The 144,179-nt window shown below is 33.7% G+C and overlaps 2 protein-coding genes across 3 annotated transcripts in view; one reads left to right on the forward strand and one right to left on the reverse strand.

The window, feature by feature from the left end:
* Positions 1 to 7,119: 7,119 nt before the first annotated feature.
* On the forward strand, positions 7,120 to 89,711 carry LOC129221469 (uncharacterized). 2 transcript variants are annotated; one of them, XM_054855950.1, is made up of 4 exons: positions 7,120 to 7,627; positions 77,400 to 77,531; positions 80,071 to 80,220; positions 89,560 to 89,711. In XM_054855950.1, the coding sequence occupies exons 2-4, from the start codon at positions 77,409 to 77,411 to the stop codon at positions 89,614 to 89,616; spliced, it is 330 nt and encodes a 109-aa protein (XP_054711925.1). In that variant the 5' UTR covers positions 7,120 to 7,627; positions 77,400 to 77,408; the 3' UTR covers positions 89,617 to 89,711. The 2 variants fall into 2 exon arrangements, with proteins under 2 accessions (XP_054711925.1, XP_054711924.1); XM_054855949.1 differs by lacking the exon at positions 7,120 to 7,627 and adding an exon at positions 31,763 to 31,872.
* A 19,488-nt stretch (positions 89,712 to 109,199) lies between these two features.
* The window catches only part of LOC129221257 (serine/threonine-protein phosphatase 2A 56 kDa regulatory subunit epsilon isoform-like), a 182,255-nt gene continuing 147,275 nt past the window's right edge, over positions 109,200 to 144,179 (reverse strand). Inside the window, exons 6-12 of the mRNA XM_054855713.1 lie at positions 142,823 to 142,882; positions 140,299 to 140,407; positions 132,552 to 132,605; positions 129,043 to 129,093; positions 124,569 to 124,688; positions 116,618 to 116,847; positions 109,200 to 110,634 (exon numbers count right to left, since the gene is read on the reverse strand). Of these exons, the coding sequence (XP_054711688.1) occupies positions 110,529 to 110,634; positions 116,618 to 116,847; positions 124,569 to 124,688; positions 129,043 to 129,093; positions 132,552 to 132,605; positions 140,299 to 140,407; positions 142,823 to 142,882 (730 nt within the window). The 3' untranslated portion in view covers positions 109,200 to 110,528. The remainder of the gene's footprint in view (positions 110,635 to 116,617; positions 116,848 to 124,568; positions 124,689 to 129,042; positions 129,094 to 132,551; positions 132,606 to 140,298; positions 140,408 to 142,822; positions 142,883 to 144,179) is intronic.

Below are 144,179 nucleotides of genomic sequence, written 5' to 3' on the forward strand. Positions count from 1 at the left end.
TTTTGATTTTGTGGGGCTTTGTGGTATTTAGGGGGTGCGCCCTTGCTCTTAGGGTGGAGGCTTGGGCAACCCTGGCTAACTATGACAGAAAGAAATGTGACTGTCGGAAGGTTAATAGTAAAGACCAGGCAGGGCTTTCTAGGAAAAAAAAAATGCTAAAAATTAATGTATGTTTGAAAAACGCTTCCTATCCCAAGTTCTTTTTCGTGTTTCAAGCTCTTTTAACTGGTGTTGCAAATAAATGCTTTTTAAATGTTTTACATCATAAGAAGCAAGCTTTCCAAATATATACTGCATTTACAGAATTTTTTAAGCTGTAAATATGAGGAACTAATATTAGATTAATTTAAATCCAAGGTTTAATTTGTATGGGAGCTAAAAAAATCTCGGTCCTCCTTCAGGGCCCGGGACAACAGGTGTCCTTTCTCCCCTGTAATTTAGTTAATTTAACCGATAATTTGTTTTGTTAAAATGTCTGGAAATATCATTTGTGATGAATGAAATACAATCGGATCTCGACTTACGCGAGGGATGCGTTCCAAGACCCCTCGCGCAAGTCAAAATTTCGCGTTGTGGAACAACGTATGTTGAGAAATTTTTTATAAGCATACCCAATTATTTAGCTATGCGTTAATACCCCTCAAATTGTTACAAACCATTTCTTAACTATATATTACCGTATCTTTTATAAAGAACTGACTTTTTACTGTTAGATAAAGCGTTACTTTTTAACATAAATTACTGTTATTAAGCACAAAATCAATGTTCAATGAGATACATGAACTAAAACAGTAGAGTACTTACATTAAGTACATTACTGCATTATTGTAATAGCACCGAAAAGTAGATATCGTAAACTTAATTATAATTTTTTAAAAATAATGAAGATGATGGTTTATGCAGTGTAGAAACACCCCTATTTCTGGCCTGTTTAAGTCACAATGAAACAGCAGCTTCCATTTTCATGATGCTCGTATTTTGCTCATACACTACTCTGCGAGCTTCAGCATTAAAACTAAGTTCTGAACATTTACAGATTTCCTTTTCTTAAATTTAAATTGTACATATGAAGATTAACTCATACCTAATTGTCGCGCTACCTTTGAAGCACATTATAATTGTTCAAGTATATCAAGAATCTTTACCTTTTCTTACATTTCTCTTTTTCTTTCCAGTTTCGCGAACTTTAGATGAAAGAGATCGTGTGGAAGTCATTCTATTTTATCAAATTTTCATATGTAGAATGAAAAAAAAAAAAAAAAAAAATCCGTTAAAAATCGGAGCGGTTATTACTAAAACAAAGCGTTGTTTAGACTAATACAGTGTGTGAACTTCCGATTTCAGTGATGCTAAAGAGATGAAAGTCCATTCACAAAACCAATATTTAGTGTCAACGAAGCCCATTCTCTCGCTCCGCCGCTCCTTTCCAAAAAAATTTTATGTTGCAGGTGAGCAATTTGCGTCAGCAATAAAAAAAAATTCATTACTCATGAAAAACTCGCGTTATAGCCATATCGCGTAAGCCGGATCGCGTTGTAGCGGGGTCCGACTGTACCTCTCTGCTTGGAGTGCGATTCTTGTCACTCCTCGAAGGGAGGCAGGAAAGACAGTTTTACGGATTGTCACGAGCACAGGCACGAGTTGCAAAACAACAATTACAAAAAACTGAAGGCTGTGAATTACTCTTCAAAAGGAATATTCGTCTCTCAGGTGGAGATGATTTAAGGTCAAGCTCATCATTCGAGGAGGGATCAGACGGGGGAGGGGGGGGGGGGCTCTTCATGTCGCTCTGTATTTTGGAAACATAATTGAATAATACATTTGAGTATGCATTATATTGCTTTCCCACTTTTATAAGCGCTGAAAACATATCCCCCTCGCTATCGAAAACTTTGAAATGGTGGGCCTGCTTAGCGTTAGTTGTTATGGGTGCCCTCGTTCGGAGATGTTTAGTCGATTCGGATTCAAATATGGTGTTGAAATATAAGCAAAAATATTTTCTGTGTTGTATTTTAATTGTTTTGAATGGACCCAAAACCAGTGCCGCAGAGAGGGGGATCGGGTCAACCCCGGGTCGTTAATGAGAGCCCCTTGTCAGTTTGTTCAGCGTGTCCTCTCCACCTCTCCCTCAGGTGTACGATATCTCAGACTTAATACAAAAAATTTAAAATTATAATGTGAAACCACAACACAATGGTGAAGAGATATGAATTTATCATCTGATTCCCTTTTTTAGCCTACTTTCCCAGTAAAAATCAGAGAAAGAAGAAAAAAGCATGAAAGAAGGCTTAATACATCTTAAAAATATCCCGAAAAACAAAAAAAAGTCAAAAATAAATAAAATAGTTAGATAAATATTGAAAAATTAAAAATTGGAAAGTAGGGTATTGAGATGGGGAAAAATGTCTGTCGGTCTGTCTGTCTGTCTGTCCCCCCCCTAATAACTTTTGAATGAATAGTCCGATTCGAACAAATTTTTTTTTTGTTAGAAAGATCTCGGCGAGGACATCTCATTCCCATAATTCATTTTTTGATTTGAACAATTTTTCGTTCAATTTTGAACAGTTCAAATCTCTTAACATTAGCGCCTAAGGGGAAACTGAAAGTCAATATACACTGTTAAAAAAACCCTGAAAGTTCAGGTAGTTTTCTGACTGATTTTAACAGAATATTTCCGTAATGCTTCAAAACGTATTTTTTCCTTCCAAAAACAGAAATATCACGAAAGGAAGTAACGAAAACAGAATTTTTCCATTTCTAGGGTTGCCGCTGTGCTGTACTTTGTTACTATCCTGATTAGCCTTCAAGTTATGATAAACATCGCTTTTTGATAGTGCTTATTAAATCGCACTGTTGCATTTTTTAATTAAAAGCTTATTTAAAATAACAACTCAGATGTCGAAGACAAAATAGATAGCTTGCTATTTCATGCCTGGAAAGTAATATACTCGTATGTCGAAATTGTTTTTACGCCTTTGGACTTTGTAAGTTTGGAAAAATGTTTGCGCCATTTTCAGACAGGCAGCTGTGTTTTGATCGCCCTGGTGATTTGATGTGAGTTTTACTGAGTCAGTATTAGAATACTATTGCGGTGTATTATTTTGCTTAATACTTCGAACAATTCTGTTCGTTAGTCATATTGTGTGTTCTAGCGGTGACAATAGTTTTAGAATCTCGTGTTATCCATTTAAAATAAAGGCTATTGGATTACTTGTGTACAGACGCAATGGAGACACTTAAACTTAGCACCGCTGGTCACATGTAAGTATTGTAGAATATCTTTGAACATGTTAATATACAAATGTATTTTTCTTGTTAATATGCATTTGATAGAATTCCGATGGTAGCTGATTTAGAATTTATAGAACTATTATAAAGTTACTGTTTTTGCTCTAACGCGGAAATCACCGGGGGGGGGGGGGGTATACATCATCTGAGTAAAAAATTCTTCACGTGTATGTCAATGATTCTGTTTTTAAACACAGTAAATTGGTATGCGGTACCCTCCATCAGGTATATTATTCCAAGATAAAGTCAACCGGTTTTTAATGGTATTTTATTTGACTCATTCTGCAAAAAAAAAAAAATTCTATTTTTCATGTATGCTTTTCCATGCCATGCCAGAATATGTACGAGGAGATGTGGAAGAAAATATCGAGCAGTATCAGCATCAAAAATTGGTGTTATATTCAAATCCACTAATTTCCTTGCTGGTACTTTTCGATTATTTTTATTCATCTGAAGGTGCAAATTTCAAGATAGATGCTTGAAAGGTAAGTTATCAAGCAAAAATTTCACTTAAAATATATTTAAGTAATAAATACAAATTAAAAAAATAATAGTTTTTGAATGGTTAACTATTTTTATAATATATATTATTTTAAACATAGGATAGAAAAACGAGAGTGAAATTTCAGTAAAATATGTAAAAATGAGAAACGAAAAAATAGCGCAACGAAAAATCAGGAACCAAAAGTTCTGTAAAGATACAGAAAATTTAAAAACGGAAAAATAGATGAACGAAAAATTTAAAAACGGAAAAATAGATGAACGAAAAATTTAAAAACGGAAAAATAGATCAACGGAAAGAAGAGAGATGGAATTTTCGTTAAATCACGGAAAATTTATAAATGGAAGAACAGAACTAAACGGAGAAATGAGAAATGGAACTTCTGTTAATTCACGGAAAATAATTTAACGGAAACGTAATATTTACGGCAACTTTGCTGCCGGTACTTTATCCGTTATTTTCAGGAAATTTTTTTAACAGTGTAGATTCCGAACTTAAAGGCGGATTTACTTCAAACAAACTTTGTTGGAAATAGCTCTTGACGACCTACTCCCGACTCCGACTCCGAGAATTTAGGGACACCTGACACCGACTCTGACTCCTGTTCCCGACAATTAATCGGACTCCGACTCCCCGACTTCGACTCTGACTTCGTAGCTTTGGCAAACATTTATACACGGAGGACAAATGACTGACTCCGATTCTTGGATATTCGACTCCGACTCTTTTATCTCAAAATGAGATTGACTCCGACTCCGCTGCTGTGGTTTTTAACTGTGAAATAATTATTGTTGATATGATTTGTTTTTATTTTCACGCTAAAGTTTTAATTTAGGTATTTAGTTTTCGGTGAATTAAACTCGAAAAATATGCGCAGATGATTTTTTTTTCTTTTTTTTGACAATGAAAATTATTTCTTTAAGTTGACATTTTATTGTTTTTTTTTTATTTTGGTAAGTGCATTAATTCGTTTAAAAAATTATTTTTGGCAACAGGGGAAAAAGAAACGATTTTTTTTATATGATGTACTTATTTTAATAAACTTATTATTATTATTTTTTCGTTTTGAAAGCTGTTAAAAAAATTTTTTAATGGAAAGAAGTGTATTAGCTGCTTTGTTCAAAAGGTGCTGCTATTTTATTTGTTCATTTTTTTGAAGAAAAGTAAGGAATATTTTATTCCTAGAAATCAGCTTAAAATATTTAAAAAAATATGTTTGAAAAAATTTGCGATTTTAGCTATTTTTGAGAATATTGATCGGGTACTAGAAAGTAGTATGGGTATACGGGAAAGTAGGCTCGTCTAGTTCTAGACGGAACTTCTTGTTTAAGATAGTGAAATCGCAATAACGATGAAAAGGCAGAATTTAGAAAAGTAAGCTTGAGATGTATCCGCAACTAGACGATTTTCCACTTTTTTGTCATTTTTTCACCTTTTCTCGATTATTACTATTTTTGTCTTCTTTCTTCTTCTTCTTCTTTTTTTTATATATATATAAGGTTCATAAATTTATCAATCCTGTCACCTAGCTAGGCTGATGTTATAAGAGGGCTTTCAACAAATAAATTTGTGACAAATCCTGCAAAAAAACACTTATGTGGCCCAAAAATGATAGGCTTCAAATTGATAAAAGAGCGGAGGGCACAGTGTCCTCCAGTGGCGTAGCTAGACCCGACTTTCGGGGGGGGGGGTTACTTCTTTTATATATATATATATATATATATATATATGTATAATCGCTTGGAATTTTTTCCTTTTCTTCCTTTTCTTTTCTTTCTCTTCTCTCTTGTTTTTCTCTTTTTTTTTTGAGACTAACTTTTCGGGGGGGGGGGGGGGGGTTGTCCCCAAACCCCCCCCCCCCTTAGCTACGCCCCTGGTGTCCTCCTAAAAATATCTGGGCTAAACACATGGAGTTATAGTATACTACAGAACACAGGAGAGCAAAAAGCTAGAGACGGAAGGGGGGTTGGGCGGTGTTATTATGCATGTGACTTATAAGTAGAGATTTTATTCAGAAAACCTAGGAGCGACATGGCGCCCCCCTCCCCCAACCATAGCACTGGACTTAGGTGAAAATATATTCAACCAAAAAATATGTATGTAATTGTTTTTTTTATTCAAAACATGAAAAAATTTTAATTGAACTTCCTGAACGACTGATGTTCCTCAAGGGGAAAAAAAAAAAGAAAAAAACCTTTTAGTATCTAGATTTCATTTAACATGTTTGAATGAGAACATTATTCAATGATTAGGCTTCTAAATGCAGGGTGCCCCCGAGGAAGGTGAGGGGGAGGGGGGCACGCAGCGCAGGCTGCGGCTTTCAAGTTTTTAAAAGGGTGATTTTTCAGGGTTTTGGTCTCATTTTGGGGGTGCTCCGTAGCATTTGAAGGGGTGCCACCTGCTTGTAGGGGGGGAGCACCCTTGAAAAATATATTTGCGTTCGGTTCTCCCTGTTTAGAAAATAGACGAATATCAGATCCAACCGTCTGGGCTGCGAAAGTCTGAAATGATGTGGGAGTCCCCCCTGCCACTGAATATCTCTACCAGCTCTTTTCAAGTTGAAAGCAGGTGCTGGCACTATTTCCGTCTTTTACGTTTGGCTTTTCTTTCTAAGGCAAGGCACGACCAGAAGATTCTGATGGAAGTTATTTCTGGCCACAACCAAAATAGTTTTTCTACCAAAAGGATCACTGGAATACGGAGAGACGCTGGGAACTTGCTGCTTCTAGCGGTTTTCTGTCTAACACCACACCAGAGGATGAATCACAAGATAAATCCAATAGTGTTTTTTTTTTTCGTGATGTTTTCTTGACTTGAGTAATTCATTACGACGAGCAGAATCGTAGGAGGGGTTTAGTAGTTTCTACGCTGTTAATCCGATTTGCGTTTTTGAGATCAATCTTTTGGAACAGAGTAACGTGGGGCGTGGGCAGTGACATGGCGAGATTTTTTTTCATGGAAAGGGGTTTTCTTTTTTTTTTTTTGCACCCACGCCGACAGACAGACAAATAGATATGGATAGATAGTGAGAAAAGATAAATAGAAAGATATAGGTAGATAAATAGAAAGATGTTAGTAGATAAATAGAAATAAATAAAGAGATAGATAGACAAATAGAGACAATAGATAAAAAGATATTCATAGATAGATAGATCTAAATAAATAGATAGATAGATAGATAGAAAAAGATAAATAGAAGGATATAAGCAGGGGCGTGCACGGGGGGGGGGGGGGGAGAGAAGGGACACCTGTTGGCCCGAGCCTGAGCCTGAAGGGGACCCAATATGTTTAAAACTAGGGGTGAAATATAGAGGGAAACAATATGGAGGGATAAGGGCGGAAAAGTCATTTGTGACGGGCCCAAAAATTTTTGTGCACGACCCTGGATATAAGTAGAATCAAAAAGTAGATAAATGGATAGATGAACCATATGCATTCATACACTCCTGTTTGTGAAAATTGCAACACCATTAAGGAAGCATCATAGTTGAATGAAATTTAATACACAGTTGAGTGGTAATGGTATAAATTAATGATTACATTTTCAAACTAAACAAACAATAAAAAGAGATAGAAATTAGTATTTTTTTTGTGGCCACCACGTGCCGCAATAAGAGCCGATACACGACTCGGCATGGAGTGAAACAAAGTTTGAATATCTGCCTGCGGAAGAGTATTCCATATTGTTTGTGTGCGCAACCAAAGTTCGTCTGTCGAAGCAACAGGACGAGGATCACGAGCGAGACGCCGCCCAATGAAATCCCACACATGTTCAATCGGTGACATATCCGGAGAATATGCAGGCCAAGGAAGAAACTGTACTTGCTGCGAATCAAGGTAAGATTTGACAGTCCTGTCGACATGTGGACGGGCATTATCCTGCTGGAATACAGCCCCTGACAATCCTTGCAGGAAAGGAATAGCTTAAGGCTGTAAAACTTCGTGGGGCTGATAAACTACAAATTGGTCCATTGTAGCCGCAGGCGGTGATGGTTTTGCGTGAGAGGAATCTTTACTAATATTATAAAGAGAGAGGGCGAATTTTTTTGTGTTTATATGTTCGAGGTAATCTCCGGAACCACTGCACTTATTTGAAAAACTCTTTCACTACATGAAAGGTGCTTTCTTACTGAGTAACATAGGCTATAGTTCGAAAAAATCCAATAAATAGTTCTTTTTTTATTCAAATTTAGGCCCAAATTTCACGTAAATTGGCTACTATTGGCTATTAAAGGGGTGAAAAATTTCTTGCACACATTAATATTATATATCGTTAAAAAGGGTAGAATTTTCCGCGTTCTAAACAATTTGTTTCAATGCTCTAACTTAATTACGGTGGGAGTAATTTGCGTTTTTAGCTCGAACTTTTTTAGGCTTAGCTGAAATTTAGGCACTACTTTCTTCATTAAATCTATCATTAAAAAGTGAAGGAATTGTCCCACAGTTTATTTTTTGACAGCATTGGAAAAAACGAGATTTTTTACTCCAGATCTCTCTCGAACATTAGTAGAAAAAATTAGCTTCTATCTTCAAAGGAAAAAAAGTTAAAAGCGTTTTTAAATCAATTTCGAATTATGTCATTTTGATTCAGGTTGTCAACCATTTTATTTTCGCGTTTCCATGGTTACGCTTTTTGAATCCATTCCTTATTTTGCATCTGATTTCTTAAACCATGGCCCCACTCAAGCGCTAGCGCATTGAGTGGGCAGGGCCGATCCTAGCAGGTGTGCAGCGTGTGCACCGCACAAGGGCGGCCAAAGCAAGGGGCAGCCGCAGGCCGCATAATATAGTTCTTTTAATCAAGCAAAATTCATCAAGAATTTCTCAGAAGATAACTTATAATAATTAAAATAAATATGCTGAATTTTAAATGTTCAATTATCAACGTATGTGCCGATTTCCCGACAGCATAAGATAGTTTAAGAAAAATAGATTGTTAGCGAAAATTGTGTTGATTCACTGTCCATTAATATTTACTCTTTACACACATGCTTCATTTGGTTGCAAAATTCGTGACAGAACCGGTAATCAGGCATGGATACAGGGGAGGGGAGATGAGGGAAATGGCCCCCTCCTGAAGCATGAAAGGGTGTCTACTAAAAGGAGCCCTCAGGGCCCAGGGCGGCCACTAATGTTTACCCCCAAGCTTTTATAGACCTAAACAATGAAGACATATTTTATATATTATATTTAAAAAAAGCTATACTGATTAGATAGTCTCGAGAGTATTTCAAACAACAAATTCTATTTTCAAAAATCGCGGATGCGTGGAGAGACAGTGGAAAATTGTTACTCCGCTGAGAGTCAAACGTATTAGAACTAAAATTTTGTAGTTTTCCCCCTTTACAGCATTTTTTTTTTCGAATTAAAATCACGAATGAACTGCTCGGTTTCAGATCAGGGCTCTTGCTGCTAGTAGTAAATTTAAACGTAGCTCCAAAACGAAGGTCTAAAAGGGTGCCATGACCTCCTTGACGACACTAAAGAAGGCTTAAAATCGCGTTTTTAGGACTTTAATTTCGGAAAATTTTGCTATTTGAACTACCGATCATAAGGACCCAATTAAATCTCTGATTCACTCCTTCCACCTTAACTTAATCAAACATCGCCTGAAAATGTTGGCTTTAAAATCCAAAATGTGTTTTCAGAGGACAGTCCTTCTTAATGTCATCAAAATTTGCTTAATGACATTTTTCGTATTTCTCTTTCGAAATTTTTGCGATGGAGGGCCCCAAAATCCATTCCCAAACATTACTACCAAAGATAGTCTCCATTAGCGCCCCTAATCCCACGCCCTCAGTTTGAAATTGACTTCAGTTTCAAAAAAAAAAACAGTTCGTGAGGGCACACTGAACCCCCTCCCGATCTTTGTCCCATCGTTATCAAACAATGCGTAAAATACGATTTTCTAAAAAACTCTGGAGGAGTCTGGCTTATGTAACTGCCTGGCTTACGTAACTTTTTACGGCGCTAGGGCATATACCCATCCATTGTCGAAGTGAGATGGATAAAAGTCTGTAGTTGTGTTTTTCAGATATAAATATCGAAAAATATCCGAAAGATCCGCCGAAGCTTCCCAGTTTTGTTAACGTCACCAAAGATAGCATAAAATTGCGCTTTTAGAAATATTCACTTGGGAGCCCCAAAACCCTTCCTTCCCAAAAATAGCCTAAAATGAATTTTAGTTCCGAAAAATATTTCGGGTCGGAATATTTTCCCATTTTCCTTATCGTTTTCAAATATAGCCAAAAATGGGTTTTTTAAACAACAGTGCCAAGAAATTACTGGAGGAAAGCCGCCAAATTCCCTACCATCACCAAAGACACCTAAATTTGCGTTTTAAACTTCAATTTTGAAAACTTTCGACAGGAAGTGATTGAATCTCCCTCCCTCTAGCAACGTCAACAAAGATAACCCAAAACTGCTTGTTTAAAACTTCAGTTTCGGAAAATTTTCGGGAAGAGCGCCGATCTTTCCTAAGCTGGTCACAAAAAATAGCTTCGAATTGATTTCAATTTTGAAAGAATTTTAGGAGAGAACTCCAACATTACTTTTCCCCTGAAGTCCCGTAAAAGTTCCTAAAATTGCGATATTTGACGTCAATTTCGAAAATTTCTCCATGCACCTGGAATATACCCAACTCTTTTCTCCTTGCAACCAAACACAACCAAAGATTACTAAAACTATTTTTCGCCCGCCAATTTCGATAATTTTCTGGGAGCAATCCCTCTCCTCTGATTCCCTCTTCTCCGTCCTTTCTCTGATGTCACCGAAGACAGACTATAAAATGCGTTTTTTCGACTAATAAATTTTGGTATCTATTACTTTCTTCAAAGATGTAAATTGTACCTAAGGAGTTTCTTACTATAAAACTTTTCTTCCTTTTTATAAGTTCATCATTCTTGGTTTTTTTTTTTTTTGTTTTTTTTTTTTTTTTAATTAGAACTTGATATAGAAATTTAAAGAAATATTTATATGGATGTCAAAGATTAGTCAAAATATGCAAATTACTCTTTAGGGGCGGCACATTAGATCTTTGCACATGGTCGGCCCACACCCTAGGATCGCCCCTGTGAGTGGGGCCATGCTTAAACTTATTCTATTTCACTGTTTCCATGGTGTTTTTTTTTTCTTTTATTTAAGTTATTCTTTAAGCTCTTAATATATAAAGATTTGAAAGCTACTGTTAATGTGATTTTATACCTTTTTGTTTGTTTGGCGAAACATTTATTATTGCCAAAGAAAAAACATTCGCTTCACTCGCAAAAGGGCTGGGTTCCGGTAGCGTGGTCGCTTGGTACGTTAGCCGCGGAGCAGGGGGGTTCAGTCTAGGATTATCGTTTTAAGGCAACCGTTAATGTAATTCATTGTTTTTGCGATTTGTTTTGAAAGAAAAGAAACTTTTGATTTGTTTTTATCCGAGTGAAATGTACGACATTTTCTTCTTTTTTCTGACGATGATTTTTGAATGTTCCATGGGATGTTTTTTTTTTTTTTCGTTAGACGGATGGATTATGATAGCGTGGTTGCTGGGTAAGTTTGGCGATCATCAATAGAGCTGCGGAATTATTTTTACTTTTGAAAGATATTATTTGATGTATTTTTTTGTTTATTTGGCGAAATATTTTAAATTGCAGTAAAAACCGCTTCACTCGCTAAATAGAGTTTTAAAGCAACTGTAAATCTAATTTAATGATTTGACGAAAAGTTTTTAATTCCAAAGAAACTTAAATAGTTTTTTTTTTTTTTTTTTGAAAAGGTGTGTACGCATTTTATACAAAGAAAAACGATCGTTTCACATCAGAGGGGGTGAGGGCGTCAATTTTTTTTATTCAACAGACTTCCATTAAATTTTTAGCACCGGTATCGCTGTGCGGGTACTGCTAGTAATGTATAAACAGTTAGATATTAATAGATAGACAAAAATAAATATAGATAGGGAGAATGATAGATAGATATATACAAGACTGATGAGACAATGAGAGTCAAAGTAGGCCCCTTGTCAGTTTAGCCGTCAGGCCCCTATCCCCCTACAAAACGTATGAAACTTAAACTATTTTGGGCCTCTAATTTCCCGAACGGGGTGGATTCAGAAAGCACATAACCCAACTTTGCCTCTAAGTCTTGAGGTCCTTTTGGCTCAGCGGTAAAGCATTGGGTTAAGCATTGGTTTCCTAGGAGCGAATCGCCGACCTTCGACGTCGCTTATCGCCGAAAGGAAAAGTTGATTCTTCTGCGCATGCGCGTCCGACGTCTTGAGTGGCCACTCCGGAATCACTTGACTTTAATTTCAGCGTCACGCCGAGTAGCGACGCGAAAGCTCGGTGATTTCGCTTCTAGGAAACCAGGGCTTTACTGTTACAAAGTTTTGCGGATTTAACCATGCCGCGGACCCATGGTTCACTCTGGCATCCGACATGAGTGATTCGAGTACGGCTGACAGATACCTATACAATATACATTGCATGACAGCTGGTGAAAACTTCCAAATTTCAAATGCAAACCCTCTCCTTATAACCATAATACCACTGTAGCGTGCATGGAATATGCGATAATTTTTGACTTCAGAATATTGTAGGGGTAGTTAGTAAGTAAGCATACTAAAAGTCCCCACCCCTAATGGGTGAGCTAAAAGTGGGAGGGAGGGGGGAAGAAAATTTTGGGTTTTCTGAGAAAATGCCGGAAACGGTTGAAAAAATGCGTTTAAAATAGAAATTCAAGCTTAATAAAGTTCCTATAGAACTGTTTCTACAAATGTTTGTCAAATTTCCAATAATTTTCCGGGTATATATGTTATGAAAAATCCATGATTTTTGGAAAAATTCACAATTTCACAATAAATTTAGTTAACTTTCGCTTTTTTCGGAACACATTTTTCCTGCCGTTTCCGAGATATAATCGAAAACCACAAAATTTGGTTCCCCCTTTCCACCTGTAACTCCCCTCACTCTCCCCCTAGGGTACGGGACTTTCAGTATCTTCACTTATTAATTACTTGTAACAAATTTTTTACTGGGGAAGTGCTGACTTTCTGCACTTCCTGCTGGCTTTCTGCACTATGCATCAGTTCACTTTCGTTAAACAGGGCCTTAAACAGAGCTAATTCATGCAGCATATACATAGTTCTGCAAATCTTCGTCCAATTCCTAGGTAAAATCCTTATAAATAATGTCACTTTTTTTTTCAACATTCTTACCCTCCCTCCCCCCTCCCTTTGTCACAAAGTACGTTTCATAAACTAATTTTAAAAACAGATTTGTTTTAAAAAATGCTTGATGTCACACTTCTTACTCTTTGCTTCCCCCTTGTCACAAAGTCACAATTTCACGACCTCCTCTCCCCCTACCCTTTAAACATCATTTGTGTTATAGTAATCCACAAATACTTCTTTATTGTCAATCAGGATTGTCGATTTCATTGAGAAAAGAGGAAGTACGCGATTCTTTCGAGTCAGTTTGAAATTTGTGAATGGCTAGTGTTCCATTTTTTTTACCATGAAAGTGCGTGTTTGAAATTCTGTAACTTTTAATTGATTGAATAAAATACAACAAAATAACAGATCAAATTGAAGGAAATTTAAAGCTGTACAATTTTGTCATTGACAATTTTCATGAATACTGATCCTGGGAGGCACAAAGAGCAAATGTTTGACAAAAAGAAAATTGACATAAATTTAGAAAATTATTGGAAATTTTACAAATATATGTAGAAACAGTTCTATACGAAGTTTATTTAGCTTGAATTTTTATTTTTAACGCATTTTTTCCACCGTTTCCGACACTTTCTCGAAAAACAAAAATTTTCTTCCCCCCCTCCCTCCACCTTTAGCTTACCCCCTAGGGGCGGGGACTTTTAGTATGTTTACTTACTAACTACCCCTAACAATATTCTGAAGTCAAAAATTATCGCATATTCTATGCACGCTCTACCCCTGTTTTGAGCACTCATTGACTGGACTATAATGTCATCTTCAAATGTCCGAAAGATCATTTCCAGAGAGAAAAGTGCGATTTTTCCCGAATGTGCAATACAAAGAGAGGTTTGCGTACTTTAACTAAACTTTCCGAAGAAAACGAAAACTTTGGATACTCGACTAGAGATCGTCCTTTCATCTGAGTTGCAATTTTTATTCATATGTACAAATGATGAAAACCCCAGTAGCAGAACAACGTGACGCTGCGACGCACGTCGCAGATTTTTGAGTAAGTCTGCAAACCATTTCCGAATTAGAAAGTTTTTTTTTTTTTCAGTTTTGCACGAATCTGTATTATTAAAAGTCGAAAAGTACAGTTCTGATTAAAGCAGAAAAACAAAAGTAAAAACAAACGAGCTGATGCGTGCATCACATGACTTCTTTTTACTCTAATTTAATGTAATTTCCCCATCATTGGCATTTTTAATGTGATTCAATAGTTTACTCTGAATATCACCAACAGTGGCCAAATTGTAACCAGATTTAGAAAAAAAAAATCACCAAATTTGTCGCCAAGTTGGCGACAAAACTTGGCGACCAAAATACTGGCGATAAATCGCCAAGTGTACGCCAGATTTTAGCACCACTTAAGTTTACATCGAAATTAACACTGATTTCCCCCCAAAAAGGGCAAAGGACCAAGGACCCCTTAAGAAACACCCGAATGCATCCAAAAGGGGAGATGCACAACTAGACCGCACTAGGAGTCTACGTACCAAATTTCAACTTTCTAGGATATACCGTTCTTGAGTTATGCGACATACATACGCACATCCGTACATACGTACATACAGACGTCACGAGAAAACTCGTTGTAATTAACTCAGGAATCGTCAAAATTTATATTTCGCGTATCTATACGTTCTTAGGCACTTACTTATCCACGTGTGGTCGAGTCGAAAAAAAAAAAACTCAACATTCATTCGGGGGTGAGTAAAATGGAAATTAAGGTCGATTATTGACTGAAAATTTTTTCGTGAATACAATACTTCCTTTTTTGTAAAAGGAAGTAAAAAGACGCCCACATCTTTTTTTGGGAGTCCTTGGTGCATGAGAAGTCAAACACTCTTGCTCCGACAACTATCTGTGCTTCAGTTTTCTATGTTATTTTGAAGTTTTTGGGTTTACGTTTTGGGGCAGTTAATTTTTAAATTCAGCATTATATTCTCAAGCACTCCATAGTGATGTTTTATATTAATTGTTCCGATTAATCTAATACTGATTTACATCGCAGACTATTTTTGTGTTTTTTAAATCTCCGTCGTAGACTATTGATAAAATTTCAGTTACCGGGATGGAGACTTTGAAAGATTTGTGCGGGTGTTATTTGAATCAAAATATTGCTTTTCGTAATGCTTAAATGTCTTTACAAATTAGCTGTATAAAATATAAATTAGATAATGTTTCATCATAATAATAATCAGATGGATTATTGATATAAAAAGGGAATTTTATTGATAAAAACAACATACAAACAATTATTTTGTCCAAAAATCTTTAAAATTTCTTGCTTTCAGCTTTCTTTTAAACCAATAAGAATTTCCTTCAGTTGGATGTTTGACTTCATTACTCGGTATTAAGCAAACAATACTTGTAAAACTTGAATTTATTATTTTAAAAAATCCAACTCGTAAAATTACTTGGTAAATGTTAGGACAATAAATAGTCCAGGATCTGAAGGGGGTTGAGCATACATGGAAAGGCTGACGCAATATTATTTCTGATTATTGTTACAGACACGATGGTGATTATGAAACCATATGTCATCGCCCCCCTGGGTGGTCGACAACCCTGGAGGAGGGGGGAAAGCAGTGGGGGGAGCCGTTTACTAAAATACTCATAACTCGCGAGCTATTTGAGATAAAACACTGAAAAAAGTGGCAATCGACGCAACAAAACAAGGGCTTCATAAAAGCTAAATATGATTATGGACCTATCTTTGTTGGTTTCTGAGTAAAATTCCATTTTTTGCAAACAAGCAAAATTTTTGAATAAAATGCGCAAAACAAACTTTTTTGACCAAAATAAATTCCAAATCAAAATTTTTTGATTTTTTTTTCAAATAAAGTCTTAAATATCATTATTCAGTTTGCTAAAACTATTTAAGTACTGTTAACGCGTTGAAAAACAAAATGACAGTAGCAAGCTCGAAAACTATTCGTAGTATAGTTCAGGATCTGAAGGGTGTTTTGAGCATGCATGGAAGACCTGACGCAAAATTATTTCTGATTATTGTTACAGGCACCATAGTGATTATGAAAACACATGTCGTCCCCCCCCCTCGGCGGTCGACATCCCCGGGGGAGGGGGAAAACAGTAGGGGGACGCCGTTTACTAAAACACTCATAACTCGCGAACTGTAGGAGGTAAAGCATTAAAAATGTGGCAAAAGATGCAACAGAACAAGGGCTTGAAAAACCTAAATACGTTTATAGTTCTATCTTTGTTGGTTTATAAGTAAAATTCTTTTCTTAGCAGCCATGCAAAAATTTTGAATAAAATACGAAAAGCTTTTTTTCCAAAAATAAGTTTTTTTTTAAAATTATTTAACCGTTTAGGGAATCAATAAAATCTGAAACTTCATCATTCAGTTTGTTTAAAAAACTACTTAATTATTACCAACGTGAGCGTTAAAAAGCGAAATAGAAAATGTAAGCACTGCCTAAGTTAGCGCATTGAACAAAACGGCAGTATGCTAAGGAGAAAAAAATAGCCTTATTATCCTTATGACGAACTATTCATTCTTCAGTTTACAAACTTATTCTAATTGCAAAGTATTCAACTATGGCTTTAATTTTGTTATATACTGCTTTAAATTTGAGAGGAACTAGGGAACCAGGCCCACAGTAGTATCATATCAAATATAATTTTAATTTATTTTTGTTAATTTATATTTTCAATTTGCACAAAAGAATATTGCGGGTATTGTTTTGCGGATATTATTTTTTATAATTTACCCAACAAAGAACAATGATACAAGAAATAATATGTTCTAAATAAATATAAAAAATTGGAAGAATCTTTGAGCTTTTATGAAAATTAATATAAATATAAAATTATACTACAGTTTTACTACAGTTACACTACAGTTTAAAAAAAAACTAATTAAATAAAATTAGTAAAATAATGCGTATTAAAATATAATTGCAGAATATCAATATGCATGCATAAAGCATTAATATATCAGAAATTCTGAAAGCTGGATCATACTCTCTTTTGTTGACTTGTAATTGTTCTGTTGAATCGTTCTCTTCCGAGTATTTTGTAGTTTATGGGTTTTTGCTTTAGTCTTAATAGCACAGTATTTACAGCAAGATGAATTATTAACAAAACATTTACAAGATTATTTACAGTTCTTGCCTGCGCAGAGTGGTATTAAACTCTCTGGTAACACTGGCTGCATCATAAGGTGTGGGACTTTATTGTTTTCATCTAATCCAAGTGAAACCCAAACTTGGTTACATCTAAAGGCACTGCTAAGGTTCAGGGGAATTGATTCAATAGTACTACTTCTACAATAGAGCAATACTTCTTAGCACATGTTGGAAAGAATTGCAGGATTATGGTAAAGAGCTGATATCATATTTATTTCTGATGGAAATGATAAGAAATTATTGTGTGTAATGGTTGCATTCGCAAGAAATACCTATTTTCTCGACAATTTTTTAATACTACAGCTTCTAACAGTTGAAGTTCTGAAGCACTCAGATATTGTTTTAATGATAACTCTAGTGTACAAAAAACAGTTTCCGACTTTTTTGGTAAAGTGAAAGCATACTTTTTTGTTCCTATTTTACTTGTTGAATCGCAGTCAGAAAATGCATCAAAAGCTTGTAAAATTTTAGATGTTTTTTTTCCGTAAGTGCTCTTGAAGATAGATGCCATCCTAAAGCTCTTTTCCTTTCCACAACACCATCACATGAAATGGCAACCTCTGTTCCTTTAACAAAGATTGTCAATAAGAATTCATTAGTTTCTGATCTATAAACTATTAGTTACTTTTTCCCCTATTTTGCACTGAATCATATGTAGGAAGATAGATTCTGTTGCGTGCTTCGTCCTGGTTGGACTCGGGCATTTCAGAGAAATTTATTATTTGACCCTCAGATTTTAAATAATATTCATTTTCGTTTTCAGAGTTACCAGGCACCAGAAGCTGATTGGATGCAGGAACGGATATGTTACATATTATATACTCTGAAATGTACTTTTAAAGGTTCTTTTTATTTTCAGGAATGGCTGACACGAAACCACTGGTTTGGTACATAATGATTTTTTCATAAGGGAAGGAGACTTTCCTGAACTTCTGGTTTTGAAGTTATGAAAACGACAGTGAGATGTACCGATCGTGTTTAAGGTCCACTCGTGTAATTTGACTATTGGAGAGAAAATTTCATTATTTTTCATTTGGAGACCTGTAAAAACTTTGCTGCATTTGAAAGTAGTGTTTGGGACATTATGGACCAGAGTCATTCCATTGATAACTTGAACTTTGTTCTTAAAATAGAGTGCTTCTTCTAGTGTTTTGCTGCAAGAAGTATCATTTTCAATTACATTCACGAAATCGGACCTCTCGCTTTGCTTCAGTGAACCATTCTGATGAACCTAACCTAGCACTGGGCTAATTGTATGGGAATGATTTTTAGCTGTACTAATATCACTTTTGAGCTAACGTTTCCCAGGTTAAATATTTTTTTTTTTGGTTTTCTTTTGCTGTTTTGCAGTCGCTATTGAAGATATTGCCATTGCAGGACTTCTCTGGATAAGAGACTATTCACATTTTCTTTAACGTTCCACTGAAATTTTGATGCTGCTTATGTGGCAATAGCCTCGCTCACTATGTTTCATAACTCAGATGTAAAATCTGCAAAAGGGTTATCCTGATAGTTTATCCTTTCCGTAATTACTTTGTACTTGCAAACTTGCATGTTTTAATTTTTTAAAAAGTGCCATTGTGACCCATACCAAGCAGCTATAATGCGTTAAAGATTAAATAATTAAGTAAATACTTAACTGGGACATTGTTTTGATAATATTACAAAATAAAACCGCCAAAACAGGAGAGCCACAAAATTTACTTTGGTTTATGTCGAGTCTTCAAGGTACATTCCGCAAACTTTTTTTTTTCTTTTTGTGAATTACCTCAAATGCTTTTTGAGCTTGCTTTTATTTCACTTTTCAACGCTTTGATAGTAATTAAGTAATTTTAAACAAACTGGCTAATGATGTTTCAGATTTTATTGGTTCCCTAAACAGTTAAATAATTTTGATAATTTGAAAAAAAAAATGCGTATTTTATTCAAAATTTTTGCTTGTTTGCGAAAAATAGAATTTTACTCAGAAATTAACAAAGATATGATCATAGTCATATTGAGCTTTTATGAAGCCCTTGTTTTGTTGCGACGATTGCCACTTTTTTCAGTGTTTTATTTCAAATAGTTCGCGAGTTATGAGTGTTTTAGCAAACGGCTCCCCCCACTGTTTTCCCCCCTCCCCCGGGGTTGTCGACTACCCAGGGGGGCGACGACATGTGGTTTCATAATCACTATAGTGCCTGTGACGTTAATCAGAAATCATTTTGCGTCAGGTCTTCCATGCATGCTCAAAACCCCCTTTCGATCCTGAACTATACTGCAAATAGTGTTCGAGCATGCTACTGTCATTTTGTTTTTCAACGCGTTAACAGTACTTAAATAGTTTTAACAAACTGAATAATGATATTTAAGACTTTATTTGAAAAAAAAATAAAAAATTTTTGATTTGGAATTTCTTTTGGTCAAAAAAAGTTTGTTTTGCGCCTTTTATTCAAAAATTTTGCTTGTTTGCAAAAAATGGAATTTCACTCAGAAACCAACAAAGATAGGTCCATAATTATATTTAGCTTTTATGAAGCCCTTGTTTTGTGGCGTCGATTGCCACTTTTTTCAGTGTTTTATCTCAAATAGTTCGCGAGTTATGAGTATTTTAGTAAACGACTCCCCCACTGCTTTCCCCCCTCCCTCGGGGTTGTCGACCACCCAGGGGGGCGACGACATGTGGTTTCATAATCACTATCGTGCCTGTAACAATAATCAGAAATAATATTGCGTCAGCCTTTCCATGTATGCTCAACCCCCTTCAGATCCCGGTCTAAAAGTAGAAAAAAGAGTTAGTTGCAAGAATAACTTTTCTCCTCCAGTCAATAATAAATCTAACATATTTTCCCAATACCGCATTGCGTGTTGACAAACCATACACGCGAAATTACATACACACAGTTACATTGTGGTTATTAACCTAACCACAATGCAACTGTCAAACACTGGCGCTTCGGAGAAATTCTTTTACTGACAATTATTAATGTGTCAACTAGTCTGAATGGCGATTCGCGAAAACCAACTCCAGGTTTTTAATTCAAAATTCATTTACGCTGTCAGAACAGAACAATAATGGTCTAATGATGATAAAAATATGCGATTAGAAATAGCCGAATTAATTTTTTTCTTTCTTTTTGTTTTAACTATACTATACTATGACAAAATGTTTAGATATTTCGTTTGTCTTCTGTTACTAGCTCAAGAGCTTCAACTGGTTGCAATCTGATAGGATAACGAGCTGATGTGTGCATCACATGATTTCTTTTTACGCCAATATACAGATTACTATGTACACGTGTTTCGGAGTTTCAAGCAACCCCTTTTTCAATATAAAATTGTGAGCTTTTGGATGCAAAGACGTCTGGTAAAAACTGGATTTCTTATGCACTTTTGCTTGAAACTCCGAAAAATGTGCATGAAGCAAGCTGTATATTTTTGTGCTGCAAAACGTTGGTTATTTCAAACGTATTTTTATTTTGATTTTGTCTGCTTTAAGAATGTCCTTTTTTAAAAATTAACACAACTTTTTTAACAGCACCTTTTATGTAATATTACAATTAAGCACGTTTTTTCTAAACATTTTATTCTTATTTTTTTATGATTACTTCATGTACTTCGGTCTAACTTCTGAAGTATTAAGATTTTTAGTGTTCTCTTTATATACCATTTCGCATGAGTGCAAAATCTGAAAAAATATACTGAAAGTATGCAAACTTATAATTTTAAGGTACGTAGAGTAATCAGCTACAGAGCAAAGAAATCATCCTCAGGTACCCGCCTCAAAAAAAGAGAAGAAGAATGTTTATAAAAACGAAAAAAGTAGTAAAACATAATGTTTCAAAACTTGCCTGCAATCCTTTACTGTAAAAACTTTAATTGGTCAAAAACAGTTCATTTTCTTTTATTTGTTTTCTATTTTTGTTTCTTGCTGTTTCTTAATTTTTTTTCCTCAGTTTATCCTTTTCAGAAATTTTTGATTTCATTCAAAATGTTTTGAAATTCCACGCGTAATTTTGTTTGTGATATTTACTACAAAATCTACGTTTCATTTTACGAAAAATGTTAATTCCTTCTTTGACTTTTCGACTGTAACTCCCCCTCCCCCCAACCCATTTTTTTTTTTTTTTTGTGCAACAATAGTTGTACGCATTATAGCCATGAAGAACCCTAACAGTCCAACCAACCAAACAGGGAAAACCTCTACCAGGGAAATCCAAGATCGCATCCCAACAATCATTTCGCCAACTGCATTGTCGATTTTGAAACAACTACTAAATTTCAAATAGTTGCAAGTGGAAAGTACTTGCAACTATTTGCAATTTAGTAGCTTTTGCACTGCTCTTTTTGCATAAGGTTAAAAAAATTTAGTATGAATAAAAAATCAGAAAAGATAGTTTGCAATTTACGCAAAACTATAATGTAAAAGCAAGGAATAATCACCTGACAGCAACCCTTCACTGAGAAATCTTAATTAGTCACAACATATTTTATTAGTTTTCTTTTTTTCTTTTTTTTTCTTTTTCTTTTTTTTTCTTTTTTTCTTTTTTTTTCTTTTTTCTTTTTTTTTTTTTGCAACAGCATTTGCTTTATTTTCCATATCTCGCACGATCCGTCTATCAGGTTTTATGTCCAAAGACCTTTGTAGCCTTTGTAGAACAAAAAGTAAAAACAATCTTGAAATATGAATTATTTAGAGGCACATTTTTGTGTTAAGTTTTTTATCCATAGGTTATTACGGGCAAATCAATTTCAATAGATAAAGTATAGTTGGGGCTAACCTAATCTGGCAGCGTCGCAATGTTGTGATTAGGACCTGAATACCTTCACAGTGCTGCCAGGTTAGGTTTGCTCCAACTACAGTTAGATAGTAAGAGCAAAAGGCCGACTTGGTTAGAATATTAATCATCCATAAATGAGTTGTATATAAGATATAATTTTTTTTTTTTTTTTAATCTAAAGACTTTTTGTAAGCTTGGTTCGCACTAAAAAGTATGAAATAAAATAAGTATGTGCATATGGTTTCTTGATAACAACATTCTAAAATTGAAATTAATCTGAATATGTTTAAATTTATGTTAGTTGTGAAGCAGACTATAAAATTTAATCTTAAAATTGAGACAAGAAAATATATGTGATATAATAAAAGCTATTTGTACAAAGCTGTATACTGTCTATGTCTATTTCATGCCTGAAATTTTTAATTTAAACTTCATTGACTGCTCATTAACCCAAGTACAATAAATAAGAACTAATCTGAATATAACGATAGATTAAATGCAATTTTTGAGCGTTGTAATGAAGAAATCATATGCTTATTTTATTTCATACCATATTCATTTCATTTCTAGTGCAAACATTTTTGATATATTTTATAGGTTTTTTTTTTTTTTTTGCTTTGAAATTTATTTGTGGTGAAATTTTTTGAAATTTAAAACACATTTACTTGTTAATTATCTTTATTAAAACAAAACAGTATTCACTTTCGTTTTGATATAAATGTATTGCGCAAGAAGAGAGATTTCCTCTAATATTTATCAGTCAATCTGCTCTAAATATAGCAAGTTGTGTATGCTCGAATTTCAAAATAATTTTTTACAAGTATATAGTGAGAATTTTTTTTAACGCTTTAAAAAAAAAAAAAATGTATAGTTAAAAAAGTTTCAAGTGTCCAAAACCCATTTAAGGGGCCGTCTACAAATGATGTCACGCTTTGAGAGGGGAAGGGACATCATGAAAATGTGTCAGTTTGTTACAAGGCGAAGGGAGGGTGTAACAAGAAGAGTGACATCATATTTTTTAAAAGAAAAATCTGCTTATGAAAAACAGCGTGACCAGTGACATGGGGAGGAGGGGGGGGGGAGGTGAAGTGTGACACTTTGTGAAAGGGGAGGGGTATAAATTTGTTAAAAAAGAGTGTGACATCATTTATGGTTAGCCACAAATCTATGTTTGCTTAAGTTCAGCCTTTAAATTAGTTTGTTAGCTTTATTGACAAATTTAACTTTGTAATTAATAATATTATAATATTTCATTGTTTTTGCAACAATTTAAAAGGAAACCAGCATATCTTGAGGACATAGAAAGTAACTTAAGAAATAGTCATTTAAAAAAAGCTTGTATTTATTTTTCAGGCCATTATTCTGCATACAATTATTGGCTCAAATTGCATATATTTAGAATTTTTATCTTGTTTTTATATAGCCTAAAACAGCCGTAGGCAACCCGTCGATAGTGATCGACCGGTCGATGTCGAGCCCGTTTTCAGTCGATCCTTACAACATTCTGGAGCATTTTCTCTCCTCTCTCTCTCTCTCTTTTCAGAGTTTTATAAAAAACATTATTTTCTACAGAAGAATTTGACAGAACTTTTGAAACAAAAGTTATTCAAAACATTTCCAGAACTTTTTATTGTCGCTGGAAGCTAGAAGTGACCAACTTTTTATATTTAAGAGAAATATTTATTTCTTACTTTTGCTATTGAAAAATATCCACAAAAGAAAAAACGAATTTACAGATAAAATTTGTTTCGAATGCTGTAAACATTTTTTCAGTAAGAAAACACTGTTTTGAACAACATTTTACCAATGTTACAGAGAAGGGAGGGATTTATTGGACAGCCCATAAAATAGTGTTGTTTATTATTTTTTTGTTCAACTTAATGTATTGCCTAATAAGGTTTAAAACAAGTGTATTACAATGTCAACATTTATATTAAACGCAGTGTTTTTTATCTTTCACATTTCAAAGTCATAAATGATTTCGGCAGAAAATAGGGAAAAACTTTCTTAGTATCTAATCGAATTTCGTTATCTTTAGAACAAATTTGTCCATTTTCAGCCGAATGATAAGCATTTCAGAGTTCTGTAAAATGCCCAAATTTAAACTCAAAGGGTAATTATCACCGAAATAAGCACAAGGCTTCTTTATAAGGACTTCTCCATGCGGTATACTTCCCGAAATGGAATGATACATTCCAACATCACTTTGTGGTTTTATCTTGCCGAGTGGAATCTAATCTTTCTGTGTTCCGACTAATCACGTGTTTCAAGAGGCGGACAAGTAGATTTACAGACGATTCTGACGACTTTTACATTAATGCCAGTTCTGCTTATGAATAAACATTTTGTTTTTGATGAAGAGCGAAGACCAATATCTTGGTTCGAGTATGAAAGTGTCTAATTGTATTCGAAAAAAAAAAACATTATTATGTTTGTTTTTAAATTTGTATTATACGGTCTGACATTAAATCATGCATAGAAATTTTAAACGCCTCGGTACTTTCATAGGCACGTCACGGAGCATTTTTAATATTGACGATTATTTTTCATCTTACTTACTGTCACCATGTTTGGTCAAAGTTACATAGTAATTATTTGGCGGTACCGTACATTATTTTGTCTCTATAAAAGACTTTTAAACGAAACAAGACTTAAAGTTCCATGAAATGGAAAACTAAACGCGCTAAATAATTATACCAAGTCATCAAAGTAAAATTATAGAAAAAAAAAAAAGTTTTTAAATGATATGAGAATTTCCAATAACAGGGTTCGTACGCTCCTTCAAAACTCCTCCAATTCTCCTTCATTTAGGGAAAATTTTTGAAGGGCCCTTCAAACTCCATCATTTTGGTTTTAAATAATTCAAAACTCCTTCTTTTTTTAGTTCATGACTATATAATCTTCCTCTATGACAGTAACTTAAAATCCTTCGATCGACAACTTAACTTCGTCACAAGGGCGATGGTATAAGCGCTATTTTAATGTAGTAATTTCGTATATTTATTATTTTTTTTATATAGATGTGATTTACAAATTGATCATAGAAGTCATAGAAGTTGAAGGTGAAAATATTATTAGATGACTAACACATTTCATAACTGAAGTATAACATGCTTAAATAGTGCTGTTTTTTCAAGTTTTATGATTATTGCTTTTCCCTCCACCACACTCTCAGCAGCAAATGTCAGTTTATCTAGTTATTATTTAAATATTTAAACATATATAAGTAGCTATAATATATTAAATGATTGTTAAAAAAAAACAATTGTTTAGTAAATCACAGTTATGATATTGTACAAAGGGTCATTCACAAGGGATGTCATCCCTTGAGGGGGAGACGGGTTCATGAAATTGTGACAAGCTCTAGAGATTGTTTCCCCTGATATATCTGGGACTGTTTCACCTTTATTAGGGCTTTTTCGCTTCTGTGATTGATAAACTACTTCCAACTCTGTTATGTGGCTATTCCAGACTGATGATCCCTAACAAAGGTGAAACTTCTGTCTGTGGATGCCATAACGAGCAGCTTGGTATTTGCTTGTCAGTTGTTATTAGTTAAGGGCTTGAAAAAAATTGCTGCTATCGTATTACATACTATTTGAAAAACTATTTTAATGTTTCATGAAAAATAAATTTTGATCGTTTTTTTTCAACTTAATTCGAAGAAGTCCTCTCTTATTTTTGCCCGAATTGCTAGGATTGCGCAGATACGAAGCATATTCGGCAACGAGTTTGAGTACTTCCAAACCTGTTTGCGCATTTTTATTCTAGGGATGCTCGGAACACTCCATGCGAGTAGTGGAGTTTTAAGAAACGGAATGCAAATTTTAGGCAGTGTTCTTCCAAATCCTTTAAGTAAACAAATACAGTAAAGCTTTTTTTTTCACTGTATTTTCGTTATTTTCTCTTATGATACTTCATTCTCTTGAATTCAAAGGACAATTTTAGCTGTGTACAGTAGGGTGGGCCGAAAAAAGAAAAATTTCGAGTAACAACTTCTAATAGCAAAAAAAAAAAAAAAATGTTGTGTATTGCCATCCCAAATATAGAAAAATAATAATAAAAATAATATTTATGTCTTTAGATCTCGCAATGGCAGCAAAGTTTGAAAAAAAAAGGTAAAAAATGGTCAATTTCCAAACATTTTTAAAAAAATTAAATGTTAAATTTTTTTTGTTCTGATACGGTTTAAATACTTTTTTTTTAAGAGTCTTTCCACGTATCTTTGAAAACATTTACATTCCTTTACAATTTTTAGTTTGCACATAAGCCGCAAATTTAACGTGATATTAACCAAAAATGAACATTTTTAGCTTATTTTCCATACTGCAGTATTATGAACATGTATCAGTGTAATGGAAGCAACTCTCTTAACAGTGGAGGTATATGGTGAAACATTTTGGACCTCACGTATAACCACTAATCGCAATAAATCAGTCTTTAAATTTCAAGAAATTACGATCTCCAGTGGGATCTCCGCTCTGTATCACGGTTAAAAAGTCATAAGGGCAGGCGATTAAGTACTTTAAATGCATCTGAAACTTACCTATTTCCCATATACAGTGGCTCCCATAAGTGTTCGTATACCTTGAAATTTTGAAGTAAAACCAAAATAACGCAAAACTGAATTCGAATATGAAGTCCAATTTTTTTGAACATCATTCCTATGTTATTCTGAATGAAACCCAGTAGTTTTTTTTTTTTTTCAAAATATTGCCACATTTTATTTTTGAAATTTGTCAAAAAACGAAGAGACAGAGAAAAGATACGCCACAAAAATCATCGTACACTGAAATATTTTCGAATAAATTCATAATTAACATTATCATATGTGGGTTTTTTTATTATTTTTTCATTGTAATGATACTATAAAGTCATTTGCCTTTCATTTTTTGTGTATTTATTCCCTAATATTCTGCTTATTATTTTAAAATGGCAGGTATGCGTAGAAAACAACAAACACGATTCGAAATTTGATTTTTTTTCCCTCACAGTAGCCTTAAATTGGTTTGAAATGTCTCTAAATTGGTTAATTTATACCGTTCTATAGTGAAGTGCTTGATAAAATGCTTTAAAGACAAGAATCGGATCGAAAACAAGGTAAGAAAAGGTCAACTGGCAAAGTTAACAAAGCGTGATCGGAGAATTACAGCTAAAAAAAACATGAAAAATACACATTTCAGAACTGAAAAAGTTTCTGCAGAATTGAATGAAACATTTTACGTTTAATTTTTACCTAAAATTATTCGCCAAGGTTTCTGATTAGCTGGATTACATGGGACCTCTTCTCGCAGAAATTTTCTTGTTCGTGCGAAAAACAGTAAGCTTGCGCTTTCCGTCGTAAAATCAATGATAAATAAGCTCAAAACGTTTTGGAACAACGTCTTACTTATAGATGAAAATACATTCAACATTTTGGGTTGAATTGTTGTATAATTGTAAATGGAAGAAAAAAAATGAGGAATTAAATCTTAAGAACTTAGTTGGATCAGTTAATCAGGACGGTGAAGGTGTTCTTGTGTGAGGGTGCATCTCGGCATCAGGACTTGGAAATTTGGAAATTTTCGGTGAAATAATGAATTATGCTGTTCATTTAAATATTTTAAAAAACAATTTTAAATTATTAGCCCAAAATTTGGTAATCGGAAACAACTTTGTTTTTTATCAAGATAACGATAAGAAGCACACGTTCGCGTTTTTTGCCTCAAAATTTGTCCTTAAGCTTAGAAATATGTCCCCAGTCGCCAGATTTAAACTTAATGGAACATATTTGGGGATATCTGGTGGCTAGATTTCGAAAATACACCATTGAAACGAAAAGCGAACTAGAAACAGTAAGACTAGTAGTGCGACTGGACACTTACTCAGAAATTGCACAAAAAAAGAAAGAAAAAATAATGAAATCTATTCCCAGACGCTTAAAAGCAGTTGTTGTTACTGCATGGTATTCTACTAAATAATAACTTAGTAAAACGTTAAATTATTTACTAATTTTTTGACATTTTTTCAAAGTGTACGAAGACTTTTGTGAGATAAAATTTGCGGCACTTTTTGGTTTTTGATTTTTAAAAAATTAAGTTTTAATATTTTATTACAAATTTTCATGTAGTTTTGTTAAAAATAGATCATAGATCTTATAATAAAATACCTATTCCGAAATATTAATTCTAACCAATGGATCGAGGCCTATTTCATTGAAAGTCGTAGGTGTACGAACACTTTTGGGAGCCACTGTTGCATGCTTAAGGTTGGGTTCACACAAAAATGTATTTCTTCTTGCTGCTGGAAGGGAGACTAAAAAACACTATTTAGGAGCAAGTTTTGAGTTAAATTTACGAATTAGAAAATTTTGAATCATTTAACTTTTTAGGTTTTAGATTACATTTCAAAACGCGTTGAAATACATTTCCTTCGATTTGAAGCTGCGGATAAGGGGAACAAAATGTGCAACAAGCTTTTGTAGAATATATAAACAAAAGAATTATCTATTATACAATTGCAAGTACAAAGAAGACTTTTTTTTTTTTTTTTTTAATTTCATGGCCAGCAAATGTTAAAAAAAAAAAAAGAAAAGAAAAGAAACTGACGCGGATAGTGTGACCAAAATGTGCACGCCTACTTCTTTCTCTATAACGCAGTTCAATTGACGGTTTTTATGTAGTTCGTTTCATAAGTTTGCGTCCACTTATTTCCATTTTTAATGCTTTATGTAACTTAAAATAATAACTGTAACTATCTAGGGCAACTAATATTCAGTGGAACCATTCCTATCCCTCATGACGACTGTGCCTGTGTAGATTAAAATTTGTACTTATTTTTGAAATAAAATACAAATCTAGACAAATTTTAAATCGTTGCAAGACATCAATATTACTAACAGTCATTTTTACCGACGAAAATAAAAATTTGACATAAATATAAGAGAATAAAATGTAGCTGATGTACGTCTTTTTAGGCAAGTTACACCTATTCAATTTTACTCCATGACATGCCCCTAAATCGCCATAGAAAGGGCAAGCAGACACATTTTGTAAAGTTATTTACACTAAGCGAACGTTTTCTACGGAATGTGCTTGCAAACCTGAACAGTTACAAAATTTTATAAAATTAGTCTACCTAACACCTAACACGTGCTACCTTGATAGTAAAATTACCGCCAGAAGATCCGTGAAACGGAATGTTAACGTCTATTAATAACAATGACTGAATTCCTTATTTTCTGTACGGTGGACTGACTATCTGTTTAGCTTTTGGGCCATTGAGGATGATTTTCAATTAATCTGAAAATATTGTAACAGTGTCCAATAAGCATATCACGCATATATTTGTGCATGATAAAAGCCATTGAATTTTACTCACGACTCTTTCTAGGAAGACATTCCATGATTTTTTTCTGGAATGAAATGCATGTGAAAAGTAGTCCACCTCTGACAAGTTGAGCTCACTGTCCGACTGATTAAACGATTTCATTTGTTGAAATAGGGGTGAGAAAGACCGCCTTAGGAACTTGCGGATTTAGTTTGCAGTGTTATTACCCATTTGGCGAACAATGTAATTCAGTTAAGAAGTAGCTAGCGGTACAGGACTTTCTCGCCAATAAAAGGGTTGCAATGGTAGCCCAACTCTGCGCCTAATAATGGGGGTGTTTTCTTCAGTCAAAAGTACTACTTTTAGTCACAGAAATTAATAGAATAAGCAAAAAAAAAAAAAAAAACATGGACCCAGTAAATACTTTCATTTTCCCAACAGTTGTTTTTTAATTATTTTTTTAAAATGTCCAATTTTTCAAACAAGGCGTGGTCTTTATGACGTCACAAATGATGCTCTTTGGCGCATCTTTCTACCGCGTTTCCACGTTGTGATTATCAAGAAGCGAATTAAACTTGCTCTCTACGCATGCTATCAACCATATCGTTGCCAATGCACGTGGGTAAAGATGCGAATTAAATATTGTGCTCTTCTGAATGGCAACAGTGAATGGCATTTCATCATTTGTGATGTCATCGGTAGAAGCTTTAAACAATGAAAGCGCACCGATTAAAGTAATTTTTTAAAAATATTAAACTTTTGGTCAAATTATTTAAAAAATGGTCAGAACCTATATTTTTAAGCATGCTCTTTCAGAAAAAAAAAAAACTTTTAAAGTTTTGGAAACGACCCTATTCCTTTTCTTATTGATTGTTCTCCCTTGCAAGAAATGCATTTGCTCAAAGCTATAAATGAACTTCTCAGAGGTGGACAGTAGTATAGCATGCTTTGATGTCTTGGGGTAAACAAAAACTTATAAGGCAGCACAAAGCTTTTCGTATTCGAAGCATCACGTAAAAGGTTGTCCCACAAGATGTGCAAAAGACAATCATTTGTTTTTGCATCAAGACATTGGATAAACCGCCCGTCTTGGTTCAACCGCAGACAGCACGCCAGTGAACACGACAGAACCCGGACAACATGCCTCATGCTTTTTCGTTTTTACTTGATGCAATTTTTTCTGCAAATCCTCAATTTTCTGTGCTATTTACAGTCTTTTGAAGATTTGAACCTAGAGAGTGGTTTGAATGCAATTTTGTACTCTCACTTACATAGAATTCATCCATTTAATTATCTAAAAGATACGTTTCTTTGAGAAGCACCCGGGCAACGCCGAGTAATAAACTAGTCCTATTATAAAAAATAAGACCTTGATGGCCTGATCGGTAAGGCGTTGGACTCGTAACTTTGGGATGACAGGTTCGATGCCACTCTATCGAAGAACCTCCGTGTCCGTTAATAGTGACTGGATCACGTAAAATACGTTCGTGGTCACAACGTCCTTCAAGTTCCCATTTCAAATCAATACCTCTGGGGGGTGCTGGATCGGAAGTTGCTCGGCTCCTGGTGTGAATCAAAACATAAGAGTTGTCTCCAGAGCTCCATCTAAGCGGTTAAATCAAGCGGTAATGATAAGTCCGGGGGAACCCTGGAGTGTAATGTAAAGTAATAATCATAATAAAATGTCATGATCCCAGTGGCATCACAAAACTGGCTAAAAGATGGCTTTAAGATGTAGAACATGCTGACTTGTAATTCGAATGCTAGGTTTCTGCTGTTAACAATGCATTACTAAAGAAATGAGTAATTTATTGCATAACTAATGACTCACCTAGTGGTTTTTAGGGAAAATTATGAAAAAGAATTCTTTGAAAAAATATTATGACATCACGCCTACCCTATTTTCAAGGAATGGAAACAAAGAACTTTTTCATATGAAACTTTTCCACGGAAATTCCTGAGCCTTAAATGACGCGAACACACTCTTTTCCACTAAACACTATAATTTTACTAAGAGCCTCATTTAATCTCGTTTACAAAATGTGATGGTAGCGTAATGATATCGCCAGCTGTCTTTTCGCAAGCTTGAAATGATGGCCGAAACTGCAAAGCGCCGAAGCAGAACTTCAAAATAACAATCATCAAATGAATGCACACTATAAGCTTGAGAACTACAACACTATCCATAAAAAAACTAATGTAATGCCGGAAAGAACTTTTACCCAAGAGATTTTAAGCAAAATTCATCCTTGCCGTTTTGAAATGAAATTCTTTTGGAGAAATTCGATGTTAACCCAGTCTAATTCATTTTGCCATTTTGTTTTAGCACACTTTCATTTATTCTACAATGATAATTGCCATAATCAAGTTCCAAGGGCGTGTCGTAGCCCCCTTACAGACTAGGCGAACGATCACCCATTCTGCCCTGCTGATGGTTTCGTGAATCAAGTGTTTGTTCCCATGGTTACAAGTTTTGCCCTCTTTTCATTACTTTTTTTTTGTTCATGATGTCACACATAAAAACTATGCGAAACGTTTTTTGAATTCCAGTTTAGTAGTTAAAGTCGTTTAGTTTGCTAGAAAGCAGACGATTTTTTGCCTCGCAGGCTATGACAATTCGCTCGAAAATGTTTTCATCTAAACGTAGTAGAAGACGTCATTTCTAAAGTAAGTTCTAAAGCATACTATATTTTCTCTCTTTCAAATTTATGCAAATTGATGAATATTAATTCGCAACATTTAGAACTCGAATACACTACCTTGCGGTGATTAACAATACTAAAGAAAAAGGTAAAACATTCCATTTCACGTGTTTTCTTTGGGGTAAATTACAAGCTTCAAACAGTTTATGGTGTAATGTAATTTCAGAAGAATAGAAAAGAAAGCTTTTCACAAACACGATGAAAATTACTGTCATTCACAAAGCGTCAAAGCAAGTTATAAGTTACGGCATTTGCTTGTTTTACCTTTTTCATCCGCCATTACAAAGTGGCTGCAACGCCCCCTATTGTTTATTGGAGTTGCGAATTACAACACGAATTAGTTACATGTTATAAATTTATATTGAAAAGTTTTTAAAATGTGTGTGGTGGAATCATCCGAGGAAAATAATTGTTTTATTTACATTATTACTGAAAATCATCCGTCATGATAGTTAAAACGGTGCAGAGTTACTAAAAGAATTGGATTTTTTTTCCGATGTAATTAATCTGAAAAATTGATGATTAACTCCTTATTGCACTTTAATGTTCACTTAAATAATTTCATGATAAAGTTTAAAATCTTCTGTACTAATTAAAATTTAAAGACAATGCGATTTAAAACATTTTAAATTAAAAAAAACTAGTCGACCCGTGCGGAACTCCGCACTGAGCTTCGAATCGTTTCATAAGGCATTTCGCTCTTTAAAAATTTCAAAGGAAGAACATTATGAAGAAGAACCGAAAAAAAGTAAGCGCAGAAGAAAAGGCATGTAATTTAAAGACATCAGTAACAAAACCTCGTTAAATACAACGTTGTGATAATTTGATCATCGCTCACCCTTTGGTCGTACATATTTTCAATGCAAACATAAATATCTTTAAAAGTGGCTGAGTAATGACTCGTGAAAAAGCAATAATTGTGCATGTGAAAAAAACAGGTTGTGGAAAATACAGTCCTGCCCATGTGAGCATCTGACAGGAAAAAAAGAAACATAAAGAGATATTTATTGGCACGGATTCGAATTGGCGCAATTCTGATTAACAGTTCGACACCCCAACAAACCTAGCAATTGCGCCTTCCTTTTCGAAAGCTATTCATTGAAGGAATGCGTAGTAAGAAACAGCAAAAAAGCTTTTTGCCAAAAAAAAAAAAAAAAATAATAATAATAATAATAAGATCATGCTTCTATATTTTGTCATTAACCAGCATGATACGATTTAAAATTATTCGTAAAGCGTGGAATTTGATTAAAGAATGACGAATATCTCACGTAGCGATAGAAATAAACATTCTAGAGAAGTAATAAATTACATTGAAAATAAGTGTTTTTATCTTTGAATATTGAACTATTTCACATAGAAGGTTGCTTTAACCGTTACGGCTTAAATGAATGCACATGTTTCTCTTTTAATCGAACACTTAAAATTCAAAACCGAAACCAGTTGAACTGAGTCCGTTTTTAAAGTGTAATTTTTCGAACGTAGACAAAATGTATTTTTTGGGCGAAACTCGGAGTTTTAATTTGGCGTAGAATTTTTTTCATTTGTATAAAAGGTCGAACACTGCTATTAGAAAAATCTACATTTCAGCGTACAAAGAAAATGTTTTTCTGCACAAAAAGGATTCCCTTGAGGTAAATCTAATACTTTTTTATGCTTACATTATGTTTAGTGGTCTGGACGGAGTCAAAGTTTTAAAAAAGGAAGAACACCCTTCGATTAACAGTCAACTTATCCGAATGATAACTGTAGCCTGCATAAAGGAATCGAAACACCGAGTAGCATTCCCACTGCATTTATTTTATTACGTGTGTATGTTATGAGTACATGTAATGCGTAATACTAATATAAATTTGATATTATGTCGGACAGCCCAAGCTTGCCCGAAGTTCAGAGCCGAACGCTCTACCGAAAAAAACTTATCAATTTAACCGAACAACTAAGTCCAGTGCTTTTAAGCTTTATTAAAATATAAACACACACACACACACACAGGCCTTTTTTTTTGCCGAAAGCGACGTAAAAAATTGGAAAACTGCATTAGAACTTTGCTTTAAAAAAATGCATAAGAACTACAGGCTGCATCAAGGTTTGAAACAGCAAGGGGCGTTTTCGAAAACTTGATTTTTCGACCGTAAGTCTATTTTTCGTCGTTAGCCAGCCTGATAAATTTTAAAATGAGAGGGGAATAATATATAAGGTAAGATATTGAAGAGAAATGTTTTTGTTTTTGAAAATTTTTACAATTTGTTACCGCAGGCTGCTTGAACCGTTATGACTTAGATGGCAGCACGTGTTCATCATTTAACAGCACGATTAAAATACAAAATAAATTGAACTATGCTCTTTTTTAAGAGTAGCTTTTCAAATGTAGTAAAAATGTGATAAGCTTTTTTTTTTTGAAAAAAAAAAGAAAAAATATGTATTTTACCCATCAAATTGGGGGTAGTAATTTTTTCATTCGACAAAGAATCAAAAACTCATTAGAAGAATGTATATTTCAATATACGATTTATTTTTTTTTTCTGATCAAAAAACAATTCTATTGTAGTCTGAAATCTTAAACCTGTGACTTATATTTTCACTTACATTATGCTTTAATTTTCTTACCAGAGCTAAAGCTTAAAAAAAATAAAATAAAAAAATGAACGTACAATTCAGAAGTACTTTAGCACAAATGCACATCAATTTTTCATAACAGCAATTGCGTTTCCTACTTATTTATTCTCTCATATTTGTTTTTCACTTATTAAGTATTCATGTAATGCACGATATTTCTCTAATTGTTTGATGCAGGTTGTCCGGACGTGGGCCCGAACACGCATTCTCTTGGTTACGAAGAGAACGCTCTGCCGATCAAGCTATTCAGCTCTGTCGGTCATAGTGCAAGTTAAAGTTATAAGTTTAACCGAAAGTCTCATTCTGATTCTTTAAAACAGGTTTTTCGGCTCAAAAAAATAATTTTTAGACCGTTGGTCTATTTTTCGTCAGTAGCCAGCACCATAAGCTTTAAAATAAGGTGTAAATCAAAGAAATCGATCAAGAATTGAGGAAAATCTGGCGTAGAAACCAAAAACAGGCTACAGAAATAATATATAAGGATAATAATGAGTAAAATTCTACTTATTTAGCTTAATGTTCACAAGCATTATTTAATCATTTATTTATATTATTTCTAATTCTTCTCTTGTGTTCTTGACTTCAGTTCTAGAGAAATTTTCGGTATTACAACTGTGTGTGTGTGTCAAGTTCTAATTGCTTCCAAACTTACTTTTTTTTATAACGGGGTCGTTTCCAAAATTTTAAAAGAATTTTTTTCTGAAAGAGCATGCTTAAAAACATAGGATCTGACCATTTTTAAATAATTTATTTAAGTTTAATATTTTTAAAAAAATAATTATATCGGTGCACTTTCATTGTTTACGCTTCTGCCGATGACATCACAAATGATGAAATGCCATTCAGTGTTGCCATTCACAGAGCAAAATATTTAATTCGCATCTTTACCCACGTGCATTGGCAACGATATGGTTGATAGCATGCGTAGAGAGCAAGTTTAATTCGCTTCTTGATAATCACAACGTGGAAACGCGGTAGAAAGATGCGCCAAAGAGCATCATTTGTGACGTCATCAAGACCACGCCTTGTTTGAAAAATCGGACATTTAAAAAAATTAATTAAAAATAACTGTTGGGAAAATGAAAGTATTTTCTGGGTCCATGTTTTTTTTTTTTTTTTTTTGCTTATTCTATCCATTTCAATGACTAAAAGTAGGGTCTGGTGGGGGAAAGTGGTCAATGGGGTAAAGTGGTCATACGTCAAATAAATGGCTATAGCTTGGAAATAAATGTTCGAATGAATGTAAAAATTTTACTTTAGAGTAAGGCAGTTAGAAACTACATTTTGAATACGAAATTTTACAACTGGCAAAATTTAATTCGGTAAAAAAATTTTTTTTGCGTGAATATGAAAATTTTTAAAATCTAAACACCTATTTTAACATTCTTGGGAAATTTTGTTTGTTAGAATTTGGAACAGATTGACTATACAGGAAGCTTCCTACATGTCTCAAGAACTCTTACTCATTAGCAGTTAGCTGAATCTATTTTAGATTTTTTTTAAGAACAATTTAAGTAAGATGGGGTAAAGTGGTCATAATATTAGGCTTAACGAATATTGTTCTTCTAATGTCACTTAATCTTTAGGTATAAGGAAGATACATATTAATTTTACTTAATATGTATTTTTTTACAGTAAACGGGGTTAAATATACGAGTATATGCGTATATATACGCATATATACTCGTGTAGACGTGTACATAGACGTATTCACATAAATGCGCCAATAAATACGTATTTGGGTATCTGTAAGTATTTTTAATCCATACAGCTATACATTCTACTATACACGTATATGCTCGCTTATACTCGTATATATAAGAACACTTATATACTCAGGTAGACACGCATATACGCATACGTACTCGAGTAGACACATACATACAAGCATGTGATATAAAGATATACAGTGTGAGTTTATATTCTTGAGCAAATTATTAAAAGGTGTTAGAGGAGGGAATAAAAAGCAAGAATCAATAAGGAAATATGGTCACAAACACAATGCTGACGCGCTACATGCACGCAAAGTGAGAAATTGATGGATGCAAAAAAAGTCACAAATATATATATATATATATATATATATATATATATATATATATATATATATATATATATATATATATATATATATATATATATATATATATATATATATATATAACACAAATACAATTTTACACAACATTTTATTACTTAAGAAAGTTTTAAAGCGATTGATGAAATTTGCGGCCTTCGGCTGTAATACAAGCGTCGCATTCACAGATCCCTCTCTGTTGCAATAACGAGACTTTTGAAAAACTTTCATCAGCCGCTGCGCCTTTGTTGCGATACGTGTATTAAAGCTACTACGGACCGTAACTTTCAACAACTGCTCTAAATATTTCTTAGAAACTAAAATGTTAGGTGAAATCATCTTTTTGCAACAAATTTGTGCCCTGCTTTGCATCCATCAGTTTCTGGCTTCGTGTGCATGTAGCGCGTCAGTGATTATAACGTCCTAATGATTCTTTGCTTCTTATCCTCCCCTCTCACACCCCTTTGATTTTGCCCAAGAGCTTAGATTCACTCTGTAGGCCAACATGTATATAAGCGTATATTCTCGTGTATACATACATGTACTGGTGTATACACGTAAATGTACGTCTATACGTCTATACAGGTATATAATCGTGTTTACACGTATACGTGCGTATGTACTCGTGCTTCCATATTATATATACGTGAGTAGACACGTACAAAGACGCACTGGATGTATCCACGAATTAACTCGTGTATACTCGTATATGTACGTATGTACACTTATATATGCGTATATACGTCTACTATACACATATATACTCAAGTATGCACGTATTTTCTCGAGATACAAGTGCATACGTGCATATGATGTTCGGTTATACGCGTATATACTCGTATATACACATGACACGTACATATACGTAACACGTATATACATGTGACACGTATGTACTCATGTAGACACGTATACACTCCTGTAGGTAATCACGTATACATGCTTATATACTCGTATATACACGTATATACTTGAGTAGGCACGTGCATGCATGTATCCGATGTATACGTGTATCTACTCATATAGGAATGTGTTTACTTGTGTATAACACGACAAGTATATATTCGTGTATACACGCATGTACTCGTGAATATACTTGTAACTATAAAAACAACTGAAATATACAAGTATTAGGGTTCTTTATAATGGTTTTGCATCTATTTTTAACTATGACCACTTTACCCCATGCTATGACCACTTTCCCCCACCCCATGGGGTAAAGTGGTCATAAAAACATAGGAAAAAGAAAGTTCTATAAAACTACTAAAATCAATACTTTTCTTCCTAAAATTCAATGTACCATGTTCTTTAATAATGCAATGTAAAATAACAACAAAAAAAGTTGAAGTGTTTAAAGAATTTGTTGCATTTATTATCCACCTAAGTTGGAAACCTACAATTTTATGACCACTTTACCCCACCAGACCCTATAACTTTTGACTGAAGGAAACCACCCATTCATCTTTTTTGCTGGTAATAGGGCATCGAAAAGACTTCTGAGAATGTTTGCATTTTTTTTTTCACTGTTTGAACTTTTTGTTGTTGTGAATGGATACTATTGTCGACGGTTGGGGAGGGGGGGGGGGCTCATGATCCCCATTACCCTCCCTTGTACCCGTTACTGAGAGGAGGCATAAAAGTTAGAAAACATTTAACATGTGATTAGGCGTTTAAAGCTTTACTGCGGACCAGGGGCGGACTGGGTTCCCCAAGAGGGTGCCAACCTCGACTCTGAAAGGGTGCACAGGTTTGAGGGTAAAAATAAACAAAAATGGAAGGTGTGTAGTTTCGAGGGGGCAAGGGAAGAAAAACATAGGTGCACTGATTTGAGAATGCGAAAAAAAAATGACACACACTGATTCGATGGGGCACCGTTGGGTCAGTCCGCCCCCGGATGCGCTTCTTTTAAAAATAGAAATTTGGAGCTACCTCCTTTTTGCAGCAAGCTCTTCATCTAGTTCTGTTATACCGTTACCGCCGAAAGATACTCGTTTCAAGGTTACCATTAAAACTATAAGTTTAATTTCATATCGCATTCGTACGGGCAGCTTTGTATTCTTCGCGTATTTCATTTTACGAACGCAAGAGTGATTCTGTACACGATGTGTAAATAAAGGTAACAAAATGATATTCGATGTTGACCGCGAAGCTTCTTCGCGCGAATTGGATTTTAGCAGACGACCAAGTATTGTTCAAGATGGGACTCCAACCAAGCGCGGATCCAGGGGGGGGGGGGAAGCCAGGAAACGTTATGTAGTTATGTAGTTGTTTATAGGAGGCCCCGACTTCAAAAGGTTATTAAAAATTAAGAGATCGTATATAATTAGTTAGATATTTAAAATAATTCATCGTATAGTAATTTAAATCAGTGTTTATTTTATAATTCGGTGTTTAGTTTAGTTGATTTTTGTACTGGAACTGTAAAATAAATTTCATTTCTTTGTTTGGGTAGGAAATAGAATGTAAATGTAATCAGTTATTTTTTGCTTTTTCGTTCCTGGGTATGTTTTGAAGGCGGTTTTTTTTATTTAAAAGTAATTTATATATTATATGAATTATGTTTTCAGTCATTATTTCAGTACCATTGGGACACGTTTCTTTTTAAGTGGGGGGCATATGTTTCATTGAATCTCCCTTCATACCCCTGGAAGTATTTTTTTTCCCAGGTATAATCGAACTAATAGCAGTGAAAGGCTTAATACGTGTAACAAATTGAACAGCTGAGAGTAATTCAAAGGCGACCATGTCTTGGCTGTAGATAGCTTTCTTTTCTCTTTTTTTTTTTTTTTTGAGTTGAACCTTTCAGTAATCCAATTAAAATGAAACTAATTGAACATGATTCGACACATAAAACAGAAAAGCTGCAACAGGCGGCGGGCGCAGTGACTTCTTAAATTTGCATTCCTGGTGGGACCGCATGTTTCCTCTAATAAACTAAAAAAAAAAAAAAAAAAATATCACGTGTCCTTTTTTTTAAATCTGCATTATCTTGAACTTGAGAAGGCGAATGACTGCCTCTTCCTGTACCAAACCATGCATACTAAATAGCATGAGAGCGTTGAAATCTATGCTTCTTTGCACGAAGTAAATTAGCTTTAGTAAGAAACTCGTCTAATGCACCAATAAAGATGACAAGCGAGGAATAATATCACTCATAAAGTTAAAGAACAATGAGGACTGAGCATTTTAGTGAAGTTTCAAATAAATCTTAAAAGAAATTTTATAATTAGAGAATTTGACAAAAAGTTATTTTTATCTCCACCGGGGGAGAACAGGAAGTTCATTTAGAACGAATTGAGCTTGTTTTGAGTAATGTGCAGGTACTTTTCATACCCTCATGTTCGATTTCACAAGATGATAGTGATAAAAATTCTTATTTATTCATTTCCTTTCATTGCTGATTTAGAGACAATGTTAAATAAATTTTCCAAGGAAATGACAAGCAATAAGGAGACAAGTAGTCACTTTCACTTTGGTGAGGTAAGAGAGGTTGCAAGTATCAGACGTTGAGTTTATAAAGTAAGAAAATAATTCTGAGAACCCTCATACATTTTTACTTTATTTGTAAATCTTCAAAAATTTTAACAAAAAGTTATCAAAAATTAGGAATTGGGGTTACGGAGGGTAAAATACCTGTACATCTAGAGAGAAAAAATGCAAATAATTTTTGGCAGATATTTTGGCTTACAGAGGATCTTCGCTGGTTGAAGATCTGGTTTCAAAAAATAATAGTTGAAGATCTGGGGCTGGCAGAACGCCTTGGTGTTGAAGATCTGGTTAGCAGAGAATCCTGATTGAAGGTCTGGCTTGCTGAGAGTCCCTGGTTGAAGATCTGGCTTGTGAAGAATGCTGGTTGAAGATCTGACTAGCAAAGAATCCTAGATCTGGCTCGCAGAAAGCCTTGATTGAAGATCTGGTTCGCAGAGAGTCAAAGTTGAAGATTAGTCTTGCAGATAGTTTTCCATTTGTAGCATACAACATAAAATGTGTGTCTACCTTTTCTGTGTTTACAGCTTATGATCTCAAATGACGATGAATGTAAAGTGTAAAAGCACTTTAGGTCTCCTCCTCCTACTATAGCGCTGTTCAGCCGTTCACTTCTGCTTGCATCACTTCCAGACATTATGTGACGAATATTGCTTATTTAAACGTTTTTTGTTGAGATATTTTAGGAGAAAAGTTCCGTTGAAAATGGAAGAATTAGCTTGCATAATCACGTTTACATCTATATCCTCCCCTAAAGCATCCTAAATGACTACTAGCATTCTAACTCTGACTCTGGAGTCGACACTTAGATAGACGAACAGGCGATGTTGTTGTGATGATGCATTGTTTGATCCCCACGAGTGGCTTGCTAGGATATTTCCAGGTTATCTTCTTTAAAATAACGCAAATGAGGGGTACAGCCATTCAGGGTATCTTAAGAGCCAGTCCTGATAATTTTGCGCCACTTCACATTTTTTATAATATAATAGGGTAGACCGTTACGCAGTGCACTTTTTCCAAAACGAGTTATAACCGGAGAGCCAACTTAAGGCCTCTATAGTGGAGGAGCCGACGCATCCGCCATTTTGGAGCAAACTTGATCCAATGCTTCGCAACGATAGCATTGCTAATGATGTTTACATTTCTTTACCATATGCTAAATTGAGTCAAATGGGTGGTTGTTCGGCTGTTAATTGTGCAAACAGCTCCACAAAAAAGGATTTCAGCTCTTCAGATTTCCAACAGTTGCAGAAAGAAAAAAGAAATGGATAATTAATAACTGACGAAAAGTAACTGGTAGCCTGGAAATGGAGCTCGCTTGTGCAAGGTTAACTCATCCCCCCCCCCCGTGATTTTACTATCATTACGATATAAATGCTCTATAATCTTTGTTAATGTGTTGCAGTGTTCTACGGAATGTCTTTTATTCTGTATTTCCCTGTTGTGCGATTAACACGCTTGCTCCCGCTTTCTCCAACATGGGCGGATGCGTCGGCCTGTCCAGTTGTAGGTGTTCTAAGCCAACTGTCATACCAGATTGATGCTGCTCCCTAGCAAATACTTTCACAAGTTTTTGAGCATCAGTCGAGCTTCGGTTTAGCATTCGGATAGGAAAATTTGTTTTCTACCAAATTGAGTAAATTTTGTGTTGAACATTTTGAAGCTTGTTGCGAATAAATAATACTTATTCAAAAACAAAAAAATGTATGAAAATTAGCAGAATTTTATCTTTTTTAGAGAATTGTATTTGTATGGACAGAAAAGTTATTAAATTTTGTTGCACGTTAAACATGAATCCAAACTTGCCGATGAGGCACGTTTACGCAATTTCATTGGGGTACATTTACGCACATTCTCTCTGTGTCATACTACTCTGCCTTACTTCTAAACGTGCACCGGAAGCTTTTTTAGCTCTTTAATGTCTCAAACCTTTAGTATTTTTAGGCTATTTAGTTTTGAAAATCACCATTCAGTTTTAATTAAGCAAAATATTCGTATCTTGTCGCTTGCAATCACATATAGTGTCGTCTTCATGCCTGCTCAGCTTTAACTTTATACAGGGTCTTCCGTTTTACCCTGCAAGACCTTTATTTTCGCAACCGTTAGTCCTAGATGTATACTTCCAGTTGCAAAAATGTTCCAAATCAGATGCAGAGTTAAGATATTAAAAGTTTGAAGCAAAAATAAAAATCAGTCAAAAAATACTAACTTTAACTTTTTATACGGGCCCTAGGTCCCCTAACTAATATTTAGGGAAATAATCTCCATTGAAAACTATTACTAGCACAAAATACTTCACATTTGTGCGAACAAAACTCAATTAGACATTCCAGTTTCAAATTTTAAGGGACTATACAGAAGATGAGATTGGAACTTATTTCTCTTTTAGAAAAATGACATGGTCCTCAAAGTAATACAAACAAAGTATTTATGTTTTGCATTGCTATTCAAAAATAAATGCAAATGTTATGCCGTGATACGCAAAAACACACTACAAAACCTCGAATAATTTAAAAAATCATACTCTATGCACACATGCAAGGACGTATCCAGAATTTTTTTTCGGGAGGGGCCCGGATTAGCACATTGCCCTAACACGCACACACATATAGTATATATAGACACAACAAACGCATAAAAAATGTTAACATAGAAGACTTTTTGTCTCGATTTTTAATGATTCCACGGTTTGGACGTTGTTATTTTAATTTCTTATTATTTTTCTTATTCACCTTGTAGTGGTAAGGATAACAGGAGAATGTCCCTTTAAGTCGGATGTAGAACATCCATAATTTCAGGGGGTCCGGGGGTTTTTCCCCCCGAGAAATTTTCGAAAAAAAAATCTGTATTTTGAGGCCTTATATTAGGTAATTGAGACTACAAAAATATGAAAAAAAAACTAGGCAAAAAAAGTCTTTTAAAAGTTATACATTCTTTTGCAAATCAAGATCAAACAAAATAAAAATTGTTTGCTCGACAAATCATGGAACTTAATGGACAGAGAGGAAAACGAGAGAGGAGAAAAGAGAAGCACTTCGTCATCTGCTCATATCGGCTTTTAGTGAAGTTTGTTTTTGATCACTCCCCCTATCCCCATTTTTTTTTCATTTAATGCCCTACAGTATGAAAATTGTACAAAATAGTTTAAAAGAAATGGTGTAGACATTCAGAAAATAAGAACGGAAGAGTAATATTATGGTCATTTGGACAATTTATACTTTATTTTCTTGATAAGATACAAAATTGAAGAACTTTTCAAGGAATTTCAAAAACTTAAATAATTTTCAAAGACTCTCGAACAGGTGAAATTATTTGAAGCTCTTCATTTACACTTTTCAAAAGTTGATTGCACAGTCTTACAAATTGATTATAACTTTGTAAGACACACCAGTTTTAAGTTAAAAATAAATGCAACGAAATATTTCTCGAAACAAACTTTTTTTTTTTTCAATCACAAGTAGTGCAGAAAATGAAAGAGAGTAGAGTAAGTGTTTTTTTTCTCTCATACTAAAGGTATTAACAGTATGCAGTAGAAGTAAGAAAAAAAAACAAGCAATAACAAAAGAACTTCCATGATACTGAATTCGGCATTAAATAAATGCAAGACAAGAAACATATCAGTCACAAAAATGATCTTGAAAATTATGCTACAAAAACGCGAAAATCGTGATTTTTGCATTTTTTACTCAAGATGTATCAAGGAGCTGAATTTGGCACATCTTGGTAACAAGATACTCGCCTAATCGGAAACTAGGGGCCCAGCCTTTGGGGAGTCCTCGGCTCGAAATCAGTACAGTGTACGTTTTATAAGAGTTTTAGGGGGAGAAGGGCAGGGTCGTGCATAGAGGGGAGAAGGAACACCTGTTGGCCCGGGCCGAGCTTAAATGGGGCCCAATATTTTTAAACCTAGGGTTGAAAATATGGGTAAACAATATGGAGGGGGCCCAAAAAAAGCATTTGTGACAGCTCCAAAATTTCTGTGCACGCCCCTGGAGGAGGAAGTGCACAGAAGTCAGTTCGGTAGACTTGAAAAGTCTACCGAACTGACAAAGGGCCTGCTTTAACCCTAGACTGCCCTGAATTAAATTGGGAAAGAGAGCAGGAAGTCCTAATTTTCAGGTCTAAATTTCAAGTGTGCCTTGCAGCTAATGAGAACTAGAACTGCTTTTTCTGTATTTCTGCAAAATATTATAAATTTTGAATAGTAGCAAAATTAAGAATTAAAAATAACTTTGTTATTTTCCTTTTCTGACGTTAGGAATTTAAAAAAAAAAAAACACCTTCTGTTTTACGGTACAAAACATTTCGGGTTTCGGGGGGGGGGGGGGGCCCGTCAGGCCCCCCTCTGGATACGACCCTGCACACATGTAATTTTAACCACTTGTTAACCACTATATTTCCCCCTAAAAAGTGTTATTGACAGCGAGTGAAAAGTAGTGTAAGTCACAAAACGCTGCGTTTCATATCTCGGTGAATATTGGTTGTACTAATTTCAAACTTATTGTATTGGAATTATTTTTCAATGGAGATTATTTCCCTAAATATAAGTTAGGGAACCTGGGGCCCGTATAAAAAGTAAAATTTTGTATTTTTTGACGCATTTTTATTTTTACTGCAAACTTTCGGTATCTTAACCCTGAATTTGATTTTGAACATTTTTTCAATTGAAAGTATACATCTAGGACTAACGGTTGCGAAAATAAAGGTCTTGCAGGTTAAAACAGAGCTCCCGAACACCTGTATACTACTGTCCACCTGCGACGACCAGCTGGTTCTCTTTTTTACGCCATTAACGTTTCTATGGCGTAGTATTAACCTTTCGCTATTAACCTTTCTATGGCGCCGTAGGCGGCTCGCCATTAACCGCCTACAGCGGTTGTTTGGCCTTCTTGTCATTCACTTTATTACGCCAAGACTGCCGCCTGCGGCGGCTTCTATCTACTTATGCGACCTATCTCAAAACTTTCTAATCCATCTCTATTTATTTTAACCTAACCTCCCATTCCCTAACAAGAATAAGGATTAAAAAAAAATCTCTCCTATGTTCCCCGTAGTGTGCAAAAAGTAGTATTTGCAAAAGAAAAAAAAACACTATTTTTATTGAATTAAATGCCCTGGCAGCGCCGGGTACCCGGCTAGTAGTGAATAAGTTTCATGCGTGTTCCAGAGAAGCCTTGGTTCAAAACTTTCATTACGATTATTATTAATATTGCTGTTTTAAGACAACGAATTTTTGTAACAATAGGTTTTATATTTAAACATTGAATGGGGAAATTGTATAAAATTTATAGTTTTCCATAATAACGTTTTTAGACTAAGTTTTTTAGAAATAAATTATAGCCTATATTTCTTTTGAGAATGTAGCTATCTATGGTAAAAAAATGGTTAAAATCGGTCCAGTAGTTTTGAAGATTACTCCAGACATACTTACATACAGAAGTAGCCATTTATGTATATAGATTCAGCCTGTAGTACATTTTCATTATTTTAAAGATGGTAAGACATTACGTTCAAAACACTAACAAAACCACTTTAGATGTCAAAATAATGAAAAGGCTTATCGATAATCTAAGTATTTATCCCAGTGGGCCTTACACATAAAAAAAAGAAACAACATAATGGGCAGAACAAAACAAAAAGGAGAAATTACTTTACAATTTATAAGTTTTTATTTAAGCAGAAATAGAAGACATCAAAGAAAAAAGTATGAAACCAAAACCTGCGACAGGGAAAAAGTTAGTACACAGTGAAAAGGAAATTAGTGAGCGATTTTGTTTACGAAGTAGAAAATTGTTCTTGCATCTGTTGTTGGAAACCACACAACCAGTCGAAAAAAGAACAAGACAGGATTCAATGTTTTAGATGTCAAAACGCAGTCCTATGAAAAGTATGCGAAAAGAAATACTTTATTTTTGTTAGTAAAATCTAACAGTGATAAAGATGATGACTAAATAGTTTCTGTTTTTAATTAGCAGTGAGCATTATGGTTTTAGTTTAGCCTATAAAAGGTTCTTTAATTAATGATTTGTGATTTTCTTATTTTAAAAGTATTTTAAAAGAAATAAAACATTTAAATTTAGTTAAATATCTATTTCACTTACTCCTTGTTATCAGTTTGAATATGCGTAAACGTGCTCCTTAAACTCAAAAAATATATTTTTTTTATGGTTGAAAGCACAAGCTGAGCAACAACTGAATATAAAAATTTCGACTTCATTAACTGCTTCATAAAACCACAATGTCTAAAATTTCCTAGGTTAAAACATAAAAATTAAAAAAATCATTGAAAAAAAATCCGCTTAAACGTGCCCCGGTCTACCCCCTATATTTTAAAATCATAAAAAGAAGAAATTTTATGACCTCGCACTCGCAAGCAAGAATGCATCACTGGGACTTTTATTTTTTTTTTTTCCTCAGTCAAATGAACTAAAAAACATGAAGTGGCCAAAAGTTATCCGGACTGCCTCAAAGATGCTCTGAATAACTGTAGCTGTAATTGGCTTGTGTAAACAACTGCCTAGATCGAGGTCTAAGCGGGAAAGTTATCAGAATATTCTCTGATAGCCAAGCTGTGTTGAAAGCTCTCAACACAATCTCAATCGTAACTGTTTTACTACCAAAACAGTTTGGGAGTGCCATAATGCACTGGTAAGACTAGCTTGCAGTAATAGGGTCTCCCTTTACTGGGTTCCTGGTCACCGTGACATTTTAGGTAACGAATTAGCAGATCAGTTAGCTAAACAGGGCTCCAATGTACCGTTTGTGGGACCCGAGCCTGTCCTCTGCCTGCCCTACAATGCAGTAAGGACCACTGCAAAGAACCTTCTTATGGATGAATCTTATAGCCTGTGGCTTCAGTCCGAGTCTCAAAGACAGGCCAAGATTCTGAACCAGCAGCCTCCCTGGCTCAGGTCCAAGGAACTGCTTAACTTGAGCAGGAATGAGATCAAAAGTCTGTTGGGTTACTAACTGGACACTGCTCTCTTAATAGGCACCTTAATCTGATAGGTGTTATCGACAACCCTTCGTGTAGAGGATGTCATATGGCTGATGAAAGCTCAATTCATGTGCTATGTGAATGTGACTTCTACTCTGCACAAAGATTTGAGCAGTTGGGATACCACTATGTAGATCCCTGGGAACTGCCTAGAATTTCGGTTAGGCAACTGCTGAGATTTAATTCTGTTACTGGGCTCCTTTAGTAGTCTAAGCGGGGATAGTACAATAGACCTGTGGTCTCGGTGCTCGCGCTGTTTTCAAGCGCCCCCCCCCCCCCTTTTCACTTCGTACTTCATACTTCATAGCTGTAGCTACTCTTATAAGTTCTCTAAGAAGGCAGCAATGTCCTCAGTTGCTCTGCAACATAAATGTCAACTTGCATTGCAAAGTTGGATGGAGAGCCTTGCTGTTAAACCTACCTCAAAAATGAAGCATTTCAGTTTTTCAGTTCAATGGATTCATAGCTCAAAACCTGAAACTTCAATTCTTAGAATTATTCACCAACAGACATAAAAAGTTCTTTTCTATTTCCTTTGTTAGAAAACTAATCTAATAATGCTCATTGCCAAGAAAAACTGACGTTCCATTCATTACCATGGGCTCCGTTTCTCCTCCTTCTTACACGGGGTTTGGAAATCAGGAGAAAAATCACGCCCCCTACCGATGGTAATAATGTCCGGAAACTTTAATCACATTTCGGGAAACGTGTTAGTGACAGGATTGCGTGATAAGAAAATCCTGGAAAACGCCTTCTTTGCTGTCATTGGCACCAATCCAATGACCTTTCTTCGGAATCGGGAGTTAGTTCAGTAGAATACAGATCAAGAACACACGCACCGTAAGAACTGTCAATGAAAGATCTAATTGTTTAACCTTGACAACAACGCGTTGTTAGTAATAGAACTTTTTCAAATTACATTTTATCTCTTGAAAAAGTTAAGTATTTTTTCTTCGAATAAGAAGTAAATCAATACCAAAATTGAAAAATTAAGGAGCTTTTCATACGGATCTTGAAGTAGAGTTCCTAGATAAGTTCATGATGGAAATCTTGTTGCTAAGCAGATATTAGATTCCGAGTCAAATACCTGTCAGTTGACGAAAACAAATGCTATTCAATGAGCTTCTGCCAAATGTATCATAATTTTATCTGATGAGTTTTCGTTAAATATGAAATTCAAATGTATCTGATATTATTCAGAAACGGTTAGCAGTAGAAGGTTGAAATTTCGTATCTATGACCTGTATAACGTCCCGTTGTGTACATTTATTTTTTGGTTATTATAGAATGTTCCTAAAAGGATTTTCACTCGTTTTAGTTACACCGCGAGTACCCGTCCCTCTCGTCATTACACAAAACTATTTAGACAAAAACAGCATCCAGCATACAACATCTAATCAAGCCCCTGGCATTCCACGTACTTTAATAGATCTTTTCACAAAATTTTGTAATAGTATAGAAGGGCATAGGACGAGAAATATTCATTACTTTGAGCCCCACAGTGGGCAGGAACACCCTTTCTCAAATATGTTTCGATCAATAATAATTAATGATGCAGTTTTTATCATAACTATTTTTATAGATATAATCATCACAGTCTGCTTCTTGATTCAAATAGAAAACATCAATATCGAAAGAATATCGAACGCCAAACGCCAATTGTAGAAAACATAAAAGGACCCTAATACATCGATTATACAAGTATGGATGTTCAATAAAAACATTAATGTTTCAAAAACGTCGACATCGGTGTCAAAACCCAAATGAAAGGATTAATAATAATAAAATTAATCATTAAAACTCCCGAAAGATTCTATTGTGCATGAAATGCCGCTTATTTTTATGGCTATTAGATGAACAATTAAACCTGAGATATTTTCAAAAGTTCCCACATAGAATTTGATGTCCTATGAACTTATAATTAGGACAACATTTCCTTAAAGACGTTAACTAGACAAAACTTCATAAGTTCATGAGCATAACGTATAAATACATTTTACTCGACACTGCTATTACTAATGACATTAAATTTCATTTGGTATCTGATCATAAAATATTTCCCCTTTTTAGGATTTTCTTTTCACACCCAATTAAGAGCTATTGTTTTTCTCCTACTAGCCAAAGGTATTGCAAAGTTTCAGAAATCTAACATTTTTTTTTCAAGATAAACCACAAAAAATAATATTTTTCAGTTTATCTAATTCCTTTTCTTTTCTTTCTTTTTTTTGAGTAAATGTAGTGGCGAAGTTAAAGAAAATAATAAAGTCAGGTACCATGAAATACCAAAAGAAGAGTCCTAAAACTTCTTGGATTCCATGTTTTGCTCACAGCCAGCAGTCGCCCGAAAACATATTAAATACTTTTCGGTCCAATTGACTCACTCTTCATTCTTTTCTACCCAGAACTTAAAAAATTGCTTTTTTATTTCATTTCATTCCTTCAAACCGACATGGATTTCAATTTTTGATAACTTAAACATTTTTTAAGCATCTTTTTATAAAATTAAATAATTTTTTTTTCAATATCTTGATCTCATAAGATAAATAAATACCATTGTGCTGAAAAGTAAAGTAAAAAATAACAACGTCAAAAAGCACAAACTGCAGCAATTTGTGCTTTTTGACGTTATTTCTTACTTTACTTCTTAACCTCATCTTGTCTTTTAACTATTTAAACAAACTTGCTGCAAAAAAAAAAAAAAAGTGAACTGAAACCTTATTATTATTGTTTTTACCATCATCATTATCATTATTGTTCTAACCAGTATCATCATTATCACATTATCATCATTTTTATTATTGTTTTGTTTCATTTATTTACAAGCTTCCTCGTATTGTTCATGAAAAAAATTTCAAAGAAAAAAAAATCTCAAAAGTTGCACTACATTTAGCCAGTTGTGTAACAGGAGATCCTAATGCAAATGATTCCAATACAGTGAAGCACCGCTTATACGTTTTTGAAGGGACTGTAAGAAAAAGCGTACAAATGAAAAAACGTATAATAGGTATAGGCTAATGTGTATTAGACTTTGCAAGGACCAATTTTAAAAACGTATAATTGATAAAAACGCATTTAAAAGAGAAACTTATAAACGGTGCTTCACTGTATTAATTCGGCACTAAGTTCAAAATTGCAGTTTTTGACTTGGAAAAATAAACTTATAGCTGTGGCAAATGGTCTTTTGGAGGCCTTTCAATTTTTTGAAAAGAAGCTTTCCCTCTGAGAGAAATTATGAGAGAAAAAAACGCTTAATTTCTTAATTTATTTCGACTGCCGCTTCAGCGGAAAAATGTATTTGAGGAAGGTTTTGGGAAGATGCCCGTGCAGAGTATAAGAGCACATTAAAATTCATCTTGATAAACTGCCAGAGTTTACAATTGACTCGTAATTGTGGAGACAAAAGAGTTTTCTTCGTCGAAAAGATCCGTCGTATTTTTAGCACAACACAATTAACTTAGATTCATTGCATTCTTTGCGCATTGTAATTAGATTGTGAAAAACAAATATAAATTCGTTACCGCCGCTGTTGCTATTCCTGTAGATCTTTAAATGAATTTGTTTTAGAGGATATCTTATTTGTTTTGCGATATTAATTATTTTACAGTACAGTGAAACCTGTGTAAGTTGACCACTTGCGGTGCAGTACTTTGGTGGTCAACTTAGACAAGTGGTCAACTTATAAAGGGGGTAATGATTTTTTTTTTTTTTTAATTCTTGCACCATGTATTCATTTCTTGACTAATTGACACCTATTCTTTCTGTTCAACTCACTTTCATTGTTTAGCATTACTTTGAAACAATCTCTAAAAATATTTGAATAATATCTTAAATTATTATTTTCCCAAAATGACATATAATGTGTCATGCAAATTTAAAATTTCAGTAAATTGATCAAAAAAGAAAAAGTCTTATTGTTTATGAAAAGTTACTCATTTTATATTAATAGTTCCTAAAAATTTATAGCTAATCAAAAATTACAAATTTTTCGCTTAACAACAAAAGAAAAACAAGTTTGGAGAATAAAGGGGTTCTTTTTAGTTTTCCCAGATGGTTAAACTCAAAAGAAGATTTAGTTATGCTGCTGTTTCATTTAGTTGGTAAAATGCTGGTTTGGCATCAAAAATATTCTTGGAAAGCTATAAAAAAATAATTTGATAAATAAAATTTAAAAAAATAAACCAAGTGGTCAACCTACAAAGGGTTTTTTACAATACTCCAAACCAAACTTGGTGTTCATTAGTGGTCAAGATAGACAGGTGGTCAAGATAGAGAGGTGGTCAAGTTACAGAGGTTTTCCTTCATTATATAAGATAGGACTAATTCCGTTCCTGACAAAAGCGGTCAATATAGACAGGTGGTCAACTTACAAAGGTGGTCAACTTTACAGGTTTTACTGTACTATTCCTCCTTCTGTATTTCATACAGAGCATGATTCAAAAATTTCAAGACTGATCTCATAATTAGAAATCTATTGGACATTTAAGTACAGCTCATTAAAATTCTTCAAAATATGATCCTTCAGCATCAACACAGCACTGCCTGCGCGTCTTCTAGTATCGCGCAGCCCTTCTGGAAGTCCTTAGGCGACATGCTGTCAAAGACTCTCGTCGATGCTTGCTGGATGGCGTCGATGGAGTCGAATAGCTTCCCTTTTAGGCCTGTCTTGTTTTGGGGGAAGAGTAAAAGTCACTTGGAGTAAAGTCGAGGCTGTAGGGTGGCTGCGGCATTGTTATCACGTTGAAATTGATCAAAACTTCGTCGGTGGTATGCGACGTATGAACGGGGGCATTGTCGCGGTGGAGAAGCCAATCACCCTTGATCGCCGTGTGGACGTGGCGGAGTCGATCCCTCAAACGGTGGAACTCTCCAGCGTGCTGCTCTATTTTCGTATCTCCAACTTTTAGACCAAGGTCAATGACACGCACTCACGCAGCAAGCGATGCGTACTTTCCAGTGTTCTAAAGTCAACTTCCGCAGCTTCCTTTCCTTCACCGACCCCCCCCCCCCCCACTACTTCCTCAGCCCGTCCGCGCCAGTCAGCGTGCGCTCCCCTTCTCGGAAAAAGAACCAGTCTTGAATCATACCTTTTATAATTAAAAGCTGTTATTGTTTAATTAACAATAGACTTTGTGTTTTAGTTTCGGAACTAAAGAAGGAAATAACTCAAGCTTGCAATTATATCACGACGTTATGGGGAGCATCCCTTCAACTGGGAGGGATGGGGGATTTTTCGAGTGTAGGAACGTGAAGTGCAGAAATTTAGGGAAAACTTCGAGCCATAGAAGTTGAGCTCGCTACCTCAGGCATACCAAGTCAATCGCTCAGACCACTTGGCCACTGAGGTCCTAGAACCCAGGATTGACAAAACGTGATTGAATTTCAAAATACTATGTTCTTGAAGCTGTATATATCCTGATCTTTTCTCACATGTTTAGAAAATCTTTTAATTAATGTACATTTGAATTGTTGTGTTATTGTTAGTGTAGATAGCCTTTTTAAACAAGTCAGGGAAGAAAATATGCAAAAAAAAAAAAAATGCTATGAGAGGGGGGGGGGGGAGGAGGAAGCAAAACATTTAAAACTTCCTATGTTTTGGAAGTTTTCAAAATCTTCTTACCAAAATAATAATAATAATAATAATAATAATAATAAAGTCTGGTTCATTCCCGTGTTTTCCCCACCATTTCCATCTCTACATTCCAGAACGCAAGCCGCAATTGATCTACCAAAACACATAAAAACCTTCCTCTTCCGAATATTTTGAAAATTGACATAACATCAATTAAGTACAGAAAGAAACATTCCCTCCGAATATACCCCGTCTTAATGCCCATCATAATAAATCGAACCTCATTTCAGCCGAAGCGGGAAAGCCCTTTTCATTTCCGCTCGTAAAAGAATATTTGCATTTCCGATTCAAAACTGGATTCGAGAACCCACAAATCCCCAAGCGTCATCCTCACCTCGTATGTGCTCGGAATTTAATGACGCAGGATTTTATGGCATCCTACAAAATTTGGGATTTATTATTGTATTTTCTTCTTTCGCTCTGTTTTTAATCTCTTAAATTACATCCGTCGTCATGTACTTCCATTTAACAGAGAGCTTCCGTAACATTTGCAAGAAATACTTGTGGACAGTAAAATGAAGTTTGGGCGTTGCTTGTGTGACTTGTTGAATGTTTGTAAGAAGGGCCATGCCATGGCGACCATCTCGGAAGTTCCCTGGAGCCCTAACCTAAAAGCATATTTTCCCATTTGAACGGACATTAAGCTTTTAAATTCGGCACATATATAAATCTCAACAGGGCCCGTTTCAGTCGGGAGTGGCCCTGTTCGGTTGCATAGGATTGCTAAATGGGAGCGCAATTTATAATTTTCATTTTACTTTAAATGCAGGATAATTACAAGGAATCATCTGAAATAGGTGTACTAAAATTAAGTTATTCTTATGATTGTTGGCATTTGTCTCCTGAAGAATCTACTTAAAAGTCGATTGAAAACAGGAGAAACCAGGGCTCAATTCAACAAGGGCAGCAATTGTGTCGTTCATTGTAAAAATGAGTGTCTCTCCTTGTAAATGAATTTATTATGACTTATTATGCAGAGTGTCCCTTTTTAATCTGTGCGGTCTCTATTTTCACTTCCTTAATCTTAGATAGTCTTCCAGTTGCAAAAATGGTTAAAATAAGGTGCAGAGTTAAGATATGAAAAGCTTTAAGTAAAAAAGGGGGGAGGGGGGAAATACGAAATCTGACTTTTTATGTGATCCCTAAATTCCCTACATTGCGTTTAGTGAAATCAAAAGCATGGGGAAAAATCAAATGTAAAAAGTTTCACGTTAGTACGACAATATTCACCAAGTTATCTTGTAACACTGAAATTCTGTTTCTATTTTTCTCAAATGACCCTAATGTGATCCCCCTAACCAGGAAACCATACGATAGTGTAATAATGAAAAAAATCTAAATAAGTAGCAATATAAAGAGTACATCAAAACATGGACGAATAAATTATTTGCCCTCGTGTCCCCATTAACGAAATATAAAGTCTTAAAATCTGCCGAAATTTTAAGAAAAGTCGCCAAATTTAGCGAGTTTCGGTGAGTAATAGTAGATATCTTTCACACGCTTTGCAGACGGATGTCCTGTGACATGCAGTCAGTGAAGTTGAGTGGTACTTCCATTTCACGCCAAGCCTCTAAATTTGGCGACTTTTTAAAAATTTCGTCCGACTTTAAGACCTTATATCTCGATAACGAGGGGACAAGGGCAAACAATTCATGCATCCAAAAAAATTGCCTCAATATGTTCTTTCGATTGCTACCTATTTCATTTTTTTTCAAAATTACATTATTTATGTAGCATTTGAAAATAGTTCCTCTTGGTTAACATTTGAAAATACAGTATAACCTCGTTTATGCGAACTAATTGGGATCAAAAGCAATACGGATAATATGCGGGTACTAAGCAAAACACATTCTTAAAGAAGCAGAATTATCTTTTACCACAGCAAAAAAACAATGATTTGTAACTAAATTGCCTAGAATCGTTTCTCACTAACACGTAATCAGTTGTAGCTCAGCTGCAGTGGTGTCGGAACACGTTCTTAGTCCCATATTTGTTAGAATGCTGTAATTTAATTCACGACCTAGTTGCTTATTGAATCAAAATAAAAAGCGAATATTTGGCGTGTTTATAGCTCCTTTCTTGTGATTATAATTTAAAAAATAAATAAATAAAATAAGTATATATATTTTTTAAACTCTAGAAATTTGATCTGGATACGCGGGGACCAGATAAAAAAGGTTCTACTGTAAGCAAATGAACAAATCCGATGTGAATATTATTTGAGTGGTTTGTTTTTGATACATTTCTACAGGCTAAAAGTAGAAATTAAAAAACTGTTTGAGATAAAAACTGCATTTCCGTCATTTTGGAGAGGAAGTATGTAGTGCTACTTCCGAGTTTTTCCTTTCACTTGAAATCTGATAAATCTCTACAGCTCTGGTAAATCTTTAGGATTGATCCAAAACACACAGAAAGGTTGTGTGTGCGAGTACCTGAGTATCTTTTCTTCAATTCTGTTTCATTGCTCAGTAAAAGTGTCTCCTTGAGAAATTCTAATTTTGTCTGATTTGCTATTTTGCGTTTAGTTGGAATATATAAATATTGTCACAAAACTGATCTTTGCATTTTATATTAAAACTGGAAAATCACCCGTCATGATATGACGGGTGAAAATTGCTTCCACATTTGAACGAAGATATTGCCTGTTTGGTGATATTTTGATAATTGAAATTGTAACTCTAACTCAACCCCCCCCCCCCTGATTACAAAACTTCCTGGGAAAAAATTGGGAAAATTTTTTTTAGGCAAAATTGGAAAATTCCCTGACTTTTCCCTGACATTTTTAACTTGTCATTTTCCCTGACAATTCCAGGTTTCCCCGGCTTACCCGGAGCGCACGAACCCTGCATTGAAATTTGAGCCACGGCATTACGTTTTGGTACAGTTCAACATGCAGGGAAAGGCTTTATTGCGACAAGGCTGAACTGGATCATTTGCGACATTTAACTGTTTTGCTGATAAGACTGCGTCATTTCAGGGGAATGAAGAAACGAAAAAGTGGTCAACAATGAACACTACCTACTGGAGTTTAGGGTTCATCCAATGAAGTTAGGGTTAATATTTGAACTATCAAAATATCACCAAACAGGCAATGGCTTCGTTCAAATGTAGAAGCAATTTTCATCCGTCATACGTTGACGGGCGATTTTCTAGTGTGTAATGGAAATTAAATCGGGGCTGAAAATTTATTTCGTTGAAACGAATGTTTCACGTTGTAACGGGATTTCATTGCATCTCGATAACGGGGCACGAGGGCAGATAATTTCTTATCCAAAAAAATAAATCTCAATATGATCTCTCGATATCTACTTATTTGAACTTTTTTCATTGCTTCACTACTCGTACGGTTGCCTGGTAAGAAATTGCACTGATGTGAATCTCCAAGATTCATCAAATTTAATCTACTGCAGTTCAACGCTGCTGTTTTCGCTTCTTTACAAAGGTCCATTGATGAAATCGTCACTCAGATACCCATTTGTCGATCTTTTTATCAATCGTATATTGAAATGCGGTTTTCAATGTCAAAGAGCTGAACAATCACTTTGATTACCACATCGCTTTTAACGATAGTTGCTCTAAGATAAACCGATAATTGTATTTTACTGGTCTGAAAACGCCCCTTTAAGATTTTTGTCAGAAATTGGGTGCTAGTATAGAATGTTAATTTGCTATTCTTTCTTTAAATCGAGGATTCAATAGTTCTTTTTGAAGTGTTTAACTTCACTAAAAATGGCATTCTAAATTTCTTTAGATTTCTGATAATACATGAAACATTTGAAAGTGTAATAAAATTGTGGACTAAATTCTGTAGTCAGAAGAAGAATGTTATCAGTCACTTTTTTCAACCTTTTCACTGCTGTAGTTTTAAGTTCAGTGAACCAGGCAAAATCATAAAATTTTCAAACACCATCAAATTTCTCAGCAGAAGTAGCCTTATTACTTGTTATTTATTCAGAAAGTAGTCGTATTAATTGTAGTTTTGGATTATTTGTAGCTATACTTTAAACATACTTCATAACGTAGAGAAATCAATTGGAAAAATATAAGAAATGTTTTTTAATTCTAAAGACTATTTCTATACTCTTGGATCGCACTAAAAAGTATGAAATAAACTACGTCTAAGATCTCTTGATTGCAACACCCAAAAATTGAAGTTGATCTTAATATATGGGTGATTCTCCAAAACCCAGATATTTTCCAGTCACAAATTTTTTTAAAATAAAACTGCTGAAAAAAATCTGAAAAAAAAAAAAAAAAAAATTGTACTTATTTTTCGTTAAAGGAACTTACTAAGGGGAAAATAGAGGGAACTCACTTTAACTATGCTACACCCTCAAAACAGGGGGTCAATCAGAAAGAGACTGACAAGTAGCACCCGGAGAGTTACAAAATGAATTTCTTCATGGGTTATTTAAAATGTAACTATAGTAATAAAGAAATAACTGAAGCCTAAATCAAAAAGTATAGTTATTAAATGACAAAAAATAAAAAAACGTAAAATCTCTTTTAACGGACACCTTCAATTTCTTCGAGTACAAGTTCCATATAGGTTTTTCAATATTATTCACTCTGAATAGCTTACACTCCGAATAACGGACATATATCCCATATATATCCCATATAGGTTTTTCCATATTATTCACTCTGAATAGCTTACACTCCGAATAACGGACATTCATTTCAACAGAAAAAAAAATCGATTGCTACACTAAAATGTTAGTCGTTCACTGTATGATAAAATTTACAAAAAGAAAAGGTACCTTCTCGTTACCTGCGAATCGTTTTATGGTTCAGGCAATACAAACATGAAACAAAAAGGGAATCAGCAATATTAATAACATAATTTACTTTTAATTTAAAGCAATTGCGAAATTTATGGAAACTTCATTTACCGATTCGAGCAACATTTAGATAAACAAATGTCTAACCAATAAATCTCTTTTGAAACGCTTCGTCCGAACAATAACAAAAGAAAATAAATAAATAAATATTATTATTCCACTGATACATTTTTTATTTATTGTTTGCCAAATTTAACTTTCTTTTTTTCAGTCAATCTTATTTTAAAACTAATGTAATGGAAATAAATCCTTCTATTCTACGGGAGGCATTACCAATGCTTGAGAAATAATACTAGAAGAGTGATTGATTTAGGACAGGAGTTTTACTTTGCTTTTAGGACAGGAGTATGACACTTTTTTTTAGGACAGGAGTATGACAAGTTCCATATAATTTGTCTGTTATGTATTTCCAGGATTATATTTATAAGGTAGATAATGTTATTTTTCTATTCTAACCTCTTAATTCAAACACACACTACGAGTAGAGTTAAAATTTTTCATTTATTTAATACAAAAATATTGTCCAGGAGAATGACAGTGAAAATGTTTCCTAAAAAAATACCCTATTCTTGAACCTTAAAATTTTAGTGAGAACAGCAGACAAATCATATTAAAAAAATACTCAAGGAATCCAACAAAATGGTGATAATAAACAGTTTTATTGAACAGCAGATTAAAAATTCCTTTTTTTTATCTATAATAATTGAACTCATTCCTAAGACAGGAGAATGACATGAAAAACTGAGGACAAAGTTTAAAACGATGTACCTTGATGATTTAAAAAATTAAATTTATTTAAAAAATGCTATTTTACACCTTTAAGTATGCTTAGTTATGTACTACAAATTGAATTTGTGTAATCTTGATATAAATTTTTTAAATAATTTAAGTCCATTTGAAAAACGGATGGGGACACACCAAAAGTGTGACTTTCTGGCTATTCAAAAATGTTTGTAGAAAAAACTAAATGAGTTATTGTTTTAATAAGAGTAGAATAACATCAAATAAGTTATTTCTAACTATTAAAAAAATGAAAACACTTTCTGAGTTAAAGAATTTTTATGTTAGACTACGGGGACATAATATTGTTAGGATTTTGGAGAATCACCCATATGTATGTTTATGTTAATTCTAAACTAGCCAATAAAATAAAAACTAAAAATTTGAGAGAAGAAATAGGCGGTATACCGCTCTGTACGAATAGCTTTTATTTTGTGCCGCCTATATTTCTTCTCTGAAACTTTTAATTTTAATTTTCTTGGTTGCTTTGAAATTAGCATAAACATACATATATTAAGATCAACTTCAATTTTTGGTGTTGCAATCAAGAAATCATATACGTAGTTTATACCTTACTTTTTAGTGCGATCCATGAGTATAGAAAAAGTCTTTTGAATTAAAAAGCATTTTTTATATTTCATTTTAAAGTTTTTTTGTTTTAAAATTTATTTGAGGTGAAAATTTCTCAAAGTTGAAACACATTTTTTTCTCCTTATTTTTTTTTTTTTGGGGGGGGGGGGGGAACGGTATGGACAGGATGGAATGTATTGCGCATAAAAAAAAAATAATTTTTTTTTTAAAAAATTTATCTTTTTTCAGTATTGCTGGTTTGTATATGCTCGAATTTAAAAGCAATTTTGAACAAGCATAGTGAAAAAATGAAAGCTTTTAGTATATATTTTAAAACTTTTTTTACCTTATGACTTTTGTGCACTGGTTTCTTTAAATCGTTTGTAATCCAACACATGGACAAAACTCAATACAGTAGATTGTCGGAAACTCGGCACTTGATAACATGCTCCAGTCCCGAAAACTCGACCACGGCAGGACTATAATCATAATATAAAAAAAAACCGCGAAAACTTGTTGCGCGTGTATCCCCGATAACCCGTCATTTTCAATAGCTCGACCACCTTTTTAGTACATATTAGACAGAGAGTTTTTGAGACTCCACTGCAAATATAAAAAAAATCAATAAAAGCTTTCAAATTCTGAATTGTTTGTTACTTACGCATTTAATTATTTCAAATTTGCATCTTGGAGATATAACTGGGATTAGCTTTTTTTAAGAAACATCCCCATTGAAAACAATCATTTAAAAATTTATTGCTCTTTGGAGCATTTATTTTACTTAATCGCCATTTTAATCTAAGAAATTTCGGACATTCTAACGGGGAAAGATGAGTAAATAAATAAATTAAAAAAATGCTATTACAGGTGTTTGTCTCTGAAGTAAAAGGTTTTCCTGGGAGAAGGGAATAATTTCCTTTTTTGCGTGTTATTATTATTATTATTATTATTATTATTATTATTATTATTATTATTATTATTATTATTAATTTTTTTTATCAAGCTGAAACAAATTTTCAAGAAACGTTCTGATGAAATGGAGAATATTTCCATTACACTCAAGAATAGAAAGATTATTTAGAGTTTATTTTTTGTCGAATTAAATTACAGACAGTGTTGCATATCTTATGCTTGTTTTAAAGATACAATTTGTCATTTTCATCCATCTTTGAAGGAATTGCTATGGGGACAAACCTCATCTCATAATGTAAACCTTCTTTCAGGAAGGCTGTGTATTTAATTCAGGGCTGCGGAGTCTGAGAAAAAATGATCGATTTTCGACTGTTTTTTTTTCTCGAGTTTTAGAGCCTTCGACTCTAACTCCGAGTTTTTTACCCCAAAATCAGTCCGACTCCAACTCCGACTCTTTTAGCTCAAAATCAGTCCGACTCAGACTCTCAAAATTTTAAACCTTCGACTCCGACTCCGTCTCGTTTACGCCAAAATCAGTTCGACTCCACTACTCCACAACCCTGATTTAATTTAGTGTTTGCCTGGTTGTCCTTTGGGTTCTCTTATGCGTAAGTACATTGATTTCTCAAAGCGGAAGTTGGGTGGGGGATTAGCTCCCGTTAAATGACGGGTCCCAGTTGTCCTTTTTAGAAATTTGTCCTTGTTTTGAATTTATGTTTTAATGTTTGAGTCAAAAGTATCTTGCAGTGCATTGTTTCCGTCAGTTATTCAATGTTTACAGCTTCGTATGAGTGTTTATTTGTCAATCAAAAGTACCATTTTCTGTCCCTTTAATCTTCTTGAAACCATCGTCTGGGGCAGTATAGTCTATTAAAGCCATTAAAACCAATAGAACCAACCAACTAAAACTATTAGAAACATTACAAAAACTTCTGCTTCGTAACTGTAAGTTAGAAGAAACGCTTTTGCATTCATTAGACTAACTACTACTATGAATAATTGAAATCTAAACGTTTATGCGATTGTTGTCCTTTGCAGCAATTAAGCAAGGCACGCGTGCGCAAAAATTTTTATGATGAAGCTAATGTCCTTTAGAAGCTTTGTCAAATAGTAAATGTCAGACGATCCGGTACTCCGCTGCCACGCGAAAACAGAAAAAAACACAAACACAAAAATACAAACATTAAAAAAAAAAAAAAAAAGTAGTAGGGAATGGGGAAAGTCGCGCATGCGTGAAGAGTCATGCACAAAGAGATCAATCCAAAACCAAGCATTTTATTCCATAAAAGCACAGGAAATTTTCTAGTCAATAATAATCCGACATTTTTGGACACAATTATGCAGCACGGAATTATGCGTTGTTCTGCATTCCTGGTTGCAAAGAACATTTTCGCGACATCATCCGTGTATTTCATTTAGTTTTTCGTGGCATTGCCAACGAATTACGCAACTATTAACTCCTTTTTAATGTTTTTTAAATGAATAGTGCTTACAATAATTTTTAAAATAAATTTTAAACTTTCTACTTAGCACGTATTTTTTTAAAAATCTTCTTATATTTTTCCTTGGTGTTCTATTGATGTTTTAATAACTTTTGTCTTTGCAATATTGACGCTCTTTTTGAAATGAACATTTTTTCTCTCTCTCTACACCTCTAACTAGTATGTTGTGGCCATCACGAAACTTTCTTCTATATTTTTCTTTTTTTTTCTGATCCCTCCCCATGCTTGACGAGGAAGCAATATTCCCAACAAAAACAAAATTACACATGCAAAAACTTGACTACCATCCCAATGTCTAAATTATTGCAAAAGCAAAAAAAAGAGCGAAAATTGAAAGTTATTTTAAAAGCCTTGCTTGAATTAATTACAAATATTTTATTTGTTAACAAACATAAGATGGCAACAGTTAAAAATTTTAAATCATTTAGATAATATTTCCGATCATTTCCATTCAATTAAAATCACGAGAAATACGCAGACGACAATCTATTACGATCTATCTTTCTTATTGTTGCATTAATAAAGCTATTTTTATTCAAAAAAAAAAAAAAAAAAATCAACACCTCTTGGAGCGATTGGCGTCAAAATTGAACCAAAGCCTGTTTACATATGGATTCACATATATTCCAAATTTCAACCAGAACGTAGCATTACTTCTTGAGATAGGGCACTCACAATGGAAAAAAAGAACGGGCGATTGCGCTACCCCCTTTTTAGCTGTTGACACCAAAATAAAATCAGCTCTTATACCCACTAAGGGCTACTTGCCGACAAATTTTTCTTTCATTCTGTTCATTATTTCTTGAGATACAGCAGTCACAATTGACGACAAAAAACGTTCTATAGCTCAACCCCCGTTTGAGTTATTGACACCAAAATTGAATCAGCACCTGTTCCTGTTAATGGCAACATATGGACCAAATTATGTCTGATTCCGCCAGTTACTTCCTGAGGAATAGCAAGCACGCGTAACTCAAAAAACGTCCCATTGCTCCACCCCTCTTGGAGGAATTCGCGCCAAAAACCAATGGGCACAAGTTCACATAGGGGCACATATGTGTACCAAATTTCGCTCGATTTCATGCGGTAGTTTTTGCTGTAGAGCGGCCACAAAAAACTGGTCACACACAGACGTGACACACACACATACATACACATACACATACATACACACACATACACACACACAGACAGACAGACATTTTCCAAAAATAGTCGAAATGGACTCAGCACACTTCAAAACGTTCGAATCCGTCAAAATTCGAAATTCGAAAATTTGCACGAATCCAATACTTTCTTCTATATATTAGATATAGAAGAAAGTAAAAATATGTCAAATGTTGAAAATGGCACATCTTGGTTTAAAGAAAATTGATGTCTTTGTTGACATGTGAGAACTGAAATTGCATCGACAAAAACTAAATGGAACGTGCAAGAGGGACAAAAAATACAACAAAATAATTCCTTAAAGTGGGCAGAAAATTATTTGAAATACCGTGAATCGACGCAGTAAAGACTGTTTTACAGAGATCCACGTGTACAATGTCCACAACTTAAAAGTTGGTTGTTCGGGAATCTCGTAAAATATTACCAGTGTCGCCACTAGGTTCAACATGTTATTTTATTATTATTATTATTATTATTATTATTATTATTATTATTATTATTATTATTATTATTATTATTATTATTATTATTATCATTAGTTGTTTTTTTTACTTCCTTTTCCAAAAAAAGGAAGTATTGTACTCGCAAAAACATTTTCACTCAAAATTCGGCCTTAATTTCCATTTTCTTCATCCCCGAATGAATTTTGAGTTTTTTTTCAACCCGACCACACGCGGATAAGTGCCAAAGAACGTATAAATGCCCGAAATATCCATTTTGACATTCCCCGAGTTAATTACAACGACTTTTCTCGTGACGCCCGTATGCACATATGTATGTATGTGCGTATGTATGTCGCATAACTCAAGAACGGTATGTCCTAAAAAGTTGAACTTTGGTACGTAGACTTCTAGTGAGGTCTAGTTGTGCACCTCCCCTTTTGGTTGCATTCTGGTGCTTCTAAAAGAGTCTTTTGCCCCTTTTTGGGGGGTAATCATTGTTAATTTCGATGTATACTCAAGTGGTGTTATAATTTGGCGGACACTTGGCGATATATTGCCAGTCTATTGGTCGCCAAGTTGGTGACAAAATTGGCGTTTTTTTTTTTTTTTTAAACCTGGTTTCAATTCGGCTACTAGTGGTGGTGATATTTAGAGAGTAAATTATTGAATCACATTAAAATTGCCAATAATGAGAAAATGACATTAAAATTGGAGTAAAAGGAAGTCATGTGATGCACACATCAGCTCGGTTTTTTTTTTTTTTTTTTGAAGTGAAACTTTTCACGCAAGGGCTATGAAATTCTAATCGGCAAATTTTTGTGTGAAGGAAGTGACGCAGTTGTTTTGTGTAACGATACGTCGCACATGCGCTCTTCTGGCTACCTTTCTTTTTCGTTGTCTGCAGCTACGTGTACTGCGTTGAGTACAGCTGTGCTGTTGGTTGGCAGAGCATTCGTTGAAACACGTGTGAATAATAAACGCATTTCGAGTATTCATTAGTGTTCTCGTTGTTTATAATCTAGTTTTTCATAAAATATACAATTTTGTGGTGAATATGCTAGAGACGTCTTATCCAGCACTAGATCCGGGGTCCGATGGGTTCCAAGCTAATTCCCTGCCGATTTAGCCTCTATGACTATCAGTCAGGCGGCGCTGTGCGGCAATATTAGTGTGTGTATGAAAGCAATAAGAGCACATTTTCACATTATTAACAGTTACTAGATACAAGTTATTAACATTTTATCATTTATTTACCAAAAAAGAAACCCCGTAAAGAGTTATTTTGGAACGTTCAACCAAAAAGGGAGGCACATAGATAGACTCTACGTTCGAAATTTCAACCTTCTATTAAGGTTCGTTTTTGAGTTCTGCGAGACACGCACAAACGCACACACAGACGTCATGAGAAAAATAGTAATATGAGGTTTGGTTAGAATGGATATTTCGATTGTTCTAGCATTCGCAGGTGCGCATGCGCATGCGTTGTCATGCCTAAAACAACAAACCATCGTGCATTCAAATGTGCATAAATGGAAATTTAGAACGAAATTCGAGTGAACTTTTTTTTTCATGGTCACTATACTTTCTTTATGCACATTGAGTGCATTTTTGATTAATGTTTACGTTTTGTTTCTGACTTAGAGGGAATCTTTATCAACATTTCGTTCCTTTAACATATTAATGTAATTCATAATTTATCCGCCTCGTAGGATAAAGAAAATCATACTTGAAATTTAGTAAGGAAAAGATGATTGAGATTGGTATGCAGGGGCGGGATCCAGAATTTTTTGAAAGGGGGGGGGGTCAAGTTTCAATGGTCAGCGTGTTATATCGTATAAAAAATCAGTTAAACAGGGGTGCAAATCTTCCCAAGGGTGATGGCATACCCCCTCATAGGTTACGGCTCCCCCACCCCCCAAAAGTTAGATCAAAACCCTTTCAAATTACCCTCTGCACCTAAATTTTTCAAAGGCGTAACCTGTGCCGTGAATCATATTCCCCCAAATTTTCACTAAAAATCATATTTCTTTGGCAGACAGGCTGATCACGTTACTGTATTAAATAGCTGGATACATTTACATAAATATTTTATAGCACACAAAACGTTGTGGTTTGAAGTGGAAGAGTGCTTTGGAAAAAAAAATTAAGCTCATTAGAGGTGATTGTTCTTTTGAAAATGAACAAAACACTCATAATAGCTGTAGCCCAGTAAACGAACTCAGTCATATCCTTTGGATTATGACGTACTGGGAAGAAAAACCTTACAGAACGAAGCAAAAAAGGGAAATTATTAATTCCAGATACTATTTTTTCGGACCTAAAAGTTTGAAGTTTGAATAATAATTAAGAAAAAAGTCTTGTCACATGGGCGTCAGCTGACCCTTTGACCCTCCCCTGAATCCGCCCCTGTTAGTATGATACTTTTATTCATGCACTATAAATAATTGTTCATGCTCGTGAATTGTTCAATATTATCTGTGCAAAGAACCAACTACTTTGCTCTTTAGTGAACAATCCATTCATAGATGAAGTTATTAAATATCTGATCGCCTTTTCACCGTTCATAGGTCCAACTTGTTCTCTTTGCATAAAAAGCCAGGCCCGTCGAGAGACCATGTCTGCCTAATCGAAAACTAGGGGCCCAGTCCTTGTGGAGGCCCAGCTCGGAATCGGAGTAGTACAAGTTTTATTAGTTTCATGGAGTATCGGTGCCCAGCAACCAGACTCACTAGGAGCCCACCTTGGCTCTCCGCTGCCCTAAATAAAGCTGTAAGATTTCTATTCAGCACTTTTATTGTACTTGGCATGTTTGTCACAGAGTAATCAGAGGCCTGGTTTTGCTTATATCTCTGTAAATAGACCACTTAAAGACTTCGGGATTTCATTAAATAATTTGCTTCATCTTAAGGTACAACTTAGCGCTGAAAAATTAAAATTCTAAAATAAAATTATTATTTCGGGTAAGATGAAAAACAGCGAATTTCAAGTAATTTCTCCATTAAATGTTTAAATCACTTTTCTTCGTTTGTGGTGTCATTGTCTTGGAATTTGCGAAAACTACAGGAATACTTAAATTGTCCTTTCTGACCCAGAAAAGTTGTTTTGTCCTTTTGAGTGCATTATGAAAAGTGATTAGTATTTTTTTAAAAAAATTCTGTTATTTGCAATATACATCGAAATTAATTTCTTGTACTTCTCATTTTTGTACTCATCTGACTGAGCATTTTTTAATTAAAAAAGAAATCTTATTAGATCAAACGTTAAACTTGTTTCTAAAGCAACAAGTACCAAATGATTGTTTCGTTGCAAATGTGCATATTTGTTGCACCTTCATTTGCTCACTCAGAAATAAAGCTCCTATCTTCAGGGTCCGATTCTGGTTTTTGAGGTCACTGGGCATAAACTTTTCCCGTGCCTTCCCCCTCACTTAAAAGTTTGAGGAGACTTTTACATTTACTGCTTGTACCTCGCTGTATAATAATTACTCCAATATTAACGAAATATAAATTTGGTGCCTCCGAGATTTTGGTGACCTGGGCCTGTGCCCATGCCGTAATCTGGCCCTGCATGTTGTTATAGGTTGATTAGATGCTCGTCTGGCTATTGCATTGTAAAGAATCCTTCTGAATGATGATCATACGAGACCAGAGTTTATTTTAGGTGAAGGTCTGTAGAAAAACTATACTAGGGCTAATCTTGATTAGTTCTTATTTTCGGGGAAATCTTGCAGTTTTAAAACTATGAAATCCCTTTAGAACCGAAATAAAAACCAAATCTTGCTGTCAGCCCCGTTAGATGATATTCGAAACCGTTTAAAAAACGAAGAAAACCCAAACTGTGCTTAAAATTCAAACAAAATTCTTGTTTTCATAATCATCTAAAAATAAGACGAGCAACTGCAGCATCGAATTCGGGGGAACCAAACATGTCTCCCGACGGTCGATTATGTGCTCTGACGAGAGGGGTGAAGAACCTCTGACGTCATAGATCTCTGACGTTGCGTAACACGGGAAGACGACGGAGGACTAGCCATCATGACTTCCTCTCGGCACGGAGGAGGGGAACGCTTTTGACTACGCTCCACTAATAGGATTGCACCCCACTGGTGCTGGGTACGACCTCGAGAAAGCACTTTGAGCGCGGTCATTAATGGGAGAAATTTAATTTATTTCCCATAAATAAATTCAGACGTGTGCCATGCAAACATGGCTAGACGCACATCTAAAAGAGTTGACTTCTGTAGAGCACTTCAATCAATAGCCGCCACCCTTTTTATACGGATCTCCCTTGGGCATTTTCCAACAAAAATCGATTTGAAGTTTTGAAATTTCTATCTATTAAATAATTTATATTTGACTCGATACAATTCAGTACCGAGTATTTAAAATTTCTCTGTTGAGAGGTCGGGGGAGACATGGATCATAATTAATGAGCTTCTGTTTGAAAAAAAAACCAAACCACGCCTATATGTATATTAACATCACTTTCCTAAATCCAGGAGAGGGTGGAGCAAGTGCCTTCTCCTTAAACATTTAGTGACGGCCTTGATAAAACCAGGACTGTGGAGTCGGAGTCGGACTGATTTTGGGGCAAAGGAGTCGGAATCGGGGGTCGAAAGCTTTAAAATACCGGGAGTTGGAGTTGGAGTCGGTCATTTGAACTTTGAGAACTCTGCCAGGACTGGAGTAAGAATCGGAGTTGGGCTGATTTCGGTGTAAAGGAGTTGAAGGTGGAGTCGAGCGTTCTAAAACTTCAGGAGTCGGAGTCGATCATTTTCCCTCCGACTCCGCGGCCCTTGATGAAACTCAAACAATGAAATGGCAAAAGTTTATTTTCCTGAGTTTCGAAAGTTCCATAAGTTGAAGACTTTTACTATTTTGACTCGATGAAATTCAAATAATGAAAGGCAAAACTCAACTTTTTGGTATTTATGTCTGTTAAAGAAATTTATATTGACTCAGTAAAATTCTCACAATAGCTATAAAAGCTTCAGTTTTATCCACGACGGCATAAAGAAGTTAATGCATAAATTGTTTTAAAATATTTTGTAAAACATTCGTTCTGGAAATCCAGGGCGTGGCATATTTCGATGACGCCATATTGGAGATCACTTGCAAATTAAAAAATTGAGAAGAAAGATTTTTTTTAAGAATATATTTTTTTCAATAAATTTAAACCACTGCATTTAGTCCCGTTTTTGAAAAAACTTTCAGAAATCGCATCTTTTTTGTGCTTGTCTTCAAATAATCATTTTTTTTAAAAAATGATTAAAAATCCGTGCATGCTTTCCAATTTAACAAAAAGAATGGTAGCAAATGCATATTTGTTGTAAATGTCTTTTGCTATTTAATGGAGCAATGTAGGCCGGGGATTCAATTTTAAAATGTCTTAGAAATAAGCCTAAGTCAACTATTATTACTAGTCTATTCCGCATCTGTGGTTACAAATGAGGAAGAAAAAGCTTGAAAAATAATCCCGACGAAAATATAGAGAGATGCGTAAAGCAGACCCGCCCCCCCCCCAAAAAAAAATCTTTTTTTTTAAATATAAAGTGCTTTAGTTGCAAAATATCACCATAGGGGCTGTCCATAAATGATGTCACTTAAAAAAAAAGACCTGTGACCCTCTTTCCCCAACAACTCTAATTTGAATTCTGAAACTTGGAATTCAAATTATGTTTTTCGCAATCACGAGTTGCGAAAAGACACTACTCATTAGAGTTATTGTTTCTAGAAACGGTTCCCCCCCCCCCCACAAGTATGTCCCTCCTCCTGGGGGTTACGTTTGTATAGTTGAGTGTGTGTGTGTGTGTCTAGGCTTACGTGTGTGCACGTAGGCGTGTTTGTGTGTGTAAAAGAGCGTGCGCGTGTGTGAGTGTGTATGTGTATGAATGAGTATGCGTGTGTAGGACATGGACGCCACCACCCAGCAGAAGTGGATTCCAGAGGGGACAGTGCTCAGGACCAGAGGAGCCGCGCCGGTGGACGGTGGTGCCGCAGAGGCCCCTGGTCTAAGCTGAAAAAGGAACCACAACATCAAGGACTGTCAAATAAGAACAATAAGCAATCGTGATTGCTGGGGGAAAAAAAATTGAACTTTGACATCTTGAATTCAAATTATGTTTTTCGCAATCACGAGTGTGTGTGTATGGTGGTGTGCGTGTTTGTGTGTGTGGGGGGGGGTATGTTTGTTTGTGCGTGGGGGTATGTGTATGTGTGTAGGCATGTGTATTTGTGTGTGTGTGGGTAGTTGTGTGTTTGTGTGTGGGGGGTATGTTTATGTGTGGGTAGTTGTGTGTATGTGTTTGTTAGTGTGCGTGTATTGTGTGTGTTTGCGTATGTGTGTAGGTATGTTTGCGTGTATGTGTGTGCGTATGTATGCGTGTGTGTGTAGGCAAGTGACGCAACCTGGAGACGGTTTTCGCTAGAGGGGCAGCATCGTGAGGCGGCCGCCGACGGTGGTGCTGCGGAGGGAGGCGGGGGAAAAATAAAATCAAAAGACGCCAAAAACAGTCAAATGAGAACAATAAGCAATCGTGATTGCTCAAAAAAAAAAAAACATTTTTTACCCCTCCCTCCTTGTTACAAAGTGCCACAGCTTCACGGACATAGAGCCCCTCCTCCCCCCAACTCGTGGCATCATTTGTGGAGAGCCCTTTAAATTGATGAATATTGACTGTTTTGGAGAAAGGAAATGAACCCTTATATGGGATTTAAAACCAAAGGCATACTTAAGGGGGAAACTGAAAGGGTTTGGGTGCCTCCCAAAATAAATTTGAAACTACTCATTGAGGATTTAGGGTTTTAATATTTTCAAATTTAAATGTAGCACTTTTTTATATTTGACTTGTCAACCCCCCCCCCCCCAATTCAGGAATGAATTCCTATATATACCTACGCTCCTGTTTTAAACAAGCGGGAAAACCTTTCAAAACAAAATCGTAGTTGTGAGCCACTAACAAAAAATTAGATCAAGTAAAATCAAACGAAGATTGAGTAGAAGAATGATTCATTCCTAAAAAATTTGATATTTAGGAAACAAAAATTAAATTGCTGGAACAGATACGTATGAAAAGCGATACCCGTATGAAAGAATCTCAAACCGATCTCAAAATGGTTAAACGAACCGTGAAATTAGTCTACTTTATTCTTCTTTTTTGATAAATGTGTTCGGTCAAACTCTTTACCTTTATACTTTAACCTAATTTAAGCGAACTTTTAACTTTTTTTCTTTCACACACATTTGTAACTTGTTTAAGTAATATAAATCTTTAAAACTGCAGGATAAAAATTGGTGACAATTTAATTCTGTTTGTGTACAAAATGTTACGAAAAGGCAGTACAATCACTCAGGGTAAACTTTGATCAGCAATCTCTGGAATTTTAGCTGCTCCACTGAAGAGTCAGTAATTTTTTTTTTTAATGAAATAAGAATGAACTAGACAGAAGTTTGTACAACTTACATCTAGAACTAAACAAACCTACTTTCCCTTTTCATATCAACATTGATTTTCTAGTATCAGATCAATATTCTTTCAACTGACATACTGACAAGGGCTTAAATTTTCTTGTTGGTGCTACAGTTCTTTTTATTTATTTATTTATTTATTTATTTTTGAACTGTGCAAAACTCAGCGAAAGAATTTTTAAATTAAGAAATGAAATATGAGAATAAGGTGTTCTGACCGATATCTCTTTCGAACAACGAAACAAGAAGTTTATCCGAATAGGAATTTTTTCTCGAAAGTTATTTTGGTTACAGACCGAACGACTGACACTTTAGGTAACTTTGAAACTATGTTTGAGGGGAAAAAAAAGTAGTGCAACTTCGAATCAGAAAAATAAAATTCTGAAATGTGCAAAAACGTCTCACTTGTATTTCACAATGTCACAAGATTTTTATAATTACTGTAATTATATTGCAGAGAATATTGCGAAGTAGGTCAACTGATATCAATAACTTCAAATGAATAATCAAGAACAGTTTCCAAACACAACTTAAGAATCATTGGATTACGCCGTTAGCTGAGTTCAGTGTTGCCAACTAAGTTTGTAAAATAAAATCCATGTAACTGATAGTATAGCTCTGCAGCAGGGGGACATGGGGACCCAAAACCTTGTGAATGTAGATTTTTTTAAGAAAAAAATATATATTATGAGAAAATAACGAAATTTAACACACGTGTTTTACTTCAAAAGAAATTTATGTTTTAACTATAGAAGAGAGATTACATTCCTCTACTCGAAATAGAACTATTTTATAATCTAAAACTTTGCTCCGTCGTTTATATCATCTCATGATGTCAACTTAGACACATCGACGACCTATTAAGGCTGCTGTCCTTTGAGTATACCTAATGCTCAGAAGGTCAAAGAGAGCTAAAATTTGCGTTTTTATAAATTTTGAGACTTTTTTTGAGAAGAGCCCCTATTCCCATGCTCCTCCACAAATGCCAAGAAAGATAACTAAAAATTGCATTTTAGGACTTTGATTAAAAAAAAAAAAAATCCTGCAGAGAGTAGCTTACTTAGCTACTCTCTATCCCTTAACTTGCATAAAAAAGGATGAAAATATCCTTTTTGAGGCTTTAATTAAAAAATTTCAGTTTCGTAACATTTTCGAGGGAGATTCTGGTCTAACATCTCCTTGAGTTTTTAAAACTCCACTTCCAAAAAATTTCTGGGGATGTGTTGCTGAACCTTTCCTTCCTAAGATAGTCTGTTTTTAGGACATCATTTCGGAATATTCCCCAACTAGGGCTGTCTGACTTCATTTTTAGTGACATTAAAATCCCCACAATGACACCAAAGCTAGCCAAAAATCGCTTTTTCAGGCTTTTATGTCGAAAAATCTTTGGAAAGGGTCTCTGAACTTTCAGAATTCCTTTAAGACAGCTTAAACTTTTGCTTCGAAATTTTCGTTGGAGAGCCACCAAAAATTTCTTTCCCAAAGATAGCCTAAAATTAAGTCCAGTTTCGAATTGAAAAAAATAAAAAAGACAACTGGAAAAGAAAAATAGAGAGAGAGAGAGAAGTAACCCGGGGGGTCACTTCTCTCTTTCCCTCCGTCGTTAGTTAACTTAGCTTAAGGTAGCGTTTTAAATTTTATTAATTCCCCCTATTTCTGCTGTTATTTTAAAACTAGCAAGTCACCCGTCAAGGTATGAAGGGTGAAAATTGCTTCTACTTTTCTACATTTGAACGAAGCCATTGCCTGTTTTGTGATCTATATACATAAATGGCTACTTCTGTATGTATGTCCGGGGTCAGCTTCAAAACAACTGGACGCATTTTAACCATTTTTTCACCATAAATAGCTACATTATCAGGAAGCAACTTAGGCTATAATTTATTCCAAAAAAACTTCGTTAAAAAAAGTCATGATGGAAAATAATAAATTTCATGTAATTTCCACATTAAATGATTGAATATACTGTTTGACCACTGATTGTATGTAATTCGGCAATCTGCCAAGTAAAGACGATACCATTTGAATGAATCTAGCAGGGGAGAAGGGAAAATAACGATTGGATTTTTATGCAAGCGTTTTATAATGTCATTAGCGCCTTATAGGCCAGTGCCAATAATGTTTCAGACCAAAAAAAATTTAGAACAGGATAAAACCAGTTCGAAAGGTAAGAAAATCTAATAACATTAATAGGAAAAATAAATTACGGTTGAGCTGAGTTCGGGAAAGGGGGTGTAGGGGGGTTTAAGGGGGGGAAAACGGTTTATCACGATTTCCGGAAAAACTAAGAGTCCTATCGAAAAAAACTAAATTACAAAGTTGTTAGTAATGAAAAGATCTACAACTTTTGTATTTGCACCTTTTTTCTATTACCTCAAAATATATGCGAAAAATTTAAAAAACCGACCTTTTAGTTTTTTATTTTTATCTCCCACAAAAAAAATTTTTTTTCACTAAATTTTATGAAAAGTTACCTTATTATGTCCCAAATACACTGTAATTTTTTGGATTTAGAATATTTATTTTTTCTCCTTATTTTGGTTCAGTAGTAAAAAAGCATCAGAATTTTCAATCAAAAATTCTCACGTCAAAATATCTGATTTTTTTTAAAAAATCGGAGCAAGTATTTTTCGTTGGAATCTCTACTTTTTGATGGTATAAAAAACAATATACAATAATATGGAAACTTTTCGCAAAAAATTAAGAAAATAAAAAAAACTCGAATTTGAAAAAAAAAAAAAAAATCAGCACTATGTAAAATTTTAAGCTATTTATTAAATTAACAGCAAACACAATAATTAACAGCAAACACAATTGGAAAACTGATTATTTTTCATAATATTCAAGGTGACACAGTTCGAAATTGCCTAAATTACTCATTGATCCCATCCTACAGTGTACCTTGCTATTCGTAACTCCAAAAAACTATAGGGGGCACTGCAGTTACCGTCTAATGGTGGATGAGAAGGGTATAAAACAAATGCATGCTGTAGCTTGATTTTTAATTATTTTAGTATATTTTTATTTTCAGTTTGTGTCAATGTAACATGGAAAATTTCATTTTTCGAGTAATAAGGAGCTTAAAATTTTTACATAGTTATGACTTTTTTTTTTTTTTCAAATTCGAGTTTTTTGATTTTCTTCATTTTTTGCGAAAATTTTCTATGGTATTGTATATTGTTTTTTATATCATCAAAAGGTAGAGGTTCCACCGAAAAAAACTTGCTCGAATTTTTAAAAAAATCAGATATTTTGACGTGAGATTTTTTGATTGAAAATTCTGATGCTTTTTTACTACTGAATCAAAATAAGGAGAAAAAATAAATATTTTAAATCCAAAACATTACAGTGTATTTGGGACATAATATGGTAACTTTTCATTAATTTTAGTGAAAAAAAATTTTTTTTTTGTGGGAAATAAAAATAAAAAAACAAAAAGTCGGTTTTTTGAATTTTTCGCATATATTTTGAGTTTATAGAAAAAAAAAATGCAAATACAAAAGTTGTAGATCTTTTTATTACCAACAACTTTGTAATTTACTCTTTTTTAATACGACTCTTAGTTTTTCCGGAAATCGTGATAAACCGTTCCCCCCCTTAAACCCCCCTACACCCCCCTTCCCGAACTCAGCTCGTCCGTAATTTATTCTTCATATTAATGTTATTAGATTTTCTTACCTTTCTAACTGGTTTTATCCTGTTCTAAATTTTTTCGACTTTTTACCATTTTCAAAGCTATTGGCACTGGTCTATTATTCATTTATTGCATTCTCAAAAATAAAATAAGAGGAAGCTAATTTATACGAGCATCAGATTAAAAGTTAAGAATTGAAAAATTAACAGAAATTACACTTTTGCGTCTTCACACATCTTCATTTTTTGTCAATTCAACTTGATCCGCAATATTAGGGTATTTTCGTTTTGACAATGTGATCGAGAGAAAAAGAAAAAAACCTCAATCTACTTAACCTGAATGATTTTTACTGAAGTTAAAATACTAAAAATGATAATTAACAGACAAAAGGGATAACTTGAAACTGATTTTACAGTGTTACTGGTAATAAAATTTGAAATGAACTTGACGGAATTTAAGAACTCCAGAATGGAACAACAACATATCTACACACCTCTCAGCCCCAGATTCCATATGAGTTTCATAGCAACCTTTAGTGAACATAATATTCTCCCCTAACCTTCATTTTTCATGAGACAGTCTAAAGTGGAAAAAAAAATCTACGAATGTCTCGAGAAAAATTTCGATATATAGAGATTTTTTCGATATACAGAAACAATTTTTCTATATGAACATGGAAACGTGCTGGAATTTCGATACATAGAAAATTTCGATATGTGGAAGTTCGATATATGGAAGTTCGACTGTAATAGAGACGTAAAAGTGCACATCTGAAACAAACCAACTAACAGCCCTATAAACTAATAGACACGTCCATTTCCGCCTATAAACCGGATATTAGCCTTTCCATGTAATCGATAGTCAGACAGTAAAACCCATTGTTGCAAAAATTCGTTGCCTAACAACAGCAATATTAAAAGTAATCATAATGAAAATTTTGAATCAACGCTTCTCTGGAGCAAGCGTTAAATTTATTGCTTTCTTAGGAATTGTATCCTCATCTATATACATAAATGGCTACTTCTGTATGTGTGTAAGTATGTCCGGGGTAAGCTTCAAAACTACTGAACGGAATTTAATCACTTTTTCACCATAGATAGCTACATTATCAGGGAGCAACTTAGGCTATAATTTATTTCTAAAAAACTTAGTTTAAAAAATTATGATAGATAACAGTAAATTTCATGTAATTTCCACATTAAATGATTAAATATAAAACCCATTATTGCAAAAATTCGTTGCCTAACAACAGCAATATTAAAAGTAATCATAGTGAAAATTTTGAATCAAGGCTTCTCTGGAGCAAGCATGAAATTTATTGCTTTCTTAGGATTTTTGTCCTCATCTATGCCAATAATCGATAATGGTGCTAAGTAAAAAGACAATTGATTTTGCCTACAGTTTGAAAATAGAAAGTGTTTATTGTCTAAAATTACACAGGCCAGCAAAATTCGGGTCATGAAAAAAGTGATTGTACGGTAATTCGTGACTTTTATTCTATTGGATGCGCTGATTTCAAATATGACATCCATTTTTCTCAACATTAGAGATTTTGACCAATTGGGTTTTAACATATAGACAGAAAAGATTATTTTTTCCTATTCTGAGAGAAAGAGTCTTTTCAAAATCTGTGTAAGTTTATTACTTACAAACAAGTTTATGCATCAAACATACGATTGGAAATCAGTTACTTAATATATATATATTAATTTCATAGAAATAAGAACATAGTGATAATTAATCATAACGGTTCAATTATAACGGAAGGCAATCTTTTAAACTGTCGCTGTTTTTGCAGCCAGAAACTATACGTAATAATGTTTCATGGTTTTCATTTAATTATATAACCAAGATATCGCACTTAAAAGAATCTTTAAAACTTTTGTAAAAATGTAAAATAATCCGCTAACTAAATTAGGCAAATCTATAAACAGCACAAAAACTTCCAGCAGTTTGTCTTTGTGCGCAATTTCAAACACTGGCCAAGTTTTACTAATTATTTCGGAAGAAAATATTTAGCACCATTTTATGGTCACTAAAATTATCTCAGCATTTGGCAACAATATCTCTTGGCCGAAAACCAGTAACAAACAGTTTTACAAAGTGGGGAGGGGGAGCATTATTCAAGATATCTCAAAACGATTACCGCAAATTTGGTAACATTTTAAATCGCACCAAGAAGTCACAATAATTGAAATTTTCCAAAATAACTAAAGCAAGCAGAGTGGGATTATGGGCGGCTACATTTTAAAAACCGTTTGTATTACAATAGCCATATGGAAAAAGTTTTAGACTATGTTCAAAAAAATAATAATAATAATAAATAAGAAAGAAAGAAAGAAATATTAACTGATAAATCTTTTTATTTACTTTTATGAGCAAGGAAGAAGCTCGATTTTTAATCACATCAACGTGGTGTGTTATGAGTTCTTTCAGTTAAAACAGAAAACGAATGAAAGTAGCGATTGTTTCTCACAATTAGTACTGACCCAGACAACGCTGGGTATTTTTGCTAGTATTTTAATATTTGAAATTTTAACCCTAACTCCAGTGGATGAACCCTAAACTCCAGTAAGTAGCGTTCATTGTTGATCATTTTTTCGTTTCTTCATTCCCCTGAAATGACACAGTCTTACCAGTAAAGCAGTTAAGTTACCGGATCGAGTTCAGCCTTGTCACAATAAATCCTTTCCCTGCAACATTACCAAAACACATTATTAAATTATCATGCCGTGGCGAAGGTTTCATTGTTGAAACACGCGGGTTACTCGATCATCGGCTATTATTTATATGAGGATTCAAACTTGGTATCAAGATGGGTGGATGCGATGACTTTTCAAAAAGGAAACAAAAATCATTGATTCGGCACTGTTTGAGAGATGGCTATTAGAAAAAACATCTCAAGCAAGTTCTTAAAAAAATTTCGAATGGCCCCTCCGAAAATTATCGGCGCTAGATCCACCACTGCCTGCAGAATCGAACCTTCAACAGTTTTTTTTTCCCCGTAGTCAATACTTATGAAACATGGAGTGGATCAAAGTTAGTTCACACGGTTCAACAGTTCAACCAGGCCTGTAATTTTAGTACTTCCTGGGGAGGGCAAATGGTGCATACTTAACGCAAATTTTATCGGAAAACAACGAAAATCGTGCCCACTTTGATGTAAAAACATTAATTTTTCAAAGCATGGGGGGAACCTCCTAAAGACGTTCCTGCGTTCAAGATTACCCGAAATGGCAAGCTATTTCATTTCATTTGTTACTAAGACTTACTTTTTTTTTATTTTTATGACTCAAAAAAATATCAACATTCAACATCGAGAACTAGCAAGAATTTCAGCTAATCTTTTTTCCATCTCAATTTTACAGTAACTTGGCATGGTGAAGGGAGAAGAGGAAGAAGATGCTGTCTCACAAACCGGGAAGGAGAATACGGAACCCATTAACCCCCAAATCAGTTCGAAAAAAAATTCTTCGACAGAGAACAAGCAAATGTCCGAGGTTAGATAAATGGTTTTTTTTTATACGTAAAAACATTCGAAACTTAGTACTGAGATACCAGAAGAACAAAATGAGACATTTGTTAATGTGGCGAAACAAGTGATAATAATTTTAAGTAAAATTTTCTAGGCAGTAAAATTTCAATTAGAATTTTTTTTAAAAATTATTATTTAATAGGTTATAAGCCTTTAACTTCTGAAACAAAACAAATTACCGACAGCAATTTCAATCTTATCTTGCTATCTTGCATCACATTTGAATGACATTGAAAGAAGTTTAACAAAACCCTGCACTGTGTTAAAACATTTAGTAAACGGTAATAAATATGCAAAAGATGTTTTTTTTTTGAGCAATCACGATTGCTTATTGCTTTTATTTGACTGTTTTTGACGTGCTATCATTTTATTTTCCCACCGCCAACCTCCGCACCATCACCGTCGACCGGCTCCTCACGATGCTGCTCCTATAGCGAAATGCGTCTCCAGGTTGCATCCACGTCCTACACACACGTGCATACATACACAACTACACACACACACACGCACACATACACAACTACACACACACACACGCACACATACACAACTACACACACACACACAAACACATACACACATACAGACACCTACACATACACACAAAAACATACACACAACTACTAACACATTCATGCCTGTAACAGACACAAACACACATGCCTACACACACATACCCCCTACACACAAACACACATACCCGCCACACACAAACGCACACGCCTACATACACACACTCGTGATTGCGAAAAACATAATTTGACTTCAAGATGACGAAATTCAAATTATTATTTTTTTTTTGAGCAATCACGATTGCTTATTGTTCTCACTTGACTGTTTTTGGCGTCCTTTCATTTTATTTTCCCACCGCCACCCTCCGCACCATCACCGTCGACTGGCTCCTCACGATGCTGCTCCTATAGCGAAATGCGTCTCCAGGTTGCATCCATGTCCTACACATACGCGCGTACATACACAACTACACACACACACGCACATATACACATACATACACCTATACATACTTGCACCTACATACACATACACATAACACACGCATACATACAGACACCTACACATACACACACAAAAACATACACACGAACATACACACAAGTACCCACACATTCATGCCTGCACACAGACACAAACACATATCCCTGCACACACATACACATACCCTCCCCGCCACACACATTCATACACACAACTACCCAAACACATATGCCTACACACATACACATACCCCCCCCCACACACACATTCATACACACAACTATCCACACACTTATGCCAGCACACACATACACATACCCCCACACACAAACACACACGCCTACATACACACTCGTGATTGCGAAAAACATAATTTGAATTCAAGATGTCAAAATTCATATTACTTTTTTTTTTTTCATTTTATACCAGGTTTTTTTTTAAACATTTACCCAGAGTTTTGTTTCGGGCAGATTGTCAGGAAAGTTTCGGGTAAAGAGGTGATAAAGCTCTTGTTAAACTTCTGAAAGTATTCGTTCAACTTTCCTGTTATAAGATGTAGTTTGAGAAAGACGTGTATTCAAAACGAGGGTATTTGAAGAATATCAAAGAAAAAATAATAATTTAAGAAAGAAAATAATAATAAACGTTTTGCATGAATTCACAGGTATTCGGTCACGTCGGCTATTATTACACACCTTTTCCTTGTTTTGCTTTTACACTGGTGTTTCAGGTTTATTCGTATATTTTTCTTGAGTTTTTAAATACCTTGAGGCATACGTCAGCTCTGTCGTGAGTTGATTTTCAAAGCTGTACAAGTTTCGCACGTTCTGTAGATAGCTTCGAGGTTTTGGATGATAGTTCCAAACACTTGTTCTGTCACATAAATCCCATTTTTATTGCCATTTTAATAAATTAAGTAGCGTTTGTTTCAGCTTTTTTTATTCTACTTTACCCCTTAAGGACCAGCGTGTGGAAAATGATAATGAAAGTTGCCAAACGACTCATGTTCAACCATCATCAGACTTGAATAAAAGAAAAATAAATGCGCAAAATTTTCCGTCAAGGTGTAGAAAAAGGCAATTTATGATCAAAATTTAAATTTAGGCATCTTTGGATTTTTATTATAATTTTCAAAACCCCCTATGTGAATTCCTGAGTATCCTTGGTATCAGGACCTCTGTGCCAAATTTGGCAAAGATCCGGCGTAAACTGGATTTGTATGAGGAACACACACACCCATACATACATTCATACATACATATCATTTCTTTCTATGTCTTTAAATTAATCTCAAAATGCATTATTTAAAACGAAAAATAATGGAAATTTCTGAAAAAACCTAGTACAATAAATAGAGAAATAAAAGTTATAAATCAAATTTCCACTTCGTTCAAACTACATCGGTCGCGTTTTTTTTTTTTTTTTGCTCAAATGTGTGTATGTGTGTGTGTTTGAAATAAACACGTGTGCTATATACATTCACAGAAATTATTTATTTATTATATTAGCCAATTGGAATGAAGATTGCTGCTGGGGTCTTCTCTCTACCACTCCTTCCTATAACCCCTGAGCTTCCGCTAAAAGGTGAAAATCCGCCAGAAGTTCGGAAAAAAAGTCCCGTCCGATTCCCAACGCTACTCATTCCAAACCAAGACAAGGTAAGATATAGTCTTATAGTTCATTTATTCATCAATTTTCTTTCCACATAACATGGGAAAAAACGAATCTGTCCGCAAATTTATGAAAATTTCGTTGCTTCTTTTAAAAACTATCAAGTATTAGATACTAGAAATTAAACTTACACACCAACATGCAAACCCTGAACTACGTGTAAGAAAATAAAAAAATAAAAAAAAACATTCATTTTTTTTTCAGTTAAATCTTCCTTAAAACTTTAATTTTTCAGAAATATGTCGTAGTTTCTGATTAATGCAATGCGATAGGAGACTTTTTTCCGAGGAGAAATTTTGTCCGAATACTCAACGAAAATTATCACTACTTTTCGCTTGATGATTACAATTTTGTAAGTTTTTAAGTTATTTCCTACGTGAGACTTTTTTTATGCAGTCCCTATCCACAGCATAAAAAAAATCTTTTTAACTGTGTTGCGAGAACAACTTTTTAAAGCTACTCGTGAAGCTTCGAACAAGTTTTTTTTTATGCTGTCCCTATCCACCGAATAAAAACAGGTTTGGGTGTATTCATACTACCAAAGTTATTAACAAATAAACGAAATTACTAAAAATTTTCCTTCAAATATTCTGCTATAGTACTAACTCTGAATAAATCCCTAAAAATTAAGTCACTGTGATTGTCGCAATATATTTCACAGTCTAGAAGACTGTCTAACACTGGCGAAACATCTCTGCCCTAAGCTCTGATATATATATTTATTTATCTCTAACCTAGAAAATACTAGAGAAAGTAACTGTTCTGTTTAATAGCTGTTCTATCGGTTAAGAAAGCCCCGAAGACTTAATATGTTTTGTGTGTGCGTGTATGTGTGAAAATTCTTGCCATTGTATTGCAAGGTTGACTTTAGTCAAGGTTGACACAAAGTCACATTTTAATCACCAAAAAATGGTGTCCTCAAAATGGTAAATATTCAAGGCGCAAAATTGCTTGCATTAATCTAAAGACAATGTTTAGCAAAGAAGGCATGCTAATTCTAAACGAAAACTAATTGCTGAAACTTCTCACCTTGTTATCGAATGGACTTCTATGTCCAAATTGTCCGCATGGATGATACTGTTAAGATAAGATATTCAATATTTCACGCGGTTGCCCCCTCCATTTAAAAAAATAAAATTTAAAGTTTGGCAGAAAATTCACTTAGGGTTGAGAAAAACTCGGTCCCAATAAATAAATAAATAAATAAATGAATAAATAAATAAAATGGACCTTTTTTTTCTCATAGCGTGGGACTTGCAGCATTTGTTATTTCTGCTCTTTAGATAATTAGATCATCCGACCCTGGGACATGATGTTATTAACTAACTTTTCACAGGGTTGATAGTAGTGGGCTCAAGTAAAATTTTCTAAAGGGTGTGAGAAATCCCCCCCCCCCGTAATAACTCTTCAAACATATGCATGCAAAATCATTGGGAGGGGGGTGGGGGAAGCAGCATTTTATTTATTTCTTTTTTTTTTCAACAACTTTTCAGTTTTAGAATGTGTTGTCAGCCCAAAGTTTTCAGAAACGGCAATCCAAAATTTTAGGATCCCAAACACCCAAGGGCACCCATATGCAAAATTGTAGGGGGAGGGGGGGCTCAGATATTTTCTCCATGGTTTAACAGGATATTTTCCCCATGGAAACTGTTTTTTGTGCAAACTAGAGTTATTAAAATTTGACCTTTTTAATTACTTATTTATTAACGGCTGGAGAAGAAATGTTTTTACATTTTTACAAAGAAAAAAGAACTAAAAGCAAGAAAATTCTAATTTTTAAAGGGGGCTTGAGCCCCTACTTGCCCCCCCCCCCCATATAGGCGCACTTGCAAACACCCCTGTTTTCATCTGACCACGGATAATCAGCAGACTAATACAATTTGCATGCACAATGTGCATATTAGTCTGCTACATTTATATGATATAAATGTATTCCAAAAAGCAAACTCTTAACTGCCTGAATTTCTTTGACTTCCATTTTTTGTGTGAATCATGGGGAGGCTCCTTCAGAGCCCGAATTAGTTTAAAGAAATCTGCTGTCTCTACCGAAGCCCGAAGACGTCACTCATGAAAGCAGTTCTTCGATCTGTAAATGTCGTTTCTTTGTTAGCGTATAATCAGTGCAGGAAAGGGGAAAAAAAGGAAACCTATCCTCTCTACAGCGTGATTCCATGGTCACGTGTCGAGCAATTTGGGCTTTATTTTCATTGTAATTTCATACGTACATCAGAATCTCGTTTATCCGAGCTAATGGGACCAAAGGCAATCCGGAAGATCGAAAATACGGATAAAGTGTAATGAACAACGCAAATTCTGAAACAGACTTTCCTTTCAAAACGACAAAAGTTCATATTTTGTAACAACATTACGCAGAATGGGGTTGTTTCCTTCAGTCAAAAGTACTACTTTTAGTCATTGAAATGGATAGAATGAGCAAAAAAAAAAAAAAAAACATGGACCCAGAAAATACTCTTTTATTTTCCCAACAGTTTTTTTAAATTAATTTTTTAAAATATCCGATTTTTCAAATAAGGCGTGATCTTGATGACGTCACAAATGATGCACTTTGCCGCAACGTTCTACTACATTATAATAATCAAGCAGCGAATTAAATATTGTGCTCTACGCTTGCTATCAACCATATCGTTGCCAATACACGTGAGTAAAGATGCGAATTAAATATTTTGCATTGCGAATGGCAACACTGAATGGCATTTCATCATTTGTGATGTCATCGGTAGAAGCCGTAAACAATGAAAGCTTTCCGATTTAAGTAATTTTTTAAAAATATTAAACGTAAACAAATTTATTAAAAAATGGTCAGGTCCTATGTTTGTAAGCATGCTCTTTCAGAATAAAACACTTTTAAATTTCTGGAAACTACCCCATTGGCAATATTGTACCAATAAAAACTCGGTAAGATAAGGATCAAAATGAAAAAAAAAAAAAAAATTGTAAATTAGTTTGAATTTCGGCTGTCACGAATTGCGATAGGACCCTATTCGTTGGGTTTCTTGTTCCCTCTTATCACAACCATAATTTGAATTCAAGACAGCAAAATTCAAATGAATAGCAATAACTGGATACTGTTAACTGGTCACTGGTACTGAACGAGTAAAAAGGTTTGTGTTAAGTTGAGAAGGTCGTTAATAAATAATTCGATTCCGAGGCACATGGACACCTGTATTAGAAGCATAGAAAAATATAAATCCAAGGACGGACGTTATTTAACGGTCAAGTGAAAACACTAAACAATTCGTGACTGCTCAAAAAGCGTATAAATCTTTAATGGCTTAAAAAAAAATTTTTTTTTAACAGTACAAAACTTTATTAACACCCTGTGTTTTTAAACTTCGGTCCAATAATATTTTCTATAATACAACTTAGAAAAATTCAGTAAAAATTTAAATTGAAATTCAGCTATTAAAGTCTCAAATAACGATTTTTAATTCAAAAACATCACTCGTATTGAAAGTTGCAGAATATAACAAACTAAGTTTAACTGAAAATATAATTCGTGGTGGACATGTAATTTACAAATCCTTTTAAAGCATTTAATCATTTTTATCAACCGGCTTATCTTCTTAAGAAGAATTTGTCGTGGCGACCAGAGATAAGTTTGTTGACTATGTGCATTACACACGAATTTTACGTGAAATAATAAGTGATTGCGATAATTCAATTGTTGTCTTCATTGTTCGAGATAAAAAAGGATCGAACAAGAGACGCCGCCAAGTCTTTAGGAACGTTGCCAAAATATAATATGAAGGAAAACATTTGTCATCATTAAATGGAATTGATATTCGCCGCGTTTTGTTTAGGAATTAATTTCGCGTCGCATTTTTTGCTCTTTAAATCAACAAATATTAAATCAATCCTCATTTAAATAATAGCCGATGATCGAGTAACCCGCGTGTTTCAACAATGAAACTCGCGCTACGGCATAATAATTTGATAATGTGTTTTGGTAATGTTTAACATGCAGAGAAAGGTTTGATTGTGACAAGGCTGAACTCGATCCGGTAACTTAACTGTTTTATTGGTATGACTGTCATTTCAGTGGAATGAAGAAACGAAAAAACGGTCAACAATGAACGCTACCTACTGGAGTTTAGTGTTATTCCTCTGGAGTCAGGGTTACAATTTTAACTATCAAAATAATACCGAACAGGCAATGGCTTCGTTCAAATGTAGCAATGGTCACCCGTCATACCTTGACGGGCGACTTTCTAGTTAAATATATTTTTCATACAGTCTCGTTTATCCGAACTTACTGGGACCAAAGGCGATCCGGGTACTAAGTAAAACGCATTTTTCAATATGCAGACTTATCTTTTATTACAGCAAAAAAGCAATGCCTGTAACAATATTACATGGTATCGCTTCTCGCAATGTCATTTGAGGCAGTGAGAAGCAAAGGGATGCAAGTGGCAAAATTAAAAAATTGGAGATAATCAGTACAAATGGTAGGTGAACCCCTCCTCTATCTTGGGGCAAGGTGTAGTACTATAGTAGCGCTGGTAGGCTACGGTATACACTGCCGTGCTAAGCGCCAATGTCGTATCTGCAGTTGAGTTCAAAAGGAGAAATTGTCGTTTAAAGTTTTGCGCCTCCATGTGTTTGATTCAGAAGCAGCTTTTTTAGAATTTTTTAAAAATAATTTCAACTGACAAAGGCCCATAAAAATTTGCATTTAGGTGAAGTATATGGCCAAGAACCACCTAGTGACTGTAACTCAATTTTGAAGAAAAGCGCAGATACGACTTTTGTGTTTACCACGGCAGTACAGCTTGATTTAGAAAAAAATTTCAATGAAAGCTCACCTAAGAACTGATCCTTAAACGCGTTTTACTCAAAACTTCAAAATGCCCACTTGCATCCCTTTGCTTCTCACTGCATCATTTATAGTTCAGCTGCAGTGGTGTCGGACTGACGCTCTAACTACGCCATGCTGTTGGGTAGATTGGAACTATACTTTACTGTACGTTTAATCAAAATAAAAACCGAACATTCAGCGTATTTATAGTTCCGTTCTTGCTGTCATTAACTTTTTTAAACTCTACAAATTTGATCCGGATAAGCCGTCGAACCAGAAAAAGGGGAGCCGGACACCTGGACAAACGCGGTTCTTCCGTACTTGAATACAAGAACGTACTAGGATTTTAATCCAAAGCCTAGTTAATAATGAACGTCTGATGCGCTTTAATTTCGAAGAAGATAATATTTTTCGGTAAAAGCGGATGTCAAATCTAGTCTTGATTCTTATTTCACTAGCTGTAACATGTCAACTTTAATGGTAGCAAATGCGGTTGTAATCCTTAAATTTCGTAAACCACGCGGCATAGGGGGCCCAAGTAGATTGAAACAAGCAATCTTAATTACTCAAAAAGAAGATAATTCAATTTGATCACCGAGTTATGATGTTATAAAACTTAGTTTTAAAATGCCCACGATGCTGTGAAAATGCAAATAAATACTTGGAAATGCGAGTGTTTAAAAGTTTGATTTTAAAGCTCTGATGAGTAAGCTTTTAAAATTTATGCGTGTACAGTCAACTCGCGCTACAACGCGATCCGACTTACGCGAAATGGCTATAACGCGAATTTTCCGCTAGTAACGGATTTTAGAGCTAACGCGAATTCCTCGCTCACAACACGAAAATTTTCGGAAGGAAGTTGCGGTGCGTAAATATCGGCATCGTTATTGAGTACTAAATATTGATTTCTTGAATGCAGTTACATATTTTTAGCATCACTGACAGTGCAGAACTCTCCTCACTGTACTAGTCTAAACATTGTTTGTTAGTGTATCAAATAGCCACTCAGCATTTTTTTTATTTCTTTTTTTTTTTCAGTCTCAATATTAAAGTTGATACAATATAATGGCAACTTAGCGCGCAGTTTCATCTTAAATTTGTGAAGATGTAAAGAAAAGGGGAAATTTTCTGACAGTTAAAGAAAAGTCGAAATGCTTGAACAACTAAAAAGTGCATCGTTGGTAGCGTGACAATTAAGCCTTGAGTTCTCTACGTACAATTAAAAGTCAAGAAAAGGAAATCAGTAAAAATTCACAACTTATTTTCAATATGGAAGCTCGCAGAGTAAGGTTTAAGCAAAGTATAAATAAACATCATGAAAATGAAAACTGCTCTTATGTTGTGGATTAAAGAGACCAGTAAGAGAGATGTTACCATAAGTGGAAACGTATTAAAAGAAAAGGCGAAGCAACTGTATTTAAAAATATTTTAATCAAGACTAACGATCTGATTACCTAGCATAAATGATTACCATCTTTATTTTTTAAGTCATAAATATTATTACTGCATCTAGCGTACAGTAGTACTCTATTATAGTGCAGCATTTTATCAGTACTACATACTGTACGTAACATACTGTTTTATTTTGTCTCTTCCTCCCACTGAACAATGATTTTGTGCATCTAAACAGTATTTTATGTTGATGAAAACAGCTTTATAAAAATAAAAAAATAAATAAATAAATAAGTAAAAAAACAATAAAAGTTCAGTTCCATATGCAAGAAACGTTAATGTATAGTTAAGGAATGTTTAAAGTAGTTTGAGGGGTGTTTATGAGCATCTAAAAGAATTGGGTATGTTTCTAAAAACAATCGTTAACATACATTTTTGCATAATGCGAAATTTCGACTTACGCGAGGGATCTTGGAACGCATCCCTCGCTTAAGTCGGAACTCGACTGTAATTCAATTAATGGTGTATAGAGATGTAAAATTTCCGGAAATTTTGAAGTGGTGGAAAAAACCGGTTTTTTATCCGTTTTTTTTTTTGGGGGAAAATTTGGAAAAAATGGAATTTTGATATTTTTATGAATAAATTTAGGGTTTCTTAATAGCTCTGTGTTTTCTTGGAACATATAAAGGGTTAAGCATTAAAAAATATATGCTATCCACACATCTTCTTTTTCTGCTTGACAGAAATACACATAAAGGAAAGATTAGTTAGAAAAAAACCTTTTTGTTTTATAACTGAGAGCTTTCATGGTCAAACACCAGAAATAAGTCCAGTCGTCATTCAACCATTAATATTGGGTAATGTGTGTCTAATCATAAAAATTACATTTTATATTTTAGATTGCCTTTGAAACTTGAAATATTAATTGAAATTTTCAACTTTCAAACATGATATTTTTTATTTGAAAGAAAAATAATGCAATGTTACTGTCTGAAAATAAAAGCTTTGACTTTTGATTTTTTCCAACACAGTCTAAGTCCAAATCAAAACTAAATTGTTTTTTCTTAAGCTGAACCAAAACTTAAACTGGAGTAATTGTTTCAGTTTATTCATATAGCCGTGCTAAGCACAGTAGTAAAAGCAGTCATACCAGCAGTTTTGAACAAAGCTGAGTTATTAGAACCAAATTTTTCTCTGTTTCGTATTTTACATAATAAATAAAATGTTTTGGGGTCATTTGATCAAGAACTTAAAAAAAGAAAAAAGAAAGAAATCTGAATCAAAAAAATGGAAGAGCCAAACTTTAAAACACAATATCTCAGCTTGAGCCCAACTTCAAATTCCACTTTTTTGCATAGCACGGCAGTATACAGGGTGCGGCAAAAAAAAAAAAAAAAAAAAAAAAAAAAAAAAAAATCGGACGAAAATTGTATCATCGAATGGAAGAAAGGTAATTTCATTTTAATAATAATTTTGTCTCTCACTTTATTGTAAAATAGTATATAATATATTTCCTAGTTTATGTATTGTTTTTCGGTTTTCTTACAATTTTAAATAAAATACGTGCTATTTTAAGTTGTTTAACCAATTAGAACGACAGTTCGTTTGCTTGTTGTGCCCCGGCAAACAGTATTTGAAGCGGGTATGTCGTTTCGAGTGGCTTGGAAACGATCGTCGATGTCCGGAAATTTGACAAAATGAACAATGAACATTTGAGTTAATCGTTTAGGTCATCCAAAAGTGAGTTCAATGAAATCCTTGGGTTTCCACGAGAGCGTAAGATGGGAATTTGTGACCGATAAGTGCGACTAAGGGAAAAAACGGCTCAAATAACAGAAGTTTTACGAGTTCCAAAAAGTTCAGGCATTTCGGCATTTGTATGACTCCAAAGATGCCAAAATCGTTTGAGACGGGTCGCAAGGCCACGCTGAAAGAGAGAGTATTCAACCAGCTCATATCCCCCAGAACAATAAAAATTGGTCTGTAGCCAAGCACCTTAAAAAATGTTAAATATCCGCCAAAATCCCGAAGTCAGGCTTGGTCTGTGATGAAATCAGCAAAAGTGAAAAAAAATCTCTAGTTTTTTGTGGATGAGGGCCGTAAAATGAATCAAAAAGTGAACTAGAAGGACATTTCAAAAGTTATTGTACTTCTGTGGGCCTACGAGCACTTCAGCAATGAAAACTGGACATTTTCCTTGAACTCCACACCGATTCATATGGGCGAAAAGACAAGAGTGGTGCAAGGCGCTTCTTTTTTTTTTTTTTGACGTATTATCTTTTGAGTGGACGCTCTACTCGCTAGACCTCAATGCCATTTATTACACTGTATGGCCTATTTAGGAGTCGAAGGTCTACTCTAAACTACACGGAAGTTTTGAAACTCTCTAAACCAATTGCTTTGTAGGGAATACAATTGATTAAAGGACTTGTGGCCCTTAGAATGAAAAATTCAATAAGCAGTTGCATCTCTGTATTGCTGCAAAAGGCTGCTGATTTGAAACCAATTGAATTTATTGATTGCTAAAGGTCTACTCATATTACTATTTTTTCTGTTTTGCTAACTTATTCATTTTTAATAAAGTTTCATGGAAAATTGCTCGCTCGGTTTTTTTTTTTTTTTTGCCGTACCCTGTAAATTTAATTCGCACAGTCAGCAAAAACATTGTTTTGTGGTTGATGTTATGCTTGTTTGTTTCATGAAGAAGGAAAATAAATTCTTCTCTAAGGTTATTGGTTTAAGCTTTTTTGGAAAAAGGATTATTAAACGTTTTTTGATCTACATGCGAACTATATTATCATACAAAAACTTGCATTAAGTTTAGACAGTATTTTAACATAAAACGGCGGGGGGGGGGGGGATTTCATTGGGAAAAATTTCTTATCATTTTTTGCTGAAAATTTCAATTAAAACCCTGAAAAGCTGAAAAAATTCATTTTTTTTTTTCAATTTTTTTCGAAGTAGAAATTTACTCCTTCGGAAAAAACGTTTTTTTTTTTCGTTTTTTTCGGAAATTTTCCGGGTTTTTTCCGACTGTTTTCATCTCAAATGGTGTATCACCTTTCTACTTGAAATAACATAATTGTAGTAATAGTATTTTACTTATCTTTTTTTCTAGGTATCTCAGTCGAGGCCTACAGTTGCTGGAATACTATTTCTCCCTTCCATTTTATAATTCACATTTAAAACGATGCATTGCAATGGCTCTAAAGGTATCTGTAAGCCGAATTTTTCGTTGCAAATTTTCTTGTTGGAAAATAAATATGCTTTGATAATAAAAACAAGTTTAGAATTTCTTTAAAACCAGGTAACTGAATCATTAAAATCAATAACAGTTAAAATGGGGAAGTCAATTCTCGAAACCAATCCCTACCGAGAAGGGATTGGGGGAAGAGGACTTTCGCGTGATATCATGTGGACGACCTCTAACAGAAGCGCAAGAATCAACAAAAAATGAATAGGAGGCCAAACCAATGGCCACATTGGCGAAAAAAAAGATCAAGATTAGTGATCGACACTCTCCACGTGAGTGACTAAGTTAAAAAAATTGGCTACTAAAATTGTTTGAATCATTCGCCACCCGGTCGTCACTTTCCCAACTCCACCCGTGTCGATTAACGTTTATGCCATTAATTAGGAACATTAATCTATATTAAGCAGAAAAATTTCATGTTTTTAATAACAATTTAAAAGCTAATTCGTTAATTAGTTACAAAAAAAAAAAAAAAAGGTGGAGTGACGGCTAATAAATTTGTCTCTACTCGCGACTGGCGACCAGAAAAAATACCCACTTATGATCCTAACTGTCAGGGGCGCCCCAGAGACCTAACCGCCCCAATGGAGGCCAGCGTGACCACCCAAAAGTGTCCTTGTTCGGCAAATTTCGTTTGACGATTCGGAAAATTTGGAGACAACATTGTAGAAACGCAGTTTTGTAAAAATATTTATGGTGATGCCATGCTTATATTTTATCATTAAGTAAAACTCGAAGTTTCACCCAGCAAGTTAAAAATTTCACCTTATGCAATTTTTTCGACAATTTTTATAGTTGATCCCGCGGTTTGCATTTTCCTTCTTTCTTTTTTTGGGGTGCAGACCTTTTTTTTATAACATTTGCATAAAATAAGATTAAGTACTTAGAAAATATATTTCAATCTGCGCCGTTTTTCAGACAGAACAAGCTGGAAAAAAAAGGCAGCATCATATCATTATTTGATCTCTGGGTTTCCTTCCGCAAACTGCCATCTCGTCATCCCTTTTAAAGAATATGATAACGTCTGTAGGCACGGTCACTCGGATCTAGTATCCCGGAGAGCGGTACCAACTTTCTAAAAAGAGAGAGCCCCGGTTCTTATTTAGCACGAGCCTGCCAAAGACGTCTCGGCGACACGTGGGCAATGAGCCTCGTCTTCCAACTTGGACGGAAACTTGGCAACTCAGACAGAAATAAAAGAAATCTTTTAATAGCGTAAGAATGATATGGGATGCGATTAAAATGTACTAAATAGCCCGAATGTCTCAATAAGTCACGTAGGCGGTACATGCCCGAAATTTAAGGGGGGGGGGGGGAGTTTAAAAAAAATCATGATTTTATGAATTTTTGCTTTTTTCGATAAGATTTGAATTGAGTACGACCCCCCTCCCCACTGGAAAAATTCGAAATGCCTAGCCTGCTGATGCAAAAGGAAACTGGGGAACAAAAGATGTGTAGGGAGTGGCCAGGGCCCGATTAAGATATGGGGGGACCCTACGCAAAATACTTTTTTGGGGACCCCTGTATTCAAACTTTAATTTTGGCCATAGACTAAAGTAATTTCAGCCATTTGAGGGCACCTAGGAAACGGCATAGTCGGCTTTTTCAGTAATCAGAACCCAGGGGTTGTAACCCAACACATTTTTTTTTTTTTTTGTTGAAAAGTTGGGTTTTTAATATTTAACATCAGTATTGATTAAATGACCAATAAAAAAATTTGGGATACGGTCTCAAAAATCGGAACAGATGGCTGACGTAGGCTCTCCCCCGCCCACCTCTTCCAGTTCAAAGTTCTATTTCAACTCGTATGAAATAATAACATGAAAAAAGCCTATCTATTTGAGGTTGTAAAAATTTAGTTTATTTCTTTTACGAAATTAATCTATCTGTAAAAAGTTATTCTTCGATCGATCGTTAATTTTTTACTCTTAAAATGAGGGACAAGGCCCCTTTGCTTTTGGAAAAGAGGAGGCGCTTGCTCCCTACCCGTAAGAGCCGAGTCCAATAAGACACGATACATCTGAATGTTTTAATACGCTGTAAGAGTGCAGGTGCCTTTACTCATGAGCAGTGGCAGCGATTCGGAAGGGGGGGGGGGGGTGCTGCCCCCAAGGGCGGACTGGCTCACTTTGGCCCAGTCGGCAAAACAATATTTTGGCCCTATTTCTCGATTCTTCCGAGTCGAGCAAGACATTAATCTACCGCTAGTTTTTATTTTCCTTTAATTGTCTAAATCAAGTTTTAAAGTTCTAAAAAAAGAAAATTGTGAAACGTAAAATAAAGCTAACACTGACACATTTTTTTATGGGCCTTGAAAGAAGGATACTAATGGTTATGAGTCTGAAAAGGCACATCTTTAAGCTTCTATTCTGACAACATAGGAAGAACACGAGGGGAAAGGGAGGGATCAAGTAAATCTCCCCGGAAAATTTTCGAAATTGGTTGATCTATATAAGCCCAAGGAGAAAAAAAAAAATAGCGAGAAGGGTTCTAGAGTTCCCTTAGAAGCGATTGATTTCAAAGTTGATGTCAAAAACCACAATTTTACAATTTTTAGTTACTTAGAGAAAAGGAAAAAAAGGGGTTTCCCACGATTTTGTTTTTTAACCTTTTTTTTTTCTTTCCAAAATTGAAGTCTACAGTCTGAGTAAAAACTTTAAGTCCAGTGCACTTTTTTGAGAAATTGGACACACCTTAATCCTTAGGATCAAAAAGTCATAGGAGTGATAATTATTAACCTTAAATACAAGTAAAAAAGACAAAAAAATTAAATTGTATTTCATTATCAGAAAATATTACAGATCAATATTTGAACCTGAGTAAAATCTTTAAGGCCAACATAGAAAAAAGCATATGAGGACAAAAATTCAAATATTTATAAGCTTGTGTTTCATCCATTCCTTCAAATATTCTTGTTTTCATGAATGAAACTAGTTTTTTGACAAAATTCGGGATGTATTTTTTACCATTCATCTTCGATGGTAGATTTCAGCTCTATTGATAAAGTAAAATGTCTCTCCTTTGCATAAACTCTTCTTTCTAAGTCACCCAATAAGTTCTCTTTTGGGTTAAGATCTGGAGACTTAGTTGGTCATTTCAAAGTTTCAACATTGTTTTACGTGATACTTGGAGCCTGTTTTTTGCACTGTTACTTGGATGGATAAATGCATTGTTTTGCTGATATCTTCCATTTTTCTCCAGCAATAAATTCAGCATTTGGTAAAAGATGACTTGGGGGGACATTTTGATATGCTAGTGAGTTCATTTTACCCTGAATCAAACACAACTGAGCACACACCATTGTAAGCAAAGCACTCTCAAGTTCTGACAGAGTCTCCATATAATTGGCGCTTGTAGAATATTTTTTTTTCTTTCCGTAAATCATGCCAATAATACATCCGTCCATTTGGTCCATCCAAATTCAACTTCTTTTCGTTAGAAAAAATTATTTGTATTCATTGGTTTTCCCAGGTCATGATTTCCTAGCTAAAGTTGAAACGCTCTACATTGTGCATTTTCAATAAATGAGGTTTAAGCAATTTTGCAGCATTAATAAAATTTCCACACCTTCTAATTGTGTTATATATCGTTTTTGACAAACATTTAAACCGATCGTCTGAATAAGTTTCCTTGTCAAGTACTTTTCAGGCAATGTAATAATTTCCAAACTCTTCTTCCGGTGACGCGAGGACAAAGCTTTAAGCTTTCCCGGGTTTTCTTTTTACCCTAATTGTGTTTAAATCGAACAAAAATGTTGACTTCAGTCTTCCATCTTCCTATTTTTTCGCAATAGTATGCCTACTTATCCTTGTTGAAGAAAAGCTTCAATCTGCCCTCTTTCTTGAACAGTTAACTTTTTACCTTACGATATCGTCACAAGTAGGGCAAAAACTTTTAAGAAATTAATGACAAAACTGCAAGTTGAAGGGTTTCCACAATCTTGTTAATTGAGGTGACATTTATTACAGTATAAGTATTTGCAGTTTTTTAAAAATACTAGTGGCCTTAAAGTTTTTACTCAAGCTGAAATGCTAACTTTGAATAAACCACTGCTTTTCTGGTTATTGCTTGCTTTACAAATCCTGTCTGTTGCGTTATATTTCTTACCAATGAACATTAATAATTAATAATACAACAATATTAAAATCTCTAATTTCATTTTCCTTTTTTCAAAGAAAATTATACTGGCCTTAAAGATTTTACTCAGGCTGTATGTCAGTCTATCTTTGTTTACAATAGAATGACGGGGGTTCTTCCCAGAAATTCCTGAGACTCTTTGGAAGAGCGAAACTTTTTTCAAAAGGTAAAGATTCACACAAGCCTGTCCTTGAAACGTCACTCCCTCGTTTCAATCACTTATCCACAAGAATCTGATTCAAATATATCTGAATGCTTTTTGCACTACCTTTAAAACTGAACATCAAGAAGATATTTAATATTTTAAGAATAATTAATATCGAAAACACTTGAACTTTGTCTGTACCTAGCATGCCAAAAAGTAAAAGAAACTCATTTTTAAAAACTTCTCTTAAAAAGCAACCTTTTATCTGAAGGCGCACTGCTACTTTTTAGGTTTGGGGGAAAACACCAGTTCCCTCTGGGCATTTTTTTCTGAAACTGAAATCAATTTTAGGCTATGGTGCAAATAAAAGAGTTACGGAGCTCTCCCACGGAAAATTCTACAACTGAAAATTTAAGCTATCATCAGTGACTTTAAGGGAACGGCGAAGGTTCGAAGACTTTGGCAATTTTTCGATACTTGTAAATCTGAAAAACACAATTGAGGGCCTTGATCCAAGAACCAGGAAAGTCCCGACTCACTCATTTTTGGTAAAGGGCACCCCTGCGGAACATCTATATTCTCCACACGAAAAATGAATTAAAAAAAAATAAAGGAAAAGCTTGGACTAAACTGGTTTTTGCATTAAAGTCCTCAATTGTAGACTTAAGAGTATCGTTGGCGACTTTAGAACTACAAAGGGATCTTACACCGGAAATACCTTACGGACCCCATGAAGTCTAAATCTGGTCCTGATTACAACCAATATTGCTCCAAAAAAAAAAAAAAAAAAGAGCACCCCTCCCCCCCTCCTTCGAACTCAGTCCTAAATTTACCTATGTTCAGGCAGGAGCTCTCCCTTCTAAGTCCCATTTGGTCCTTTATCAGATTCAGTTTATCGTAGTCCAGACTTGCTTCCCCATATGCGATTCTGAGATGAAAATACTCGTATAGCGAAAATTTACTATTAACCAATGAAATCTCTTGCCAACTAACAGTATTTAGTTGAATCTGTCACAACCAGTGAATACCAAGGGCATGTACAGCAATTTTGGGGTCGGTCACAAATGACTTTTTTCCCCTTCCTATTGTTCTCATTTGACTGTTTTTGGCGTCTTTTGATTTTTCCCACCGCCAACCTCCGCACCATCACCGTCGACCGGCTCCTCACGATGCTGCTCCTATAGCGAAAGCCGTCTCCAGGTTGCATCCATGTCCTACACACACGCGCATACATACACAACTACACACATGCACGCAAACACACATACACAAACACATACAAACACACACGCATACATATAGACACCCACACATACACAAAAACATACACACAACTACCCACACATTCATGCCTGCACACAGACACAAACATATGTGCCTACACACACACACATACACATACCCCGCCCCCACGCACACAAACACTCATACACACAACTACCAACACTCATGCCTGCACACAGACACAAACACACATGCCTACATGTTTGCAGTTTTAAAAACATGCGTTTTTAAAACTGCAATTCCAAAACATTTACGCGAGATAATTCAGAAGCCCACCCTCCCCCCCCCCCCAGTCTCTCAAAAAAACATGAAATAGTCTTCATCTTCCTAAAATTTTTTTGCCCCCGCACTTATAAGCCCCACTCGCCACCTCTGCTCATGAGTGACAGGACAGTAAAAAAAATTCAAATTACGAGTTAAAATACATTTTTGTAACTTTCCAGAAAATATTAGTCATACCTATATTCAATAACTAAAAGATGGGAACGCAAGTTGAACATGTAAAAAAAATTTGTACGCAATTTACAAAAAAATAGCATTTACCTTACTTTTATTTGTACCCATCACATTAAGATGTTAAATGAGGCAATACCAAAAAAAAAAAAAAAACACTTATAACATTCAAATCCCTATGAAAAGATGTCCAATTGAAATTTTTCGGTCTAACAACTTATAAAAGGAATGCTGAAAACTTTCACCCATGCCTTTACCTGGTATGATTTGGGGATTCTTTACCCCCTATACCGTTTCATTAATGTTAATTTGCACAGGTTCATGTACCTTTATCTGAAAATCTAATTAAGATACAATTATGAATTTTTTTTCTGTACATTAAGTAGACTCTTTTTTCTATACTGAAGTAAAATTTTACAGGAATAAAGCTTAGCTTTATTAAAAAAATTCTAATGTGTAAGTCACTGTATTTTTTTCAAAAAAATGCCATTTTGCAACAGGAAATCAGCTCTATAAAAAAGTATTTTTCAAATATGAGAAAAAATTTACTTCAGTATATGCAATTAGATGTATGGAATAGGTGGTAAAAATTTCAAAGCCTAACACAATTTAGTTTCTGAGAAAAAGGCACATTTAGTTTCAAAAATACCATTTCGAGATATTGCAATTTAAAGGGGAAAATCATACCTCATCACAACATGTTTACATTTTTTAAAGCCTATTTTAAATTCCCTTTAACATGAGCATGATAAAGAAGTTTGTATCATTAAAAAGGTATTGAAATAGAGTTTCAAAATATATAAAAATCAAAAAATTGAATTTTCGAAAGTATTTAGGGTACTAACTCCCCTTAATGAGAATTAAAAAATATATATATATTTCATCAACAGCAAAAGTCCCCAGAATTAAATTATGTGTCGTCAAGTTTTGATTGAGCCAATTAATGAAAGAAAGGCATAGCTGCAAACATTGGAGTATGAAAATGGAGATGGGGGAGGGGAGGAGTATGAGTAAAATTAAGGATATTTTACATGAATAAATTTATCGACAAAAGTTTGAACGAAAATGGATTCAAGAACTATAAATAAGGATATCTTAAAATGAGCCTGTTTAAAGGGTTTCTTCTACATTTTGAGTTATAAAATCCATGACTTTGCTGATTTCTGCTCGTAACTTTCCATGACTCACGGGATGCAATTTTTCCAGGAAGAAACATTGATTTTTCACAAGAGTATTTAAATTAATACTTTGTGAAAATTAAATTGCAACCATTTTGGATATATGAGGCAATGAGAAGCAAAGGAATGCAAGAGGACTATTTTAAGTTTCGAGTAAAACGCGTTTAAAGATCAGATCCTAGGCAGGCTTTCATTAAATTTTTTTTTCTAAATCATGCTTACGATAAGCCTTGAATGAAAGCAAACGATTTGTAACCACAGGGCTCCCAACACATTTTAGCTTCAGAAAAGGGTAAAAGAGGACCATTTTCAATCAAAAAGGGGACTAAAGAGGACCAGTTAGGATCAAAAAGAGGACCTTGGGAGGACCACTCATATTTAAACCCAGGGATGCATCAAAAGGCAAATTAGTTGCCAGCTGCTAAATTCGTGAAGATAATTCGTTAATTAATTATAATAATGATATAAATCCTTTATCACCTGTGAAATTGATCTTTTTTATCCATTGAATAATATTATTTACACAAATATTTGGATGGGGAGGGGGCACTTAGTTCAGCACTTAAGGCAGCCTCTTTAGAACTAAATAGGCATAATGATACATTTTGACTTGAATCAGGGATGCTGATAGTCTCACTGAAGGATAGATAAAGCTGCGCTCCATCTTTATTTAGTTCAAAATTATTTTTATGTTTTTCTGTCTTGTAATGCTTCTTAATAGCGTTATATCCCTTCTCAACCAATATTAATCTACCATACACCAAACAAAAAAAGTTATTCTTTTGTTGTTTTCCCTAGTCTCTAATTTTATTCCCATCTTCATGTAACCATTTGCTGAGAAATTTGCACTTCCCCATGACTCACATTGAAACCTAAAAAATATTGTTGTGTAGCTACAACTCAGTTTATAGTAAAATTATTTTGTATTTGAGTTTTATATTTAATCTCTTATCACAGGTTTCATACCCTTTAAGGAGAAAAAAATTTAAGCAGTTTTCAAGAGTAAAAAAATATTTTTCAAGGTACTACCCTGAATTTGCACTATAAATATTGCATGCAGATTTAATTTAATGCTAATATATAAATAACAGGAAGTAATATAAAAAGTATAGGAAAACAAACTGCTTTTTCTACAAGAGACACTTTGATAAAAGATCTACTGTATTGAAAGTTTTCCTAAAAATGTTTGAAATGCTTAATCACAAAGAGAAGCAGATCACATGAGGTTTAGTTTTGCAATTTTCGTATTCAAAGTATATTTTCAAGAATCATAAAGCTCAAATTAAAAAAAAAAAAAAAACTCCATGATTGCAATGCCATGAGTGCTTTGAACTTTTAGGGGGGGGGGACTAATTCCCTCTTAGCATGACAATGAAATGTTGCACATAAATTCAACTTTATAAAATTTTATAATTCAACTTTGTTTCAAATACAAACACTAAGTTAAAATGTTATGCACTCAATTTGTTTGCATTTAATATCATCCACCCCAATAAAAAAACCCAGTAATAACCGAAAATAAGCTAAAAATAATTAAAACTAAATTTGCAAAACTAGAAATGTGAATTAAAAACAAAACAATATTAATTTTTTAGTTATTTAAATACAAATTGAAACGAGTTAATCTAATGTAGCATGTCAAAACAACTTCAGACTGCCAAAAATATAAAAATATTTATTAGATGCAAAACGATTGAAAGCTCAGATAAGCAAATTTTCACGAACCAAGTTCAATTTTGGCATGTTTCCCATAAAATAAATTTATTTATTTTCTACTGAATTAAACATAAAACATGCTAATCTAAGGTAGCATTTGGGAAAAAAAACATTCGATTGGGCAAAATATTTTAATATTTTCATGATGCAAAAAGATTGAAATTTCAAACACTAAAAGTCATTTTCCGCAAAGTCCGAGTAAGCTCAATGTTGCCATGGTTTCCAAAATAATTACTTCGTTAATTATTGAAATTAAACGAAAAATAAGCTAATCTAAAGTAGTATGTGTCAAAATAACTTCCTACTGTCATAAACATCAAAATATTTGCAAGATGCAAAAGGATTGAAATTTCCATTGCGAGAACCAGTTTTCCGCGAAGTCCGAGTAAGTTCAATGTTGTCATGGTTTCCAAACTAAATCCTTTGCTAATTATAGAAATTAAACAAAAAATAAGCTAATCTAAAGTAGTATGTGTCAAAATAACTTCCTACTGTCAAAAACATCAAAATATTTACAAGATGCAAAAGGATTGAAATTTCAAACGTGAGAAGCAGCTTTCCGTGAAGTCCGAGTAAGTTTAATGTTGTCATGGCTTCCGAGCTAATTCCTTCGTTAATTATTGAAATTAAACGAAAATTAAGCTAATCTAAAGTAGTATGTGTCAAAATAACTTCCTACTTTCAAAAACATCAAAATATTTACAAGATGCAAAAGGATTGAAGTTTCAAACGCGAGGGGAAGTTTTCTGCGAAGTCCGAGTAAGTTCAAAGTTATCATGGTTTCCAAACTAATTCAATCCTTAATTATTGAAATTAAACGAAAAATAAGCTAATCTAAGGTAGCACATGTCAAAATAACTTCTGATTGTAAAAAACGTGAAAATATTTACAAGATGCAAAAGGATTGAAACTTCAAACACAAAAGCAATTTTTTGCGATACTGCATATCGAACATATGTTCAGAAAATTGCACTGATGAAATATTTTTAAAAGAATTACAAGCAGTCTAAAGTATGCTTTAAATTGCTTGTAATGATTTTTGAAAGAATTCAACCAATAAAGAAACTTTTCATACTTTTTCAAAGTTTTCAAGCACATAGAAAATAAACTCTCTCCCCCCCCCCAAAAAAAAAAAAACTTTTCAAGGTTTTTCAAGGGCGTAAAATTTACGAACATATGCGCCTGTAAAAAAAATGGCGCATGCGCCACGAGATTACTTTCGAATTCATTTGCAAGAAAAGAGGTGGTTCATAGCAGCGTTACTATTACAGTCAACTCGCGACAACTCTAAGTCCCAAGGTACCGGCTAAAACGTCCTGAGTTATGGGAAGTTTCCACAACAGTCTCAAAGCTTAGGATTCAATAAAAACTTTGAGATAAAGGAATATTCGAGTTATCGAGATCCCAGATTGGAAAGTTCATTCGTTATTGCAAACGTGAGGCTGAAATTCCGAGAAATATCGGTAGCACCCTGCTCCGATTCGACGTCATAACTCCTTCCCCAAACCTCTCTTTTTTATGGATTTCCATGCTGCAGCTGTGAAGGAGGAGTAATGACGTTAATCTGAAGCGAAAAAACACGGGAAAGTCAGGTTAAGGCGCCGCGGCCGCGTGTTTGGGTGAAAAGTATCTTTTAACGAAATGGAAATTTTTTAAAATTTGATTCTTAAGTAAAAACAATATAAAAGCGGACTAATCGGACTAAAAAGTTAAAAAGCGGTCTAAAGCGGACTTAAACCTAAAAAACGGACTTTGGCGGGAAAAGCGGACCATTTGGGAGCCCTGTAACCATGGTGACTAAAATTTGCCTCTTAGTAATTATATTAAAACAACGATCAAAACTTATTCTCATTGTCATGGTAATCTGGAAAACCAAAGAAACATGAACTTTGGTCAAGTGCGGATAATAAGCAATTTGTGATTGCTAAAAAAAAAAAGAGTAGTTTTTCAGGGAACACAAACATATCAAAAATAGAATTTTCTCTTGTGAGTCTAACATCATAAGTCTTAAAATGATACAGGGCTGGCAAAGTTATGTTTCTAAAACTGGTTGGTTTAGTAGCATTTAAGTGAAAAATAATTGTCCAGTAAATATTGGATAGTTCAATAAGTTCTCATAACAGTTGGCATTGCTGGAACTGATTGCACTAGTTTATGATAGTGACGCATCTATATATAAGTACAATACGCAAGCTTGAAATGCAGTGGCTGTTATTTCACAGAAGTGAAAAACGACTTTATTTTTCATAGCTAAAGTATGTCCAATTTTGTACCAAAAAGAGTATTTGGAAGGAATTTTACTGCAGTACTTCCTTTAAAAAAAAATCTGCAGTTGAAGGTTACGGAATTTTTGTGAAAACTTGCGGCAGAATATTTATATCCAAGCAGAAGATAACTGGAGGAAAACGTGACCACCGAGAGAAGAGTTCACAGTGAACGTCGCAGACCCCGAAGAGCTCCTATTTTTCCTACTTTTTAGGGTTCTCTCCTTATTTTCCTACTGTTTCCTTCTTTTCCCTACTTTTTCTTTCTTAAGTACAGCACTTCGAATTGTGCATTGATTCTTATTTTTACAATGCCGAACCGATAATTTTCTGCATGTTTTAATTTTGAAAAGCAAATGAAACAAGCAGATCCTGAGCTTTCCATTGACTGACTACAGTAATAGCTGGACACTTTTGACAGCTGATGTCTTCAATTTTCGTCAAAATTTCAGGATGTGTTAGTGGTATTATGATAAGAAAAAGTGAAGTTTCTTTTTTTAAAAACTGATTTGTTTGTCCTTAAGTAGGGGTCACAAAGTTTAAGGTTGTGAAAAAAAGAGCTAAATATATGATTGATTTGCTTCAAAAGCAATGAGTGAACCACGCCAATTCTTTTAAATAAGGATACTACTTGATACTAGGTACATTCAAATCTAGTTAAATATTTTGGTGACACTCATGGCTTTGAGGGCAAAGGTCAATTGAAAATGCAATATTTAAAACTTTTTTTGCCTTGTTTGGGCCCGGATATCTGCTAAAGCCGTGAGTAACCCTCGGAAATAAGTATATGATTAACTACTCACCATAGTATAGTACTAAGAAAAATATAAAATAGCTTTTGTTTCTCTTGGCTTTAGTAGTTAAACGGTCTCAAAGTCGATGATTTTTTAAAAATGGCCAAGTTTAGAGGTCAATAACTTTGATTGCAACGGGTCAACAACTTTGGGGCTCAGCTGTAGTTATAGACCGAGTAGTGTAGTTAAAGGTCCAGGTTAGACACCCATGGCAACTAATCAACTTTTTTAATTACGCGGTCTCAAAGTTGATAATTTAAAACAACAAGAATCAAAGTTTTAGGTCAATTATTCTATAATGCCCGAGTCAATAACTTTGAGCAAGAGCTATAATTATGCTCTACATGGTGTAGTTTAAGACTCATGTCAGAAAACCATGAGATCTAATCATATAACTTAATTAAACGGTCTCAAAAATTATGATTTCAGTATAAAAGAGCGTTTTTACTCGAGTTTATATGTGTGCTACTCAAAATCTTATGAACTTAAACTCACACATCACTAATTCTCACATAAATACTAGAACAAATCAACAGCCAAACGTACTTTAAGCTCCCAAAATTTCATGCTTCTAGTGTAATAAAGTATTCTGTAACCTTTACCACAACATGGCAATTCTTCTCACAAAGCTGATCCGCCATTTTGGAGATCCTAGATTCTCAGGATTCGGATCTTGGAAGCTGAAAATTTGCATAGGTTAGTTTTGTAGACATCTCTACACCTCTATAAAATTTCATCCCATTCGGGGATGATCGAGCGGGGACAGTTTGAAAAATCAGGTCATTCTAACCTGGCCCTTAAACTATACTTCTCGGACTATGAGCCCCAACGTTGTTGACACGTCATGATCAAAGTTATTGACCTCTAAACTTGACCATTTTTAAAAAATCAGCGCCTCTGAGACCGCTTAACTACTTAAGCCAAGAGAAATGAAAGCTATTTTATATTTTTCTTAGTACTACACTGTGATGAGTAGTTAATCATATACCTCTTTCCAGGAGTTACTCACGGCTTTAGCAGATATATAAGCCCAAACAAGGGAAAAAAAGTTACAAAAAAAAAAAAAAAAAAAAAAATTGCATTTTCAATTGACTTTTGCCCTCAAAATCATGAGCGAGTCCCCAAAATATTTATACTAGAATGTACCTAGTATCAAGTAGTATCCTTATTTAAAAGAATTGGCTTAGTTCACTCTTCCTTGCTGGAAATATTTTAAAACTAGACCCTCAACTCAAAACCTCTTTTAAATAACTTGTCTCCAACACTCTTTTAGGCTATTTTTGGTTAAGTTTTGGGAGAATGAGCCAGGTAATTGGCTTTCGTTCGAAAATGTTCATAGAAAAATAACTGAAAGTTATCTTTTTGAAATTAGGGAGGAAGTTGGGGATTGGAGGCTCTCTCCCGGGTAATTTACAAACTTTTTAATCTCGCCATGGAGGTTCGTTTTCAGGTTTCTGGTAGGAGCCGCACTTAGTTGCCCCCGTGTGTGCGCCACTAACTGATTGCAGGTAGTTCTGCCAAAGCTCTGGCTTAGGGGTGGTAACACCCTGGTAAACAAACAAGCTTTTATTCCCCCCCCCCCATGTTTATGATTTAAATAACAAGGAACAACTGCATTTATCTTTTACCAGGAGTAATTTATTCCTCTTCACAATATTATACAAATCATAATCACATTTACTCTGCATTTGGATCATGGAAATTAGCAATTATGGGGTTTTTGAAAGAGCTTTTTCAGTGCTGATGATACACCGGTATTTGCAAAAGTAAATTAAATTCTAAACAATAGACGGCTTTCCAGTCAAAGAATATTATTGCTTGTATAAACAATGATGTACTATAAAAAGGTGAACAATTCACGCTCCCTTCGCCTTCCGAAGGAGCAACTGATTAACAAGTGTTAAAAATAAATAATATTTTTCCATATAATTTACTATCATTAAAACATTTTCATTCAACATCAAATTGCACAAAAACATAAAAGTAATGCTACATAAAAAAAAAAAACTAAAACAAAAATTTTATACAACAAAACATCAAATATTTCTGAGATCTATGAATACAGAACTTTTCGTCTTTTTTTGCAGTACATTATTATAACTAATAAATATTCTCTGTAATTCTCAATAGTCTAAGGAAAAAAAAAATGGTACATCTTACCTTGCCAAAAGCAACTTAATTTTTGAGGTAAGTTTGAAGTGACTAAAAAAAAGTAACATCTGTACACTTGGATAGTACTATATGGAAAAAAACAAAGACCCATGCAATTAAAAAACTCATTTTTCACCTTTTATTTACATTACATGGCCACAGCATGCAATATACAAACTATATGACTTAGCATTGGAGGGAGCATAAATTGGCAAAACATTGTTCTTATGTAATCAAGCCTGGCTCCATTAGTTCATGCATAGAAAATCCATAATGAACAAAATGGCTGCCCTAGCTCAACACTGAGACATCATAAAAATTGTTCTCGTGAGCAAAAACACACGTAATGCTCTGTAATACAGGAAATGTGCCGTGGAAAATGAAAGAGTGAACAAACTTGAATTCAACACATCTCAGAGTAGAACTACATAAAGCATGAATTACTTTACATATCTACGTAAAAATGTCACTTTTCCACGATGTCATAGTATTGTGCTAGAGCAGCGATATGTTAGAGCATAGTGACTATACCAAACAATATTCAATTTTTATTGCTCCCCAAAACTGCAATAGGGGCACAACATATATACATTAACAATCGAGTGGTTCAAAACGCTTTTTTTTTTCAGCTAGAGTTCAGGACATCCAATATTTGTTTTAGACTTACTAATAGTATTATGCTGTAAAAGTTTTAGCTTCTTACTCAAATTTTAAGAGGGTGCTCCATGAATCCTTAATTTAACATTAGCCGTAGCATAGAAAATGCCATAAATTTAGAAACATTTAATTTCCCAAGCTGTCTTTTTTTGTAAATAATTATTTTATTGCAATGTATTTGCATATTACTAATGTATATAATATAATAACGTGTAGCATTGTTTTTTCAGTTCAATGTATTTTGTTAACCCACCTCCCCATACTTATGATGTTTGGGGGAGGGGGTTGAGCATTCTCTTTCAGTTGTAATAGGAAGCTAAAATTCTTCCAGTATAATTACCATCCACAAGTCTAAAAATATTGAGGAGTGTCATGTTATCTATGAAAAACCTTTTTTTTTTACATGAATTTTTGAACCACCCTAAAAAAATCAACAACAGATTCAAAACAAGGATGTTTTGTGTTTTGCATTTTTTTTTCCACCGTTGTTTACAAAATCCTGTTAACCCTTCCAACTGGTTTTGATTTTTTTTTTCTAAAAAAGATCTCCTTCCGTAACTTTTGATCAAAAAGAATTTTTTTTTTTTTGCAAGTCTCATTTCAGAAACAACATAATCCTGAACTCCACAAAAATATGAATGGTGACTAATGGTACAAAAAGTGAAATGATGGCTGAAAGCAGTATTTTCTCCCTTTTACAATTTGTGAAATTTTTATTTCCAAGATAATTATTTTTTCATTTTCAAGCAGACTAAGATTTTAACAAAAAATGGCTATATTTGTTGCTGGAAATTTTACTACAATCAGAAATAAACCTATTTAAATTTGTTCAGTTAAAATTTCTGACTGTTTCCAATGGACTAGTCAATTGCAAGCAAAACTATCTTGCTAAAATATTATCTAGTTTACATTATGGGGAGGAGTGGCGGGGGGGGGGGGAGGGGGTTAGTCAGGGACCTTTTTTTCCATCATGTTGCAAGGAATTGCAATTCACGTAGTATTGTAGCAATTCACTTAAGCAAATGAAATGTTAGAAAGTATTTATAGAAGGAGAATTACATTTTTAAAACCAGGACTATACTACTAAGGAAGCTTATAAAAAAAATAAAAATCTCAGTAGTAAAATTTTGCGAATTTACAGCAATCCAATTAAATAAATCCATAGTAAGATGTTATTATTAATACATAAAAAAATTGTTAAAATAATCAGGTTTAGTACAGACAAAGCAAAAAGCGATCCAAAATCCAGCAAAAATTTAGAATCTAAAGAAAAAGTTTTGACTGGCTTTTACTAAAACAAATAGGCAGAGATTGTGCAAAAGCATGCATGCTAAGTGTCAGCTACTCAGAAACAATTCTTTACAAGTCTAAAAGCTGAGAATCCATTTAGCCAAAAAGGAGTTAATAAATCGGATGAAAATAAAAGACACTTAAATATTTATGTTACACATGCCATTCGATTACCTAACCAAATTTTTATACTTATACTTTAACTAGTAAAATGTATGAATAAATGGGAAAGATAAAGCACGACAATTAGATTTTATTCTAATGATGATAAAGTTGTAAATCTATATCTTTACACTTTAATGAAAAGATTTTAGCACAAATTCAAACATAAAATAGCCAGTAAATTTTAAATGCTTACCTTGAATTTTAAGGTACATGTTTTAGGAGGGAAGAGGCAGTATTGGGGGGGGGGGGAGAGAGATCTAACAGTTAATTTTTCTTTGCACAATATTTGATTTTTTCCTCTCTCTTTTTTCAACACATTTTATTTAAAAATCAGAAAAAAAAAATCTTATTTCTCTTCTCTTCCAATCATATTAAAACAAGTTCAAAGAATGTGTACACACACACACAAAAAAAAAAAAAAAAAAAAAAAAAAAAAAAAAAAAATAGAACATGGGGAAAAAATAAATCAAAAGAAGATATTAGTTAAATTCAATGAAGCCTAAGGCTCACACTTGTCTTCTTGCACTTTTTCTCTTCAGTACGAAACTGAAATTAACCTTTTCCATAAGAAGTCACATTTAATTTGATTTGTAAACATTTTAAGAATGACCAAGGAGAAATTTGTTAATTTTATGGGTTAAAGTAACAGTAAATAAAGTAACTTCAGTGTGTAACTCTGCACACACGTTGAATGCCTGCATTCACCTTAAATAATGCATGTTCAGTAGTTTTTATGTAAATAGATAGGACATAAGTGTCTATGCGGTTCATTAAAGATGTAAACTACAACAATTTCCTAAAATTTGGTTAATTTATTACTCAACTCAGAAATATTTGGATACTTATTGAAGTTACTTACATTTAATCTTCAATAAAGAATTAATCCTGCATAAAAGTAGAACCATGACAGTAGGAATGCAATGTTTCAAATCAATGTACCGTCGAGCCTCAACTTACATCCTAGGGATACAGTCCAAGACCCTAAGGCCCTTCATCAGTTGAAATTTCTCATTGTGGAAAAGGGTATGCATATGATTTTTTTTAATGAACATATCCAATTATTTTAGACATTTGTGAACACCTCTTAAACTGTTTTAAAACATTTCTTAACTTTATATTACCAATATCAAGTAAAGCGATTGAAGTATTAGCCATTTCTGTGTTAAAGTTGAACTCAAAAGATTTTTAAGGATAGAAAAACAAATGCAACATCTAAATTTGAATTTCAAAGTGATAATGAACAAAGTAGAGGGAACTAACTGGTGGAAGCCCAGAGTTATGAAATATTTCATACATAATTGATTTTTCTCTTTATCTTCAGACAAAATAATAAAAATTATTTATCACTACATTTTAAACCCAGTACAACTAGTGCACAAAAATAAGCAGTTCATTGAGGTGGACAAGAAGCTCTTTTATTGTGTTATTTTTCCCCAAAAAATATTTTTAAAGCATCTTGAAACCAACTCTCTCCTTTAGCATTTATTTCATCAGGTATAAATGAAATAGGTTTCCCTACAAATTTTATTATATTTTTTAATGGAGAAAGTTAAAAATTTATATACAATCACCTACTTTATAAGTACTGACATTTCTTTTAATTTAAATGAAATAAAAATACATTAGAATAACACATGCATTATAAATTTGATTACAGAATAACACTTGATTGCTATAAATCATTCAATTATACCCACTTCTTTTAACTTTAAATGCTTCATGAAAGAAACCAAAGATCACTGATAAAATAGTGCAGTTATTTTCTTTTAACAAACTATCTGAACGTGAAATGTTACAAATGAAATATGTTTACATTTATCAGAAAAAACTCCCAAAATTATGATATTTTCAGAAAACTTGTGGTATATATTGTTTTTTAATGCTCAATTTAACTATAGAAAGACTAAAAAAAAAAAATACATTAAGTTTCAATTACTAGTTTTATTTTTATAACAAAGTATTACACAGGACTTAAAAGTCTCATCAGGATTCATGGAAAATTTTCAATTGTATTGTTTTCAAACAACTTGGGGACTTTTAAGTCCCATCGGGACATAAAGGGTTAAAAGAGATTGTTCGAACCCTTCAGGGTTTGAAAAATGAAGATCTTTTGAGCTTTACTAAATTGCTTTAAAATATTAGTTAAATTTAAACATGAAAATCACAAAAAATTCTTATTAATCATCAATTATATAAAAGAGAGAAATACTAATGCTTGATCTAGATTACAGCTTCAGTTAGATTTTGTAAGTATACTTCATTTTTGCACAGCAGATAACAGAATGACTCTACTGGAACACTGAGGAGGGGAAATATGGGGAACTAAATCTACACTGGATAATGTTGATTTCTACTATAAACACAGGAAAAAGGCAAAGATTACAGAACAGTCGATTTTTTTTATCTACTTATCATTCATCAGATAAAATCCAAAAAAATTCATTAAAAAATCTTAATACCCAATAAAGAATTGTCTTCAAATTATTTCAATAATTGAGCGAAAAAAAAAAACTGCACTGAAGAAGCTAATATCACTGATTTTAAACCTGTATTGAGAAAAACTTTAACAAAATGATAATTTTTAAATTTTTTACATTCACAAAACAATCGAGCATAAAATAACAAAATCGATTCCGCAAAACTAAAACGAATACTGAATATTGTTTAATTAAAATTTTATATAGTAAAACTATCTAAAATATTAAGAAATATTGTTTGGCACAGTACAATATGCATGAAAATATTACACATGTATGATAAATAGATCAATTACAAGAGAAAAAAATTGGTAGCCAGGACAGTTGATTTTGGAAGGCAAATTCATCGCAATGATTCTTTTGTATAACATGATTAAATTTCATCCATTACAAATGTTCTTAATAAATTATTACAAATCATTTAAGCAACTAAACAATAGGAAATCAACTGAAAAATGGGTAGAACCGAATGATATAATGAAGTTTATATTGTTATGTTTGATAAACACGCAGCAATGTTTTAACGACAGTCCTATTTCAAAGTATTAAAAAAAACATATTTTAATGCGAAATAACACAGTTGAAGGGGAAAAAATATTCAATAGTTTACTTTCTGAATTGGAATCATTTTCTGAACATAAATGTTTTTCTAAAATTAAAAAAAAAATCAAATTTGCACTTTAAAATAACATTTTTTTCTTCAAAAAAAATCTCTAGAAATTTTCTAAAAAATTTCAAAAACATTCCCAGCACTTTTCAAACATAGGCTTTACAATAATTTTTTTTCCCTTAACTTTGGCATGTCTAGCATTCAAATTAAAAAAAGAAAGGGGGAAAAACCCACTGTAGATCCCCTTCATTCATTTTTATAATGGAAAGGGAAGGGACTCTACATTATCTTTCAGTATCATCATTTGTTTCACTTCACTTTAATTCAAAAATTGAAACAATGAATTTTGTGAGCCATCTTATCATTAAGATGGATATATTTTCAAAATTTTTAACATAAAACTATGTTAAGTAAACAGCAAATAATCACTTTTCAGAATTATTAGAATTTTCATCATGAAAAACTTAAGAACAAAACCAACACTTTAGAAAATTTGAATGAAATATATTCTTATAAATTTAAATTATAATTTAAACACAGTACAACAAACAGTAAAACATTTATTGAATTGACAAAAAATTTAGATATTGAATTGAAATGCACAACTCAGTACCGATTATATAAGAAAGTTTTAGTTATCTAAAACTGTATTTCTAATGTAATGCTCAATTTCTTTAGCTATGAGTGGTAATGATGGAGGATCTCAATTTTCTGTGCAGAAAATGAGGTAGTTAATGAACAGGATGAAAATGAAGTGATCAATGATTGCTGGCAATTTTGTGACAAATGCACAATTTAAAACTATCAGCACAACTACAAAGCACTCGCATGTGCCCCTTTTCTGTGAGAATAAATATTTGATGATTTACTACCCATTGTCTGAATGTCAATGAATTAAAAAAAAAGGCAAAGAAATCAAGTTGCATTTCATAAAAATTAGATAATTTTCTCATAGATATACATTAGCTGCAAGTCATTTGTTAGAAACGAAAATTAAAAACCTAATTTTTGATTCATAGGGTTAGAAAGTATTCTGTTCTTTTACATAGCTGCTCTTTTCCCCCGCACCATTAATCCAATTCCTTACAACATAGGAAATAAACCCTCAAATATTTCAAATGTTACAAAAATTTGTCTCCAAAAAATTTCTATTTCCGCAATTATGAATTGGTTAACAGTAAATTCTTTTTCAAGCAATATATATATAATATAGATTAAAAAAGGATTTTTTTTTCCAACAGCATAGTATAGAATGAGTTCAAGCAACTTGGAGCTTGAACACAGATAGGAAGCCACCTTGGTTCTCCTTTCGTCATGCACTGGAGTTAATCGAAATGCCTCCTCACATGAAAGGAATAGAATTTGTTCCTCGGGTTGGGCCAGTTTATACTGATACATTTTATTTTTTTTCTTGGGCCACAGGCAGTCATGACCACATTCACACAAGTGTCAATGTACAGTGCGGGTGTTGCTGACCCGACTCTACTGAAATAAAACGTGTATCAAGGAGTCACTAGGGGGAGTGATGGGAAGTTGAGTTGAGCTTGGCCTTGTGATTCAGCTCCAACTGGGACAATTTTTTCCACAACTCATCTCGTTCTTTTTCTCTCTTCTTTTCTCTAGATTAAAAAAAAAGAACATTTACCAAAGTCATATAACATATCTATGCATTAACTTTGCTTTAAAAAAAAACAAGCCATGGACAACTTTCTGGTCCTTACATCTTTTATTGCAATAGTTGAGCATGTCAACACGTGGTTGAATTTTTTGGTGGATTTTGAACTGAAATATTTTGCTTATACAGAGTGGATTTTGAGTTGAGCAACTGACTTTCAACTTCTATGGGCAACCCCTTCATCAATGACTAAATTTTTAAGGCAACATCCCCCCCCCCATCTACTTAATGTTAAAAATTATCTGGGAGAGACCAGCAAAACCTCTCTTAACAACCCGCAAGTTGCATATTTTTTCGCACCCTTGGGATGCTAAGTTCAGGGTTCATACTCTATTTGGATGAAAAAATTCCATGACTTTTCCAAGACTTTTTCATGACTTCAATGAAAGTTTTCATGACCTTGTTACACGAACAGAATAACACTATTTAATCTCAAACTTGGCAATATTTGGAAATGAGCATTAGCAAAACATCTATATGAATGCCACAGCCTCACTGAAGCACTTACTAGTAATTTAAAAAATATAAGTGCACACTTAAAAAACTAAACTATTCTTATTTGTTTTCATCATATAAATTTAAGTAAATCAAAAATGCAGTGAAGCGAATATGATGATGCTAAAATGTCTGATATTTTTTTTAAACAGACAGAATGATATTGAATGGGACAAGGTTGTTGAGTTATCACTAAGTTTCAATAAATTTCCTTCAAAAGTTACCTTTTGGTATCAATAGTGCCTTTAATCATCCACGTAACTTGACAGTATTTTGGTTCTTTGAAGTAAAGCCACATAGTTTAGTTCTTTATGTTTCTAAACCAGATCTTTTTTAAAAAAACCCATTCAGTAATGAATCAATCTTCTGATTCAAAAGTATATTTGTTTTGTTTTCAAATTTGCATACCTTCAAATTTATATAAATTAATAGGTTCAGAAATTCAGGAACACGTTTAATTCCCGACATTGAACATAGCAGTGGGTCGCATGGATTAGTTTTGCGTGCCGTATATTGAGCACTACTGGTTTAGAGCATTAGAATGCCTCTTTTTCTGTATTCTATCGCCTGACGTAAGATCTTTATTTTCTAAAACATTTAACAAATTAAAATAAACTCTAATAAATATAATAATTAAGTCCTTACGAGTGATGGAATCGAACTTGCATACAATTGAACTGCTTTTTTTTTGAGTGGGCGTGGCAAAACTAAGAACATGAAATTTTGCTACTACAAAATATGAAACATAAGAAGTGTTGAAAATAACAGAAAATTCAAAATAAGTGATGTCCAGGCAGGAAAATCACATCGCAAAAAATGGCAAGGGGCTGCGACAGAAGTAGATGTAATGAGATTTCAAAATTCAGATTTGATTTTTGGATCGTTCAATTTTCCACTTTTAATAGCTTTTTTGTGCTATACTGTTAAATCACTCAAAATTTCTAATGCTCCTTTAGCTACTGTTCCTTTCTCTTTGTCCAGGAAATTTTTCCATGACTTGAAATAAATTTCCATGACTTTCAATGAAAATTTCAATTTTCCATGGCTTTTCCAGGTCTGAAATTTTGTTATTTTTTTTCCATGACTTTCCAGGATTTCCATGACCCGTACGAACCCTGTAAGTTGACATTTGTAGATTTTGCTGCAGGTCAGGGATTCGCCCGTCAATGTGGGAGATTGATAAGAACAAGTAGTTTTTCCAAAAGGTAGTTCTTGAAATTTAGCTTTTGCTTACAAACCATTCACAAATACTTTTTTCAGGAACCGAGAAGGGTTGATTCCAGTGAAGACTGTCTTTGTAAACAAAAGTTCTCAAACAATTTGACAATTTTTTGCTTTTTTAAAAGCACATTTTCTCACAAAAAATAGCAAATGCTGTTACTGTATGGTTCATAACAGTTTTTCAACTACACCAGTGAACAAAAAGGAAATTTTTGTCTGCATCCTGGTTTTAAATAGTAAATTCCTATTAGTTTTGGGTCTAGAAAAACGAATATGGTAGATTTTTTAAATTACCTCTGTTTTTTAAGATTCATAAAAGTCCACTGGAGAAATATGAAGGACAACCAAACATTGATTTAAGGGTAATGTTGAAAAGGAAAAAAAAATCTTGTGCAATAAATGTTATCAAATAGGTCCTGTTTTATTAATCAATGTTTATTTTTTGGAAAGCAGTGGTTACTTTTGACGTATCGCTGTAAACGCTTCATTTTCAATTGCTTTTTGTACGTCAAAGGTTGCCATCAAAATTTTACTTCAAAATAATTGCTTTAGTAGCCTGAAAATTAAAAAATAGTCGCCTAAATAATTTCCTCAGTTCTTCAGTTAAGTTGCATTTTGAATCTGAGAAGTTGCTTTTACAAATAATCTTTGTTTCATTTGCTAACTCAAAAACTACATTGCATGACACAACCACACAATACAACATCTTGAAACATCACTACACCTAGTAAATACAAAAAAATCAAAACTTAACTTCTCAGATTTAACTTTTGTTTCAACATTTACTAAGTTCATTTCCAGCATTTTTTGATGGAATTATTGTTTTAAAAATCTAAGTTACTTTTCACATAGTCGCAAAGATGCATGGGCGGATCCAGGGAGCGGGCCGGGGGGGGGGGGAGCCATGGCCCCCTCCGAGAAAATTTCAAGAATAGTTAAAATCCCCTTTTTTGATCAAAAATGCAACAAATTTCCCTGATAATATATATCAAACTACAAGGAAAACTATCAAACATCAAACTATAAGGAAAACAATGAAAAGGGGGAAGAGAAAATCCTAAAGGGGGGAATAAAAAAATCCTTATTATTCCTCGAAGTCTACCTTGAATATAAAAACAACGCTGGGGAGCTATAAAACCACACTGAGGAAGTTTCAAGTATAGTTTTTTAAAACCTATTTCCTAACTTAAATCGAAAAAAAAAAAAAAATCATGTAAAGTCTAACAAGAATTGAAACAATGCCAGAGGCCACCTCACGAAAATTTTAAAAATATCAAGTGTATACCAAATATTTGGGTTGATTTAGCATAATGGGCTCTTCATATTAGATGTGTTTACTTCTCCCATTTGGGAAAGAAAAAGGGTATGTGCTAGTAAGTTTCCGATAAAAAATTATACATTTAATGATTGTGCATTAAGTTAAAATTAGATTTAAGTTTTAACCTGGCTTTATGCAGTGCTATGTAATTATTCTTCATTCCCTTTTTAATATGGGACCCTCCAAACCACTTCTTTTCCTCTTGTTAATATTACCAAAGATCGTCTACAAACCATGTTTTAAAAAATAACTTGTAAAAGTTTCTAAGGGAGTCCTACCCCCCTCTCCTTTTCGCCAACATTGTTCAAGATCCGGCTAAAATTTTGTTTCAAGCGCTTGAGTTTCAAAATGTTTCCGGGGGAGAACTCCTCCCTCCCTAACATCATTGAAAGTCTTCAATAATTACGTTTCTAGAGCTTCAATTTCGAAAAATGAATGGTCCTCTAAAAGTTACTCATGAATAATGAATTGCCTACATTTGCAATTTAATTAGTAAAATTTTGAAAAAATTTTGGGAGTGGATCTTAGAATCTCTTTAACCCCTAACCTTACCAAAGATGTAAAATTTCCTGGGATTGGATTTCAACCTCTCATCCCCTTAACATCACCAAAAATCGTCTAAAACAGCCTTTTAAGAGCTACTATTCGGGAGGAGCGCTCCAAAACTCTTCTCCCTTACCATTATCAAAGATAATTAGAATGGATCTTTAAGACTTTAAATTTGAAAAATTTCTTGGTGTGGGTGCTATAATTTCTCCTCCACGTATCATCACAAAAAGATCGTATTAAACTCCGTTTTTGGCTCTACAATGACAAAAAAAAAAAAAAAAAATCAACCTTCCTCTTCCCGACCTATTGGAGATAATGTTTGCATTTTTAAGGTTTTGATTTCGAAAATTGGATGGGGGTGGGGGTGGGGGGTTTGCGTAATTTCTGAGTAAGTGTTCAACCACACTTCGAGTGTTACTGTTTCTAGCTCTATTTTCGTTTCAAAGTCGTATTTTCCTAATCTAGCCTCCACATATCTCTAAATATGTTACATTTAGTTCAAATCTGGAGATTGAAGGGGTACTTTCTAAACTTTTTAGAACAATTATTGAGGCACTAGATGCAAACATTGAAAGTCATGTGCTTCTTATCGTTATCTTGATAAAAAACAAAGTTGGTTCCGATAATCAATTTTTTGACTGAGTTTAAAATTGGTTTTTAAAATATTTAAATGAACAGCATGATTTATTATTTCATCAAAAAATTCCAAACTACCAAGTCCTGATGCTGATATGCACCCTCGCACAAGAACCCCTTCACCGTCCTGATAAACTGATCCAACTAAGTACTTAAGATCAAGCTCCTCATTTTTTCTTCTATTGACAACAATTTAACCAAAAATGTTGAATTTAATTTCATCTGTAAGTAAGACGTTATTCCAAAATGCTTTAGAGCTTATTTATCATCTATTTTGCAACAAAAAGCGTAAGCTTTTTGCTTTTCGCACGAACAAGAAATTTCTGCGGGAAGAGTTCCCATTCAATGCAGTTAATCAGAGAACTTTACGAACAATTTTAGGTGAAAATTAAATGCAAGTTATTTCATTAAATTCTGCAGAAACTGTTACAGCACTCAAATGTGCATTTTTCATAAATTTTTTAACTGTAAATCTCCAATCATGCTTTGTCAACTTTGCCGGTTGACCTTTTCTTGCCTTGTTTTCGGTCCGATTCTTTTTTTATAGCATTTTATCAAGCACTTTACTATAGAATGGAATGAATTAACTAATTTAGAGACATTTCAAACCAATTTACCTCTACTGTGAGGAAAAAGTTCAAATTTCGAATGGTGTTTGTGGTTTTTTACAAATACCAGTCATTTTAAAGTAATAAGCACAATACTAAGAAATAAATAAACAAAACTCAAAGCCAAATGACTTTTAAGGGTCAACACAATGCAAAAATAATAAAAAAACGACAGTTTATTCGAAAATATTTGAGTGTACGATGACTTTTGTGGCGTATTATTTCTCTGTCTCTTCATTTTTTGACATATTTCAAAAAGAAGATCTGTCAATATTTTGAAAAAAACTACATAGTTTTATTTAGAATGACATAGGAATGATATGGAAAAATATTGGACTTCATATTTGAATTCAGTTTCACGTTATTTTGGTTTTACTAAAAAAATTTAAAGTGTACGAAAACTTTTGGGAGCCACTGTATTAATATTTAGCAGTGACTTTTTGGGACAGAAATTATTCTACTAGAATGAATTGAAAGCTATGGTTGCAGAAAAAGTGCTAAGAACTTAACAAACATTATAGGAATACAATCTTGCATCAATTTCAATTCATCAATTGCATTTGAAATCAGCTGTATTAATCTTATTTACCTTAAAAATAATATATGCTTACAATTAATATTTCACTAATATTTGCCTTGCAGATAGTTGATCAAGTGATTTTAGAAGAAGGATGTACGTTAACCCTAACTTATGACCCCTTTACAAAAGTTGCACTTAAGTTTTATAATACCAAATACATCTTTAGTTTTTTGTTATTTTCAAAACAGTTTTATCACAAAAGATACTTTTCTTAATGTTAATTTTCATCTTAATCAAGAGTGAATGTGAAAAATAAATGCGAATGCTTGAACATCTTTGGATAGATATTTGTAGCAGGTAGCCATTCCTGAAATGACATGTTAAAACTTCGAACAAATTTGTTATACAACCTTCTTAAAAGTTAGGTTTAACAATACAAATCACCTGTTCCTAAGTGACAACACATTTCATTGGTATGCCCTTTTCAAAGAGGTTTGTTTACTGGCCTAAGAACCCACCCCAAAAGGAACTAATACTTCTCTTTGCAAAATAAAGAACTGGTAAAGAAAAATTTACTTACTTTTGCCTTTCTGATTTATATGATGCTGTTAATTCATCAAATAATTTGGAGTTCATCTCCATGAAAGTTTTAAGGACATTATAAACCAATGCAACAATCGTTTGGTTCCAATGCTCTTTAGATATACGATAAAGGGCTGGGAACATTATAGGCATTATGACTTGATTATTTTCTTCTATCAGGCTCAAGATATATTCATTGTTCCAAAAATATAGAGCTCTTTCAGCAACCTAGAAATAGGAAAAAATTAGTAATTCAAATACGCAAAATGTTCAAGCTCTAACAAAAATTTTGTTCGAAACATTTACAAGACCTACTGCAAACATTGTAATATCTTAATTTTACATTCAGCTAAAAAGGACTATTTACATTTAGACATCTATACTTATTTTCATGCACAAGTTTTAAAATCAAAGGTAGTACACATTTCTTTCTCCATTTTCCAAATTTTATTTAAAACTCATTCATGATGAGCAACCAGAAGGAGGGGGGAGGAGGATAAGTTGAACGTTTTTAAAAACTATTCTTAATTATTGAAGAGAAGAAAAGACCACAACTTGTGAAAACAAAGTGATCTTTAAAAAAATGTTAGGGGAAAATCTTAATTCCTTTTAAAAAGAAATCTTTGAATTAAAAATGTTTAATAGTTACTGCTCGTTATTCAGCTAAGTCTCCCCCACCCCATCCACACTATTTCTTTCCTTTTCTTATCTTTTTTTCTGGTTTGTCTGAAAATAAGGTCTTTAAAATGCTACTCCTCTGAAGCCCCCTACACTACACACAAACACTGAAAACCTTATAGAGCATCTGAAATTTTGTTTTTAGCTCTTCAGTTTCACAAAATTTCTAGGAGAACGCTCCCAAATGCCAAAAAATATTGAAAATTGCTGAAGCTACACTTACAAACAACTTTAGTAAAATAGCCCCTGAATATAAAATATTGCTTTAGTTTTTAGGGCCATAATTTTGAAAAAAATTCCAGGGAAGAGCTCCATAATCTTTTTCATGTAAAATATTCAAAGTTTGTCAGCAATTACGTTTTTGAAACTTCAATTTTGAAAATTCGGAGGCGGAGGAGGAGTTGATTTAAATCTATTAAAAAATCGATAGCTCCATCTCTCTCTCCCTAAAATCACTAAAATGTCCTGCAATCGTGTTTTTCGGCGTCAATTTCTAGATTTTTCCACTCAGACCCCTGTAACTTTTTTTACACTTAACATCAGCAAAGTAAATCCAAAATTGCGTTTTATAACTACAAGTTTAAAATATTTTCCTGGGGAGAACCCCTGTACCCCCCTCTCTGTCCTTCCTTATCAATTCATTTTTTTTCATATGTGCCCCCCTCCTCCTCTAAAACTTTTTTTCTAGTTCTGCCACTGCTGTCAATCAGTTTCAACCTCCCCCCCAAACAATGCATCTGGCAACAGCCCTGGAAATGGGAATATCAAAGAAAAACTTTCACAATGTGGGAATGCATGAGAAAGTTAAAATAATAAAGAATCTTTTCTCGAAAAGATTTAGTCAAATGATTCAGAAATTATGAATGGGATCAATATACATGTATATCGATTGAGAAAGAATTTTGAAATATAAAGTTACAAAATATACTTCATTAAGTCAAAGCATTTAAATTACATTGAGGTGAAAACAATCCCTCAATTTGAGAAGGTCCAAAATTTTCAGACCTTCCTAAATTTTGCTTTCTAAAGTCTTTGCAGATCAAAGATACAAGCTGGAAAAGAATGAGCTTGAATCAACTTGGATGCAAATGGATTAAAAATTTGAATGGAAATAATCAGGGGTGATTGTGACTCCATAAAAAAATACCTGAACTTTTTTTCCAAGAAGAAAAAGCGTTTTGATAGGCATATATATACACATTACTGTATGTACACATTATTTATATACATTATTATTAGCTGGGGCTAAAACTCGAAGTTTTAATTGGACTTAATACGTCCATGTGCATGGAAGGCAGTAAATTCTTTTAATTTTTTTCATTTTTTAAAATTTTTCAAAGAATGTTTAATTTTCCTTCACTGTATCTGAATCCTCAAAAATAAATTATTCATTTACTAAAAGTGCATAAAGATTCCAGAATTAAATAAGTTTGGGGCAAAAGGGGCAGCATGTATTATGATCACTGTGCAATAGGGCTGGGCGATATCCGAATTTTAATACCACGATATATCGTTCTCCAAATATCGATATTTTCAATATATATAGATCGTTAAATTCATTTTATGGGGGAGGGGGGACTGCAAAGTCTATTACATAAGCCTCAGCATCAGAGAAAAGCCATAGGCCATCTTGGTGAATAAATATTTTAGCAATTTATTCTAATATAGCTACAGCAAGGATTTTCGTGCGTTTGTGTCAGGGGGGGGGGTGGCAATTTTTGAGGAAAAAGGGGCTTGGTAAAATTGAGGGGTGCCATCGCAGTTGGGGGGGATGGGCACTCCTAGTTACATCATCTGCATATTAAGATATGCAACAGAGAAACGCTATTAGACATCTTGAAAAGAAAATATTAAAGGGGGAAAATATCAAGTAACCCTCCTTCCTCTTCTTTTCTAGCCTTTATACCATCTCCAAAACGGGCTGTTCTTCAACTATTACCATAGAGATTGTAAAATATGACGGTAGCTTACGTTTTATACCAAACAAAACGTCTTCAATTTGGACTTTCGGCTTTTCATTAAACATCAACCTTAATTTTACAAAAGTGGGGTTTTCTGAAAATATAGGAGATCCGGTAAAATACCGGAACACAATCACCCCTGAATAATACAAGTTCTCTACTACAGAAGATGAAATTTCAGAAAAGTTGAGAATAATTGTAAACAAAAAATTATTTATGTTTAAGGGATAGCATCACATAATACAGTACACACTCTCTATTTTGAACACTCATGGGATAGAACAGAAGTCTTCAGATTATAGAGGTGTTCATTACAGAAGGAGACCGAACAAACACATATGTACTCTCAGGGACCATCAAAATGTGTTCAGAATATCAGGGTGTTCACATTATAGAGAGATTGAATGAGTTTCAGATTTTGAAATACATAAAATTTGAGACTGGCCTTTAAACACATAACAGTTAAAGTGCATAATTTTAGCACTAAATGTAAAAAATCAGAAGGAATGGGATTTCATTCTACGGAAGTACTTAAGAGGGAAGAATATTTTCCTCCTTGTTAATATGCTTCTTTTAATAATTTAAGGAACAATTTTAAGTAAACATAACATTTCGTGACATTGTTAGCTTAATTCAATGAATTATCATTTTACAGAAATATTTTTGAAGTGCGAAATTGTGACACTCAAAAAAAACCCCTAATAGTGAGAATTCAGAATGCTCTTTAAGAGCTGTCTATAAGGTCATGATATAGAAGAAAGGTTAAGGACCAGATATTGGGAGCAAACAAGTTTTTGATGCAGTTTTTAAAAAGAGAAGTCAAATATAAATAGTTCCAAAAAGTATAAGAATATATTATACGACTTTAAAGATGCACTCATTTTCAATTTTATATAAAATAAAATCAGGCTATTTCCAATTTTTCGGATAGAATAGCTACCTACACTTAAAAAAGAAAAACTATTAATCTATACTAATATTATAAAGGGGGGGGGGGCGGATTTTTGTGTGTTTATAGGTTCTAGGTACCCAAATCACTGCACCCATTTGAAAAGTTCCTTCACTACATAAAAGGTGCTTTCTTACTGAGTGACATAGGCTATAATTCGAAAAAAAAAATCCGATAAATAGTTCTTTTTTTTGTTCCAATTTAGGCCCGAATTTCACATAAATTCCCGAATATGTCAGTGAAAAATACTTGCACATATTAATATATAACATCGTTGTTTCAGTGGTCTAACTTAATTATGGCGGAAGTAATTTGTGTTTTTAGCTCGAACTTTTTCAGGCTTAGCTGAAATTCAGGCACTACTTTCTTCATTAAATCTTTCAATAAAAAGTGAAGGAATTGTCCCAGCTTTCTTCTTGACACCATTGGAAAAAGCAACATTTTTTACTTCAGATCTCTCCCGACCTATGGTCGAAAAACTTAGCTTCTATCTTCAAAGGAAAAAAGTTACAAGCGTTTTTAAATCAAGTTAAAAAAATGTCATTTTGATTCAGGTTCTCAACCATTTTATTTTCACGTTTCTATGGATACACTTTTGTGAATCCATTGTTTCTTTCCTTATTTTGCATTTAATTTCTTAAACTTATTTTATTTTGTGTTTCCATGGTTAGGCTTTTAAAATCCATCTTTAGCATTTTAATTTCTTAAAAGTATTTTAATATTCGTCGTCACTGTTTGGAAGGGTAATTTTGCATGGTGTTTTTTTATTTTTTATTTAACCCTATTGTTGAATATATGTCACTTGACTAAAGATGAAAACGGTCAGAAAAAAACCGGAAAATTTCGGAAAAAAAACGGTAAAAAAACGTTTTTTTCCGAAGGGGTTAATTTCCACTCCGAAAAATTGAAAAATTATTTTTTTTTCAAACTTTTTAGAAAGTTTTAATTGAAATTTTCAGCAAAAAGTGATTAGAAACTTCCCATACTTAAATTCTGATGCAATCCTCCCCCCCTCCTTGTATGTTAAAATACTGTCTAACTTTGATGATGCAAGTTGTTGCAAGATAATACAATTTGCATATACAACAAAAATAACTTTAATCACAGAACTATATTTCTGCTGATTGTGCGAACCAAATGTACAGGATGCGGCAAAATAAACCGGCAAACAATTTTCCTTGTAAGTTTATCAAAAATGGACAAAACACAAATAATAATATTAGGAGAAGAACTTTGGCAATCAATGAATTAATTGATTTCAAACTGACTGCCTTTTGAAGTAATGCAGAGGTGCAACTGCTCATTGACATTTTCATTCAAGAGATCCGCGAGTCCTTTAATCAATCCTATTCCCTATAAAGCAATTGGTTTAGAGAGTTCAAACTTATGTGTAGTTTAGGATAAACCTTTGACTCTAAAATAGGCCATACAGTGTAATATATGGTATTGAGGTCTAGCGAGTAGAGCGTCCACTCAAAAGATGGTATCATGTCAAAAACAATGCGCTTTATACCACTCTTGTCTTTTTGGCCATATAAATCTGTGTGGAGATTAAGGAAAATGTTCAGTCTACATTGCTGAAGTGCTCTTAAGCCCATAGAAGTACAATAACTTCTAAAGTGTCCTTCCGGTTCACTTTTTGATTCGTTTTACGGCCCTCATCCACAAAAAACTAGAGATTGTTTATCGCTTGTGCTGATTCCATCACAGATCAAGCCTGACTTCGGATTTTGGCGATATTTAATATTTTCTAAGGTGTTCTATGTGGCTACAGACCAAATTCTATTGTTTTGGGGGATATGAGCTGGTTGAACGGTAAATCGGTGAAAGGTATCTCTTCCAACATGGACTTGCGACCCGTCTCAAACGTTTCTGGCATCTTTGGAGTTATACGAATGCCTGAAATATTTGGAATTCGTAAAACTTCTATTTGAGCTGTTTTTTCCCTTAGTCGCACTAATCAGTCACAAATTCCCATCTTATGAAGGACTGCCCTCGTGGAAAACCAAGAATTTCATTGAACTCACTTTTGGATGACCTGACGATTAACTGAAATGTTCACTGTTCGATTTTGTACACTTTCCGGACATCAACTATCATTTCCAAGCCACTTGAAACGGCATACCATTTCAGATACTGTTTGCCGAGGCACAACTAGCAAATGAACTGTCGTTCTACTTGGTTAAACAACTTAAACTAGCAGGTATTTTGCTTATAATTGTAAGAAAACCGAAAAGCAATACATAAACTAGGAAATATGTTGCAAATTATTTTCTAATAAAGTGAGAAACAAAAATAAATAAGGCACTCCTTAAAATGAAATTATTTTTCTTCCATTCGATGATATAATTTTTGTTCGATGTTTTTTTCACCGCACCCTGTATACTGCCATGCTAAGCAAAAAAGTGGAATCTGCAGTTGGGCTCAAACTGAGATATTGTGTTTTAAAGTTTGGCTCTTCCATATATTTGATTCAGATAACCTTTCTTTTAAGAATTTTTCAAAAAAAAAAATTTTTTTTTCTGATCAAATGACCCTAAAACATTCATTTATGAAGTAAAATACGAAATAGAGAAAAATTTGGTTATAATAACTCAGTTTTGTTTAAAAGTGCAGGTATGACTACTTTTACTAGTGTGCTTAGCACGGCCATATGAATAAACTGAAACTCCAGTTTAAATTTTGGTTCCACTTTAGAAACCATTGCGCAGTTTTGGTTTGGGGTTTCTGTTGGAAAGAAAAAGAAATATCAATTTATTTTTGATTTGGACTTAGACTGGATTGGAAAAAAATCAAAACTCAATAGCTTTCATTTTCAGACAGTAAAGTTACATTGTATTATTTTTCTTTCAAACAATATCAATCATTCAGTAAGTTACCGCCCTCTAGCCAGGGCTAAGGCAAAAATACATGAAATACACCGCCAACCTTTTCCACCTCCAGCTCATTCACTTCCTATGCCGGGCTGATTAGTGCTAATAAGCACGAAGCTGCAGTCCTCGGCTGGAATTGACTGAGCTGGCGGTGTATTTCACAAAGATCAATCTGTATGAAAGTTGAAAATTACAATTATTATTTCAAGTTTCAAAGGCAATCTAAAAAAGAAAATGTAATTGTTATGATTGGGCACAACTTCCCCGATATTATTGGTTGAACGATGACTTGACTTATTTCTAGTGTTTGACCAAGAAAGCTCTCAGTTACAAAACAAAAACGTTTTTTTTTCCTAATTAAACTCACCTTTATGTGTACTTCTGTTAAGCAGAAAAAGAAGATGTTTGGATTGTGCATATATTTTTTAATACTTAACCCTTTATATGTTCCCAGAAACACAGAGCTATTAAGAAATCCTATTTTTATTCATAAAAAAAAAAATCAAATTTTCCATTTTTTCCCAATTTTTTTCCACCACTTCAAAATTTCCGGAAATTTTACATCTCTACACTTGACACAATTTTTATTCTCAAGGTAGGCCATGCAAAAGCCGGGCAATGCAGCTCTTAATATATAAAGATTTGAAAGCTACTGTTAATGTGATTTTATACTCTTTTGTTTGTTTGGCGAAACATTTATTATTGCCAAAGAAAAAACATCCACTTCACTCGCAAAAGGGCTGGGTTCCGGTAGCATGGTCGCTTGGCGGGTTAGACACTGAGTTGTTCAGTCTAGGATTATTGTTTTAAAGCAACCGTAAATGTAATTCATTGTTTTGGCGATTTGTTTCGAAAGAAAAGAAACTTTTGATTTGTTTTTATCCCAGTGAAATGTACAATATTTTCTTTTTATTGTTAGAAGGATGGATTATGATAGCATAGTTGTTGGGCGAGTTTGGCGATAAACAGAGTTGTGGAATCACTTTTACATTTGAAAGATATTATTTGATGTCTTTTTTTTTTGTTTATTTGGTGAAATATTTTAAATTGCAGTAAAAACCGCTTCACACGCTAAATAGAGTTTTAAAGCCACTGTATATCTAATTTAATAATTTGACAAAAAGTTTTAAATTCCAAAGAAACTTTAATTGTTTTTTTTTTGAAAAGGAGTGTATGCATTTTATACAAAGAAAAATGATCATTTCACATCAGAGGGGAAGGGGGAGTCAATTTTTTTTATTCAACGGACTTCCATTAAATTTTTAGCACGGGCATCTCTGTGCAGGTACTGCTAGTGATCATTATAAACATGCTAATCTGTGGCACATCAGGGGATCAATTTTTACAGCACTTTTCTTGTCTTTTAAATGTTGTGACTGTTTTATAAAAATGTTTTGTTGATTAAATTAATCTATGCTCTTTATCAACTATACAATTACATGTTAAATAAAATTGACAACAAATAGCACACTACAACATGATTCTTACTTGAAAATGAGGACTGGATACACAACGAGATATCTGTCTAAATAATTGTTCTTGTATTTTTATAAACTGAGAAAGTTCTATCACATCTAAAATTTCTTCAATTTCACCCAAAAACATAACCTGCAATACACAAAAAAGTATTTTTAATTGAAACTCAAATGAAAGAAACTACGAATCAAAAGTAAAAACAAAAAAAGAGGTGTCTCAAGAGTCATAAGTGGCTAAGAGGTCAAAAAGCACTTGCTCCAGTAGCAACCGGTGACTTAGTTTTCTATTTTACTTGGAAGATTCTTAGTATTCATTTTATTCACAACTTTTTTATTTACCTTTTTATTTTCAATCATCCCTTTTTGTTCATTCATAGTAAGTGGTACAATTAATTGAATATTGGTCTACCTTACAGACTACTTTTGGGTGTTTTAATAACTGTCAACAGCCTACTGAAAAAAATTCTGCTCAGCTATTGAGTGGTGGGGAGCCTAGTGGATAGGAAGGGGAGCACAAGCCTGGAGTTCTTCATTGGCTTGTATTTCATCGCACTGATGCCGCCTAACACCCATCAAGTACAGTATGCAAAATCCATGGGTCCGAAAGTCCTGAGCTCGTCATTAAAGGCTACCTTGGTTACAAATTACTATAAACTCAAAACTGAAGAGGTCTCAATGATTTATTTGCCATAACTTGGACATCATAAACCAGAGGGTGGTACCTCATGTTAAAATGATTCTCGCAAGGCAAAACACATATAAAATTTTAAAATATTTAACTTTTATTTTTTATAAATATAACATGGGAAATATGGAAAAGGAAAGAAATGTAAAAGCTAATAAGTTGTTATCATCACTATGCATCTTTTTTTTTTTAAATACATCTGTATTTCAGAAACTAACTTCTGAATATTTGGCTCCTAACTTAAAATATAGTCATTAATCGTGCTTTTCGATTTGTAACATTGTCATTAATGATGCTTTTTGATTTCTAAACAATGAACAAAAGAATGGGCCACACTAACCTGCTTTGCAGGCTGGATGTGCCCATGGGCTGTAGGTTGAGCACCACTGGCATAAACCAATTAAATTGGTAGGTGGTACGGTCAATCACTGGAACGCTATGGCCAAGTCAGCAGCTATTAGCCTTGGGGTGGGGGTACTTAAGGGATTCAAAACTTTTTGTGAAGGTGACAGAGGGGCACAGTTTTCACTGCATAGTAGGATGGTTCAAAAATACATGTCAAAAAAAAAAAGTTTCTCCTAGACAATGGGCACCCTTCAATATTTTTAGACTTGTGGATAGTAACTTACTGGAAGAATTTTAGCTTCCTGTTTCGAAAGAGAGTGCTCAATCCCCCCCCCCCCTCCTCCACCAAATTATATAAGTATGGGGCAGAGGGGTTAAAAAAATCTATTGAACGGAAAAACAATGCAACATATTATAATATGCACTAGTAATATATGCATATACAATACAATAAAATATTTACAAAAAAAAAAAAAAACAGCTGGGAAAATAAAACTTGTGTCTAAATTTGTGGCACGTGGCATAGATAGAAAATGCCACAAATTTAATGCCATTAATTTAACGTTAGCCGTGACGGCTAACGTTAAATTAAGGGGTCATTGAGCAACCTCTTAAAATTTGAGTAAGAAGCTAAAACTTTTTCAGCACAACACTATTAGTAAGTCTAAACAAAATAGTGGGTGTCCAGGACATCTAGTTGAAAAGGTTTTTTTTTTTTTTGGAACCACCCTACTGCATAGCTACCAACATTGAAAGTGAAAATTCGGCAGACTTATTGTAAAATTAAAGGACTTTCAGGGGTAGAAAATCAAAAATTCATTTTTGTATCATGAATCTTTAATTTTGTATAAGCTCACGACACAATTTGAAGCAAATACAAAACATTTAAAGCAAATGATACATAAATAACATTAAAAACTCCGTTTGGTAGAAGTAGTGTCCAGGGTTCATACTCAATTTGGATAAAAAAATTCCATGACTTTTAAAAGACTTTTTCATGACTTCATAAAATATTTCATGACCTTGTTACACAAAGAGAATAGTAATATTTAATGTCAAACTTGCCAATTTTTTCGGAAATGGGCATTTGAAAAACTTTTACATGAATGCCATTACCTCATTGGAGCACTTAATTGTGACTGAAAAAAATATCAGTGCATACTGCTGAAACTGGACAGCTTATTCGTTCATTAAAGTAAAGCCACTTTTTACAGTAAATTCATTTTTCCAAACCAGATATTTCAGCTGGCTAAAAGGATCAGTTTTGTGAGCTATATGTTGGGCACTACTAATTTAGAATATTAGAATTCCCCTATTTCTATGTTCTATTGCCCGACTAAAGTCTTCATTTTAAAACCTTCAACATACCAAGATAAACTCTGAAAAATTTAATAATGAAATTTTTACAAGTAGTTGAAACGAACTCGGATGCAATTGAATTACACTTTTTGAGGGAGTGTGGCAAAATCAAGAAAGTGCGAATCCACTACTACAGAATATAAAATATAAGAAGTACTGAAAATAATGGTGGGTTCAAAATTAGAAATGCCCCAGTAGTAAAATCACATCATAAAAAAAGGTCAGCGGCTGTTACAGAAGCGGATGAAATTGGATTCCAAAATTCGGATTTGTTTTTGAGATCGTTCAATTTATATGCAATATTACTAAATCACTCAATATTTCTAGCGCTCTTTTAGTAATTGTTGCTTTCTTACTGCCCAAGACATTTTTCCATGACTTGAAATAAATTTCCATGACTTTTATGAAAATATTAATTTTCCATGACTTTTCCAGGTCTGAAATTTGTTTATTTTTTTTCCATCACTTTCCAGGATTTCCATGACCCGTACGAACCCTGAGTGTCATTAAAAAAAGTGTGTGAGAAAATACTTTTGGTAAGTGTATGATTAATCATAATACATACTTTAGTAAAGTTTGTGCAAACCTAACCTAGCAGTATCATAATGCTGTGATTACGATCTGCCCAGCCTTCACAATGCTACCAAAGCTTGCCCCAATTGTAGTACCTTAATTTAATTGTTTTATAACGCTTATTACAAACATGTACCATATTTTCATTTATAACATTACACAACAGAGTCGATAGCAAGCATTTATATTATTTAAAAAAATGCCTTTTTATTTATTACTCTCAAAACAAAAGAGGAAAAAAAAACTATTAAAGACCATGCTCACAAGTAAGAAAATGTTGTTTCTAATTATTACAAAAAAGAGAGAGAAAAACAGCTGCTATAAATATGCAAGATTTTTCTTTTTTAAAAACTTTCCCAAAAATTCTAACTTTTTTTGAATTATTTAGCACTTTTAGTTTGAATAGTACAGTTTTTGAGCACAAAAGATAGAGATGTAAAAATATTTCTTTAACAGAAAGATTTGGAAAATAAAGTTAAGTTTAGCATGAATTAAAAGATTTATTTAGAAATAAAAAAGTTTTTATATAACATGTCATGAATATATACTTTAAAAAACATTACATTAATAAATTATTCAAGATTCAGGTTATTCATTTGTACAAAATAACAGGGTCAGAAACTAGTAGACCCTGTTAAAAATTTTCATCTGATACAAATAGTAGAACCTTGATAACTCGACACCCCAAGAGAATATGAAAACATATCGACTTAAGCGGATATCAACTTACTGAAGTTCCATTATTTTAATTCCTAAAGAGGTTTTTTTTTATCACCTACTTACTAATGTTAACATTCACATAATGAAAATTAATTCCAGAATAAAAATTTTCTTTTCAAGTAATCAATTTATCCGCAAGTCGAGTTACTGAAGTTTCACTGTATCTGTATTTTTGCTTTTATAATATTTTCATTTAATTAATACAGAGAGCAGGCCACAATTGACAGAAATGCAAACTAATCCGCCTATGATTTATCAAAAAATGGCATCAATTATACAATCCCTTCAGCTTTTGTTCAGCTCTGTAAAAAGCTTAATATTCATGGGGGTGATAGCAGGAAAACCAAGACAGAAAAAAAATAGGGAAGATTGGAGATAGATTGCTTATCAAATGCTTTCGGTACAAAGTAAATACAATTACAAAACAAAAAAAAAATAGAATCCTCTAGAAACATGGCTCGGCTCATAGTAGATTGGTAGAAACTAGAAATTCACATGGTACTAGCACAAAAAAAAAAAAAAGATTTTCGCATTGCATAAGAAATGATTTTTGTAGCAGTAGCTGCACATAAGGGCTGCATTAAAAGCGAAGTGGAAAAAATCATTATAAGGTGCTAGTTACTGCAGAAGTTGCAGACTTAGAAGCAAAAGTAAGTGCTGCTTTTAAATTTTGAAATAAAAAATATGCGTAAAACTGGAAATCCTGAATAAAGAAGAAAAGTTCGGTTAGGCCTTTGAAAAAAAAAAGGAGACAGAATTTTTATTTGGAAAGTTATTTCTTTTCCGCACTATAATGCATACTTACTTCTTTTTGACTACATGTTTTGGGCCAAATTTTCAATAAACCTCTTATAACCTGTAATTGAAATAAAATAATTGTACATAATGTTTCAAATAAAATAACATTAATAAGTTAAAAATTACATGCTTAAGGAACATTTACGATAACAGGAATTTTTAATTTCTAGTTTAGCATGCCTGCTATTATACATGCATTTCTAAGTTATAATGACCAAATTTATATTATAACAAGTCAAAAAATGTATCAATTATCTGCTTCCTATGACTGCAATCTTTGAATAGGATTAAATTTTTACGCACAAAATCAAACAGTTAAAAACAAATACATAAAAAAAAACCCTCAAGATTCTGTAAAGTAAAATTGGCTTTCACTGCAGTTTTTCAAGTAAATCTTACTGGTGAAAACAATTTTTGAGCACATAATTATTTCTTGTTTATGTAAAAAGAAAACTACTAGTTAATACAAAAATAATTCAAAATTTATTCTTTCATGCTGCTGGGTGTTCTACTTCAATAAATTAATGCCACAAAAACGCCAACTTTTTTTTGTGAAAAAATAAAAAGAAAAGCCTTTTATTAAAAAATAAAATTAAAAAGACAAGACTGGAGTTCATTAAGAGGAGGCAGAAAAATGGCATTCATTGGCCTTTTTAATTATATACCTTACTGTCAATTCAAGTTATTAATGTTAGCTTGAGCAAAAGAAAACTCAATTATTTGAATTAATTTGTTTCAAATCATACTTAGCTTTCTGCTGTTACAGTTTAAGTTATTTCACAAGTTGGTTGATGGCCATATTTTTTTGATTTAAGCATTCTATCTCATAGGACCCAGTTATGACGCCTTGTCCAATATCACAGATACAAAATATATTTCAGAAATCCAAACAGAGAGAAAAAAATTACATCCAGGGTGACTAGGGTGAGGAAATCAAATTCATACCCTTTTCCAGGACTTATTGATAAACAAAGATTATTATTTTAGACATGAGTCAACACCCCAACAACTCTCAAACGATTCCTTAACTGTATACTTCAAATACCAATATAAAGAATTAAAGTTGTACGTAAAAAATAATATATGATGCACAAAATATTTCTTTAATGCAAAACCTTTCTCTTCATCTTCCCAGCTTCGAGATGAAGCAGCGCGCATAGGTACCATTATATATAGGTGCCATACTTTCGGATTTAGAATGGGAACAACGGAAGTGGTTATTCTTGCATACCAGGCTTTGTGATTTTTTTATTTGAATCAGATGTTTAAAAATTCAAATCAGATGTTTTTTTTTTGTTCTTTTAAATCTTCCAAAATTGTATTTATTAATTTACATTTATAAACAAATGTTTTATATAATGGTCAAATCCATTCAGTTAACTTTCAAAATTAGGAGGATAAGTTCTCCAAACATTCAATACATCTTTAAGATTTATAAATACGTTATAATGTTTAGATAAGTAGTAATTTTGTTTTATGCTTTGCAAAAAGATAAGGTTTCTATCATCGAGTAGGTTTTTAGTGTAAAATAATTTGTTGATAACTTACTTTTCTTCGCTATATTTATACAGTTGAACCTCGCTTCAGCGATCCCGGGATATAATGATCTCCCAGTTGTAGCGAACTTTTTAAATGATCTGAACTCAAACTCGATGTCTTTAATGCAATTTCAAATGCTTGTAACTATCGAAAAGCACTAGATAATCCGCTATAGTGATCCAAAATCTGCTAAAATTTCAAGATTTCCTTATCAATTGTTCTCTCAGCAAACGCAATCCTTTCCAACAACCCTTTTTTTTTAAATACCCCCGCTCAAACCATATTTCTCACTACAGTCGACTCCTGCTACACTATCTGACTTACGCGAAATGACTATAACGCGATTTTTTTCACCAGTAAAGAATTTTAGACATAACGCGAATTCCTCGCCAGCAACACGAAAATTTTCGGAAGGGAATCACGGTGACTGTTTCGGCTTTGTTTTTGGCTGCTAAAATTTTTTTTTTCGTAAATGGATTTTCATTCCTTTAACATCACTGAGAGCGGAAGTTCCCACACTGTACAAGTCTGATACATCGCTTATATAAGTAATTACTCCTCGTTTTCCTTTTTTTTTCATTCGAAATGTGAAAGTTGTTGAAATATAATGACACCAAAGAGCGTTGTTTCATCTTGTGAATATAGAGAGAAAACGAGAAAGTTTCTGTCAATTAAAGAAAAGCTAAAGATTATGTGCTTGAACAAATGCGTCGAAGGTAGCACGACAATTAAATATGAGTGAATCTTCCATATGTGCAATTAAAAGTCAAGAAAAAGAAGTCTGTAAAAGTTCATCAAATAATATCTAAGCAAAATGCAAAAATTATGAAAATGGAAGCTGTTCTTGTATTGTGAATTTAAGAAACCAGGAAGAGGGGTGTTGCGTTGCCATAGATGGAAAGGTTATAAAAGAACTAGTGAAGCACAACTGTACTGCGTAATTGAAAATATGTAAGAACAATGGTTTGATCACGCAGCATAAGTTATTATCATCTTCACTTTTTTAAGTTACTAATATCATTAAAGGATCTACTGTACCGTAAAACTAACGCGCATTTGTTTATCTTACTACATACTGTACGTACCGTACTGGTTTATTTTATGTCTTTCTTTCCCATTGATGATTGATTTTATGCATCGTAGCAGTATTTTATGTTGAATAAAAAGTGTTTTTTAAAAATTTAAATTACAAATAAAAACTCAGTTTTTTTATGCAAGAAACATACTGTATAGTTAAGAAATGGTTTTTAACAATTTGAGGTGGTGCTTACAAGTGTCTAAAATAATTGGGTATGTTTATAAAAACTATGGAAAATATGTAAAAAAAAAAAAATATGCAATATGCAGGGGAAAATTTTTATTTCAAGGTATCAAAGGTTTCAAGATATGAAGATTTGACCGTATTTGAAGTGCTTATCTAGTATTTTCTGGTGGTAAGCCTCATTTAAGGTTCATACCCAATTTTCAAATTAAAGATCGAACTCTTTTCGAACAAATTGAGCACCAAAATACAAAAATGCATAACAAATTGCCAGTTAGAAATCTTATTTAAAATTGTGTAGTAATTATCAAATTACAGTAAATATGAATGTCACAATTCTCTGCGACTCATCAATATACCACGAATAAGTTATTATTTTATGGTTTCATTCCAAATTTTTTTTACAAAGATTAACTTTTGACAGTCAAGCTTTCTAATAAATAGGATATCCAAAAATCATTTTGTCTAGCATGATAGTCATGTTGTTACAAATTTTGTTTTAACACAGAACATAGCTGAAATCTATACATTAACTACTATATAAAAGCACAAAAGAATGATAACAAGGTACTTAGAACATGAAGTGAAAAGGTTAAAAGTAACAAGAGAAGACATTTCATCAGACTGCATTGAGTTTAAGAAGTAGGAAGTGATACTGAATGAATAAAGGCCTTCCGTTAAGATGTGATTATATTTACTCTTACTTGGAAAATTACCTGTTCGGTTAATGTGGCATCTTTTTCAAGGAACTGGACCACGCAGTAGGCCAGCTAGATAAAGAAATGACAGAATATTAAATTATTTTAGTGTATCTTTGCTTACAATTGTACAGATTTTCGACTTTCAAATAAACACTTTCAAAACTTTTTTAACATGAATTTTCGGGAAGGTAAAAGAGCTCGGAATCAATATTTTAAAACCACTTAACATTTAAAACCAAACAAAATACAATAATACTTTGAGAGCAGAAAACAATTTAAACATTATCCATTGACTGAAATCTTAAAAATATACAGAAGTTAAAGTTTGTACGAGGCAGTGAGAAGCAAAGGAATGTAAATGAGTAAAACGACTTTAAATAACGTAAACAACATCCTCGTTAGGCTTTCATTGAATTTTATTTCCTAAATCATGTTGTACAACAGCACCTATCAGGGCTACTAGTACTATCTCCTACCCCAAGACTGAGGAGGGGTTCACCTACCATTAGTACTGGTTATCTCCAAATTTCTAATTTTGCCACTTACATCCTTTTGGTTCTCACTGCTTCATATAACCCAAATATACTCAATTTGCAAATATTTTTATTTCCCATTTCACTTTCTGCCAATAATCCAGCATGCTTTTAAAAATTTTAGATATACTTGGAACAATGGCTTTTAGGCTGAAACTATATGGATAAAAACTGTTGCTTTGTACAGAACTGTATTGTTACTCAGAAATTTCAATTTCAATAATATATTTATGCCTTACTATATTATAAAAGTCTAATGATAGTGTTGTAGCTGTCGGCAAAATAGATAAAAAGTTGCGATGTTGAAAAGTTGACCAGAATTTCATAATCTACCATAAGAATTTCAAGCAAATGCTGAAAAAGATCAAATGCTACATTTCTATACTTTGTAGTCGATTGCAATACTGAATGTTACCCAAAGTTTTGGCAAAATACGTTCGTATTTGTTTAACAATCATTTGAATTAAAATAGATGCCCAATGGTGGGGAACATTTTGATGCTTGAGATTTTGGCAGAATCGCCAAATTTTGGCATAATTACAGTTTTATTTTGGCAATATCACAAGGCTGAAAAATATTTGGTTCCCAGAATATATTATTATGAGTACTATATTGTTCATCCTGCATCTGCTAAACAATAATACCCTAGTTAGTTATGTAGTGAAGGAGAGCAGCAAGTTTGGATTGAAAATCGATACAAATGGAACTGCTTGCAATTCCCGGGGGTTGGTGATAAATAGAGAGCGGGGGAAGATATTTATACACATACACAGGGCCGATCCTAAGGTGTCGGCCGCCCGTGTGCAAAGATCTAATGTGCCTCCCCTCAAGAGTAATTTGCATATTTTGACTAATCTTTGACGTCCATATAAATATTTCTACAAATTTCTATATCAAGTTCTAATTTGAAAAAGAAAAAAAAAAAAAAAAAAAAAAACAAGAATGATGAACTTATAAAAAGGGAGAAAAGTTTTATAGTAAGAAACTCCTTAGGTACAATTTATATCTTTGAAGAAAGTAATAGATACCAAAATTTACTAGTCGCAAAAACGCATTTTATAGTTTGTCTCTAAAGACGCTAATTGAGACTATCTTTGGTAGTAATGTTTGGGAATGGATTTCGTGGGCCTCCATCGCAAAAATTTCGAAAAATAAAACCGAAAAATGTCATTAAGCAAATTTTGATGACATTAAGAAGGGCTGCCCTCTGAAAACACATTTTGGATTTTAAAGCCAACATTTTCAGGCTATGTTTGATTAAGTTAAGGTGGAAGGGGTGAAACAGAGATTTAATTGGGTCCTTAAGATAGGTGGTTGAAACAGCAAAATTTTCCAAAATTAAAGTCCTAAAAACACAATTTTAAACCTTCTTTAGTCTTGTCAAGGCAGCCATGGCATCCTTTTGGATCTTCGTTTTGGAGCTACGTTTAAATTTACTACCCGAGGCAAGAGCCCTGATCTGAAACCGAGCAGTTCCTTCGTGATTTTCACTCTAAAAAAATGCTGTAAAGGGGGAAAATTACAAAATTTTTGTCCGTCATTCATATATGTTTGACTCTCAGGGGGGTCGCAATTTTCCACTCTCTGCACGCAGCCGCAATTGTTGAAGACAGAATTTTTTGTTTGAAATGCTTGCGAGAGTATCTAATCAGTATAGCTTTTTTAAAATAAAATATATAAAATATGTCTTCATTGTTTAAGTCTATAAAAGCTTGGGGGGTAAACATTATGGCCGCCCTGGGCCCTGAGTGCTCCTTTTAGAAGGCACCCTTTCATGCTTCAAGAGGGGGCCATTTCTCTCCTCTCCCTTCCCCTGTATCCATGCCTGATTACCGGTTTTGTCACAAATTTTGCAACCAAATGAAGCATGTAGTAGATATTAATAGACAATGAACCAACACAATGTTCCCTAAATCTATTTTTCTTAAACTGAGCTACGCTGTCAGGAAATCGGCACTTAATTTGATAATTGAACATTTAAAATTCAGCATATTTATTTGACTTATAAGTTATCTTGTGAGAAATTCTTGAGGAATTTTGCTTCATTAAAAGAACTATATGATGCGGCCTGCAGTCGCCCCTTGCTTTGGCCGTCCTTGTGCGGTGCACATGCTGCACACCTGCTAGGATCGGCCCTGCACATACACAGGGTGATTATAATTTAAGTCCCAATTTTGCAAGGCCATTATTTATAAACTACTAGCCAGAATGACTTGATATTTCACCAGAAGGCCATAGGAATTGTTGAGCTAAGGGAAAAAAGAGTTCTGAAATCTACAGTCAGGATTCCAATAGCTGTTGTAGAGGTACGCTAAATACTAAGACCTGACAGGATTATTACATTCATGCAATCAGTTCAGATAATTTGCATGCAGAACATTTAGTTTAGATTTTCCAGTAACTAGTTGGTAACCGAACTGGGACTATAGAGAAACTAATACATTACTCATTACTGACCAACTAATACGATGCTCAATCGTAAGGACCTTGTTGCATTTTTCTCCTGTGACTATCACTTAGGAGTGAAAGCAAGGACGCAAGCAAGGGGCGATCGCCCCTCCCTTGAAGATGCTTACAAAGGCATTTTTTCTGAATTGGAAGCTCTAAAATGCAAGGGTATGTTCTTTTGAATGAAGTAAAGGAAAGAAATAGGGTGCCGATCTCTCTCCCGGAAATTTTTCAGAATTGATGTTTCAAAAGGCAATTTTAGATGATTTTTGGGGATGTTAGGAGGTCCTCACCCGAACATTTCCCAAAATTTAATTTAAGTCTTAAAGACATGACAGCAGACATCACAATTAGCGTTTGGAGAGAAACTGGGCTCCTTTCCTCCGGTTATACCTCGAAACTGAAGTCCTAAAAAGCGCAATTTTAGACCACAATCGATGATGTTAGGGGAAAGAGTTTCGAAACATTCCCTCATTACTTTTACGAAATTGAAGTTTTAAAGCGCAATTTTAGAGTACCTCTTTCAACAGTAGAGCTAAGGAAGAGGTTTGAGGACTTCCTTTTCAAAATCTCTATAATTTAGTTGTTTTAAATAAAAATACTGTTGCAGCTCCACCCCCCCAAGCATGTGTAATCAAATACGCAATAAAAGGTAAGTTAAAAAATCGACCCCCCTCCTTGAAGCATTTCTGGGTCCGTCCTTGGGTGAAAGTAGCAAGAATTCTAAAGACAGAAATTTATATTAATATTTTAAAGAGAGAGAGCGGATTTTTGTGTGTTTATATGTTCGAGGTAATCTCTGGAACCATCGCAACTAATTGAAAAATTCTTTCACTGTACGAAAGGTGCATTCTTACTGAGTGACATAGGCTATAAATTATGCATATATGTACTTATACTATTTTTTTAAACCAATAGTTTGTCTTTGCCATCAGCTTATGTTTAATACAGTTTTTTCTTATAAACGTAAAAAACAAACGTGGATTCTCCAGCACCTGCAATGACGAAATAGTTACAAGATCTCTGTGAACTGAATGGCGAGGGATGGTAACACGTGAAAGAAAAAGAGTTCACAATGTCAGCCTAAGAACTTCCAAAATCTTTACATGCATTCGAAGCTGCAGAGGATAAGGTATATAGCCTTGGACATTGCAAGCCATTAAGAGTCACAGAATGTTGGATGAACCATAACTGAAATTCGCTTCGGGCAAATTAGTTGTTGAATTCAAGTGGTGCAAATAGGTAAAAGATAATAATCAGTGTTTCTAAAAGTTGTTTATTTGCATGCATTTCAGGCTATCCTGTAAAGTTTTTATTTATACTAAAATCAAAATAAAACACATCTGCTAATGGATTCACTTAAGCACATTTAGTTTAGGAAATTTTCAACGCAGACAGTAATTGCACATAATTAGCATAAATTCAAAGTTAAGAATTAAAACAATAACAAACCAAGAACATTCTACAGGAAAGAATTTGACTAAGAAGGGAAAAAATAAATAAAATTTGGAGAAATATTCTTTGTGATGACCGTATTTAATCATTTAAAAGCGATATAATTATATACAAATGTCTTATCAGAAAGAAATTGCCAAAAGTAAAAAAATAGTAGAGCCATGTGTAAAAAGCACTCCCCCCCCCCCCAAAAAAAAAAAAACGAATACAAAAGGCAATAGGAATTTTGTCACTTAAGAATTAATTTACAGATCTTTTATGGTCCAACATTTTCCCAAAGTCTTTTGACAGTCAAAGGTCTTGTCAACCTATCAATCAGCATGTATAGAACTAGGTCTTATAGAGGACGACAAACCTCGGAAACTAACCTTATTTGATACATGTAACTTTCTGGCTCTGCTCCTAAGCTCATAGAATTGTTTTTAACTACCTTAACTCTTATGCTAACTGTTAAATCCTATTGCTTTATGGCAAACATTTAAAAAGATCTCCGTGACGACAGCTTGCGAGGAGAGCGTCAATAGAAAGTCTAGGATTGTCATTCAATGTCAAACGATATAACCCAGTCTTATTAAAACAGGCAAAATTTGTCAATGAAGTGGAAACTCAATAGGGGACTTTTGTTTGCCACTGCCACAGAGAATCAACAAAAATAATTCAATTAACACATCATTGGTACAAGAATAAGCATACTCGGTGAAACTTTAAAAACAATAAATTCAACACTAGCCAAAAATCGATCAATAGGCTTTTGCGATGTTTTTTAACGAAAGCACCGGGACTTTACTTAAAGATTGAAAAACTGACCATTCCACCATTTAAACTACTTTTAATATTTCCTCCAGAAAGACTTCAGATGCTCGACAAGAAAAAATGTGCAATTGGGAGGATTTCTTCAATAGGGTGTCTAATAATGTACGACCAATGTTCGATGACCCACCGTTTGGCTATACGAGGCACAGATTTTGACCCTAAAAGGTCAAAGTTGTTTAGATGGAATTATGAAAAGTGTCACCTTTGTATTTGACGATGACTTTCATCAATTTCTTCCTGTGATACCCTAGAGGAACGCGTGCAGATATACTTCAAGCCTGATTAAAGTTGTCTAATTTCAGGAGCCCTTTACAATCACTGTATCTTAAGAACAACTATAAGAGCCAGTTTAGGAGATGGTGGTAAGCATTACTAGAGTTTTTTTATTAAAAGTAAGCAATGAAAAATACCTGGAAAAGGATATCGTATCAAAATAGATGAGGTGGGAAAGTCTCTCAAAATAACATACGGAAATATTGTATCGTATTCAGTGGGAATTATATTTTGGTCTCTCTTGATCATGAAATGAGGTAAATCAATTTGTTTCAAGTCATAAAAACAAAACATGTTGCATGGTATTAAATTAAAAATTACCTGCACAATATTTATTCAAGATAGATAGTTTTTTAAACTCGAAGAAGGTCAGAACGGACTGCAAGTTTTTTAAATAAAAAGAAAAGTTCCAAAAGTGTCCCAAATAAAATTCTAAAGAAAATATAAAGATTGAATATGGAACTTTATACCTAAACTTTTTAAGTGCTCAAAAACAAATAATATTTTAATTATAATTAAGATGATTGCTTAAGGAATAAAATTATAGGAACTTCTCAATTAATTATAATTTAATTTTCTTTATAAGAATAATGAGCAGTTCTCTCTTTAACATGTACGAATTTCTTTAAAAAACTTATTATCTGCTTTTCCCATATTTGTTACATTTATTGATTATGTATTATATTTAAACTATTCTCTTGTTCCATCTCAACTCAGAACTTTTTAAAAAAATAGAAATCCATCAGAAAACATAAAACTCGACCCTACGTTCCCGTGAAATATGAAGTAATTCTGATGAGTAATTTTTAAACTAAAACATTTTGAAATGGGGGTTTAATTATAATCACTCTGTACATATTTGTTTTAAATCAAAAAAGTACATTGCAATTTATTAAAATTTGAGCTGTTACATGATAAAAATTTTTTGAATGGAAACAAAGCATTAAATACTCTAATTTAAAAATGTTATTGAAAACACAGGTAACAGTAAAAAAAAAAAATCATTACAATTGCAACAGCCTAAACCGACACAGAACATCTGCTCTCTTCAGAACTAAAAAAAACGTAGTACCAGAATAACGAAATATCTTATATTCAGGCCTAAGAGGCACAGCGCTTATGAGGAATTTTTAAAATTGCCGATGCTGCGGATACAACGGGTGCGACCCATACAATGTTTCTAGAAATGTTTTAACCCATTTTGGAGAAAAATTACTTTAGAAAGAAGGAAAGCAAAATGCAATGAGCATGCTTTAAAACTAAGCGAAAATGAGTCCAATTTTCAAACTTGTGTATGAAATGATTTTATTTTTGCAATCCTGAATTTAAAAATGTCTTGTTAATAAAATTACCTTTTTTTCTGTTAGTTACTGTTTTTAATCTGAATTAATATAGTAATGATTTTCCTATACAATATCTTGTAGCATTATTTCAGGTGCATTTATTTAACAAATGCATTTCCAAGCAATCAACTATGCAAAAAAATTGGAGATTCCAGGATTTTACGTTTTTTGCACTTTTCATCGAGTCAGGATTTCACTGCAATTAAAGTCTTTAATTAATGGGCAGGCAATATAAAATTTTGGCACAATATGTCGTTATTTATTTCTTTAATATTTGTTTGAAATTTAAACATTCGAAACATGTACTTCCACTTCCCTAAGGGTCACATGTGAATAATTGAAGACATTTTTAAAAAAATTTCAAAGAAGTTCATGACACACACACACACACACACACACAAAAGAAGACTAATCAATCATGAGGACACTTTTGCTCTGTAAAACAAGTAATATTTTTTGAAAAAAAAAAAAACGAAATGAAAAAAATTGTTCACATGTGCCCCTTTTTTCTCTTTATGATAGCGAGCAACACTTGGAACAAATTTTTTAATTCTGAATTAAACTGAAAAGCTCTCTTAAAACTATTTATCACTGCAAGTAACAGATGTCCCCTTTAAAATGTTACAAACCCTACAACCTATTGAAAAATAATGATACTGACGCAGACATTTTTTCGAATTAATTATGCTTTGGAAATTTTGGAACAGCTGTCTTTAACATTACCTAAATAAAAAAAAAATAAATAAATTAAATTAAAAAAAAATATTTAAAAAAAAAAACTATTTCCCAATGACTTATGATGCATCTGCATGCTGTGTCAACAGTTAAAAATTGTTGACATAGATCAATTTATAGTCAAATTCAAGTAATTCAAAATAACAAGGTCAATTTTCAAACCTGTGCATGGTAGAGCCCTAAGGACTTTGGAGTATGAAGTGGAATGAGGACTTTGACCAGAAATTGTTTGTGTTCAGCCTTTAACGGCAAAGCAAAACCATTGATGATACTGCAAAGAGTAAAATAAAAAGATTCATCATCAGGTACACCAATTAACTTCATTAACTTCTGTACAACTACATGAATCCTAATTTAACATAATGCATACAATATTTAAATAGAAAAACTGAAATAAATTAAGCATGTGAAAAAGTTATAAAAATACTATTATCTAGATTTACACGCTTGTGCAATTTCAAAATCATGATTGTTGATAAATAGAGATAAAACATTATGCAAGATTGTTTCAATTTGAATAAATAAAGAGAGAAGAAACTCAAGCTCAATTAAATGGTCAGCTGGAACAACACTGTGATTTTTCTTCGAAATTGGGTTTTCAGTGAAATAATGTAGGTTGTTCTTTTAAAAACCAAATGTGGGTTTATCTTTATCTTTGGTGGAACACTTGTATTGCATTGGAGCATTTTCTTGGCAGATTTTCAAATTTAATTGTGCTCTCAGAAAAAGGGCTCCTCTGTAAAAATTGTACTTTGTAACATACGATGTTGTTCAGTCGAGCATTCAACATTAGACTTTTATGAAATCAGATTAAGCTTACTACCAAATGGCACGACCTTGAGGGTCAAAGATCTGGATGAAATTCTGTATTTAGGTTAGTTTGCACTAGATTTGAACCCAGGTAAAGTTGTTTTACTGCGTGGGTCCTAGTTCGGTTGCAACGGGGGTCTAAAATTGTTATTTGAGACCAGAAAAGCAATGGTTTTTCCCTTGAAATTAAACTTTTTTACCCTTTTCTTGCATAGGCATTGCAGTATAAGCCAATTAAATGCATTCATAACATAGAAAAAATCCTTTCCCTCCTTTGCTGTACTGATAAAAAGACACTAAATGTCTTAGGAGGGTAAATACTGTCACAAAGCTTCAAATTCCAATGAAAATGCCATTGCAGTTATGGAGTCCTGCAAATTAGTGTGGTTCAGATGGCAAAAACTTAAGGATAACGAATCCGGATAAACTTCTGGATTTAAATCAATTCATACTATATATGAGTCCAGGTAAAATAGTTTCAGTGCATAGGCTCTAGTTCGGCACCAAGGAGGGTCTAAATTTGTTTGTTTGGCTCTGGAACTGCAGAAGCATTTTCTTTGGAATTTGAAACTTAGGCACAATATTTGCTCTCCTAACATCTGTCCCATCTCTTGTTAGAACAACGTAGGAGCAGTAAAATTTACTCTTTACAGTGAATGCATTCAGTTGGGCGATACTGCAACGCAATATCAAGAAAATAGTAAAAAACGGTTAATTTCAATGGAAAAACCATTGCTTTTCTGGAGACAAATTAGAAACTTCTGACCCCTTATTATGGCTGAACTAGAGCCTATGCAATCAAACTGCTTTAACTGGGCTCATAACTAGTGGGAATTGACCTAAATCCAGAATTTCATCCAGATCCGTGACCCTCAAGATCGTGTCATTTGGCAGTTAGAACTTGCAGAATTTGGGATGTGGTAGGCTTCTTAACTTTTGATTAGATTATTCTTATGCAATTTTTAGTGCTGAATCCAGAAATTATCGTTAAAACCAGAATCCTACCAGAATTGTCATTTCATTTTGGAACGAATGCTTCAAAGTAACAAAATTGATTATTCCTGACGTACTACCTTTTTACAATTTCAAATTCCCTGAAAAATAATCGTGTCTGGCATGAGAAATTTTCTGACAAATAACTAAACTAAAGCTTGTATGAGTCACTTTCATTTAGTTATGTGTGGCTTTTACATTTGTACAAAATTTAAAATTTTTAAAAATATTTCCTTTATGTGTGTGTGGATAATATGCTTACATCTTTATACTCAAAAATATATGAGTGAAATCTTTCATCATAATCTTTAAACTTGTTAATATTATTGCATTACTGATAGCGATTAAGGTATTATTTAGTACTTTCTGCATTGTGTACATACTACCTTTTAAAAATTAGCTACCAAAAGTGCAAAAGTGGCTACCATTTTTGTGACTTAGGTAGCCAGTGGTTGCTATTCAGAATTTCTATTCTAGAGCTTTACATTAAGAGAATGGAAGAAGCAATAATGTTTCTTGAGAATTGTCTAATTAGAAGTAGGTAATAGATCCAAAAGTTATGATTTTGTAACTGGTCATTTATGGGTCAATATTTTCATTACAATGTTCCGAAAACATATTTTCTTAATTATGACAGTATTTACTAAAGGCAACCTCTTTTTTTTTTATAAGTTCTTAAAACAATGAATTAACATTGACGACAAATTTTGGATAGAATTCAAGCAATAAGCTTCAAGGATAGAAACCTTGAATATCATAATGATTAAAAAACAAATAATGCATGTTTATTGCTTGTCAGATAAAATGAAAATTCTGGTTAAATAGTCCATATTTTAATGAAATGAGATAATAAAATAGATTGCTCATATTATGTACCACTTACCTGCCTAGAATTTCTAGAAGTTCACCAATACCATTAAAATGTTCTGTTTCATATATGAACCTAAAATACCAGACCGCAATTAATGACAGTATATGTTTCAACATTTGAGATTACTTGAATCAATAACCATGCAGATTTAAATTTTTTGATTGGGAAACCTTGAAAACAAGAATGAACTGTACCCAGAAATAAGAAAGGCAAACTTAAGGGGATGAGAAAAAAAAAAAGTGCAAAAGCGAGAAATTACTGAAATATTCAGTAACGTAGAATGTAAGTTTGTGTATTTGCTTAGTTGACAAATGTTATAGTTTCCAAGGATTTCAAAATGATCTATCACAAGTCACAACAAAAATTGAAAAAATAATCCAGGATGATATAAAACTTGGGATTATATTTTCCATTTCCAAGCAAAAAATTTAGGTAATGGATAAGATTATTAGTCAAACATGCAGCAATTTCTCTTACTAGGTATAGGAGGCAGATAAATTAGAAAATACTTCAAATTCCTAATAGTTTTTCTGTGATTGAGTGTTTTAAGAAAAATATCAAATTGCTTATTTGAAGGAAGAAAAAAATAACAACCCTCTAACAATGTTCAGTTTGATGAATGAAATATCAGAACAAAAAAGTTTTTGGTCCCATAAAATGCTGGTTTAAACATTGCAGAACAAGGATGAACTTGGATTCAAATCCTCACAATTGTAAACTTGAATTGCTATATTTTCAAAAAGCAGAGCCTTATTACACTGTAGGGTTTAAGGGAAATACTTTGCTCTTGCTGTACAACATGACCACACTATAATGAAAACTGACTTATACCAAATGTAAATTACTGACAGTTATGCAGCACAGTACAGCACCAATAGACCTTGTATTGAATATCCAATCAAATTTCACATAAATTATATCAGCACACACGTCACATTCTCAAAGTAGAATATTTTAACAAAGTTCCAAAGTACACAGATGAAAAAGAACAGTAACTATAGTCTTATTGTGATGAAAACATATTGGAGAACAGCTAGTGTATTTTCTTAAGCAGTAAAGAGTTTGGAATGAAAAATAGAAGTAGATATTATACACTAAAAAGTTCAATGGCAAGACTATAGAGACTATGCAAATGAAAGAATCTAAGACTTTTTATATTTCTTGAAAAAATGGTGAACATTATGATACTTGTGGTACGACCAATTTTGCAGTGCACCAAGGCGTAGTATAGGAGGGTTCTACTGTATAAATATTTCTGAGATTTTTCAAATTGAGCAAAAAAATAAAATGATTTGTTATTATTCTTTTAAGGTTTCAAAAAAAATGCTTCATCTTTTCCAACGGCAATGTAAAACAACACTGGATTAAA

The sequence above is a fragment of the Uloborus diversus genome, chromosome 4 (assembly GCF_026930045.1).
Source record: "Uloborus diversus isolate 005 chromosome 4, Udiv.v.3.1, whole genome shotgun sequence".
Taxonomy (NCBI): domain Eukaryota; kingdom Metazoa; phylum Arthropoda; class Arachnida; order Araneae; family Uloboridae; genus Uloborus; species Uloborus diversus.

Coding starts and splice junctions, on each gene's coding strand:
- LOC129221469 (XM_054855950.1), top strand. CDS start 77,409: ATGGTGAAGGGAGAAGAGGAAGAAGATGCTGTCTCACAAACCGGGAAG. Junction 77,532..80,070: donor AGAACAAGCAAATGTCCGAG/GTTAGATAAATG, acceptor TTATTATATTAG/CCAATTGGAATGAAGATTGC. Junction 80,221..89,559: donor TCATTCCAAACCAAGACAAG/GTAAGATATAGT, acceptor CTTTTTTTCTAG/GTATCTCAGTCGAGGCCTAC.